The 104,432-nt window shown below is 47.9% G+C and overlaps 1 protein-coding gene and 1 long non-coding RNA gene across 3 annotated transcripts; one reads left to right on the top strand and one right to left on the bottom strand.

The window, feature by feature from the left end:
• The first annotated feature begins 27,038 nt into the window (after positions 1-27,038).
• On the top strand, positions 27,039-102,799 carry ST8SIA5 (ST8 alpha-N-acetyl-neuraminide alpha-2,8-sialyltransferase 5). 2 transcript variants are annotated; one of them, XM_055559070.1, is made up of 8 exons: positions 27,039-27,476; positions 57,336-57,443; positions 75,465-75,557; positions 85,344-85,430; positions 88,797-88,941; positions 92,851-92,963; positions 93,724-93,816; positions 94,984-102,799. In XM_055559070.1, exons 1-8 carry the CDS (start codon positions 27,346-27,348, stop codon positions 95,450-95,452), a joined length of 1,239 nt encoding a protein of 412 aa, XP_055415045.1. In that variant the 5' UTR covers positions 27,039-27,345; the 3' UTR covers positions 95,453-102,799. The 2 variants fall into 2 exon arrangements, with proteins under 2 accessions (XP_055415045.1, XP_055415046.1); XM_055559071.1 differs by lacking the exon at positions 57,336-57,443.
• On the bottom strand, positions 53,343-56,798 carry LOC129635866 (uncharacterized). Its single transcript, XR_008706503.1, has 3 exons — positions 56,648-56,798; positions 55,661-55,818; positions 53,343-53,468 (listed from the first exon to the last, which is right to left on the bottom strand). It is a non-coding gene; the product is annotated as an uncharacterized LOC129635866 (long non-coding RNA).
• Positions 102,800-104,432: the final 1,633 nt, after the last annotated feature.

Here is a 104,432-nt window from a genome sequence, read left to right as displayed (position 1 = left end):
CCTTATGGCAGAAAGTGAAGAGGAACTAAAAAGCCTCTTGATGAAAGTGAAAGAGGAGAGTGAAAAAGTTGGCTTAAAGCTCAACATTCAGAAAACGAAGATCATGGCATCTGGTTCCACCACTTCATGGGAAATAGATGGGGGAACAGTGGAAACAGTGTCAGACTTTATTTTTCTGGGCTCCAAAATCACTGCAGATGGTGACTGCAGCCATGAAATTCAAAGACGCTTACTCCTTGGAAGGAAAGTTATGACCAACCTAGATAGCATATTCAAAAGCAGAGAGATTACTTTGCCAACAAAGGTTCGTCTAGTCAAGGCTATAGTCTTTCCTGTGGTTGTGTATGGATGTGAAAGTTGGACTGTGAAGAAGGCTGAGTGCCGAAGAATTGATGCTTTTGAACTGTGGTGTTCGAGAAGACTCTTGAGAGTCCCTTGGACTGCAAGGAGATCCAACCAGTCCATTCTGAAGGAGATCAGCCCTGGGATTTCTTTGGAAGGAATGATGCTAAAGCTGAAATTCCAGTACTTTGGCCACCTCATGCGAAGAGTTGACTCATTGGAAAAGTCTCTGATGCTGGGAGGGATTGGGGGCAAGAGGAGAAGGGGACGACAGAGGATGAGATGGCTGGATGGCATCACTGACTCGATGGACGTGAGTCTGAGTGAACTCCGGGAGTTGGTGATGGACAGGGAGGCCTGGTGTGCTGCGATTCATGGGGTCGCAAAGAGTCGGACACGACTGAGTGACTGATCTGATCTGAAGCACTATTACTACACTCCCTTTTAACTGATTAATTAAATTTTTTTTAATATACAGATTCAACTTTAGTATATGTAATGAAATTACATTCAAACATCCAAAAAGTATGAGTTACACAATCTTAATGCATTGCATCATAGAGGTTAGCTGTATATTAAAAATATATACTACTTCTTTGTCTCTAAGACAAATCATGATGCCTTTGCAATTCATTATAGCTTTTTAAAAAATTTTATTTATTTTAATTGGAGTCCAATTACTCCACAGTACTGTATTGGTTCCTTTTAATTTATGGAAGTGAGTAAAAATTATCTGATTATTAAATCTCTTGGGGCTTCCCAGGTGGCTCAGTGATAAAGAATCTACCTGCAATGCAGGAGACTTGGGTTCAATCCTTGGGTCACAAAGATCCCCTGGAGAAGGAAATGGCAGCCCACTCCAGTATTTTTACATGGGAAATCCCATGGACTGAGGAGCCTGGTGGGCTAGAGTCCATGGGGTCGAAGAAGAGTGCGACTGAACAACAACAACTAAATCTCAGAATAGATGACTCTCATTTGCCAAGCCCCTAATTAAGCCCAAACATTATTTTCGTCCCTAGGGCTGAACACAAATGGAACCTAAGTAAAAAAAACTATAGTAGTGAAGCAATGCAAGCTGATAAAACTATTGCACCAAAAGCATTAAATTATTTGCCAACATAAACTCGTATTTTTCACTCAGTTTTAGTATATTTTCTAATTGGATATATTTTACATATAATAATGTTGCTATACTTTTCTTTGTAGCTAGTGCCAAGCTTACATTTTATTGGTCTTATTGATTAGGCAATCCCCTCCCTGCCCCCAATTTGCTGTTCTCCATTAGGATTAGAGGTAAAATTGCTGTGAGCTTGGCAGAAAAGTAAAGATATTAAAACACATTGCCTGCCCTGGGGTACTGACTTTATTAAGGATAGTAAAAAATAGCCTTTTATATAATCTTTTCCCTCAGCTATATCTCGTAATCCCATGAGGAATATATATGGCAGAAGTTTCTCTCTCTCATTTCCCCTTTCAAAGGGAAACCAAGCTGCAGACTGTTTGTTCACCAAAGGTCAAACAGGACTCCACATTGATTTCCAATTCAAGACCTTCCCCATCAGGCCCCACTGCCCCTGGAGGATCAGTAACCATCTTACATGAGGCTTGGGAGGTAACAGCAGGGAGGTGTCAAAGGACACTGCAAATTCACCCATTTCATCCAAAATCCACAAGCTGTTAACCCCGTGGTGCCCAGCCCTGCCTGCACATCACAGTCACCTGGGGAGCTTTCACAAATTAACCTGTGGCTGGGCCCCACCACAGACCAATTCAGTCAACTTCTGAAAAGTGGGGGTCCCGCATGGACATTTTGTAAAAGCTGGGGGCAGGGGGAAGGGGAGGGGAGGTTCTAAGGTGCAGAGCCACAGTGCCTGGAAGGATAAATGCCAAGAATGAACTAGTAGGGGAAGGAACCCGCAGGACTGCAGGAAGTCGCAGCACGCTGAGCCTCGGTCACTTGCCCACAGAGAGGGTGAATTTATTCCAGAGCCTCCTGTCTACAGGAGAGATTTCTGGCCCTGCTGTTTTCAAGTATATAGGTAGCAGGAAAAATAAATATTGAAACTCTGGTTGTTTTTCCTTTTCCTTCTCTGCCCTCCCCCTCCCCACCCCAGCCCCACTGACTCCCTCTCCCCCTTACACCCAGACTAGACATCCACTCCAGTGGATTCCAGCCCCCGGCCTGCCTGCTAAGTTAGAAAGTCACCTGGGCCTGCTGACTGCGCCTCACCCACCCTTTGAGGGAGTACCACTGCAGGTTCTGGGGAGGTTGGGTTCTCCCCGTCTAGACTGAGACAGTCTTCCAAGCCTGGGAGGGAGACAGTGAATTCCTAGTGGTGACCCAGTTGAGAGGGACTCTGCCCAAGGGGTTGAGTGGGACTGCCAGGGTCAGCCAAAGGCATGCCAGGAACACTTCCTACTCGGATCCAAAAAGAACCACACTCCAGAGTGTCCATGGGAAACAGTGATCTATACCTGGGATCTCTCAGACCTCAGCTCCTCTTGAGTATGGGGTGGGAGAGCTCTCCATATACTTGAGGCTGAATTTCCTGCCTCCTCTGAGGGTGGGGGTGGGGTGGAGGTGCAAAGAGGATTATATTTATTTAAAAGAAATGCACACAAATGCTGCAGTCTGTGAGCAGATCCACTCCTGCTATGCAGGCCAGAAAACAGGAATTAGCCTTCATTGACCATCTAATAATACAACAGCTAACATTTATGGAGCCCTTACTCTGTGCCAGGCACTGGTTATCTCATGCGGTCAAACACTGACCCTGCCAGGGTGAGACACTGACAAGGTGATGTGAAATTACTCACCCAGAGTCACACAGTTACTAGCTGCGGAAAATGAGATTTGAATTCAAGCTGCCTCATTCCATTTTCTTACTCAAATCGCTGGCTGCATCTCTTCACCTGTGTCTTCTTGCTTAGTCCTCAAACTGTTGTTCAGCTGCAAAGTCATGTCCGACTCTTTGCAACCCCATGGACTGCAGCACACCAGGCTTCCCTGTCCTTCACCATCTCCTGGAGTTTCCTCAAACTCATGTCCATTGAGTCAGTGATGCCATCCAACCATCTCATCCTCTGTCACCCTCTTCTGCCCTCAATCTTTCCCAACATCAGTCTTTTCCAATGAGTTGGGTCTTCACATCAAGTGGCCAAAGTACTGGAGCTTCAGCATCAGTCCTGAATATTCAGAGTTGATTTCCTTGCAGTCGAAGGGACTCTCAAGAATCTTTTCCAGCACCACAGTTCAAAAGCACAATTCTTTGGCACTTAGCTTTCTTTATAGTCCAACTCTCACATCCGTACATAATTACTGGAAAAACTGTAGCTTTGACTAGACGAAAGTTTGTTGGCAAAGTGATATCTCTGCTTTTTAGTACTCTAAGTTTGTCATAGCTTTTCTTCCAAGGAGCAAGCATCTTTTAATTTCATGGCTGCAGTCAAATCCACAGTGATTTTGGAGCCCAAGAAAATTAACTGTCACTGTTTCCACTTTTTCCCCTTCTGTTTGCCATGAAGTGATGGGATGAGATGCTATGATCTTAGTTTTTTGAATGTTGAGTTTTTTTAAGCCAGCTTTTTCACTTTCCTCTTTCACCCTCATCAAGAGGCTCCTAAGTTGTTCTTTGCTTTCTGCCATTAGAGTGGTATCATCTGCATGTCTGACATTGTTGATATTTTTCCTGGCGATCTTGAGTCCAACTTGTGTTTCATCCAGCCTGGCATTTCACATGATATATTCTGCATATAAGTTAAATAAGCAAGGTGGCAATGTATAGCCTTCACATACTTCTTTCCCAATTTTGAACTAGTCCATTGTTCCATGTCTGGTTCTAACTTGCTTCTTGACCTACATACAGGTTTCTCAGGAGGCAGATAAGGTGGTCTGGTATTCCTGTCTCTTTAAGAATTTTCCACAGTGTGTTGTGATCCACACAATCAAAGGCTTTAGTGTCCTCAGTGAAGCAAAAGTAGAGGTTTTTCTGGAATTCTTTTGTTCTCTCTATGATCCAATGAGTGTTGGCAATTTGATCTCTGGTTCCTCTGCCTTTTTAAAATCCAGCTTGTACATCTGCAAGTTCTCGGTTCACATACTACTAAAACCTAGCTTGAAGGATTTTGAGCATTACTTTGCTAGCCTGTGAAATGAGTGCAAAGAATGTTCAGAATGAAAGTCACTCAGTCATGTCCAACTCTTTGCGATCCCCATTGACTATACAGTCCTTGGAATTCTCCAGGCCAGAATAGTGGAGTGAGTAGCCTTTTCTTTCTCCAGGGGATCTTCCCAACCCAGGGATTGAACCAAGGTCTCCCACATTTCAGGCTGATTCTTTACCAGCTGAGCCACAAGGGAAGCCCACGAATACTGGAGTGAGTAGCCTATCCCTTCTCCAGCAGATCTTCCCGACCCAGGAATCGAATCGGAGTTTCCTGCGTTGCAGGAGGATTCTTTAACAACTGAGCTATGAGGGAGTCCTAAGAATATTCAAACTACCATAAAATTGTGCTTATTTCACATGCTATCAAGGTAATGCACAAAATCCTTTAAGCTAGGTTTCAGTAGTATGTGAATCGAGAACTTGCAGATGTACAAGCTGATTTTTAAAAAGGCAGAGGAACCAGAGATCAAATTGCCAACATTTGTTGGATCGTGGAGAAAGCAAGGAGATTCCAGAAAAACATCTACTACTGCTTCATTGACCACACTAAAACCTTTGACTGTGTGAATCAATTCTTAGAAAACTGGAAAATTCTTAAAGAGGTGGGAATACCAGACCACTTTACCTGTCTATCTCCTGAGAAACCTATATGCAAGTCAGGAAGCAACAGTTAGAACTGGACATGGAATAACAAACTGTTTCAAAATTGGGAAAGGAGTATGTCAAGGTTGTATATTGTCACTTTACTTATTTAACATATGCAGAATAGATCATGCAAAATGTTGGGCTGGATGAAACACAGACTAGAATCAATATTGCTGGGAGAAATATCAACAGCCTCAGGTATGCAGATGACACCACTCTAATGACAGACACAAAGAGGAACTAAAGAGCCTCTTGATGAGGGTGAAAGAGGAGAGTGAAAAAGCTGGCGTAAAACTTGACATTCAAAAAACTAAGATCATGACATCTCCCATCATTCATGGCAAATAGAAGGGGAAAGAGTGGCAGATTTTATTTTCCCGGGCTCCAAAATCACTTCAGACAGTGACTGCAGCTATGAAATTAAGACTCTTGCTCCTTGAAAGGAAAGCTATGAAAGACCTTTAGTTGCTGTCATGTCCGACTCTGCGACCCCATGGACGATAGCCCGCCAGCCTCCTCTGTCCATGGGATTTCCCAGGTCAGAATGCTGGAGTGGCTTGCCATTTAGACAGTGTATTAAAAAGCAAAGAGATCACTTTGCTGATAAAGTTCCATACAGTCAAAGTTATGGTTTTTCCAGTAGTCATGTATCGATGTGAGAGTTGAACCATAAAGAAGGTTGAGTACAGAAGAATTGATGCTTTTGAACTGTGGTACTGAAGAAGACTTTTGAGAGTCCCTTCGACTGTAAGAAAATCAAAGCGGTCAATCCTACAGGAAATCAACCCTGAATATTCACTGGAATGACTGATGCTGAAGCCCCGATACTTTAGCTATGTGATGCTGGGAAAGATTGAAGGCAGGAGGAGAAGGGGACGACAGAGGATGAGATGGTTGGATGGCATCACCGACTCGAGGGACATGAGTTTGGGTAAACTCCGGGAGTAGGTGATGGACAGGGATGCCTGGCATGGTGCAGTCCTTGGAGTCACAAAGTGTCAGACACAACTGAGCAACTGAATTGAGCTGATGGAACCGAATCCCATGATCTTAATTTTTTGAATGTTTAGTTTTAAGCCAGCTTTTTCACTCTCCTCTTTCACTGTCATCAAGAGGCTCTTCAGTTCCTCTTCACTTTCTGCCATGAGGGTGATGTCCTCTGCATATCTGAGGTTATTGATATTTCTCCCGGCAATCTTGATTCCAGCTTGTACTCCATCCAGTCCAACATCTCTCATGATGTACTCTGCATATAAGTTAAATAAGCAGGGTGACAATATACAGCCTTGACATGCTCCTTTCCCAATTTAGTCAGTAGGCAAATGTAAATTAAACCTATAGTGAGACAATGTCACAAACCTCTGTCCATAGTTTTTCAGGCGCTGTATCAGATATAATCCCTTGAATCTATTTGTCACTTCCACTATATAATCATAAGGGATTTGATTTAGGTCATGCCTGAATGGCCTAGTGGGTTTCCCTACTTTCTTCGATTTAAATCTGAATTTGGCAATAAGGAGTTCATGATCTGAGCCACAGTCAGCTCCCAGTCTTGTTTTTGGTGACTGTATAGAACTTCTCCATGTTTGGCTGCAAAGAATATTATCAACTGATTTTGGTTTTGACCAGGTGGTGATGTCCATGTGTAGAGTCGTTTCTTGTGTTGTTGGAAGAGGGTGTTTGCTATGACCAGTGCGTTCTCTTGGCAAAACTCTATTAGCCTTTGCCCTGCTTCATTTTGCACTCCAAGGCCAAATTTGCCTGTTACTCCAGGTATCTCTTGACTTCCTACTTTTGCATTCCAGTCCCCTATGTTGAAAAGGACATCTTTTTTGGGTGTTAGTTCTAGAAGATCCTGTAGGTCTTCATAGAAAATTAGAGATACCAAGGGAACATTTCATGCAAAGATGGGCACAATAAAGGACAGAAATGATATGGACCTAACAGAAGCAGAAGGTATTAAGAAGAGGTGGCAAGAATACACAGAGGAACTATACAAAAAAGATCTTCATGACCCATATAACCACGATGGTGTGATCACTCACCTAGAGTCAGACATTCTGGAATGCGAAATCAAGTGGGCCTTAGAAAGCATCACTACGAATAAAGCTAGTGGAGGTGATGGAATTCCAGTTGAGCTATTCAAATCCTAAAAGATGATGCTGTGAAAGTGCTGCATTCAGTATGCCAGCAAATTTGGAAAACTCAGCAGTGGCCACAGGACTGGAAAAGATCAGTCTTCATTCCAATCCCAAAGAAGGGCAATGCCAAAGAATGTTCAAACTGACATACAATTGCACTCATCTTACATGCTAGCAAAGTAACGCTCAAAATTCCCCAAGCCATGCTTCCACAGTACGTGATCCATGAACTTCCAGGTGTTCAAGCTGGATTTAGAAAAGGCAGAGGAACCAGAGATCAAATTGCCAACATCTGTTGGATCATCAAAAAAGCAAGAGAATTCCAGAAAAATATCTACTTCTGCTTTAAAAGAAATACAATTATCTAATTACACAATAAATATTTGTTTAAAAAAATTAGGGGGAAAAACTAATAAAAGCAAAGAAAATCTGTATCACTGTCTAACAAATATTCTTAGAAAACAAATTTAATAAAGGTAAAACATTGCAAATTAAAGGCATTAAATCTTGATAAAAGTCTAAAAAAAAAGAATAAGGAAATCTGAATAAACTCTGGGTTCTACTTAATAACAGTGTATCAACATGGGTTCATTGATTGCTACAGATACACCATCCTACTGTAAGTTGTTGGCAAAGAGAAAACCGAATTTGGGATCTATAGGAATTCTGTACTATATCAAAATTGTTCTAAAATAGTTTACTTTAAAAATGCCATTTACAATAACATGAAAAAACATAAAATACCTAGGAAGAAATTTAACAAAAGATGTGGGAGTCCTCTATGCTGAAAACTACAAAATATTGAGAAAAACTCAATAAAATATGAACAAATGAAGATGTATTCTATGTTCATAGACTGGAAGACACTATATTTCAGATGTCATCTTGTTAAGATGATATCCTAATTGTTTTTTTTTTTTTAATTTTAAAAATTGAAGTTTAGTTGAGTTGCAATATAGTGTTATTTTCAAGTGTACAGTACAGTGATTCATATATGGGTATGTGTGTATATATATGTATATATATGTGATCTTCAGATTATTTTCCATTATAGGTTATTACAAGATATTTAATATAGTTCCCTGTGCTATACAGTAAATCCTTGCTGTTCATGTAGTGTATATATAGTAATGTGTACCTGTTAACCCATACTCCTAGTTTATCCTGCCCTGCCCCTTTCCCCTCGGTAACCATGTTTGTTTTCTGTGTCTGTGAATCTGTTTCTCTTTTGTAAATAAGTTCATTTGTATTACCTTTTAGATTCCACATATAAGTAATATCATATATTTGTCTTTTTATGACTTACTTCACTTATGACGTTAATCTCTAGGTCCATCTATATTGCTTCAAATGGCAGTATTTCATTCTTTTTTATGGCTGAGCAAAACAGTCCCTGGTATATGTAAACCACATCTTTTTCATGCATTCATCTGTTGATGGACATTTTGGTTGCTTCCACATGTTGGCTATTGCAAATAGTGCTGCTGTGAATATTGGGGTGCATGTATCTTTTCGAATTAGAGCTTTTGCCTTTTTCTGAATATATGCCCAAATGTAGAATTACTGGATCATATGGTAACTCTACTTTTAATTTTTAAAGGACACTCCATACTGTTCTCCATAGTGGCTGTACCAATTTACATGACTACCACACCCTTTCCAGCATTTATTATTTGTAGACATTTTTATCATGGCCATTTTTGCTGGTGTGAGGTGATGCCTCATTGTGGTTTTGATTAGAATTTCTCTAATAATTAGTGATATTGAACAGCCTTTTGTGTGCCTGTTGGCCATCTATAAATGGCATCCCAATTATAATTCCATCAGATGTTTTGTAGAAATATCAACTTCTGTTTATCAAAGCTGATTCTATAAATGTATTAATGTTTGAAATTGCAAAGGAGCCTAGAATAAGCAAAACAATCTTAAAGATTGAAGTTGGAGGACTTTTACAGTTGGATTTCAAGACATACTATAAAGTTACAATAGATGAAACAATATATATTTTGCATATGGGTAATTAAATAGAAAAATGGAATAGAATATCAAACCCAAGTGTAAATCCATATATATATTAAGAGTATAACTTGCTATTCTGAAAAAGCACTAATGCATTTCAATGGGCGAAAAATGTCTTTTCAATAAATGGTATTGAAATAACTGAAGGTCCTTATGGACCAAAAATGGACCTTGACCTTGACCTCTACCTCATACCACACACAAAGTTCCTGCTCTCAGCTCACACAGTCTGGCCAGGTAGGGCAGTTTCACACAGAGGAGGAGGCAATGAGCTCAGCCTGCAGTTGGGCATGAAGAGTGAAGTGAGTGGAGCTGATAACTTAATCAAGCATTACAGGTTTATGACATGGCAACTCACTCCAGTATTCTTGCCTGAAAAGTCCCATGGACAGAGGAGCCTGGCGGGCTACAGTCCAAAGGGTCGCAAAGAGTCAGACACGACTGAGTGACTTAGCATGCCCTGTGTCCTGAGCTCCTAGAACAGTGCTTTGCACGAAGCAGGTGCTCAACAGCTTTTTGTGAATGAAGTTGAAAGCCATAGAAAGAAAGAGTAAGACAGTGACAGTTATCATATGCCTGGCTGAAGAGTTGAACGCGATGGAGAGTAACGGATTTTAAACAGCACATAAGATCAGCGCTGAGAAAAGTGTGGTGGCTGTAAGGAGAGCAGATCGTAGGGGCTGACAGGAGGGTCTGGAAGAACAGTCCAGTGTCTACTACACTAGAGCAGGCATGACGTGAGCAGGCAGATGGCTAAGGCACTGGCAAGCCTAGTAGGTAAGGGATGAAGAAGAGATTTAGGAGTGGGGACTGCAAGATGAAACCAGTCTATCCTAAAGGAAACCAACCCTGAATATTCATTAAAAAGGACTGATGCTGAAGATGAAGCTCCAATACTTTGGCCACCTGATATGAAAAGCCAACTCATTGGAAAAGACCCTGATGCTGGAAAAGATTGAGGGCAGGAGAAGAAGGGGGCAGCAAAAGATGCGATGGTTGGATGGCATCACTGACTCAATCGACATGAGTTAGAGCAAGCTCCAAGAGAGTGAAGGCTAGGGGAGCCTGGCGTGCTGCAGTCCATGGGGTCACAGAGAGTCAGACATGACTTAGCAACTGAACAACAACAGCTGAGTGTTGGAGAGGCTCCAGGGATGGACCCGGCACAAAAGACTTATTTTACAGAGGGAGAGCCTGAGACCCAGAGAGGGGAAGTGATTTGCGCATGGCCACACACCATGCTGATAGCGTGTATTGGACAGGAACAGGTCCCATCTCTGGCCAGATGGTCTGTGTTCTGCTCTTTCTTGTGTTCCTAGCTAACCTTGTCCTCAGGAAAGTTTCCAATGTCATCCCAGCCTCTGCAGTGGAAGGGGAGTCCCCAGGCCGCCTTACTCAGCGCTGCCTCTGGCTGCTGACAGGCCAGAGAGTCAGTGAGGACCTTGGAGGCAAAGGTCACCCGAGGCTTCTCCTATGCAGCTGACCCTCAGTGGCAGTTGTTATTTAAAGTAGTTATGCTGGAGGGAGGAAGTGACGGAGGCGAATGTGAAAATGAGTAGCTATTGCAAGATGTGTGTGATAAATGAAACAAGGAACATAAAGACAGACCAAGAGGCACATCTGTTATTTTTGTTCCTTTTTATAGCAACCTCTAAGTCAGACTTCTCACACTGAGTAGGAACCCTTAGCTGCTAAGTGTTTTCCTGACCGAAGCGCTCATGAGCCTCAAAGGGAGCGGAGATGGGTAGGTGATGCGGGGCCCTGGGAACAGCATGAACCCTCAGAGCCGCACCCCAGGCCTGCGCACTCAGCACCTCAAGATCCGAGGCTCTGAGCGGAAGGGCTGGAGGGCTTCAAAGGTTGGTGCTCCCCTCCGTTTACCGAAGAGTAGGGTGGCGATCTCACTTGGTCCCTGAACCCAGGGATGTCCCCGCCCAGATGGTCCCTCACCAGCAGTCAAGAATGCAAGGGAGCCATTTTCCAGGGGGGAATACTGGCTTTCTCTCTCGAGGTGCTTTCTCTCTGCTGAGTCGAATCACCAGTGCCACCTGCTAGTGGGGACTGAGCCCCCCGGGCTGCCGGTAAGTGTCCTGGCAGAGGGGGCTGCGGAGCCAGATTCTGAGCTTCCTGCAGGGGTGACTCCTGCTATTCTGAGACTCATCAGCAGCTCAGAGGAGGAACTGAGGGGGTGCTGGGGGAAACCCGTCCCTGAGATGGTCCCAGTTAGCCTGCTTCAGGCCTCCTCTGCATGGAGCCCTGGAGATCCTCGAGCATCACGGGAGCAGCTAAGGGCTCAAGCCATAGCTGTTTTGTTTCCACTGGTCTGTACTAAGCTCTGGGCTGAGCGCTACTGTGAGATTCTAGGAGAGAGGGGGTGGTGCTCTGGCCTGGGCACCCGCTGGTGCAGCTGGAGCAGCTTCAGAGGGACAAGAGGGATGGCTGAGGAGTGGGAGGAGAGGCCAGACCTTCTGCCAGGAACAGGAGTGGGAAGAGTGTTTCGGAAAAGTGTGCAAAAGAGAGGGATATGGCCTTGTCCAGGAGTGGGGGGGCCTCTGTCAGCATGACTGTTGTTTTCTCCAGCCTTTGAAACAGCCTGGAAGCAGAAGTGGATGGCGAAGTCATCACTGGCTGTGCATTGGCCAAGCGTGTACAGTGGTAGAACCATCCTCCCCCTTCTTCCTTTTATTTGGAACAGGAATTAAGCAGCAACTAGGTGTACCTCTGTGACTGGCTGCAGGACGATGAGAGATAAGAGGAAGGCGTTGGATGGGAAGGTTCCAGAACAGGAGGATAGATTGCTGAGGCTCTTTGTTTTCCTCTCCCCTTCCTTCCTCTCTTATGCTATCTGGAATGCTGACACCATGGCTGGCACTCAGACAGCCATCTTGGACTATGAGACAATGTGTGAACAGCAAGAGAAGAGCAGGGGTCCTTGATCCAGTTAGAGCCGCCATCCCACCTCCCGGTTGGGATTCCTTTCACGTGAGAGAGAAATAAACTCTAATGGTCTTAAGAATTGCTATCTTGAGTTTTCTGTTATATGTCACTGAACCTACTACTAACAGACACAGATCAAGTATGAGGAAATTGTGGGTAATTATAAGATGGCAGTAACGCGATTGATCATGGTATCTGAACTAAGTAGGAAAAAAGTCAGGAGGTGGCTGATACAGCTGGGAATGGGGACTCCGGGCCTTTGGACACCAACACAGCAGAGTAGCCTACTGAGGGCAGGAGATCTTTAAGAATAAGAAGCAGAAAGTTGTGGCTAGAAAGCGGAATTTCTGATTTTATGGTTTCAGAGTCTGTGTGACAAGATGTGGTCACAGTAAGTGCTAAGATTTCCTAAATACTTCCTGTGTGGCCAGCTCCCTTTTAAGGAATTGGTATGCCTACTCTCATTCCTCACCATAATTCTGGAAGGTATTTTCTTTATTATTTCATAAATAAAGCAACAGGCTCAGAGAGGTCAAGAAACTTATCTGAGGGGACCAAACTGATAACTGGCTGGGTTGGCGGTAGAACCCCAGCAGGGTGACTCCAGGGCCCAAGCTCTCAGCCAGCCCTCTCTTCTGTCTTGCACGGCACTGGGGACTGCTAGACAGAGCGGGGAGAAGTGTGTGAGCCCAGAGGGGGAGGGCTGTGAGGCGGGCCAGAGGCTATGCCTTCTGAATGCGTTTTCGCATCTTCCAGCAAGATGGCAGGAGACAAGTTGGGGGGGGGGAGGGGAGGCAGCGAGCCACATACCAGACCTTTAATTAACAGCCCTGTCCTGGGCCCTGAGGTTGGCTTGGAAGACAGTGCAGGAGCCTGAACCCTGCAGTGTGAGTTAGATTGCAGTTTAAGTAGAAGGGTGGGCTCTAGAACCAGATGGCCTGGGGTCAGGTCCCACCCTCACGTCTTAACTCACTGTGTCACCTTGGACAAGTTGCTTCACCTTTTGTGGCTCAGTGTCCTTGTGTGTGTGGACATGATTGTAGTTCCTACCTTGTAAGACTGTGCAGATGAAATGAATTAACACCAGGGAGCACTGAGACAGCCACCTCCACTCTGAGCACTCGATGGTCTTGTTTCCCAGAGCTCCATGGAGAAGAGAAGATGCTGGGACAGAACAGATCCAGGTAAGGAGGGCAGATGGTGAGAGGATTTATTCCACAGAGGAAGCACGGGGCTTGGCCTGCCGGGAGCCGGCGAGAGACATTCCACTCATGACAAAGGTCATGAGGAAGGAGGCTCGGCATACGCAAAGGCGGGATCAAGCCTCAGGAGTCCCCCTGGATATTCTCGAGCATCTACCCCCCAAAAAACCAGAGTCTGCCTACTTTATTGCTTTGTGCTCTCACCTCTGACTTTACTGGGGGCTGTCCCCCACCACCATCTCACTCTCTCTGTCAAAGAGTTAACTTACAGTTCCAATTAATAAAGTTCCTGGGCAACTAGGAGTGTTTAAATCCAGACCCCTCAGATGGCTCTCTAACTCACCTGACAAGTTTACCCGGACTCCTACAGCTATGCATACGATTGTTTACAGTCTCCCAGCCTCGAGAGGCATGGGAAACTTAAGATATTCAAATAGCTTAGAGCCTCTCAGAGTTAGAAACTGTCAGAACAAAACTAGTAAAAGATTTCATTGATGAGCCAATGTTTGTTGCCAAGTTTCCACATCCCCTGAATTGTATCCTTGAATGTGTATTAATTAATATAGTTGGTATGTAGAAAAAAAAGTAGTGGCCTTGGTGTTAGTAACTTTATACCCTTAAGGTAATAAATTCTTTCCTTTGTTGTAAACCCATTACACATCCGCCCTATAGGAATGCAATTTTATCTTCGGAAGATGGCGCCAAACCTTAAAATAATTACTCTTAGAGAAAATAAGTCTTTGTTGATAAGTCTTTGTCAAGAGTCATAAAATGTTAATAAGCCTTCTGGCCAGAAGATGATGTAAATCACCTAAACCATTTGTATACGATAAATTTGCAGGAAAGAAACCCTGGTTTTTGATAAGGATCAAAGACTGCTGACTTTGCATCCCCTATTATCCTCTATGTGTAACTTAGGGTATAAAAGCCCCTGTTGAAAATAAAGCTACGGGCCTTGCTCACCAACGCTTGGTCTCCCCATGTCATTCTTCCCCTCAGTTTCCAGCTGAGTCTCCATCTGGAGCGTGGATATCCTCTGCGACCATTTATTTGCCTGGGCTTCTGAGACCCACTCAAGAAGGTGTCTAAGGTGGGGCACCTTCCGCTATTCGAGAGGGCGCCTGTGGCCTCCGTGGTCAGAGCTAACCTGGTGTCACGGGTTATATTGATTTTCCGTGTAAACCAAGCTACTCAGCTTCTTTTCTCCACTGAATTTTCCTACTGAGCTATCCTCATTCTATTATTCTTTATATCTTTGATGAATAAATAAATAAATAGTCGCCGACGCCATCTCCCCTTCAAATACCCTGGATCAGCTGGGGCTGGACCTCAGCATTGGCCCAACTGTTTCTCAAGGAAGGCTCTCGTTCTGGTCCTCTACAATCCCTCTGGATGGCGCAAGGCCACCGCTCCTGGGTTACTTGCTTGTCAGTCTCATGTCTATCATATGAGGACTGACCCGACTTCTAAATAAATATCTGAGCAGCTTGGAAAGAGTGAGTTTTCTTTTGAAACTCCCTTGAGTTTCTGAACACTTGCCGAGGTATCCCTGGGCACCTGGATGGGGGTCACCGTCTAGTGGTGTTTGTCTGATGATGGCCTGAGCCGCCCAGCTTTGCTGACTCAGCCAGGATGGGGCCTGCGTTTAGTCCACTGCCCTCCTCATCCGGCCAGGTGCCCGGTTTCCAGCCCCGCCCCAGCGCTGGCTGCACACCCTGCCTTGGCCCTGACTGCTCCACGTTCCATCTAATCCTGGCAGGTCCCACACTCTACACAGCCAATGAATTCCTCACTCGTGTCTGCAGCTATTATTAGGCACCACTGGAATGCAATCCTGCTGAGGGAACTGTTTTTATTAGCCGTTGTTATAAGGTTGGTATCTGTGCGTCTGTTTCAGAAACCTGGTGAGGCTGACAGTGGGTCTCTTAAAGAACCAGGCACCCCTGGGCCACCAAAGCACCTGGATGGCCACGGGGCTGTGGGCCAGTCCGAACTCCCGCCCCAGTCTCCGCACCCCCGGGTCAGGAAGGCTGCGGTTCCAGGTCGTGGCTGGTCCAGCCTCAGAGCCCAGGGCCCACCCTTCCCTGTGGTGCTGACTGGCTGTGTGACACTGTGCAAGTCACGCTGCCTCAGTAGGCACTGTGGTGTCAATCTCTGAAACAGAAATAATGAGGGTTGTCTCACAGGGTTTTTAAAAGCTCCAGCCAAAAGCACAAAAATGAACGTGCAGTGGCTTGTCACAGGGCCCACTGTATGTGAGCATGCACAGGTCCTGTGAGGAGGACGGGGACCAGTGGATTTGACCCTCAGGACAGTGCGTGGGCAGGGGTGAGAGGTTAGGTCTCTCGTCCAGGTTCACAGGGCCTGCGGGCAGAAGCACTGAGATCCTAACCTGGGTAACTCTGGCTCCAAAGGTCACACAGTCGCGTGCATGCTAAGCTGCTTCAGTGTGTCTGGCTGTTTATGATGCTATGGACTGTAGCCCGCAGCAGGCTCCTCTCTCCATGGGATTCTCCAGGCAAAAATACTGAAGTGGGCTGCCATTTCCTTCTCAGGGGATCTTCCTGACTCAGGGATTGAACCCGCGTCTCTTAGACTCCTCCTTGGGTAAGTGGGTTCTTTACCACTTGTGCCACGTGGGAAACACAACAACTTCAAAAGATTACCTGCCCCCATGCCCAGGGTATCTGGGAGGCCTGGGAAGTGAGGAGAGCAGAAGAGAGGATGGGGCGAAGACAGAGTTGCAAATAAAAATGGAGAAAAGGAAAGATTTTTTTTTTCTTTCCTAGGTGTCTTTATTTTGTGATAATTTATGGAGCTGTACTCCATGATTTTTGCACTTTTCTGTACATATGCTATACTTTTTTAAAAGGTTAAAAAGAAAATAGGAACTTTGTAGCATACCATTGAGTACAAATGTATTTTTAAAGTTCAAACTCATTATGACTTATGCAACTCTCATCTGCATCTTTTCTAATGACATTAAAAATTATGTTTGAGAATCTGAAGATATCAAAGTAAGATTCCCAAGAGGATAGGTCAGTGTATAAATCTCAGAACTGAAATTCTCAAGGGTCATTAACCCCTCTTGGTGGCTGACTAGCTCCTGACATGGAAACCACCAGCTGTCATAGGTCATCCTTACTTCTCCTCCCCCCTGGAAGATGATTTCCTCCAACCTCCCTTTTTAAAATATATTGTTCAGTTGTTAAGTCATGTCCAATTCCTTGCGACCCCATGGAGGTCGGAGCCAGAGTCATCCAGATTTAGATCTCAGCTCCTCTGCCCACAGGCTCTGTGAACCTGGACAAGAGACATAACCTCTCAGCACTGCCCGCACACCATCCTGAGGGTCACATCCGCTGCCCCTGTACTCTTTGTAAAACATATTGTTGTTGTTCAGTGCTAAGTCGTGTCGACTCTTTGTGACCCCATGGACTGCGGCATACCAGGCCTATATATAATTTCATTTCTTTGTTTTTGGCTGTGCTGGGTCTTGCTGCATAGTTTTTTCTCTAGTTGCAACAAGTGGGGGCTTGTCTGTAGTTGTGGTGTGCGGGCTTCTCATTGCCGTGGCTTCTCTTGTTTTAGAGCATTGACCCTAGGCACACGGGCTTCACTAGTCATGGCACGTGGGCTCAGTAGCTGCGGTTCCTGGGCTCATGAGCACAGGCTCAGTAGCTGTGGTGCACAAGCTTAGTTGCTCCATGGCATGTGGAATCCTCCCGGATCAGGGATAGAACCTGTGTCTCCTGTATTAGCAGATGGGTTCCTTACCACCAAGCCCTCAGGGAAGCCCCAGCCTCCCTTTTATTTAGGTCGACTAAAAATATCAGGTTAGCTAATGAGATGTGAGTGGAAGTGTTATGTGAGACTTCAGAGACTGTCTTTAAATGGAGAAAGACCCACCTTTCTTTATCTCTTCCCTCATCTCATTTTTTATTTAATTTTTAATTGCAGGAAAATTGCTTTACAATGTTGTGTTGGTTTCTGCCATACAACAAAATGAATCAGCTGTAATTATACACATATCCCTCCACTCTTGAGCCTCCCTCTCCTACCCCCATCCCACCCCTCTAGGTCGTTAGAGTGCAGGGCTGGGCTCCCTGTGTTATATAGCAGCTTCTCACCAGCTATCTGTTTTACACATGGTAGTATATATATGTCAATGCTACTTTCTCCATTCATCCTACTCTCTCCTTTCCCCACTGCATCCATAAGTCTGTTCTCTACATCTGTGTCTCCATTCTTTCTTTGCAAATAGGTTCATCAATACCATTTTTCTAGATTCCATATATATGCATTAATACATGATATATTTTTCTCTTTCTGACTTACTTCACTCTGCATAACAGGCTCTAGGTTCATCCACCTCACTAGAACTGACTCAAATGTGTTGATTTTTATGGCTGAGTAATAATATTCCATTGTATGTATGTACCACATCTTATTTATCCATTCATCTGTAGATGGATATCTAGGTTGCTTCCATGTCCTGGCTATTGTAAATAGTGTTGCAGTGAACATCGGAGTGCATGTGTCTTTTGGAATTGTAGCTTTCTCAGGGTATGTGTCCATTAGTGGAATTTCTAGGTCATATTGTAGATTTATTCCTAGTTTCTAAAGGATTCTCGATACTGTTCTCCAGAATGGCTGTATCAGTTTACATTCCCACCAACAGGGTGGGAATGTACGAAGGTTCCCTTTTCTCCACATCTTCCCAGCATTTATTGTTTATAGATTTTTTGATGAAGGCCATTCTGACTGGTGTGAGGTGATACCTCATTGTAGTTTTGATTTGCATTTCTCTAATAATTAGTGATCTTCCTTCATCTTGTTAAATGGACTTTAGAACTGATGGCTGGAGCTCTTGTGTCCATTTTGGAACCTGAGGACAAGAACTACTTCCTTAAAGTGATGAGCTGGAGGGAGCCTGGATCTTCAAAGACTTTTCTGAATGAAGCCACTCTTCTAGCCTTAGATTGCTGTGGGATGTCTGTTATATAATAGAAAGAAATGTATATCTTTATTAGGTCTTGTCATTTTGGGTATTTCTGTCCCTCAGAGCTGAACCTGATTCTAACTCTTATTCCCCCATGAAAGAATTGATGGCCTTTCTTTGTCCTCCTTGGGCCTCATGATTAATGAAGGATCTGTTGGGAAGCCAAGAGTTCACTTACCAGCCTAAAAATGACATTAATCACCTAAGTTAGTCCTACATGAAAGCTGAATGGACAGCCTAAGTCATAAGATCTTACGGGATCCAGGGGTGTCTCCAAACTGCCTCTTTCATATACATGGTCCCTGAAATTCTATCTTTATATATTAATCCATAAAATTATACAGCTATGAGAATTCCTACTCAAATACAAGTGATTCTAGTAGGAGTACTATAGTGTATTATATTACTCTTCACATTAGCATGAAATCTTTTATCTCAGAGACTGAATTAGAGAATTTAAAAGATGAATGGAACCTCAGGGGTCATTTAGCTCAGTGTTTTCAACTATGCTTCAGCAAGCCCTTGCCTTTCTATGTGGCTGCCTAGAGGATGCCATTTGGGTCAAGAAGGGGCATGAGGGGAGAGATGAAGAACATAGAGCATCCTTTTGCTTTGAAGGCAGAGTTTTAACGCTGGAAAAAGTTTTAAAAACCACAGCTGTCTTTCCATGTATAGGCTCCAAGTCTAAGGTTGCCAATAGGTTAATCAAACCTGAATTCAGATGGCCAGTTAGTGACAGAGCCAGACTTAGAATTCAGGTTTTTGATGCTTAGCACTGTGCTGTTTCCACGATTTCACACTTCCTTAGGTCAGCTTCAGCTGTGCATTGAGGAGGTGAGGTTTGCTTCGTGGGAGGACAATGAAGGAGGCCGATCCTGGTCTGGGCTCCAGTGGGGATGCTGGGGAGTCCTGGCCACTGATGCTGGGCCCTGGGAGTGGTCAAGAGAGGACAGGGGAAGAGGGATGCCTCTAGGGATACCTGACCACCTTCACAAATTTGTTGAGACTTAACTTTCCCTCTATCTCTGGCCACAGTAAATACTGCTGTTGAGTTGTACAGTTTTATAGCTTACAAAATGCTTTTACAGTTTTACATTTAATCTTCACAGACTCCTCCTTTGAGGGGGAAGGTATTGTATTTTCCAATTTACATGTGACGATACCACTGGGTTAGAGAAGGTAGATGTCTCTCCTGAGCTCACAGAGGTGTGACCTAAAGCATGTCACCTTCTGACCCCATCCTGAGCTCTTTCCCACCATCAGACAGCATCTCCCACACTCCAGGATGCTGTCAGCCACTTTCTCCTGCCTGGAAGCCTCTGTAGCCAAACACCAAGTCATTCAGACAACAAACGCAATCTGTTTTGTCATTTGTAAGTTGTGGACCAGTTGCCTGGTTTTTCTTTTCCCATGAGCTTGGCGACTGTCGTCATAGGTGCTGCTGCTGCTGCTGCTAAGTCGCTTCAGTCGTGTCCGACTCTGTGCAACCCCATAGACGGCAGCCCACCAGGCTCCCCCATCCCTGGGATTCTCCAGGCAAGAACACTGGAGTGGGTTGCCATTTCCTTCTCCAGTGCATGAAAGTGAAAAGTGAAAGTCAAATCACTCAGTCGGGTCCGACTCTTCGCAACCCCATGGACTGCAGCCCACCAGGCTCCTCCGCCATGGGATTCTCCAGGCAAGAGCACTGGAGTGGGCGCCGTTGCCTTCTCCGCGTCATGTGCAGTACCAAGTAAACTAGTAACACGTGTTGGGGCTGGAGGGCTAGGCAGGTGACCAGCAACCAGCGCTATGGATGATGCCTTATGTGGTTCTGACATGGCATTTCTGGGAGGTTGGTGGGACGTATCTCCCCATTCTCTCATTTCTCTTCCCTCAACACCACACACTCCCAGAAACAGTGTCCCATTGAGAAGAAGAAAAGGGAAACATAAGTGGAAAAAAGGGTAGAGGGCATTCCACGCATTCTATGCATGGAAATGCCATCCTGTGATCTCCAGGCTGTAGTTCAAGGTTAAATGACGCTGTGCTAACCTGTGGACAAAGGATAATGGATTAACATGTTACAATCTATCAGGCCTTTGTGGACATAATCCTGAACATAGGGGAATGTCTTTTTACGTGACTCTTCCGGTCCATGGAGTAGGCCTTCTTGCATAGGGCTCTGTCTGTCACATGATGGGGAGCAGGGGCAGCCACCTATACAGCCCACTGGTCATACCCATTCGTTTCTGTATCAGGCAACAATAGAGCTGCATGCAAAAGAAGGGGTGCGGCTCACGAAATGTGAGAATTTTTTCTGGCCTTTTCAGAAAAAGCTTGCTGACCTCTGGCATACAACTCTGCCTGCTTGGCCTGTAAGTAACGATGACCTGGGCAAACTTACCACATGGCAAGGCCAGGTGGTCCTGCTGTGAGCACACTCGTGGATGAGGATCTGTTTTGGGGGTGTTTAGGCAGAATACATCAATCCTGTTGTTTCTCATATGCAAGTGTTGACAGGAAAACTTTACAAGAAGTTTCCTTTAAAACGAGTCCCGTTTCCACGGATTTCTATTGTGACATCAGACACATGTTCTCTCCCCAGTAGGTTGCATGAAAACACCAAGGACGAGGCTCCATTGCTGGTCGCCTGAGGTTTCTTTCTAGCACTCTGTGCACAGCTCCGGAGCTGGCCTTTATTACAGGCACAGAGAATACTTCATGTTGAATTTCCTTCCAGCAGAAGCACTGAATGAAAGCTATCAGAGCCTTTCCCAAGAGCCGGGCTTTCAAAGGGAGTGGGGAGAGCATATATTTTTGCACAAGGAACCAGAGGGAACCCTGGAAAGTGCAGAGGTGGGGGGGTGGGGAAAGGAGGGTATCAGAGACAAGCTCTGAGCTGTCCCAGTGTGTGGTGGGCCTGCCCCCAGTATGCTTACCGATGTCCATGAACATCAAACGAGCCACATGTGAAGCACTGAGTACAGTGTGAAGCAGTGAGCCCGCGCCTCCACCCCCACCTGCTCCTCTGGAAGGAGGCAGAGAGTGCCTCACCAAGCTGGTACGGTAATGAGAGATCCTTGGTGGGGCTGCCTGCCAGTGGGGTGCCGGGGGCTGCAGTAGTGGGGAGGGGTCGGCTGCTGGCAGGGGGAAGCAAGATAAGCTGTCACCTCCGAGTCTTTTCAGGCGTTTCTCCCTCAGACTGTTCTCCACCACCCGGCAGATTGATTTATCTAAAGCGCAAATCTGAGCATATTGTTCCCCTACTTAAAATCTTGCAATAGTTCTGTGGTTGCAGTCCCAGCTCCCTGTGTTCTGGTTCCTGCCACCGCCCCCCCCCCCAGCCTCAGTTCCAGCCACACCGAGCTGGCAGTGCCACGTTTGCGGCTGCCCACCCGGCTCCTCTGCCCTGCATACCTCATCTCAGGGCTCCTCATGGCCCACCTCCTTACCTGTCACAACTGAGGCCAAACACTGCCTCTGGACACCTCTCTTGCCAATGGGTCCCTCCCCACCTCCCAGCCCTGACACCCCAGTTTGAGTTACAGGCACACATATCCTCCTCTAGGGTACTGTGTGTCTGTCTTCATTGTGCTATGAAGCTCTTGGGGCACAGATTGGCTGATCTTTTTTCCCTGGAATTCACAAAAGACCAAGCACCTGGAAGCTCTTCCACCACAGCTACCAAGTGACTGGAGATTCTAGGACCCAGGACTGCGGGGAAATGACAGGAGCTCTGCTGCAGCCATGGCATCAGGACTGGGAGCTCCCCTGGTGCTTTAGAAATAGATGATCACAGGGAACAGTCATTCCTTTCCATTTCTCAGGTACCCAAGGAACATTAGACATTTCTAGGCAGCTATATTTATAGGTATTTATCTGAAGTTCTAGCATTATACTGCTGCTAGGTCGCTTCAGTCGTGTCCGACTCTGTGCGACTCCATAGACAGCAGCCCACTAGCCTCTGCCGTCCCTGGGATTCTCCAGGCAAGAACACTGGAGTGGGTTGCCATTTCCTTCTCTAATGCATGAAAGTGAAAAGGGAAAGAAGTCGCTCAGTCGTGTCCGACTCTTCACGACCCCATGGACTGCAGCCTACCAGGCTCCTCCGTCCATGGGATTTTCCAGGCAAGAGTATTGGAGTGGGGTGCCATTGCCTTCTCCGAGCATTATACTGACCAGCCACAGAACGCATCTTGAGGCCGGTCCTGGGTTGCAATGAAGAACATTCAGCTGAATTCATCAGTGCTCTTGCTCAAAGGACAGAACCTGATTCCAGTGTTTCTACCCCAGAGCTTGGCCTTTAAAGTGATCAAAGGAGATCCCAGGTTCTTTCTGGCCACCATATCATCATGTCATCTGAATGTGTTCTTTTTTAGGGCTGTGACTCACAGCTTGTAGGATCTTCGTTCTTCAACCAGGAACTGAACCCAGGCCCGTGGACGTGAAAGCGCAGAGTCTGATTCACTGGACTGCCAGGGAATTCCCTCTAAATGTGTTCTGAGTAACCTTATCATAAACTGTGTAGCTATTTCAATCTGCAGGAGTATGACATGCCCAAGGTAGAAATGGCTCTCTCTGCACCATATGCCCTGAATGCACAAACTATTATGGAATAATAATAATGATGCCTCTACCTTTTGAAGCAAACTGAATAAACTGGGGCAAATTCAGGAGAGAAATACATGTGTAAACAAAAAAATGTTGCCTGCCTTTTCAGTTCTACAAGGATACAGCCATTAGCCACTGCAGTTTCTTCTCTAGAAGAAAATTCAGGGTGGAGAAAAACAGGAAATGTTCTGTCCTTTGGATACACTGGCCCCTAGATAGCTGAGGTGCACATCTAAGGAGAATGTTTAAGAGACCCCAGATTCTTGAATCTTCCTGTACATTGAAAAGCACTAAAATCATTAACTTGGGAGGTCTGTTCTTTGTGATTAGCAGTCATTTTTTGATGTTTGACTACATTTTTTTTCCCAGCAGAAAAATAATCATATATATCTTGGCTCCTCCTTTACCTCTTTGGAGTAGTTCCTCAGAGCTATCTGAGAGGCTGTCTCCTAGGCTATGAATAAAACTTAACTCTCTACCTTTATATTGTGTATTTTTCTTTCAGTTGACCCCTGGGAGGTGGTGTTGAGACAGAAGGGGGATGTTTGTCAGGTTGCAGATGTGAAGGTCAAAAGGGGACTTCACATTCACATTCAAGATTATTTCATAAGTTATTTAGAACAAAGCTCATACTTCATAAGGGAACCGAAAAAGGAGTTTAAGTTATAGTCTATAATAATAATTTATTGAAAACTAGACTGATGGCACAGGGCCCAGTGTCTGCAGTTGCCCATGCAAGGGGCAACCCTGGCTCACTGAATTACGAGGCCATCCCTGGCATTTTTAGTCAGTGGCCACTAGACACCCTCGTCACAGGCAAAGTGTCCCTAAACCACAAATCCGCCTTGTTCATACAAATATAAAAATGTACAGGAACAGCATATTCTTATCACACACTCCTTGAACACATGGGTGGAAGGTGACTTATATAACCTGGCAGGTTGCAGTTGTGTGGTTGAAACAAAACGCAGCTTTCTTAAACCAGTAGAAACCTCTAAGACCTTTTCAAAATAGGAATCTTTCCATTTTCTATTGGAGACAATGCTCACAGCATGAGTAATGCACATCAGTTATCAGTAATTTAGCAGATTGTGCCAGTGTTGACATTTGTTCTTGGCTTAATTGTGCGTGAGTGTGTGTTTTAAACAAAGATGCAGCTGTCCCCATTCCTGGCAATTAGGATATAAAAATGGTGTTCGCTGAGTCTGGCAGAGGGATTGGTTCTCCATGTGTTTACTCTTTTGTTTGCAAGGCCTTCTGAGTGTTTGCTGCAATTCTACCATCAGAATATCAATTTGGTTTAAAATGGAACCATATCCCCATTAATAGAAATAACAGGAACTACAGACCTCCATGTTTCCAGATCATCAGTCTCTGATTCCATCAGAGATGCTTGTGATTGTGTGTGTGTGAAAGAGACTTCTTTGACTTCTTGTGAAGGCAGGTTTTAAATGTTGTTAGGATCAAAAAAGCAGTGTCAGCAGAGATGCTCTGGACTCTTGCTAATCATTTGCAGAGTATCAAGCAATCCAAATACTTCCCATATAGAATACAGTTATCCCTCAGTATCCTCGGGATTGGTTCCAGGGCTCCTGTGGACCCCAAAATCTGCCAGTGCTCAAGTCCCTTACATAAAACAGCATTGTATTTGCATAACACGTATTCACATCTCTAGATTATTTATATTGCCTGCTTCTGCTGCTGCTAAGTCGCTTCAGTTGTGTCTGACTTTGTGCAACCCCATAGACGGCAGCCCACCAGGCTCCCCCGTCCCTGGGATTCTCCAGGCAAGAACACTACTATTATGTAAATGATATGCCAGTAGTTGTACATACAGTTTGAATGCAACAGTTAGAACCAGACATGGAACAATGAACTGGTTCCAAATTGGGAAAGGAGTACGTCAAGGCTGTATATTGTCACCTTGCTTATTTAACTTCTATACAGAGTACATCGTGTGAAATGCTGGCCGGATTGGATGAAGCACAAGCTGGAATCAAGATTGCAGGGAGAAATATCAATAACCTCAGATATGCAGATGGCATCACCCTTATGGCAGAAAGCAAAGAGGAACTAAAGAGCCTCTTGATAAAAGTTTGACCAAGCTCCGGGAGTTGGACAGGGAAGCCTAGCATGCTGGAGTCCATGGGGTCGCAAAGGGTCGGACAGGACTGAGGACTGAACTGAGGCGGTTCAGTTCAGTTCAGTCGATCAGTCCTGTCCGACTCTTTGCGACCCCATGAATCGCAGCACGCCAGGCCTCCCTGTCCAACTCCCGGAGTTCAAACTCCCGTCCATCGAGTCGGTGATGCCATCCAGCCATATCATCCTCTGTCGTCCCCTTCTCCTCCTGCCTCCAATCCCTCCCAGCATCAGAGTCTTTTCCAATGAGTCAATTCTTTGCATGAGGTGGCCAAAGTACCGTCAATCAAATATGGGATTACAATAATAATAGACCATCTAAAAGTTTATGTGTTATTTTTTTACAGTTCCAGTGAGGTCACTCAGTCGTGTCCGACTTTGTGCGACCCCGTGGACTGTAGCCCACCAGGCTCCTCTGTCATGGGATTCTCCAGGCAAGAATACTGGAGTGGGTTGCCATTTACTTCTGCAGGGCATCTTCCCAACCCAGGGTTCGAACCCAGGTCTCCCGCATTGCAGGCAGACGCTTTAACCTCTGAGCCAAGCCTACTGGCACCCTCATGGATAATAGTTATTTGATACATAGATAAAACAGGGTCCGCTTTCACCTTGTAGATTAACACGAATTCCAAGATATTGGTGGAACCCTAATCATGAGATTTAACCTGAGTTCTTTGGTTCTTCCAGTTCAAAGAGCAAACTATTAGATGCTGAGACCAGAGTATTGGAGCCCGGGCACTTCCTGTCAAAGTCCTTTTTCTTGCTGAGAGATTCAAGGTCAAGTTCGGAGATGAAGCCCTGACCTGACTTTAGAATCCCCCGGACTGGCTGGAGAGCCCTGGGAAGGGGCGCCCTAGAATCATCCACTCAGGGCTCCGTGGTGACCCACTTAGGGCTCCGTGGTGACCGCTGCGGGCACGTGACTCCCAGGCGGCAGGGGCTGTCGCAGGGCGTGCGGGGTGGGGCAGGGGTGGAAGGGTGATGGGAGAGCACAGTGAGGGGTTAGCATTTCTGAAGAGGTACCTCTTTGGCATTGCATTTCTTTGGGTCCCCCCCTCTCCACCTCTCCCCCCCCCCCCCCCCCCCCCCCCGGTGTCTGTACTCTTGAAGTGCAGACCTTTCTAAACAGTGACTTACTAGAGCTCTGGGGGACCGTGGTACCCGAAGGCGGCCCGCTGCCTGACCTAAGATTTACGAGTGGTTCCAAGGATGAGACAAGGTCCCAGTGTCTCGGTGACAACAAGGTCTTTGACGAACTGCCGAGAGCTGTGGCCGGGCGGAAAGCCCCAGAATCTCCTCCCTGCTGGAGTGGGGCGCCCGGGGCGCGGGCGGGCGGGCACCCCCGCAGGCCATCAGCATGCAGGACCCGTGCGCTCCGTCCTTGAGGGCTGCCGGGCTGACCTTGCTCGGCTTTCTCGGTAGATATCTCCCCGGGAGCGTAAGGACGCGGCAGCAGGAGTGACTCAGTGCCCCGCCGCGGCTTTCCTTCCTGCCTCCTAAAATTCCGGGATTCAAACCCGGCGTTTTCCGCTCCACCCCTCCCCCTCTCCACCCCCCGCCTGTCATTACCCAGACTGTCCGGGTGTTTCGTCCCCCACCTCCCATCTATAGAACTGAAGGCCGACCTTCGCGCTCTCCCTCGCTGCGGGCCCGGGGATCAGACTTGGCCCGCTAGAGCCGGGGACCGCACTGGGCGACAGATCCGGAGCCCGGCCGGAGGGGGCGGTGCGCGGCGCTCTCCGGCGCACAGGCGGACCTAGCCGAGCCCCGCTCCCCATTGGCCGCCACCTCGGCGGGAGGGGCCGCCCGGGCTCTGGGCACCTGGCGTCGCCCCTCCGCAGGGAAATCGGAGGCTGCCGGGCATGGGCGCCTGGAGGTAAAGGCATCGGGAGGGAGGCCTGGGGTATCTGTGGAGCTCGGGGAGGCCAGCCCTATTCTGCCAGCTGCCCCGGCGCGGGCGGCCCTCGGATTCTCCTGCTCTGGCTTCGGCAGCCGGAAACTTTGCTCCGAGAAGTCCCCCACCCTCCTGATCGCGCCGAGAGGCGCCTGGTGGGCCGCGCGCCCCCGGGGGCCCCGCAGCCCCGCGCGTGATTGCGGGGGCCCCCAGGCGCCAGGCGCCCGCCGCGCTCCGCCGTGCGCGCGCGGCCGCCAGGATGCGCTACGCGGACCCCTCGGCGAACAGGGATTTGTTGGGGAACCGAACTTTGCTCTTCATCTTCATCTGCGCCTTCGCCTTGGTGACCTTGCTGCAACAGATCTTGTATGGCAGGAACTACATCAAGAGGTAAGAAAGTCCGAGCACGGGTGGGGTGGCGCGGAGCCCGCGGGCAAGCCCCCAGGTGGCAGCCGGAGGTTCGGCCCCGGCGTGGCCCGTGTGAGCGACCCCGGGGTCTGCACTGAGCCTCGAGCAAAGCCGCGTGAGGTTTGGGTCACCGCGCTCCTAAGCGCATCTCTCCACGCAACCGGAGGAGAACGCCTGCGTCCAGCGCTGGCCAGAGGGGCCCGACAACTTTGTTCTGTTGTGGAAAACGGGGGACAGGATGGAATTCGGACCGGCCAAGCTGAGGATAAAAACATACGAATGTCCTGAGCTGCCTCAGGGGTCAGATCAGTGTCCTCAAGTCCACAGTGCCGCGGCCATCTGGTCGGAGGGGAGGCTGCCTGGTGTAGAGGGCTCAGAACCGTATAGGGTTACCTCTCGAGTCCTGAACTTTTGTGGGGGCCCCTGGGGGAAAAACACATTCTACCCCCCACCCCCATCCCCCCGCCCAGGAGTGCAGAGTTAGGTGTGGCGGGGTGGATAGTGGGCTCGGACGATGCGACAGAAACAGTGAATTCTTACAGACCGGTGTCCACTGGCACCGGGAAAACTCACCACCCGATCCCTTCTGAAGCAGATGGTTCCATCTCATCCTTCGGCAGAAGGTCAGAGCTGCAGCAGAAGTTAACCGCCCCCACTTGGGCCCCCCTCCTACCCCACCTCATCCGCGGGCAAACTCCATTCGGAGAAAGGGACTCAGCACTCGGGCACGGCCTCAGTCCCTGCGTGCGCAAAACACGGAAATGCCACCATGGGCTTCTGCCTGCGGCCGGTGGAGGGCAGCCGCTTGGGGTTACAGGACCTGGGGAAAGGGCTGCGCTAGGATCCTCGCGTTTCAGAGCCTCTTTCGGAAAGAACCCACTCCTCTTTTCTGCCTGAGCTTTTTGCTTTGCTGTCAGTTGTCTTCCTACCCTCGCTGCCCCTCCCCCCCCCACCCCCTCCCCAGACGGATAGAAAACAAAACGCCTGGCTAGCTATATAAACATCCCGGCTTCTTCCCTAAACTTCCGAATAATAAAACAGTTTTTTTCTTTGCATCCTTTGGAGTCCATGTCAGTCGCTGGCGTCCTAGTCTGGGCTGCATCCAGGGATGGGAGCAAGTGGCACTGCTGCTGGGCCTGGGCTCACCGTAGGAGAGTCAAACAGTTGGGCTATTTTCCGCTCCACGTCCCGAGCTGGGGAGCGTGAGGCCCCTTGGCAAGAACATTTGTTCCCAACCAGCCACTGCCCCGACCTTCCCAGAGAGCATTTTTCTCTGGTTGAGGGCAGCTTACGGGCCCTGCGTGGTGCTGGTACCTTTAAAGGACATTTTCAGAGTCTCCCGGCTTGCTGGAGCCCATTGGGCCTGCCGCCCCCCCACCCCCCGCCCCCACTAAGATGACCCAGTGCAAGGACAGTTGGGCCCGAAACGGCCTGCTTGCTGCACTTGCTCCTTAGCAGGGTGGCTCTGGGTTCCTACCCACTGCTGGCACCTACCCAGAATGGCCCCGGGGTTGCTGGGACCCCTGCTGCCTTATCAACACCGGGAAAATATCCTGCCCACGGCAAACGGCAGCTCAGCTTCTAAGTGCTCGCCCTGGCAGGCCCTCCTCGATCTTGGGCTGATGAGCCGGCTGCCTGGAATTCAGCAGCCATACCAGTTGCATCCTGCCTTCTAACACAGAGACCTCAACCCCCTTAGTCTCAGAGGCCGCCTCACAGGCCTCGCTTCAGGGCCTGGATGAATTCAATCAAGTAAGCAAACTCACATGTACTGGATCCCAGCAGGGCACTGTAGGATCGTTAAAGAAGATGCTGTGGTCCTGGTGTTCAGGCTTCATGTCTAGCTGGGGAAACATAGAGGCCACAGATGAGCTAAGATGTGAGTGTTGAAATGTTTGAGGAGGAAGGCGCCACCGGACCAGAGTTGGGAGGGGAGAAGACCACCTGAAGGAGGTGGGACCCGACTGGGCCCGTGAAGGAAGGAGATGCTTTGGGCAGGTGAGGAAAGTGCAGATCCAGAGCCCAAGAGGGCAGGAGCCAAGGTGCGGAAACGTAGCCCCGCCGACTTGCACCTCCTGGGCTGACCCTACCTGTGCTGTCACACGGGGCTTTAACCATTGATCAGTTGGACCGGCCGAGAGGCTGTCCGGACCCTTCTCCAGGTTGTGGCTGCCACGCTGGCGCACGAATAGCATCTGTTCCCCTATCCTGTTTCTTACACATCTCATCATTGCCATGAATTAACTCGATAAGTTTACTGGTCTGTCTCCTGTGTTTCTACACTTGACACTTGAGCACTCCTCCAGTAGATGCCCTGGAATGGCCTGCACGAGAGTCACCTGCGTGGTCACTGAAATACAGGTTCCCGGACACCTCTCTGGGAGTGGAACCCAGTAACCAGCCTTTCTAATGAGCTCCTTGGGTGATTTGTAACTCTGCTGCTCTGGGCCTGCGGTTCTCAATCAGGGCAGTGTTGCTCCTTGGGCAATGTCTGGAGACATTTTGGGTTGTCACAATAGGGAGAGGAGAGCATCTGGCATCTCTCGGGCTGAGGCCAGGGACAGGGCTAAAGATGCTACAATGCACAGCCCACCCACAACAAGAAAGACTTATCCAGCCCCAAATGTCAGCAGTGCTGAGGGAGAGAAACCCTGCTCTAGATGAACGCTCCATGGGATAGGGTTCACTTCGTTTTGTCCCCAGCTGTACCCTGAGCACCAAATATGGTGCCTGGCACATAGTAGGTTTTTGAAATGTTGGGTAATGGAGAAATGATTGAAAGCGCATACCTGCAGGGGTAGTGAACTCAGGAGACCAGTGACGATGTGGATCCCACTAAGGTAAGGGGGAGTGTAGGGAATGGGAAGTTCAGGGAAGGAGACAGATGTATTTTTGGGTCAGTGGCTTATTGGACTGAGAAGGACAGTTTAAACTCGGTTCACAGGGAGCTGCATGTGGTCCTTGAGTAGAGTAGTGATGTGATCCAAGCGAAGGAAGGCTCTCTGGGCCTTTCAAGAAAGGGGTAGAAAAGGGAGGAGGCTGGGAGGCTGTTGACACAGCCTGGTCAGAAGTGAGGAGAACGTGGTGCTGGAGGCAGATCTACTTGGGAGCTGGGGATTCATGCAGGCGGCCGTTCTTTGCTTCTGGGCTGAGCTGGGTGGATGTATTCAGCAGAGCCTTCATTGTCTGACATGACACAAAGAGCTCAGGGCCACAAACAGGGCCAGCTGTTCCAATGAGAATCAGGGACAGATTCCAGCAGAAGGAAGTGGGGGTGTGAGTCAGTGCACATTCTTTTTTTTTTTTAGATTGCCTGGCCACTCCCTGTGCTGTACAGGGGGTACTTCCAGGAAGGGAGGTGAAGGGGAGATGTAGAGAGGAAAGTGGGGCAGTACAGGTGGCTTAGTGGGCACCAGGTCTCTACTGGAGTGCCGGGGTCCAGCCTCAGCAGAGTCCAGGGATACCCTCAGGATGAACGGCATCGGCGAAAGATGACACAGGGAGACCAAGCTTAGGTGAAGCGGGTCTGCAGCTTTATTTTCAAAAGCAGCTTCTATACCCTGAGTTACACATTTCCAGAAGTGAAAGATGCAGAGTCATGCAGAGTCAGCTCAAGATTCCATCAGTTTTGACCTTTATTGAAACCAGGATGTTTTTTACATACCTTTTCATTTACAAGGGTCTTGTGTTATGTACATTATCTTCTGGCCAGGAGGCCTGTTGACATTTTATGACCCTTTTCTGATAAAGGTTGGTCAACCAGAAAACTTGTTTTCCCTTAAAGTGTTTTTTTCTTTATTTTTCCAATCTGTGTCACCCTCAGAAAGTACTAAATAAAGTTACATTCTTAAGGAGCAAAGGTGTAGTGGGTTACAGCAAAGAAAGAACTTATTAACTCAAAGGTCTTATGTTGCTAATACCAAGGCTACTACTTGTTTTTCTTACATTCCAACTATATCAACTAATGCACTCCCAGGCACACAAAGGGTAAGCAAGCATTGGCTCAACAATGCAGTATTATTGTAATAAAACGTTTTCACTGCTCGAAGGTCATGGTTGAGATGTTGTGAACAATCATATGCATTAGTTGCAAGAGTATGGATAAACCTGCCAAGCAAGCTAGAATGCCAACAGAGGGGTTAGAATTGAAATACTCCTTTCATGCCCAGGAGATTTATTAACTAGAGCCCTTAGTTGATTTTCTTCAGAGAAAGGTGGTCGGGGACAGCCCCCTGTTAATGTCAGAAGAGTTGGTGAAAGGCATAATATAGTAAACAGTAGACAGACAGACTTTGGTTTCAGGGTAGATGCTCGAGCAGGTCCAGGGAGTCCCTCGAGTCCTGATCCGCCTTGCCTGTCAGGTCTCCTCCGCATGACCTTGTCATGGGTGGGATCTCCTGTGCTGGCTCCCGGCATCAGAGAAGGTGTGCAGTATGTGGAATGAGAAGGAAAAGGCAAGAAACAGAACTGTGAAATTTGCCCTTGGTGTTTCTTGGCTTCCATGTCTGTTCTTGCTTGGACAAATACTTAATGAAGATTTCCTACACGCTGAACCGACAGTGATCTGCAAGACGGACGCAGCCCAGGGTCCCCAGGAACTCACAGTCTATGGGGAAGACAGAATGGCACGTAGCACATGCATAGGCCTCACGGGAAATGCGGACAGGGGACTCGAAGGATGCGGAGTGAGCCATAGCAAATTGGTTGGGATATCTTAAGGAGCAGGGAGGGAGGCATTTGAAGGGGGTCTTAGGGAAAGGGGAAATGACCCATAAGAAATAGAGGTGGATGGAAGGGGTATGAAACCCAGCTTGAATAACAGTTGAAAGGTTCAGGGGAGACTTGAGTCATTCTTCATAACACGTGTATAGCTGGGGGCCAGAGTGAGGCAGGCAGAGCCAGATTATGGAGAACTAAGTGGAAAGTGACTTCTTCCCTAATGGTTCAGTTGGTAAAGAATCTGCCTGTAATGCAGGAGACCTGGGTTCAGATGGCTGGGTTAGGAAGATCCCCTGGAGAAGGAAATGGCAACCCACTCCCGTAATCTTGCCCGGGAAATCCCATGGACAAAGGAGTCCATGGAGTAGCAAGAATCGGACACAACTTAGAGACTAAACCACCACAAGTGGGAAATATGTGAGAAGGAGCTTGTCTGGAGGAAAGAGGGTAACAAATTCACATCTAGATCTGCTCAGACACTGCAGGGCAATCCAACAACTCGTCGGAAAGGAGCTCAGGAACTGTGGGTGGACAAGAGCCAGACAAACAATGGGGATTTTGGTGTCACCACACATCAAAATCAGCGTTTTTCCAACTTTCATGATTGTTATACACTGTAAGTTATACCCGAGGACCCAGAACATACTCTCATACACATCCATCTGAAAGAAACATTCTGTGAAAGAATGTTTGACCTCATTATGAGAAATTCACTTTAATATTTTCTATTCTGCTTCATTAAAAATTCCATTTTACTTCATTTTTTTGTTTATATTTCAATACTCTTATTTTTTTTTTTACTCTTTTAAAATTTAAATTTATTTAATTGGAGGCTAATTACAATATTGTATTTGTTTTGCCATACATCAACAAGAATCCGCCACGGGTGTACACGTGTTCCTCATCCTGAACCCCCCTCCCCATTTTACTTTATTTAAAAAATAAATTCAGCCTTAAAAGGAAGGAAATTCTGATATATACTACACTATGGACAGACCTGGAAGACATTATACCAAGTGCTGTAAGCCAATCCCAAAAGGACTATATTGTATGGTTCCACTTATATGAGTTCTGTAGAGACATAAAGCAGAATGGTTGGTTGCCAGGGGCAACTTCAGGATGGAGGAATAAGAAATAAGTGTTTAATGGGTACAGAGTCTCAGTTTGGGGCGATGAAGTTTTGGGGCTAGACGCTGATGATGGCTGCACAACAATTGTGGTTGTGCTGAGTATCACTGAACTGTACACTGAAAATGGTTAAACTGGTAAATTTTATGTTTATTTTACCACAATAAAATTAAAAAAAATAATTCTGGGACATACTGCTGCATTGAGTTTTTAATCTATTGGATGAAACTCTCAATTAGAAAAACACTGGCCTGTGTGATGGAATTGGATGACATCTTACCCAGGGGAGAGCAGAGTGAAAGATGGCGATGGGCAGGGGCACAGAGGAGAGTCCCGAGGGCTTGCCTGCACAGAAGGGCTGGAGAGAGGAGAGCTGGCGTGGGAGCTGAGGCTGCAGAGAGGTGAGGGTGGAGGAGAGTGAGGAGACGGAGGTGCGAGGGGAAACTATGCAAAACGATACCTGGCTGGGAGTGGGCAACTGTGATGCACACTGTGGAGGGATCCATGCGAAAGGGCCTGCAGTTTTGGCAATAGGGCAAGGGCGGTTTGGGTGTGAATACTGGGAACATTATGTATTCATAGGATCTACTGATCTATAAATTCATAAAGTTTACCCATTTTCTAGAATGTGCTATGTTGTGCTTAGTCGCTGAGTTGTGTCCAACTCTTTGAGACCCAATGGACTGTAGCCCGCCAGGCTCCTGGGGGTGTGGAAAGCATCTCTACCTTTAAACTCTCCGCTGCTCCAAATCCCCTTTGTTAGTGCAAAAATCTTCACATAAACTCACATCACTGGAGTGTTCAGTTCAGTTCAGTCACTCAGTCATGTCTGACTCTTTTCGACCCCATGAACCACAGCACGCCAGGCCTCCCTGTCCATCACCAACTCCCAGAGTTCACCCAAACTCATGTCCATCCAGTTGGTGATGCCATCCAGCCATCTCATCCTCTGTTGTCCCCTTCTCCTCCTGCCCCCAATCCCTCCCAGCATCAGAGTCTTTTCCAATGAGTCAACTCTTTGAATGAGGTGGCTGAAGTATTGGAGTTTCAGCTTTAGCATCAGTCCTTCCAATGAACACCCAGGACTGATCTCTTTTAGGATGGACTAGTTGGATCTCCTTGCAGTCCAAGGGACTCTCAAGAGTCTTCTCCAACACCACAGTTCAAAAGCATCAATTCTTCGGCACTCAGCTTTCTTCACAGTCCAACTCTCACATCCATACATGACCACAGGAAAAACCATAGCCTTGACTAGACGGACCTTTGTTGACAAAGTAATGTCTCTGCTTTTTAATATGGTGTCTAGGTTGGTCATAACTTTCCTTCCAAGGAATAAGCGTCTTTTAATTTCGTGGCTGCAATCACCATCTGCAGTGATTTTGGAGCCCAGAAAAATAAAGTCACCCACTGTTTCCACTGTTTCCCCATCTATTTGCCATGAAGTGATGGGACCGGATGCCATGATCTTCGTTTTCTGAATGTTGACTTTTAAGCCAACTTTTTCACTCTCCTCTTTCACTTTCATCAAGAGGCTCTTTAGTTTTTCTTCACTTTCTGCCCTAAGGGTGGTGTCATCTGCATATATGAGGTTATTGATATTTCTCCCGGCAATCTTGATTCCAGCTTGTGCTTCCTCCAGCCCAGCATTTCTCATGATGTACTCTGCATACTGGAGTGTTAAAGACTTCAATTACTTACATTTTAGCAGAGGGGTAGCAAAAGAGCAATTACTGTTGTTTTTTTTTAAAGGTAGAAAGGACACTGTGTGATCTGGTGGCAACCTGCTGTTTAAACTTAATCTCAGAGGAGGACCAGGTAGACATGGGCCTTAATGCCCTCCTTCAGTGTCTCTCAGGAGCTTTATCATTCTCCGTAAAGAATGTGAACATCTTTGTTAGATTTATCTCTAGCTGCATAGTTTATAATGCTACTGTAAAAAAATCTTTAAAAAATTATATTTTCTGTCCATTTGTAGCTAGTGTAAAGAAATTAATTTGATTTCAATGTATATTGTTTTTATAAAACAGCAAGCTTGAGGATAGTAATAATAATCAACACATAATGATAGTAATTTATTTGTAGAGTCTTCTGGGATCTCTATGTAGACATTTTCTTCTTTCGTTGCAACCCTTTTACCTTAATTCACTTATCTTACTGTGCTGGCTAGAACCTTTGATAGAATGTTCAATAAATATGTCATAATGAATATCCTGGCTTTAATCCTGATTTTTTTTCTTAAAATTTATTTTTAAAGAGTAGCATTATTTAAATATAGTCATAAAATCCACCCATCTATGAATTCATAAACTTTATCCATTTGAAGTGTACAGTTAAATGGCTTTTAGTATATTTGAACAGTTATGCATCCCTCATGCCAATCAATTTTAGAACATTTTCCTTAAACCCCCAAAGAAACACTGTACCTCTTAGCCATCACCCCGTAGTACTCCTATACCTCCCATCTCTAGAGATGAATAAATACACTAATCTGTCTATTTAGATTTGCCTGTCCTGGACATTTCATGTGAATGGAAACATACAATGTGTGGTCTTGTGTACCTGACATCTTTCACTAAGCATATTTTCAACATTCATCTGTGTTGGAGCATATATCAGTACTTCATTTCTTTTTTTAATTTTTATTTTATATTGGAGTAGAGTTGATTAGCAATGTTGTGTTAGTTTCAGGTGTATAGCAAAGTATTCATTATACATATACATGTATTTAGCCTTTTTTCAAGTTCTTTTCCCATTAAGGTTATTACAAAATATTGAGCAGAGTTCCCTATACTATACAATAGGTCCTTATTGGTTATCTATTTTAAATATAAATCAGTATGTATATGGCAACCTCAAATCAGTACTTCATTTGTTTATTGGTGAATAATATTCAACTTATGGATATACCATATTTTGTTTATCATTAATGATGGAATTTCACATTTTTGCTATTGCTCATTTTTTGCTATTGCAATTTGCTATTGCGCTTTTTGCTATTTTGCTCATGGTATACAGCTGCCATGAGCATTGTACCATGGCTGTACATGTTTTTCTGTGGATGTGTGTCTTTGTTTCTCTTGGGTATACAAGTGGAATTGTTGAGTCATATGGCAACCCACTCCATATTTTTGCTTAGAAAATTCCACGGAGAGAGGAGCCTGGTGGCTACAGTCCAGAAGGTCACACAGTGCTGGACAAGATTGAGTACACACACACAACACACAGCGTGGTAACAAGTGGAATTGTTAGGTCACATGGTAACTCTGTGTTTCATCATTTGAAGAATTGTCAGACCGTCTTCTGAAATAGTGACACCATTTTACACTCCTTCCAGCAGGGTATGAGGAGTTTCACCACATTCTTGGAAACACTTGTTATTATATTTTTGATCATAGTCATCTTGGTGGTTTTGAAGTGGTATTTCATTATGGTTTTAATTTTGTGTTTTCATGATGGCTGGGGATGTGGAGCATTCTTTCCTGTGGTTATTATTAGCTGTATGTATTCTTTGGAGAAATGTCTATTCAGATTCTTTGCCCATTTTTAAATGGGATGGTGTGTCTTTTCATTATTGGATTGTAAGTGTTCCAAATATAAATTCCTTGTCAGATATACGATTTGAAAACCATTTCACTCATTTTATGGGTTCTCTTTTACTTTCTTGATAATGTCCTTTACAGCATGAATGTTGTAATTCTGATGAACTCCAATTCATCTGCTTTTTTCATTGGTTGCTTGTGTTTTGGGTGTCATATCCAAGAAACCATTGCCTATTTCCAATATCAAGTGTCACAAAGATTTACCCCTATGGTTTCTTCTAAGAGGATTTTTTTTGAATAGCTTTTTCTCTTACTTTGAGGTCTTAGATCCCTTTGAATTAATATTTGTATGTGGTGTCATTAATCCTGCTTTTAAGAGGAAGAATAGTGAAGTGTCACCATTGCATCTATCTGCTTAGTTTTATTTTGTTTTGTTTGTTGTCGTAGTTTTTTGCTTGTTTTGTTCCCTCTAGTAAGGAAAAGAAGGTTCCCTTATGGAATATGCTAAAAAGTTTTGTTGTGTTTAAATATTAATTTTAATCAGTTGCTTTTTTCTACATCTATTGGACTTTTTCTCCTTTACTCTTTTAAAAAAGTGCTTTGATTTATTTACTTTATGACTGCACCCCTCCTTAGTTGCGGCATGCAGGATCTTTAGCTGTGGCATGAGAATTCTTAGCTGTTGCATGTTGGAACTAGTTCCCTGAACAGGGGTTGAACTTTGGTTCCCTGCATTGGAAGCACAGTCTTGGCCACTGGACCACCAGAGAAGTCCTTCCTTTACTTTTTTGATGTGACTGTTGTTGTTTAATCGCCAAGTCATATCCAACTCTTTTGCAACCCCATGGACTGTAGCCTGCCAACCTCTGTCCATGGGATTTCATTGTGTTAATAGATGTTAAACTAGAATTTTAGAGACAAACACAGCTTGGTTTTGGTACCTTATTTGTTTCATACCATGTGAGATTTTGTTCTTTGGAAGGAATGATGCTAAAGCTGAAACTCCAGTACTTTGGCCACCTCATGCAAAGAGTTGACTCATTGGAAAAGACTCTGATGCTGGGAGGGATTGGCGGCAGGAGGAGAAGGGGATGACAGAGGATGAGATGGCTGGATGGCATCACTGACTCGATGGACGTGAGTCTGAGTGAACTCTGGGAGTTGGTGAGGGACAGGGAGGCCTGGCGTGCTGCGATTCATGGGGTCGCAAAGAGTCGGACACAACTGAGCGACTGATCTGATCTGATCTGATATTTTTATTTAAGATGTTGGATCTCATGCTCTTGAATGATGCTGCTGCTGTTGCTAAGTCGCTTCAGTCGTGTCCGACTCTGTGTGACCCCATAGACGGCAGCCCACCAGGCTCCCCCGTCCCTGGGATTCTCCAGGCAAGAACAATGGAGTGGGCTGCCATTTCCTTCTCCAATGCATGAAAGTGAAAGTGAAGTCGTTCAGTCGTGTCCGACTCTTTGAGACCCCATGGACTGCAGCCTACCGGGTTCCTCCGTCCATGGGATTTTCTAGGCAAGAGTCCTGGAGTGGGGTGCCATCGCCTTCTCTGTCTTGAATGATAGTGGCATGCAATTTTTAAAATGCTATCTTTGTCTAGTTTTAAAACCAGTCTTGTCAAATGAGTTGGGATGCTTCCTCTTTATCTATTTTCTGGAATAGTTTATGCAAGTTTGATATCTGTTTTCTGAAAGCTTGGTAGAATTCACCTGTACAGCCATCAGCACCTAATATTTTCCTTGTGGGAAGACTCTAAATTACCAATTTTGTCTCTTTAATGGTTCAAGGCTATTCAGGTTTTTATATTTCTTCATTCAGTTATTGGTAAATTATATTTTTCCAGAAAATTTTCAAAAATGTTCAGATTTATCTGCACAAAGTTTATAATATTCTCTGTTACATCTCAGGTTTTGGTTCCTTTTCTATTCCTAACATTGTTTCTTTTTTCTATTTTTAAATGATCTTTATTAAATGACTGATTTTGGGCTTTGTTGATTTTTCTCTTGTAACTTTCCTATCGAATTCATTAATTTTTTTTTGCTTTGGTTTTATTCTCATATTATTTTTCTAGCTTCTTAAGTTGGATGCTCATCTTTGTAATTTTCAGTCAGTCGAACTTGGGTCTCCCGCATAACAGGCAGATTCTTAACCATCTGAAATGCCCCTTTCAGTCTTAAGTATTTTCCAATGTAAGCTTTTTAGGTTATAATATTTCCTCTAAATAACTCTGTAGTTAAATTTCTATGATTTGGGATGGTGATGATGATGACAACGATTCAGAATTGTCTTAGATTTACAATGTGCCACACACCAGTCTAAGCGCTTTGTATGTTACCGCTCTGAATTCTAACAACAAATAACAGATACAATCACTACTGTCATTTTATAGACGAGGTAACTGAGGCACAGTGACGTTAAGTAATTCGATCCTAGTCATATAGCTCCTTTTCATTACCTTGAAGTATTTTAATTATCTTGAATTCCAAATATTTTCTAATTTCTCTCATGATTTATTTATATTTGCTCGTAAAGTTTGGAGAAGGGATAAGGTACCCACTCCAGTATTTCTGGGCTTCCCTGGCGGCTCAGCTGGTAAAGAATCCTCCTGCAGTGCAGAAGATCTGGGTTCAATCCCTGGGTTGGGAAGATCCCCTGGAGAAGGGAAAGGCTACTCACTCCAGTATTCTGGCTTGGAGAATTCCATGGACTGTATAGTCCATGGGATCACAAAGAGTCGGACATGACTGGATTCTTTCCTGCTCGTAAATTTAGAAGTGTTTTGAAAGTTCCAGATTCTTTCTTTACATACTTTTTTGAATTTTTAACCCAAATGAATTGTGATGTGATGTTTATAAGGCTGATTCCTTGAAATTTGTTGAGATTTTCTTTGCGGTCTAGTATGTGGTTGATTTTCATAAATATTATTTGTGTACTTGAAAAAAATGTGATTCTCACATTGCTAGGTACAGTATCCTTACATATCTTTTCAATCAGTGTTTTTTAATTTTTTAGTCTTCTGTATCCTCACTGGTTTTGTTTGTTTTTAGTTTTTTGGTTCACTTGTTCTGTCGATTTCTGAAAGATACATGTTGAAAATTTCCTCCACGATAGTCGATTTATTAGTTTCTCCTTATCAACTTACCAGGCTTTACGTTAAACATTTTGAAGTGATGCTACTGGACGCATGCTAGTTCAGTATGCATACTATTGTCTTTCTAGTGAACTGAATCTTTTATTAAAATGTAGGGAGTTTCTTTGTTTTTAGTAATGTTTTGAGCCTTCAATTTGATGTTGTCTGAAATGAATATAGTGAGGCAGTTTTCATTTGGCTAGTATTTGCTTGTCACATCTCTCTTTATCCTTTTTTTCCCCAACATTTCCATGTCTTTCATTCCATGTCTCTGTAACCGACATATAGCTACAGTTTTTATATTTAGTTTGACAGCCTTTATCTTTTACTTGGGAAGTATAATGTATCTACATTTATTGTGATTACTAATGAATAGCATAGGATGTTAGAATATTATTTCTACCATTATATTTTGTGTTTTTTATGTGTTCTTCTTTACTTGCTTTTCCTACCTTGATTTTGAATTGTTTGTGTTTTCCTGGCTGAAGGAGGAGGTTTCTAAGAAGAATCTTTATCTTGGGTAGCCCCTGTTGCCGTTGCAAGGGAAGCATGGATCATGGGGATTGACCGGTGCTGCTAGGACTGCTGCTGTTTCTAGAACTCATCTACGGCTTCTTTCCTTGCCAGATCATTCATCCATTTAAGAAGGAGTTTTATACATATTGTGAATATATATATATATATATATATATATATATATATATATACACACACACACACATATACACACATATGGACTTCCCTCGTAACTCAGTTGGTAAAGAATCTGCCTGCAATATAGGAGACCCGGGTTCGATTCCTGGGTTGGGAAGATCCCCTGAAGAAGGAAATGGCAACCCACTCCAGTATTCTTGCCTGGAGGATCCCACGAACAGAGGAGCCTGGCAGGCTCTCACATCCATCAGGTTGCAAGAGTTGGACATGACTTGGCGACTAAACCACCACCACCATATATATATTAGGTGTATTTTAGGCTGCAGTCCATGGGGTCGCTGAGGGTCGGACACGACTGAGCGACTTCACTTTCACTTTTCACTATCATGCATTGGAGAAGGAAATGGCCACCCACTCCAGTGTTCTTGCCTGGAGAATCCCGGGGACGAGGGAGCCTGGTGGGCTGCCATCTATGGGGTCACACAGAGTCGGACACGACTGAAACCACTTAGCAGCAGCAGCAGCAGCAGCAGCATTTTGTAATGGGAGATGTTGCAGATTGGGGTCCCTGGAAAGAAGACTCTTTTCAGAGATTTGAAAAGGATGTTCAAATTACCAGAAATTTTAACAGATTTAAACAGGATGTTTATTCAGATGTGTTCTGGGATCAACACCTAAAGAAGGAAGAAGGACCAAGGAGCCGCGGAGTGTTCCCTGAGTTGAGGCTTCCTCAGGGTGAGGAGGCTGGGCCTTTGTACCTTTAGGTTGAATTTTTAGTCACTGGATGCAGATGCTTTTGGAAGAGAGTGTGGTCTTGGCCAAGTTGGCTCTCCTTATATGGGGTGATTCCCAGAGGAAACTGAGAGTTGGGGGCTGTCAGCTCTTGGTACCCCAGCAGGTCAGGAGGAAATCCTTCATTCCTGAAGGGGCACCTGCCACAGAGAGGTTTTCAGCATGCCATTTTGCCAGAGATAGAAACTCTAGAATATCTCCATCCCCTATGTCCTCTCCAAACAAAAGTACACCCCCATGATCAACCTGTGCCTGAAGCCCCACTTTTTTTTTTTTTTTAAAGAACAGAGTTGCCCAGTATAGCATAGACAGAACAATCTGCCCTGCAGGTCCCGAAAGGATCAGCTGAAAGAGAGTAGGGGATCACCTGACTCTTAAAGGAGACCGTTGCTCCTGCCAGCCGAGGGTCTTTCACACATCACATCTGTCCTGACTCTGCAACTTTATACCAACTTTTCCCTATCTGTTGTGCCCTCCCAGTTATCTCTCTGCCAGTCCCAATCCTGCTTCTCCTTCTGTTCTCGGCCCACAGTGTGCATCCCTGCTCTGAATTCATAGCACCTGTGCTAGCTGTACTCAGCACAGTCTGCCCAGGGCTGCCCTGTTGCCTTCTATGTGATAGCACAGCAGGCAGGACCCTAGACTGGACCTGCCTTATCCTGCCTGATGTAGACAGGACTCTTCCGTACTCTTTCCTCCAGCCTTCCTCTTTCCTGCACCTCGAGGGTACAGATCTGGGCTGCCTGCATATGGCTTGTGCAGGCCTGAGATTTGAGGATATGAAATTGGGTCAAGGAAAGGTACAGCCTGACTTCATGCTGTATCTCAAGTATGCATTCAAAGGCTCTCACTGCTGATCCCACACTCCCCCTCAGTTCAGTTCAGTTCAGTTGCTCAGTTGTGTCCGACTCTTTGTGACCCCATGAACTGCAGCACGCCAGGCCTCCCTGTCCATCACCAATTCCCGGAGTCCACCCAAACTCATGTCCATCGAGTCAGTGATGCCATCCAGCCATCTCATCATCTGTCATCCCCTTCTCCTCCTGCCCCCAATCCCTCCCAGCATCAGAGTCTTTTCCAATGAGTCAACTCTTCGCATGAGGTGGCCGAAGTATTGGAGTTTCAGCTTTAGCATCAGTCTTTCCAAAGAACACCCAGGACTGATCTCCTTTAGGATGGACTAGTTGGATCTCCTTGCAGTCCAAGGGACTCTCAAGAGTCTTCTCCAACACCACAGTTCAAAAGCATCAATTCTTCGGCACTCAGCCTTCTTCACAGTCCAACTCTCACATCCATACATGACTACTGGAAAAACCATAGCCTTGACTAGACGGACCTTTGTTGGCAAAGTAATGTTTCTGCTTTTCAATATGCTATCTAGGTTGGTCATAACTTTCCTTCCAAGGAGTAAGCGTCTTTTAATTTCATGGCAGCAGTCACCATCTGCAGTGATTTTGGAGCCCCCCAAAATAAAGTCTGACACTGTTTCCACTGTTTCCCCATCTATTTCCCATGAAGTGATGGGACCAGATGCCATGATCTTCATTTTCTGAATGTTGAGCTTTAAGCCAACTTTTTCAGTCTCCTCTTTCACTTTCATCAAGAGGCTTTTTAGTTCCTCTTCACTTTCTGCCATAAGGGTGGTGTCATCTGCATATATGAGGTTATTGATATTTCTCCCGGCAATCTTGATTCCAGCTTGTGCTTCTTCCAGCCTAGTGTTTCTCATGATGTACTCTGCATATAAGTTAAATAAGCAGGGTGACAATATACAGCCTGCTGCTGCTGCTGCTGCTATGTCACTTCAGTCATGTCCGACTCTGTGCGACCCTGCAGACAGCCGCCCACCAGGCTCCCCCATCCCTGGGATTCTCCAGGCAAGAATACTGGAGTGGGTTGCCATTTCCTTCTCCAATGCATGAAAGTGAAAAGTGAAAGTGAAGTTGCTCAGTCGTGTTCGACTCTTAGCGATCCCATGGACTGCAGCCTACCAGGCTCCTCCATCCATGGGATTTTCCAAGCAAGAGTACTGGAGTGGGGTGCCATACAGCCTTGACGTACTCCTTTTCCTATTTGGAACCAGTCTGTTGTTCCATGTCCAGTTCTAACTGTTGCTTCCTGACCTGTATATAGGTTTCTCAAGGGACAAAGCCTTGTTCACTGGAGAAACAGGCATGACCCCCAAGAGGTGGGGATGACAGGACTGGAGTATCTACCTGGGGTGCTTCTGGAGGGGAAGAGTGCCTCGTGGGGATGGAGTGGAGCTGGCGGGTACCCTCAGGATGGGGAAGGGGCTGAGCTGATCACCACCCTGGGTTTGTGCTTTGCTGGCAGAACAGCTATAGTCTTGCTCATCAGAGCAAGTTTTGATGGCGCTCCTGCTGTAGGGCTAGGACTGGGGGGCGGCAAGCAAGGCACCCAGGGGACAAAGTTAATGGAACTCCCTCTCCGGTGTCAACTCTGCACTTGCACCAGCTAGAGGGTGGGGCCTCCTGGGTCTTGTGCCCTGGCCCTGGGCTCTCTGTGCCCAGCCTGCACAAGCTGCTGAGTGTTAGGGAGCTTCCTGTCCTTTGCCCGGTGTCCCTCAGGGGCACAGTGCTGCCCTCTCACAGCTCGCTCTTGATCATCTCTCTCTACTTTTTTTTCCTTTTGATATTTGTGCTTTCCAGGCAAATTTCACCTCTTAGAGGTTTCTCCTCTTTGACTTATTCAGGCTCGTTCACTTCTCATCTAATAACCTCTCATCCAGTAATTCTCTCATTTAGCTCTTCACTCGATGTGTGGGAACCCCCTCCATATACATACACTACAGGTGATGGATTCATTGGGCAATAATATAAATTATTAGCATTCATTAAGGGCTCATGAGCCAGGCTCTAACCTAAGCAGATAATCCTAAAGAAGGATTATCTCATTCAATCCTCACATTAGTCCTGTTAAACAGATACAGTCATCCTCATTTAATACACAGAGAGGATGAGTAAGTTGTATAGGTTTGCACAGTTTGTAAGACCCTTGAAAGAGATATTTCATTCATTTCTGAATTCACAGGACCTGGCATAGAGCCTGACATTAATTGCTGAATGAATGATGCATACAAAGGGAATCCTCAACTTTTTCCCCAATAATCAATGAACGTCCACTAAACATTCAGTTTTATGCTGGTGGAAAGGTTAGGTTACTAAAGAATCATCAGCTATTTTACATGTCCTTAAGGAACTTACAGAACACTGAAAGAGACAAGCATGAAAAATAGGTAAGACTGTGTATAAATAAATTAGTCTTGTGGCATAGACTATAAATCTTGTAGATTTCAGAGGAGACAGCAATCAGGGTGGTGAGTGGTCAGGTGGGACCCAAGGTGGGCTCAGAGAACTTGTGGGTTTCAGAGACTGGATTTAGGGTGACTCTGGGGGACAGGCTGTGGTGTTGAGTCTGGAGGAGCAGGTGATGGAAGTCACTGAAGGTGTCTACATTTCTCTTTGTCTTCTGGTTCTGTGAGATCAATAGCCTCTCTGGTCCCAGTTTAGTCTTATGCAGTATGAGTGGGAGGCCAAGGTACTCTTGTCTCTTCCCACCCTGATGACACTTGTCACTGGCCAGGTTTTGCCAATCCCTCTGGGAGGGGCCCACAGGTCCTGCCAAGGCTCTGGACTGTGGGGGGATGGACGTGAGGCAGGTAAGCCGGAGGTGTGTGTGGGGTACTGTGCATAGAGGAGGCTGGGGTTATTGGGAGGGGAGAAGAAGAATAAAATCCACAGATGCTTAGGTTCCTTAAAGTCAGCCCTCTGTACCCTGGGGTTTCACATTCACTGCTTTAATCAACCATGGATGTGGAACCCGCCAATGTGAACCGTACCACAGTCTGGGGGCTCACACAACAGAATGTTATTGTCACACGGTTGTGGTGGCTGAAGTCTGAGATCAAGGCATCGATCGGCAGGGTCTGAGGGCCGTGAAGGAGAATCTGCTCCCCACCGCCCCCTAGCTTCTGGTGGTTTGGGGGTAGTTTTCGACACTCTGGCCTGTAGACCTCTGCCTTCATCTTAACAGGGTTTTCTCCCTGCGTACATGTCTGTGTCCCTTTCTTTATAAAAACACCAGTTATACTGGATTAGGGGTCCATCATACTCCAGTGTGACCTCATCTTTTTAAATTTTTAAATTATTTCTTACTTGGCTGCGCCAGGGCTTAGCTGTGGCACACAGGATCTTCAGTCTTCCTTGCAGCAGGATCTTTAGTGGTGGCATGTGAACTCTTAGTTATGACATGTGGGATCTGGCAGCCTGACCAGGAATGGAACCCAGGCCCCCTGCATCGGGAGTGCGGAGTCTTACGCACTGGACCCCGAGGGACGTCCCCAGTTCTTACCCACTGGACCACCAGGGAAGTCCCCACATGACCTCATGATAATTTAACTAATTACATCTGCAACGACCCTATTTCCAAATAAGGTCACTCTGGGATTGGACTTCAGTATCTGATTTTCTTGCTATCTGGGGAGGGGACCCAATTCAACCCAAAAGAGTCAAAGGACCTAATAGGAGCCAAGGCCGGGGAAGGCATGACTTGATTGGCGTTTGGCTGGACTGGGTTCCAGAGGTTTGCGGAACAGTGTTGGGGGGCGCTAACCTAGGAGGCACCTGCTCACATAGACTCTGGGCCTGTCCTACGATGGAGAAAGTAGAACTAGTGGGAGCTCTTGACATGGAGTGGTTGGAATGAATGCTAGGATGAGTGTTTGAAGGGAACTTCCCCCCATATCCACATCACTCCTCTGCTGTCCGAGGAGGGAAGGGGTCTCCACTCTGCTAGCCGTGGTGCTCTGTCTGCAGTCTGAGCGCTGGAGGAAGTTGGAAGGCTGGTGTGTGTGTCCCCTGAGGACCCCATGCTCCTCCTAAAGGTGGCCCCCACTGTGGAATAAACGTTGAGCAGATATTTAGCAAAGAGTAGTTGGAAGAGGTGTGAGATTTTTGGATGGTCTTGGGTGCTCGCTTTTGTGAGTCTGGGGCTGAGAGTGGAGGTCTGGAAGGCCAGGCCAGGGAGCGGACTGTTTGGAGGTTGACTGGGGGAGCCCAGCATCTCTGTGGTGCAAGGCTTGATGGGGGTGTGAGGTTGCCCCCGAGTTGTACCTGGAGCTCCTCTGGTTCCTCTCTCTGGACCCTCCCCTGGCTAGTGCCCCCATGCGCACCCTCTCCTGTACCCGCCTGAGCACTGGCAGAACCTGGACTCCCCTGGGCCACTCCTTAGCCAGAGGCCTCTGCAGAACCATGAACATTCCTGGCATCTGGGAGGCTCTTGGGCACCAGGGGCCTTTCGAGGAGGCCAGCCCGCTGCCATCTGTCCGCAGACCCCCACTTACTCCAGCGCCCGCGACTTGCTCCACTAGCTTTCTCTCTTCCCACCTGGAGGTGGAGAGTGTTGGGGCGTTGCCGATGGAGCAACCCCTGCCCTTGTCCCCAGCAGGCTGCCACCTGCACCATCTTTTCTGTTGCCCCCAATGAAAGGCCCCCACAGGCAACTGGAAGATGAACCCACTTCTCTTTTCCCCTGAGGTTCTTCTCATTCAGGGTGAAAGTTACCATCAGGGAAATAATGTGAGTCACTAGTGAGTCAGGATGGAGACCAGGCAAGGAAGTACATGGAACCTGGTAATTATGCCTATTCATCCTCCTGCAAAGGCTTCCCAGCTGGCAGGCACTTCCGCTGTGAGCTGGGTGGGAAGGGTCCACACCTTCTCTGAGGGGGTCTTCCTGACTACCCACCCCAGCTCTTCTTGTAGACCTGGGGATGGCGGAGGACTGTGAGAGGTGGGAGAGGGCAATCTGTGTGCCCCAGGAGGGCCAAACCCCCAGAATCTTGGGGGCCCACCTGAGGTGTTTGCTCAGAAGAGATTCCTGGTCACCTCCCTTGTAGATGACTTTGAGGGGCCACAGAAAGGTGGACTGTATCACCTGCTGCCTGCCCTAGACTCCTTGCCAGCCCCAGAACAAACCATGGGACTCATGCTTCAGGCCACTGCAGGTGCCAGGCCTTTTCTGGACCATTCTTCTCCAGGATCCACCTGTTCCCTCATCGCTTCCTACCCTGCTGAGATGTCACCTTCTCCAGGAGGAGACCACAGTCTGTGGAGCAGCCCCTCACCCCCAACTCCTCTTCCCTCTTGCTATCCTTTATTTTTTCCACAGCACTTTTCACCATCTGACACATTACATGTTATGTTGCCTGTTAGATTATCTGTCTCACCGTAGTCGAAATGAAGTGTTGCTGGGGCAAGACCTTGCTAATTTCTTCTCTGTTGAACCCCAGCCAGGCATGACTGTTCAACAAATATAGAACAATAATATAAATATTTGATATATATATATATATACATTTATAATGGAATAAAAATAGCATGAATGGATAAAGGAAAGATATCCTGTCGGCTGTGAGGTACAACATAAGTACTTTGCTGATTCATAACAGAAGAGTGGTTATACATTTTATTTGAGAAGCTTGGTGTGAACGAAATGGCTCATTTCCTCACTTTTCCTTTAATTAAAAAAAGTAGACTAAACTATATCCATCAGCTGGTGGGAAATCTAGTCTGTTTAGTCTACTGAGGTGCCTTCCTTCCGCCTTTGAAGGGTTGTGTGGGGATCCTGGAGGCTTGTGTGGAATGAAACAGTTGCGGGGCTCCCCAGGCCAACCCCCACCTCAGGCAGTCCAGTCACTGCTCCCTGGAAGCTTCTGGAAGTCTGGATCCAGCCTCCCAAGGTGCTCCAATAAGCAGTCTTTGGGAGGCCCTCTGTCCGCGTAGAGGGGGATGTAAAGACCCCGCACTGGAGACATCGTGGGCTTCCGGCACTTGAGGAATCTTCCACTCAGCCATGGTCCTGCCCACCCGTCCCCAGAGCCGAAGGCCCGCCCGCCGCCCCCCAGGTCAGTCTCGCACAGTTTCTTCAGGGAACTGTGAAGCTTTCAGTCCTCACCACCCACATGGCCCTAGAGTAAGAGGTTGAAAAAGCCACATTACCTTTTCGGAATGGAGGAGCGAGAATGCACATGAATAATTCAATAGATTAGCCTCCCACGAAAGTTAAGAACTGACGTTTTGTGAATGATTTTCTTCTTTTTTTTCCCCAAATAGAGCTGACTCAAGGTTATCTTGTCATAACAGCAGCTCAGTCATTTGCGTTCCTAATATACGCTTTGTCTGGAGGAAGGGAAAGGGCAGCTGCAGGCTAGGCTCAGGAGCTGCACGCCCTGGCCTTCCCCCGTGGCTGCCTTTTGTGACGGTGAGTGTGTCTGCTGCACAGGAGGCAGAGGCTGAGGGTTGTTGCTGACCCAGCCCCCAAGATGGAAGATCCCAAGGCGTGCTGAGTCCTGGCATAGCATCCAGCATTTTGGTGGTTGAACTGGGAGTCAAGGCTCTGGCTCCCAGGCCTGGCTTTGCCTCCAGCTGACTGAGAGGTAACTTCCCGTGCTCTGCCTCAGTTTCCTCAGCTGAGATGGGCGGCACACACTCTGTCTCCCTCTTTGCACTAGGGTCAGCTTCAAACAGAGGATATAAGTCAGGGCTACCAATGGGGATTCCCCAGGCTGTGGGTAGCTCACAGCAGGGAGTATTTGGTCTACACAGCATTTAAAAATTGGCAAATTAAAAATAAAAGTCTGGCTATCCAGCATCTCTTGGAAGGATGAACAAAATGGCAACATAAGGCTCATCTTCCCACATGGCAGCAATGAGCTGGGGCTCAGGGCACCTACCTGGGCAGGTGTAGCGTGAGATAACCCCTGGTCCCTGCTGCCTTTGCTTCACTCACTCAGTTCATTCACCGTCTTCTTCCTTGGTGAACTTTGCTCCGTGGTGGAAGTAAAGCACTTTGTGGGAACGTATGGGTTGTTTTAAACAGGGTGTGTCCCAGGTGAAATGGCCCAAGGCCCAAGGAGAGTGAAGACAATGATTGGTTAAGGGAGAGGAAGGGTGTTATGGGACTATTCATCACTTTAGAGGTCAATGTCAGGGAATGAGAGTGGCCCTTCTGGCCAGCTCAGGGTCTCTCGGGGGGCAAAGGCGTCACGTTCTTAGTGGGCCCACTAGCTTGAGATCAAGTTGACTCAAGAAAAAGAGGTGGATTTGGTTCTATTCTTGGTCACAATCGCAGTTAAGAAGGGCTTAAAAGCTGAGCTAAAGCTCAACTGCTGCAGCCGCTTCTGGCTGCTGATCCTTAGGCACCGATCCTAACCGGACCCTGGGCTCTCTGGATGGGGTTGGGGGAGGACAAAGGGCCACAGGCTGGTGACCCCCACAGCAGGTCACCAGGCACTGAGGGGCTTGGGTGGCAGCAGTTACTCAGGAGAGAGGCATGAAACTCTGGAGCTGCTCCTCTCAAATCTCAGCTTGAAAAAACCTCCCCGGCTTGGTTTTCCCAGTTTTTCCTTGCTGTGTTCGTGCCAGATCTCCTCAATCCCTTCTGTTCGTGCAGCATGAAAAGAGTTACCAGAATGCTTTTGCACCTGCTTTTTCTCACTTGAGAAAGTCCAAGTGTTATTTACTGAGGACCTACTGGGTGCCTCCAAAGGTCTACAAAGTCATCTGTGATCTCTGTATTGCTCAGAGTCCACATTGTTTCTGTGATTATTAAATAATACATGTTTGTCTTAGAGCTTATGGAAAGGACAGCAAAGTATAAATAAGCAGGGGAAAAAATTCCCTCATCATACCACACTCAGAGACATATTAGTTTTAGGGAATGTTTTCTCCTCGCCTTTGCTCTAAGCACTGTTTTTGTAAAAGAAATGAGATCATAGCGAACATGTATTCTATTTATTAATTTTTTGCTTATGTTAATGATTTCCCTGCACCTTTTAAAATGACTTCATAGACACAATATTTTGGGGCCCACGTGGCCACATGTCATTTAGCACTGTAGTTCTTTAGCCTCTCCCCAACGCTGGGTATTTAGGATGTTTCCTGATTAATAAAAGACCCCAGACAACTGTCTGTCTGGTTCAAAGCCCTTTGATCTGTCAACAAAAATTCAATTAACCATCAAGTTAAGAAAGAAGAAAGGGAATTTTGTCCCAGCCAAACTGAAGATTATAACCTGGGAAGCAGAATCAGAGAAAGCTCTGAGAACTGTTCCACGTTTTGTCAAAGTCACAGACATATGCATTTAAAAAAAATTTTATTTATTTTAATTGGAGGTTAATTACTTTACAATGTTGTGGTGATTTTTGCCATACATTAACATGAATCAGCCGTGGGTGTACATGTGTCTCCCATCCCGAAGCCCCCTCCCGCCTCCCTCCCCATCCCATCCCTCTGGGTTGTCCCAGTGCACCGGCTTTGAGTGCCCTGTTTCATGCATCAGACTTGGACTGGTCATCTATTTCACATAAGACATACAGATTTTTGAGATAAAGGATTTTGCATCAGAATGACATACTGATATTTTCTATAAAGTTCACCAAGGGTGCATAGTCCAGGTGAACACGCACCAAGGGAATAGCAAGTCAGCATGACCCGCTACAGAGCTGGGAAAGAGCACTCTTGTTTTGAGAAGTTACATTGCTAGCATCAGAATAAAGAAAAAGACAACAACAATCTTTCCGGTTGAGCAGGCACTCCCATCTTACAGGAGCTCTGTCTGCACATTAATGCAGATGAAGCCTGCTCATCAGGGAGGGAGAAGGCCCAAACCACAGAGAGATAATTTTATATTTAACTTTTCTTGTCCTGCCTTAAAATATAAATTTTATTTCATCAGATCAAAGTTGGATCATTTCCTAAGGATCAGTTTCTAGAAGGGGTATCATGGGGACTGAATGTATAAACACTCTTAAACCTTTTGATCCATCTTCCTAAGTTCTTTTCCAGAAACGTGGGTGACACCAATGACCAGCCCTCGGTATTAACATTACATTTATCTTGTCAACCTGATAGGTTAATAAAAAAGGATTGCTTTAATTTCATTTGCATGTACTTTGGTTATTAGGGGCTTCGCTGGTGGCTGAGACGGTAAAGAATCTGCCTGCAATCCGGGAGACTTGGGTTTGATCCCTGGGTCAGGAAAATCCCCTGAGGAAGGGAATGGCAACCCACTCCAGTATCCTTGCCTGGGAAATCTCATGGACAGGGGAGCCTGGTGGGCTACAGTCTATAGGGTCACACAGAGTTGGACACGACTGAGTGACTTACACTTTCACTTTCACACTTGGTTACTAGTGAGGTTAAACCCACACCACAATTTACCTAGATTTTGCGTGTATAAGATTCAAAAAGCAGAAAAGGCTATGGATCTGGAGAGTAAGACTTCTTCTCAGCTGGTGCTCCAACAGCTTTCTTGTCTTCTCTGGCAGAGAACACAGAGTGAGATGTGTTTAAATTGTGTTATTAGATTTAAGCTGTAGGTTATTAGACTTAAGTTTATGTTATTAGATTTAAGCTCTTATATGTATGTTCACATTTACATATCTGCTTTTGTGGGCTGTTTATATCCTTAGGTTGAGGATTATTTCTCCTTTTGACGGGTGAGGAAACTGAGGCTTCGGGAGGTAAAAATGCCAAGAGTCACACGATTGCAAAAGGGAGTGGGCTCTGGGGGCATCTCTACCCAGGAATCTTTGGAGGCAGGAATGGGGTAGCTGCAGGCACAGGTGACGGAGAGGCTCTGGGAGTGCCTTCTTATCCAGCAATGTCTCCCTTATCAAACTTTTGCTGCTGCCTGAAATCCCACCAAAGGCAGGCCCGCAGCCTGGCCAGTCCGGTTTCTGACACCTGGGAAAGGCGGTTTCTGTGGCGAGCACTGAACGGGACATGGGCCAAGCCCTGGCCCTGCATCCTCTGCTCTGCTTTTCCAGTGCCCTCACCCCCAACCCCACTCCCTGGCCTGTGGCCCTTCAAATCCAGCCTCTCCATGCCTAGTGCCCACTACTAACGGTCCTCCAATTTTATATACTACAACTCATCTCTTGGCGTGAAAGTTAGAAACACCTGCTACCACCCCAGGAAGGTTGGACCCAGTGAGCCATCTGGAGTGTGCCCTCTGCCCCTGCTCCCCAAATACCTTGCTTCTTCCTCTTTCCTGGGACGTGAAAACCTCCTGCTCTAATTTTCGCCAAGGATCCTGGAGTTTTAGAACCTAAAGCTGCCTGAGTCAGCCCCCTTTTCCCCACTCCACTTGCTTCAGGGCTCTTGGGGAAGACTACTTTACACCTGGTTTACAGGCAAGTCTATAAAGGGCTGTTCAGTTCAGTTCAGTTCAGTTGCTCAGTCATATCCGACTCTTTGCCACCCTATGGACTGCAGCACACCAGGCCTCCTTGTCCATCACCAACTCCCAGAGTTTACTCCAACTCTTGCCTATTGAGTCGAGATGCCATCCAACCATCTCATCCTCTGTCGTCCCCTTCTCCTCCCGCCTTCAATCTTTCCCAGCATCAGGGTCTTTTCAAACGAGTCAGCTCTTCACATCAGGTGGCCAAAGGATTGGAGTTTCAGCTTTAGCATCAGTGCTTCCAATGAACACCCAGGTCTATAAAGGACTATCTGCCTGTAGGGATGACATACAAAGAGCAGGCGCAGAGGACCAGCGACTCAGGGCAGAATGTGTGGTGCTGAAGGGGTCATGAGAGAGAGTTAGAGTTCAGCTGACAGAGCTGGGGCTCAAGGAGAAGAAGGCTTTTCAGCTGGATTTGGGTGGGAGTCAGGTAAATGGGGGATGGGATGAAGTTGAGTGGGAATGCCCAGGGCAAAGGCTTGAGAGTCGAAATGCCCTGGTGGGTCACGAGGCTGAGGTTTCCCTGGGCTGCAGGTCAAGCTGCAGGGCAGCTGCTGGAAGGGCCCCTGAGTTGAGGGTTTGGAACTTGTCCTTTGGCAGTGGGGATTCTTGGAAGGTTCTGGAACAGAGGAGGTGGCTGCTGGCATGGTCATTAGGAAGCAGCTCTGAGAAAGTGTCAGGGTACACGGAGACCAGAGATGAACTTGGAGACAGCTGGCTTCCATGCTTTACTGACCTGAGGAATGTAGAAAAGACAGTGACTCCGGTCCCCGCCTGCAGAGCCCGTGGAGGCCACGGCTGGAAGCATGTATATTTTTAATCCAGTCCATATATTTTAATAACCCTTCATAATTTTGGGGGGATATTATTAATGCTCAAAATACTTCAAGCTAAGCTTCAGCAGTATGTGAATTGAGAACTTCCAGATGTACAAACTGGATTTAGAAAAGGCAGAGCAACCAGAGATCAAATTGGCAACATCTGCTGAATCATAGGAAAATCAAGGGAATTCCAGAAAAACATCTACTTCTGCTTCATTGACTACACTAAAGCTTTTGACTGTGCAGATCACAGCAAACTGTAGAAATCTTCCTGACCCAGGAATCAAACTGGGGTCTACCTGCATTGCAGGCAGATTCTTTCCTAATTGAACTATCAGTGAATGGCCCTTCTGTGTCACAGTTCCTGCTAAAATATAGTAATTGATGTTTTCTTAGTAGTTTGTCACTTCTGCAACCCTGGGAGGGACTGTCTTATGAAGGGACACCCTGTCTCAGCAGCCAGTCTGGGCAAGAGAGTGGCGGTGTTGCTGGCTGACCCACTTGGTGGAGGACATGAGTCTTGCTGGCTGGACTCTTTCTAAGGAGCCTGTGAGTTTTCTAGCTGGCTGCTGGGCTGGGAATTGCTTGAATGTGCTTGTGAATCGGCTAATTTGCAAAATTTCTGGTGGAAATACTACTGTTTTCTTTGCCAATAGGTATTCTGGTACAGACTTTTAGGTTGGTTTTTAGAGTCAGAAGGTGCTATATTTAAATCTTAGGTTGGCCACTTGATAGCCTTGTAACCTTGGGCGAGTTCCCAAACCTCTCTGAGCTACACATTTCATCAACTGTAAGTGCAGAGAATGGGACTTGCCACATGAAGCTGTTGTAGGAGTGGAGAGCATGTATGTGAAGGGCTCACAAAATGTTTCCCCTCCTAATAAACCAAATCCAAATTCTTTCTAAGAAATACCTAATAATATTTCCTCAAAATATCTCTTTGAAAGGAAACATAACCCCTTCAAATCAATAAAAAAGTAAATGAATAGTTTATTTTATAGATGCTTACAATGTATTTATAAATGTATATGTGATGTTGTTTAGTTACTACTGCTACTGCTAAGTCGCTTCAGTCGTGTCCGACTCTGTGCGACCCCATAGACGGCAGCCCACCAGGCTTCCCCGTCCCTGGGATTCTCCAGGCAAGAACACTGGAGTGGGTTGCCATTTCCTTCTCCAATGCATGAAAGTGAAAAGTGAAAGTGAAGTCGCTTAGTCGTGTCCGACTCTAGCGACCCCATGGACTGCAGCCTACCAGGTTCCTCCATCCATGGGATTTTCTAGGCAAAAGTACTGGAGTGGGGTGCCATTGCCTTCTCCGTTAGTCACTAAGTCATATCCAACTCTTTGTGACCCCATGGACTGTAGCTCACCAGGCTCATGGGATTTCCCAGACAAGAATACTAGAGTGAGTTGCCATTTCCCTCTCCAGAGGATTTTCCCAACCCAGGGATCAAACCTGAGTCTCCTGCTTGGCAGGCGGATTCTTTACCACTGAGCCACCATGGAAGCCCAAATATGTGATGGGTTTATAGAAGTATGCAATATTTGTATTGTGGATAGATAAGTATATAAAGGGACTTCTCCGATGGTCCAGTGGCCAGTACTCTGAGCTCCCAAGGCAGGGGGCCTGGGTTCGACCCCTGGTCAGGGAACTAGATCCCACATGTCACATCTAAGACCTGATACAGCTAAATAAATAAATAAATATTTGGGTTTCCCTGGTGGCTGAGACAGTAAAGCATCTGCCTGCAATGTGTGAGACCATTTTATACCGTTTTATACAGTCCATGGGGTTGCAAAGAGTCGGACACGACTGAGCAACTTCACTGGTTCAAGAATATAAAGATCTCGAGCCAGAACAAGTGCAACGCTGCTGCTGTTCCCTGAACACACTAGGAACTGAAGGGCACTTTTCTGCAGCTTCAGGCTCTGTCCTGCAAGTTGTGCCTATTCTGCCCCCAGTTCCGCTCTGCTGTGGAGGTGGAGAGAATCCGAGTCACTCGGCAAAGCATCCACTGAGCATCTCATGTGTGCGGCCCTTCTGCTCACAGGGCCCCGAGGGCCTCTTCTGCCCAGCGTCTGGCTGGAAACCAGGCTGACTCACAGGCAGGAGGCGACCTGTCTTGACATCGAGGACACAGCTCAGTCCGGTGATTGAGGACACAGCTCAGCCTGGTGATACTTCCGGTCAAGCACTTTCAGACGTCGAGACCGCTCTCCTGACTCGAAAAATAGCAACAGAGGCCAAGAGAGACGTGGAGACTTCACTGGGGTCACTCAGCTCATTAGTGGCTGGTCCGGGTGGACTAGAGCCCAGCTCTGACCACCGTCCCTGCCCCATTCCCCTTAGCATAGAGGCTGTTTATTAAAGGGCTTTATTTTTAGGGGTTTAAGAGTTTTATTTTTGTTTGTTTTATTCTCCACTTTCACGGTGAAGTTTATCCCACGTGCCAGAGTCTTTGATGGGACTTTAATATTCACATTTGAGGGCAAAGCCAGCCTCTAGGAGGTGCACTGGAACTCAGTGTGGTGGGCAGGGGTACCCCACAGGGGACATTTGGCAATGTCTGGAGACAGTTTTGGTCATCACGGCAGGAGAGTGGGGCAGGAGGTGCTGCGGGCCTCAGAGGGTAGAAACCAGGGATGCCACTCACCAGGGGTGCACAGGACACCCCCCAACAAGCACTGTGCAGCCCCAAATGGCAGCAGCACCAGACCAAGCCACCCCGGTGATGGGGCGGCAGCACCCCTTTGGTCTGTAGCCTTCTCTCTGGACCTGGGCAGGTTCCCTCCGAGAAACCCAGCCATGGCCAAAGCTTTGGGGTAGCGTGGCTGGGACCAGGCGTGCACAGTAAGCCGCTTTTCAGGTCTGCCCAGCTGTTTTCAGCCTAGTATCTCCCTGCATGAGGCCAGCAGCACAGAGCTCCTCTGGGTCAAGCCTCCTGCCATCTGTCTGTCTTGGGGCAGGTAGAGGGCCCAGCCTGCTTGGGCTTAAGGCAGGGGCCCTGGGGGCGTGGAGGTGGGTAGTGGCTAATGTTCCTTATGAACCTAAAGCGATTTTCCTGCCCGCCACTCCATTTTGCGCCCTTACCTTCTGCGGCCCCAGCACCGCACCTTCCAAAGCTTTCTAGATCTGTGTCCGGAGAATAGATTTGCTTCTTACAAGCAGTCAGGGCTCCTCTCTCTGGCCTAAGGCAAGTGACCCATCTGCTTTTGGTCTTCCAGAATGTTGTCGCTGGCCCCCTTCTATGCCTCCTCTCCACAGGCCCTTTTTATGCCTTTGCTGCATTTCAGTCAGGCGGGGGGAGGGAGCGAAGAGAACCAGGTGTGTTGAGTTCATCTCTTAAACAGGAGGCCTGTCCTTATGTGTTGGAAAACTAGATTTCATTAAAAGCTTTGCTGTGTGTCTGGCCTCTGAGGAAAGTGAAGAGCTGAGGAGCTGGAGCTAGTTGCTAGAGGCGGCATTGAAGGATGCACCAGACGGGGTAGAGGAGCTCGGTGACCTTGATCTCACTAAGCCTCAGTGTCTCTGCATGCATGATGACTCGTAACCCTGGCCTGCCCGTCCAGGTGAACTGAGGGCATGGATGTGGACTAGCAGAGAACCCTGTAAAGGACTCTGGTTTATTATGGTCGTCCTTCTGGATGGACAGCACTCTCGTCTCCATTAGGCGTGGTCAAGGCAATGTGTCACGTGGCACACGCTGGACTGCGGCTCCCTGGTGACGGGCTTACCCAGCACGTGAGCATGAGTACCGACTGCCTCGTTCTCTTGCCAGAGGCCTCCAGTTTGGTTGGCAGAGTGGTGACCAGCTGGCCAATTGGACGGGGCTCTTTAATGTCACAGACGACCCGGCAGTGCAGAGCGGCAGTGACTCCAGTTCCAGGTACAGACCCCCGGTGAACAACCAGGGAGTGGGGGGAAGCTATTCTCGGGGCGAACCTGCAGCCTCTGCCCCTCCGGGCTGCCCTCAGGGAAGAAGCAGTTTCAGTGCAATGGCCCAGAGCTCACCCTGGCATCTGACCTGGGCTGCTTAGATAGGAGGGTGAGGGCCAGGACCCAGCCAGAGCAAAGCAGGGACTCGCCGCCCCCTCTCTTGGAATGAGGGTTGGGGGCAGTGGAGTGGGAGTCTGGGTCTCCAGCCTCCATTTGAGTTTGGGGCAATATTCCACCCCTCCTGGAAGGATTTTGGGGTGTGTAGGTATGTGTCAGGGTGACATCAGGGTGGGCAAAGACCATTGGTTTCCTGCTCCTCTGAAATCCACAGAGCAGGCTGTCCCTACTCTGCCCAGCCTTGGCTGGGCTGACCTTGGCTGTACTAAGTTGATCAGTCATGTCCAACCCTATGGACTGTAGCCCACCAGGCTCCTCTGTCCATGGGATTCTCCAGGCAAGAATACTGGAGTGGGTTGCCTTTTCCTCCTCCAGAGGATCTTCTCAAACCAGGGGTCGAACCCACATCTCTTATGTCTCCTGCGCTGGCAGACAGTCTCTTTACCACTAGTGCCTCCTGGGAAGCCCTTGACCTTGGTTGGGGAAGAACCATTTTCACCAAGATATGATACTGAGAACTGACATTTATACCATCACATGGTTATTTCTTCTTGATCTGCCGTAGTGTTTGGAGCTAAAATCAGTAATGAGGGGCACTCTGTATATCCAGGAGAAGGAACTATTTGTAGAACAAATGAAAATGGAGTGTTCTCAGGTGGAGCGCACTCATTGTGGGTAAGGTGGGGGTGGGGTGCGGCGGGGGTGGTCATTTCAGGGAATTTTTTCAGACAAGGTGGGATGCTCTCTCTGCTTGAAGGAGGGTGTGGCTGCAACCTGCCCACTAAGGTTTTCTCCGGGCTAAGTTATTTGGTTTCTTAGTTTTTGCATTTCCAAGTGCAGGCTAGCTATTAGATTAATTTCCCTGGGAAAGAGGCCTGGGTTTTTGTTGCTGTCCATTTTGACACTAAAACATCAAATTGACCCTGCAGAAGAGAAGTAGTATGTTTTTCAGGGGCTTAAATATGCGTGATTTTATCCAATGCTTTGAAAAAGAGACGATGTGGCTCCAATGTCAGACGCCGACGGGGGAGGTGAATAGACAGGCCTTGGGGTGTGGGGCAGCCATGGGCCATGGCCTAGGATTAGGGTCTTATTCTGACCCTTTAGGAGCCTAGTTCTTTCCATATATCTGTGGTGGGAGCCCTGGCCTGGCACTTGGCTCCTGGGATTGTCACCCAGTGAGAGGATAAGTCCTGACTTGTCTGTTCCATTTGAGCTTCCAACATTGGCTTCTGCTGTGTGACCTGCCCACCCAGATGCCCCAGGGTGTCTAGGTAAGTCTGCAGGTGTCTGTCTCCCTGGGAAGGACTCCCTGAAGGGTTCACAGAGAGGGTTTGGCTAGAAAATCCTAATCAGCTGAGTAAGACGGGACAGGCCCTTGGGAGGCTGTTCTGGGCAGATGTCCCGGGCTGGGGCTGAGACCACCGCACAGATTCTGCCTCTGGCTTTTCCTACTGCCAGCAGCTTTTGTCTTTTTGTCCTTTCCCTGCAATTTTGTCTCTGATTTCTGTGCCTTTCTCACCCTACCTAGTCTCTCCTCTTCCTTTCCTCCTGCCGCCCTCTCTGGGTCCACTTTTCTTTCTCAGTCCCTGTGTCCGGCCTCTCTCCTCCTCTCTCTCATCTCCCTTGCCCTTGATCCTCTCTCCCGCTCTCAGCAGCGCAGGTCACCCTCCCTGTTTTCCCGGGCCCCTCGGGTTCAGACACACCGCCACCTCCATCGGGTGCCCCTTATTTAACATCGTCACCAGCTGAGCTGGTTTCCTTCCGGAGAGCCGCTGTTTGACCAAGAGCCCCCTGAGCCCCTGAATAAATGTGATGACCACACATTCCAAGTTCTTCTTGGGCACTGCCAACTTAGATCCCAATTTCTGATTGACCTCTAAACTCCCCACAGAGGTGAGAAAACACAGTATGTCTTTCCCACGTGCAGAAAATAATGGTTCATGTAATTAGAACCGACCCGTGTGTTGGAGATTCTTTTCTTTGGTGTGGGAGCAGCTTCTGCCTTCTTTAAAATGGACAGGACAGCTCCTCGCAGCAGACGTGCAGGACTTGGGGGAGGACCTGATGACACTGGGAAAAGACTCTGCCGAGTGAAAGTGCATCATCCCAGCAGACAACTGTCCGTGCCTGAAATACGGGATGAGCTTTGTGGTATTATTTTCCTACTGAATAATTCAGCGCATGCCATATTTTGCTATCTGTAGCTGTGTGGAGGGTTCAAATGTGGTACACCGGAAGTCATTTATTATTAACACCCGTTGGAAGGGAGGTCAGGAGGTACCATTTATAACAGAGGATAAAGATGGGCAAAAAAAAGAAATGACTCATAAGTTATGTACTCAACCAGGAGCCACAAGGAGAAGGAGCAGGTCCAAATGATCGGTCTGGAACACTCCAAACAGGACCACAAAGAAAATCCAGGCCAGATGGTGCTCATAAAGGCTGTGGCCAGGTCTTCACTTTGGACACGAGCTGGGGGAAGTCCAGCTGGCAAGTGTGTGTTACAAAATATACATTGACATATAGTTTTGTTAATTTCAGATCTAGATCTAAAAGTGTCCAATAGGCATCTAAGGAGAACTGCTGTAGAGAGCAGATAAGAATAATTGGTAATCAGCAAGTGCTTCTATTTAAGTGGCTGCCTTGAAGGAGCAGGAAGGTCTTTGAAGAGAGTTCTCATCATCTTTAGATTGGGTGTTTGTGTTTCTATCTACCCACCTAGGCAGTGATTGTGCTTCTCCCTCTCTGAATTTTCAGCACCCAGTATAGCCCCAGCTCAATAAATGTTAATCGAATAAAGGATGAATTAAGCAAGGACAAAGTAAAGACTGTTGGTAAGAATGCAGACTTCAACGTTAGTGTCCCTGAATTCTCCCTTAGAGATTTATCCCTTTGGATTAAACCTCGTCTTCTCCTGGCAGTATCCTTGAAAATTAATCCCTGAGGAGGGGAAACATTGTGGAATCATAAACTCATTCTCAGTTTAGAATGACCAGAGAATTTTTTCTCTTGAGAGGAGTAGGTGGTCAGGTAGTCTGAGAATCTGGGTGGCAGGGTGGGAAAAAGGAGACTGAAGGTGGGGGTGTGTATGTGGATAAAAACAGAAGGCAGTGGAGGCAGATGATATACTTTTGCAATAACTGACTGAGAGCCGCCCCACCCCCGCCACCCACCCCGTACCACCACCCCCACTACGGAGTACGCAATTCTGAGAAGGGGACGATGGGGCAGGGGAAGGCGGGGTGAAGGGCTCTTGACTTGTCAGCTCACTGCTTTCACCTCTCCAGCCTGGCCAGCTTCTTGCAAACCCAGTGACCATCTGAAGCGCAGGGGAGGCATAGCGCCCACCTGTCAAAGTGGGCAGGCAGCGCTCACTGCCTCAGGACACCGCAGGGAAAGGTCACCCAATCTTAGGGGCTGAGGGCAGCTGAGGCAGAAGTCCCCCAGGTGCTAACTCTCAGCCTGGTCTGTAGTCACCGCTCAAAAGACTTCACTCAGCTTCCGTCAGACGGTTCCTGATCCATGTTCCAGTCCTTGTCCTCCTCCAGGATCCACCTCCCACTCCACCGCCTCCTGGAAGCTTTCCCTGATAGCCACTTTCACTCCACGTTCTGTAAGATGTGTCTGCATCGGGGTTGGGGCTGGGGGGTGAGTGAAAGTGAAAGTCGCTCAGTTGTGTCTGACTCTTTGGGATCCCAATAGTCCATGGAATTCTCTAGGCTAGAATACTGGAGTGGGTCTATCCTTTCCCTTTCCCAGGGGATCTTCCCAACCTAGGAATCAAACCAGGATCTTCTGCATTTGCAGGTGGATTCTTTACCAACTGAGTATCAGGGAAGGAAGCAATTTCTATCATCACACACACAGAGAACTCCCCAGCAAGCGCACATGAACCCCTCTATGCTTGCTCAGCCTTCCCCAAATCCTGAGGACGCTCCTGTGCCAGAGAACAGGGCTGGACCACCTGTGCGTGCAGTGTCAGGGCCCTCCAAACCTTCTTACTTCAGACCCAGGCCACAGGCAGCCCCTCCTCTCAGGGTGCATACAACCTTGGTCCCCTGGTCTGGAACCGCATGGCAGGAGATGGTTTGCAAAGACAGGGAAGGACCACTTCTAGAGCAGATCTGAGGACAGAGTTTCCCTGCGGTGCTGGGGACTTCCCGCGGGAAAGGAAGGACCAGCACAGGAGTGGCGGGCAGGCCCCAGACTGGCGGCACAGTCGCCTCTTTGCTCCGCAGAACTGCAGGCCCAGTGAATGTGTATTTCTTTCTGGAAGAAAGAGCCTTTCTTTTTGGGTCAAGGTCTGCGTTCCAGGCGGGCGTGTATGCCTGGGGTGTGGAGTCATCATATTTCAGAGCTGGAAGGAACTTGACTGAATTGAATTTAGCATTTTATTATGCTGTCTTGAATTGTTCCCTAATTGTTTCATGACAGTGTATAATTAGGGAATAAATTGTGTGATGCAGCTGGCGAGGGCTCCAGGAGCCTAGGGTACAAGTCGGAGGTGCTTCTGTGGAGGGGAGGGACTTGGATTGGACGTGGACAGGCGATGATGCCATGGCTGAGCGCTACTAGGGGCTGGCTGTGTGCCGGGCACGGTGCTGGGCGCCTGATGCGTAACCCTCAGGCTTTTGGGGGGGGTGCTGTCATTGCCCCCATTTTACAGATGAGGAACGGAGTCCCCACTTCCAGGTGGTGGTGGGTGGTGGAGCTGGAACATACCCCTTGCTCTGTAACTCTGAGTCCCAGCACTTGTGGGCCATGCAGAGGGATTCTACTTTCCGGGCTGTGGATAGACATCCAAGGTTGGGTTAGGTTGGGTCTCCTTGGCTGTCCTTGCCAAGTCCTCTCAGCTCCTGGCTGTTACACTGGACTAAAATGACCGTATTGATCTAAGTAGGTAATCGACATGCACGTTTTCTCCCACTGCTGTCATGGGCAGTATAGGCCAGAAAAGACAATCTTTAGGGTCTCTCATCCCCTCCTCTCCTATCTCTTTCCCACTTTTGACCTTCTGCGCTCTCCTTCACCCCCAGCCACTATGCTTTGTGTTCCTTCTGTCTCCTCCTGGGGGTCCTGGATTTCAAAGAGGAGCCCTGGGTGGCAAGGTTAGCCCAAGGGAAAGACTTTTCCACGGAGGACTTACAGAGGAGGTGTGGTGGCAGCTTTGAGGGGTGAGGTCTGCACGTCTGCATTTGAGTGCAGGCTGGCTTAGCATAAGCCTTTTGGGTCAATTTTTGCTTCTAGGGAAAAGGACATACATAAATAAATAATAGATTAGGAGAGTAGTCTGAATTTGGGGGTCACCTGCATCAACACGAGTATTGTGAGAGAATTAGATTATCGAGAGAGAGGATGCAGTCATCAGCAGTCTTTAGGTGGAATTGCCTCCTTATTTGGTTGAGTTTAAAATGGAAAAATTCCGCCTGTGGTTCTGATATGCTATCTGGATGTTCTTCTTTGCTTTTTGACGACCAGATTTTTCCATGAATATCCCTTAAGTTTAGCAGATTATTTGGAATGAAACTACTTTTTTTTTTTTTTTTAAGATTCCTCATTCTATTAATTTATTTTAAATAATGGGTGAAAAATAAATAACCAGAACTCTTGGGCTCCATCTAAGAAAGATGGCACTGCTTCTCCCTTTGCTCCCATGCACTCAGTGTGGGCTTCTGGTGGCAGGCAGAGGAGGCCAACTGGGAAAGCGGGGCTGTTGAGGCCCCGAGAGGCCTCAGATGGTGTCATTCCGTGAGCTCTCCTGGCCACCAAGCTTTATGGCCCTTGGCTGTGTCTGAATTGAGTCTCCTGGCCAAATAACCACCGACATCACTATTTCTGTGCCTCAGTTGCCTCCTCCTCTGTGAAATTCCCACTTTGCTCCGTCACCAGTGGGGTCCCCTGGGTGGGCTCACAGCTAGGCAGGAGGTGTTCCCCTTGGGGCTGGCTTTTCACATCAGATGACCCAGCCCTACCCCTTCCTCACCCTCCAGTCAGCTCCCCAGACCCTCTGTCCCTCCCTCCAGCGGTCCGTTCTTTTTCCTTTCCTTCACGGCTCCCATGCTTCCTGCCTCCTGGACCATCATCAGGAATTTCATACTAGTCCCTTAGTAAAGACAGGAGGCCATAGAAAGGAGTGAGAATGGAAGGAAATGGAGAATGGAAAGGACAGGGGCTCTAGGGTCTGGTTAAGAGGATCAGCATCCATCTGGGAATCAGTTTAGGGGATGCTTAGAAGGGAAGACAGCAAGGCTCTCCAGGTGCCCACTCCATGTAGTCATGCATAGCCCGCAACCCCTTCTTCAATGTCTGTGGAGGCTGTGCTGGGACCGTGGGCAGTGGGGCTCCTGGAGCCTTGAAGAGAGGCCGGTCCTTCACTGCAGGCCTCCCCTCTGGGACTGCAAACCTTCCCTCCCTCATGCTAAGCTGGGGCTTCTTGATTTACCTTCTGGAACCTCCTAGAATACTTCCATCTGCTCTTCATCCAGCAGTTCCTTCACACGTCAGGGAATCCCATTCTCTCTACCTCACCTGAGACCCACTCTTCATACGCTCACTGTCTTAGTCTGTGCACGCTGCTCTGATGAAATACCACACACCAGGAGGCTCATCAACAACAGGGATTTGCTTTCTGCAGTTCTGGAGGCTGGGAGTCTGAGGCTGTGTGGTCGCCAGCATGGTCAGGTGAGGACCCTGCTCCGGGTGGCAGATGGTGTCCTCACATGGTGGAAGGAGCTAAAGAACTCTCTGGGGCCTCTTTTATAAAGGCACAAATCCCATTCAGGGGGCACCACCCTCATGACCTCATTACCACCGAAGGCCCCATCTCCTGATACCATCACCTTGGGGGCTAGGGTTCCAGCATATGAATTTTGGGGGGACATGCATTCAGCTCAGTGAATGCACCTGCTCCTTCACTTTGAGCCTCCACAGTCCCTGCCTCCAGCACCCTCTACTTCCAGTCTTGCCTCAACCCACACCAGTGGGGCTCTTGTCTCCCCTGCGGCTGGCTGCTCCTGAATGACACAGGGACCTCCCTGGGCTCCTGTTGTCTTGAACACCATCAGTATCTGGGGACGAAGTGGTGTATGCGAGAGACATACACTGCTGGATGGGCTTCATCTTCTCTCAGCCAGTGACTGCTGGGGCTCAAAGTACTGTAGTCCCCAGTGAATTCCATGGTCCAGATGGAGCTCTGCAGGGGGGTTCAGGCTGGACGGGGGAGCCGTCTCTGGGGCAGGCTCATGGGGAAGGGCTAGGAGGAAGGACAGAGCCAGACTCTGCACCCTAGACCCAGGGCATGCTGAAACGAGGCCCCCTCAGCCTGCAAAGCTGGACCCAGGCCCGTGTGGGAGGAGGGGACCCAGTATTCCACAGTTGCAGTCGTGTTTGCATTTGCCTTCTCACTTAACAGAGGCTGTCCCCTGCTGATCAGGCAGCCAGCAGTGCCCAGCCCTGCCCCTCACCTCCCCAAGGGCACAGAGACGGGGCAGGGTGGATGCAGCCTGGCGCCAGCATCGGCCTTGGCTGCCGGAAGCCAAGTGGCATCTGAGCTGAGCTGCGCTCCTGATGTGACCAGCGGTGACTATTTATACCTGGGAGGTGTCCTGCCAGCATGTCCTCCCCTTTGAACTGGGTAGAGATCATCTTTCCAGAATTGAAAGAAGAGATAGTGACTAGCTCACCTTGAGAGGCTCGTGGAGTTAGGGAGGTTGGAGAAATTGCTGCTCTCAGTCTTCTAGTAGCTCAAGGGAATGCTTGAGCTACTTAGAGAAAGAGCCGTGGCTTAAAGGGGCATTTGTTAGTCATTTCCAATAATAAGAGTCATAACCCCATTACAGAAAGTGTATAAAAATGTAGAAGATTTTTTTTAAATCATCATAACTCTGTACTTAGAGCAACCAACTATTAATATCTTGTTATCGTCCTTTCCCATGGGCTCACATATGTATATATAATTTTTTTTGGAGATCATAGTTTTGTAGCTTGCTTTTTTCACTCAGTATTATCGTGTAATCATTTTCTCATGTCACTATACACAAACATTTCAGCATCATTTTGATGTCTGCAGACCAAACAGGGATTTCTATGGCTTCCTCCAGAATGCCATCCTCGGGCCTCCTCTCAGAAGCAGAATTGAGGAATGACCCAGTGTGGCAGTGCTTCTTACAGTCTTATTTCCTCAAGTCGTTTATCTTTAGAGACTGAGACGGAACAGCACAGCCTTCTAAAAGCAAAGCCCGGATAGGCTGGAGAAAGAAGCAAGGGCTATATTAAGTGAAAGTGAAGTGAAGTCGCTCAGTCGTGTCTGACTCGTTGCAACCCCACGGACTGCAGCCCACCAGGCTCCTCGGTCCATGGGATTCTCCAGGCAAGAATACTGGAGTGGGTTGCCATTTCCTTCTCCAGGGGATCATCCCGACCCAAGGATCGAACCCAGGTCTCCCACATTGCAGGCAGATGCTTTAACCTGTGAACCACCAGGGAATCCCAAGGGCTATATTAGCTCCATTTTTTTCAGATGGAAAAATGAGGCTTTAGACCTCGGCCTGGAGTGATTGTAATTACCTGGCTGAGGTACCACATGCAGTGTTTTCAGGGTGCCTGGGATTTTTTTAAATCATCAGTTGTGGTTAGACACACAGATGTGGAAATGACTGTCAGGAAGGAGGAGGTTTTTATACTTACAGATCCTGATAAAAGGGGAGCCCGCCATACCACGTAGGGCCACGCGGGAAGGCGCCAGCGTCAGTCAAGAAGCAGAAGGAGCAAAGAGGGAAAAGTGGACAAGAGCCTTTCTTGTGGTTTCTATGTAAGGAATGGATGAGCAGGCACGTGGGCTTAAGATTGGCTTGTTTAAATAATTTCAGAGGGCTCTGAGAGCTGCCGCAAGTTGTCTGGTATCTGGCCTGTGGGTGATTAGGGCAGAGGAGCTAGTGGCCCTAAGTGTGAGAGGAGGAGAAAGAGGAGGAGGAGGTGGTGGCGAGTGTGAGCTCTGGATTGCTTGGTTTGCACATGAAAGGTATGCTCACAGTGTGGGTTTTTTTTTTTTTTTTTTTTTTTTTTTTTTACCATACCTAGGAATTCATTAGCTCTAGGAGAGGCAGTCTCTCTGGGGCCAGGAAGCTCCTAGATGTCAAAGCATCAGAAACACAGTTAATCCATGGAGTTTGCAGCAGAGTTGCAGTGATCAGGGACATCCCTAAGTCAAAGCAGAACTCAGCATGGGGTTTACCCTCAGGGAGACAGGGGAGAGGTTTCCTAATAGCAGCAGCAGGAGAATGGCAGCCAATCCAGATGGTGGAGAACTTCTGAGTTATCCATTTCTTTCTCAGCTCTGTCATCAACCGGCTGAGGGACTGTAAGCACGTCTCTGACTCACTGGGCATTCATTGGCAGGTCTCGTCCTTTCATGGCAGGAGAAAGGGGAAGAAGGGGAATAGACATTTTCTGGGCACTTTTTTTCAGGCACAAAGTGTTCTTGCCTGGAGAATCCCAGGGACGGGGGAGCCTGGTGGGCTGCTGTCTATGGGGTCGCACAGAGTCGGACACGACTCAAGTGACTTAGCAGCAGCAACCTGTGTGCCAGACGCTATATGAATGCTTTCTTTGAGATTCTCATCATTATCTTATCTCAGCCAATTATCTTATCTTGTCACAGGTGTACTTCGTTTTTTATGCTGATTTTGCAAATGAGGAAACTAAGGCTCATGGAAGCGATGGGCCCCTGGCTAGGGATGGGCAAAGAAGTATGTGAACCCTATTCTGAAACCCTTGCCATCTAATAGCCACTAAACACGCCATGTGAGACCATCTGGAATCACTGAACTGCCAAGTGATGATATTGGAGATTCAAGAGAAAGGGAGACTGAGTGGAGGCTGGCAGAGGGAAAGTGAGGATGGCTTGTGAAGGTGACGAAGGGGCTGGCTGATCAAAGGGAGGTGCTGATTGGTTTTAACTTCCTTCCAGAGTTTCTCTTGTTTGCTGTGCTTAGTCCCTCAGTCGTGTCCGACTCATTGTGACCCCATGGACTACAGCCCGCCAGGGTCCTCTGTCCATGGGGATTCTCCAGGCAGATTCTCCATGGCATGGGCGCCATGCCCTCCTCCAGGGGATCTTCCCTACCCAGGGATCAAACACAGGTCTCCCGCATTGCAGGCAGATTCTTTACTCTCTGAGCCACCAGGGAAGCTGGTAAACATTCCCTTGTTTATGGATCATTAATTCATAGAATTGTTCTGGCTTGTTTAGTTAAGTGGGAAACACTGAGGAAACTTTGGGGTTGTATTGTAGTGCTGGATGGGACTTCAGGTACCACCTCATTCAAATTATTTAGGAGGAGAAAAAAGAGGCTCAGAGAGGCGAAGCTATTTACCCAAAGCCACATGGCTGGTTTAGAGGCATATCCTGGGTGTGTCTGTAAGTGTCCCAACTCCTGAGAACCCTAGTATAAGTTTCCTCTTAATTATCTTCTACATCATTGGAATCTGGAACTTTTCTTAGTAGCAGCCTGAGATCATGGCTTCAGAAGACCCAGGGATTCCCAAGGGCTTAGTGTCACTGGCTGTGGTTGCAAATGATGATCTTTGTGATAAGACACCAGACCTCACTTACTGTTGTGTGATGGAAAAATGACCTAAGTTAGAGACAAGGTCATGGAGTTTTTTTTTGGTCCCAGGCTGACACCTTGTTCTTAGTTGCAGATAACAGAAACCATTTTAGTTAAACCAGAAAGTGATTGATTAAGGGTAAGGCTAGCACAAAATTCCAAGCCAGGCTTCAGCAATATGTGAACCATGAACTTTCAGTTGTTCAAGCTGGTTTTAGAAAAGGCAGAGGAACCGGAGATCAAATTGCCAACATCCGCTGGACCATTGAAAAGACAAGAGAGTTCCAGAAAAACATCTATTTCTGCTTTATTGACTATGCCAAAGCCTTTGACTGTGTGGATCACAATAAATTGTGGAACATTCTGAAAGAGATGGGAATACCAAACCACCTGATCTGCCTCTTGAGAAATTTGTATGCAGGTCAGGAAGCAACAGTTAGAACTGGACATGGAACAACAGACTGGTTCCAAATAGGAAAAGGAGTACGTCAAGGCTGTATATTGTCACCCTGCTTGTTTAACTTTTATGCAGTGTACATCATGAGAAACGCTGGACTGGAAGAAACACAAGCTGGAATCAAGATTGCTGGGAGAAATATTAATCACCTCAGATATGCAGATGACACCACCCTTATGGCAGAAAGTGAAGAGGAACTAAAAAGCCTCTTGATGAAAGTGAAAGAAGAGAGTGAAAAGTTGGCTTAAAGCTCAACATTCAGAAAGCGAAGATCATGGCATCTGGTCCCATCACTTCATGGGAAATAGATGGGGAAACAGTGGAAACAATGTCAGACTTTATTTTTGGGGGCTCCAAAATCACTGCAGATGGTGACTGCAGCCACGAAATTAAAAGATGCTTACTCCTTGGAAGGAAAGTTATGACCAACCTAGATAGCATATTGAAAAGCAGAGACATTACCTTGCCAACAAAGGTTCATCTAGTCAAGGCTATGGTTTTTCCAGTGGTCATGTATGGATGTGAGAGTTGGACTGTGAAGAAGGCTGAGTGCTTAAGAATTGATGATTTTGAACTGTGGTGTTGGAGAAGACTCTTGAGAGTCCCTTGGACTGCAAGGAGATCCAACCAGTCCATTCTGAAGGAGATCAGCCCTGGGATTTCTTTGGAAGGAATGATGCTAAAGCTGAAACTCCAGTACTTTGGCCACCTCATGCGAAGAGTTGACTCATTGGAGAAGACTCTGATGCTGGGAGGGATTGGGGGCAAGAGGAGAAGGGAAGGACAGAGGATGAGATGGCTGGATGGCATCACTGACTCGATGGACATGAGTCTGGGTGAACTCCGGGAGTTGGTGATGGACAAGAAGGCCTGGCGTGCTGCGATTCATGGGGTCGCAAAGAGTCGGACACGACTGAGCGACTGAACTGAACTGAACTGAACTGAAGGCTAGCACAGAATCACCGGGAAAGCTGAAGAAAACCTCTAGGCCAGCTTCCAAGAATGTCTCTGCCAGCTGCATTGTGAAACCTGTCCACCGTGGAAGCCTCTGATAAAATCGTGAAGGTGCAGCCACCACTGCAATTCCCAAGAGCCATGCCACCTCCGCCACATTCTGCCCCAGGGAAACAATGCCTTTAGCCTTGACATTCTTCTAGAACATGGCTCTGAATCAGTCTCATGGTACTGATTTTGAAAGTGTTAGATGCTCAGTTGTGTCTGACTCTTTACAACCACATGGACTGTAGACCTCTAGGCTCCTATGTCCGTGGGAAGAATTTTCATAGGCAAGAATACTGGAATGAGTTGCCATTCCCTTCTCCAGGGGATCTTCCTGACCCAGGGACTGAACCTGGGTCTCCTGCTTTGCAGGCTGATTCTGTACCTTCTGAGCCTCCAGGTAAGCTACTGACTCAGTTCAGTTCAGTTCAGTTCAGTCGCTCAGTTGTGTCCGTCTCTTTGCGACCCCATGAACCGCAGCACGCCAGGCCTTCTTGTCCATCACCAACTCCCGGAGTTCACCCAGACTCACGTCCATCGAGTCAGTGATGCCATCCAGCCATCTCATCCTCTGTCGTTCCCTTCTCCTCTTGCCCCCAATCCCTCCCAGCATCAGAGTCTTTTCCAATGAGTCAACTCTTCGCATGAGGTGGCCAAAGTACTGGAGTTTCAGCTTTAGCATCATTCCTTCCAAAGAAATCCCAGGGCTGATCTCCTTCAGAATGGACTGGTTGGATCTCCTTGCAGTCCAAGGGACTCTCAAGAGTCTTCTCCAACACCACAGTTCAAAATCATCAATTCTTCAGCGCTCAGCCTTCTTCACAGTCCAACTCTCACATCCATACATGACCACTGGAAAAACCATAGCCTTGACTAGATGAACCTTTGTTGGCAAAGTAATGTCTCTGCTTTTCAATATGCTATCTAGGTTGGTCATAACTTTCCTTCCAAGGAGTAAGCATCTTTTAATTTCGTGGCTGCAGTCACCATCTGCAGTGATTTTGGAGCCCCCAAAAATAAAGTCTGACATTGTTTCCACTGTTTCCCCATCTATTTCCCATGAAGTGATGGGACCAGATGCCATGATCTTCGCTTTCTGAATGTTGAGCTTTAAGCCAACTTTTCACTCTCTTCTTTCACTTTCATCAAGAGGCTTTTTAGTTCCTCTTCACTTTCTGCCATAAGGGTGGTGTCATCTACATATCTGAGGTGATTAATATTTCTCCCAGCAATCTTGATTCCAGCTTGTGTTTCTTCCAGTCCAGCGTTTCTCATGATGTACACTGCATAAAAGTTAAACAAGCAGGGTGACAATATACAGCCTTGACGTACTCCTTTTCCTATTTGGAACCAGTCTGTTGTTCCATGTCCAGTTCTAACTGTTGCTTCCTGACCTGCATACAAATTTCTCAAGAGGCAGATCAGGTGGTCTGGTATTCCCATCTCTTTCAGAATGTTCCACAATTTATTGTGATCCACACAGTCAAAGGCTTTGGCATAGTCAATAAAGCAGAAATAGATGTTTTTCTGGAACTCTCTTGTCTTTTCAATGGTCCAGCGGATGTTGGCAATTTGATCTCCGGTTCCTCTGCCTTTTCTAAAACCAGCTTGAACATCTGGAAGTTCACGGTTCACATATTGCTGAAGCCTGGCTTGGAGAATTTTGAGCATTACTTTGCTAGCATGTGAGATGAGTGCAATTGTGCAGTAGTTTGAGCATTCTTTGGCATTGCCTTTCTTTGGGATTGGAATGAAAACTGACCTTTTCCAGTCCTGTGGCCACTGCTGAGTTTTCCAAATTTGATGGCATATTGACTAGTTGAACCTAAATTGCATGGAGGACCCTAGCTACAAAGGATTCTGGGAAATGTAGTTTTTAGCTTTGTTGTCTCTGTAGTGCAAATGTGCAGAGATAACAAAGACAGATTCCACATGTTTCAGATACTCCTCATTTGGAAAGGGAAATAGATATATAAACAGACAATTATAATACAATGGTATCTGTTCTAATTAAGAGAAAATGTATAGAATAACCTGAGAGTGAGCATTAGAAAAGTCTTCCCAGAAGTGGGGGCATTTGAGGTAGGTACTGAAGGATCAATATGAGTTTGCCAAGTGAGAAAGACAATGAAAAGAGTTGTAAAACATAAAGGAAACAGAAAAAGGAGAGTGATATTTTAGGATCTTCAGTGCCTCAGTTCAGTTTAGTCGCTCAATTGTGTTTGACTCTTTGCAACCCCATGGACTGCAGCACACCAGGCCTCCCTGTCCATCAGCAACTCCCAGACTTTACTCAAACTCATGTCCATTGAGTCGGTGATGCCATCCAACCATCTCATCCTCTATCATCCCCTTCTCCTCCTGCCTTCAACCTTTCCAAGAATCAGGGTCTTTTCAAATGAGTCAGTTCTTTCCATCAGGTGGCCAGAGTATTGGAGTTTCAACTTCAGCATCAGTCCTTCCAATGAATATTCAGGACTGATTTCTTTTAGGATGGACTTCTTGGGTCTCCTTGCAGTCCAAGGGACTCTCAAGAGTCTTCTCCAACACCACAGTTAAAAAGCATCAATTCTTCAGCGCTCAGCTTTCTTTAGAGTCCAACTCTCACATCCATACATGACCACTGGAAAAACCATAGCCTTGACTAGACGGACCTTTGTTGACAAAGTAATGTCTCTGGTTTTTAATATGCCATCTAGGTTGGTCATAACTTTCCTTCCAAGGAGCAAGCGTCTTTTAATTTCATGGCTGCAGTCACCATCTGCAGTGATTTTGGAGCCCCTAAAAATAAAGTCTGTCACTATTTCCACTGTTTCCCTATCTATTTACCATGAAGTGATGGGACCAGATGCTGTGATCTTTGTTTTCAGAATGTTGAGTTTTAAGCCAACTTTTTCACACTCTCCTCTTTCACTTTCATCGGGAGGCTCTTTAGTTCTTCTTTGCTTTCTGCCATAAGGGTGGTATCATCTGCATATCTGAGGTTATTGATACTTATCCCAGCAATCTTGATTCCAGCTTATGCTGCTTCCAGTCCAGTGTTTCTCATTACTTTGCATATAAATTAAATAGCAGTGTGACAATACACAGCCTTGATATACTCCTTTCCCAATTTGGAACCAGTCTGTTGTTCCATGTCCAGTTCTAACGGTTGCTTCCTGACCTGCACACAAATTTCTTAAGAGGCAGGTCAGGTGGCCTGGTGTTCCCATCTCTTCCGGAATTTTCCACAGTTTATTGTGATCCACACAGTCAAAGGCTTTGGCATAGTCAATAAAGCAGAAGTAAATGTTTTTCTGGAACTCTCTTGCTTTTTTGATGATCCAACAGATGTTGGCAATTTGATCTCTGGTTCCTCTGCCTTTTCTAAAACCAGCTTGAACATTTGGAAGTTCACGGTTCACGTACTGTTGAAGCCTGGCTTGGAGAATTTTGAGCATTACTTTATGAAATCTGCTTAAATTCTTTTATAACATGAAAAGTAGGAGATGATTTATTTTGTATAGATAGGAGTCAATTTGTTGTGTAAAATATTTTAAAATATTCTAAAATATATTTAAAATGTCTTAAATGTATGATTATAATATTTTAAATTAAATTATAGTAAAATAATAAAAAATATTTACAAATATAATAGTTTTAAAGTATGACATATGAAGTTATATTTTAAATTATTTAAAATGCAAGTTGTTTAAAAAGAAGCCAATTAATTGGATAAATGTCTCAGTATTTCTAAAGCAGCACAGACATAAGTTTGTCTATATAAGTTAGTGAGAATATATGTGAAATAGCTGCTCATGTTTTGGGAACGTTTGTGGGAAATGCTCAAGGACTGACTTTATTTTAAATCCTTGGTTGTGGCCTGCAGGGCCCAGCTGCAGTCCTGGGGCTCCACCCCAACCTCTGGCTCTCCAGGGCTAGCTGTAGAGAGGCCTCTGCCCCAAGTTTAGAGGCTGAGCCTGCAGATTTCTTGACTGTGGGCCCTCCTGGGATCCCACCCTCCCAGCTTCATCAGCCCCGGTGTCTTCCGACAACCTCCAGAAAGAGAGGCCGTGAGGAGAGGGTACATCTGGCCTCTGCCCTGGAGGCCCCTCTGCCTTCGTGGCCGAGTCTGACAGGGAACTACTGTGTTTTATCTTGGTGGTCACCCTCCCCCGCCCCTCCCCACCCCACCCCTGTCAGTGGATGTTCCCTGCACTGGTGTGAACTGGAAGGTGTGGCTGTAGGAGGTGAGAGGGCCCTTTCCAGGGGTCACCAACTGTCCTTGTAAGTGGGCAGACAAGAGCATCGTGACTGAATGCACTGCTTCATGACCCAGCTTTGCCACCTGCCACCTACTTGGCCCTGGGCAAGTGCGTTGACCCCCAGAGCCTGCTCTGGATGCTTGATGACTACTTATCTGGTGGGCTAGTGATACAGATTAGAAGAGGATATTATGTTTAATGAAATAAGTCAGATAAAGACTAATCCTATTTGGTGTCACTTATATGTGGAATCTAAAAAGTAATACAGGGCTTCCTAGGTGGCTCAGTGGTAAAGAATCTGCCCACCAATGCAGGAGACAGAAGAGACATGGGTTGGATCCCAGGATTGGGAAGATCCCCCGGAAGAGGAGATGGCAACCCACTCCAGTATTTTTGCCTGGAAAATCCCATGGACAGAGGAGCCTGGCAGGCTACAGTTCATGGGGTCACCAAGAACTGGACATGACTTAGTGACTAAACAATGACAAAAGTAATACAAGTGATTATGCATTCAAAATAGAAATAGAATCACAGACATGCAAAACAAACCTCTGTTTATCAAAGGGGAGAGGGGAGGGGGCAGAGATAAATTAGGAATATGGAATTAGCAGATAGAAATTACTGTATACAAAATGGATAAGAAATAAGGAGATACTGTATAACACAGGGAATTGTACCCATTATCTTGTAGTTGCCATGCTGTATACTTGAAACTAACACAATACTGCAAGTTAACTCTACTTCAATTAAAAAGGAAAAAAGTGAATACCTCCATGTAGAGTACTGGGCCCTGAACTTGGCCTGTGACAAGGGCTCAATGGTGTTGGTTGAAGTTGGTGTTGTTATTCTGCTTGAAGCTGCAGAAGGGACTGTGTTGGCCCAGGCTCCTCGACACTGACAGCATGGCCTGGAGCACCATCTGTTCAGCCTCAGTTTTCTCAGCTGGCAAATGGGGAGAAAGGATCTCACCTAGTCACAACGTGCGCATGAATGTCAATGAGCTAATGGAAGCGGAAATTCTTTTCACAGTGGGAAAGCAGCTTGTGCTTTCTTGGCTGTGCTGTGGCTGTCATTGCTGGACACTTCCCCAGGAGGAGGAGAAGGGGGCAGGAGAGGGCAGGCTGAGCTGAAGGCCTGTAGCCTCACTGACCGACTCCAGGGCCGCCTCCGTCAACGACTGGTCCCAGGAGGAGTGCGAATGAGGATGTATCCAGAGCATCCTCTTTCTCCTTCAAAGTCGCCATGTGGAACCAAGCCCACTTCAAAAATGTCATGATGTACTGAAACGGGTTCATGGCCTAAATGCTTATACTCCCGGGTTAGTAGGGGTGCCAACAGTAATCAGCCAACCAGTGATTAAACCAGCGGGCCTGGAGGCAGACCCCCATCAGGTCATCTGCTGGGGAGGGCTGGTTTGCTCTACACTATTACTTTGACGGGACACCACCCCTCTGCCCCCCATTCCCGCCATTGAGAACCCCAACAGGTTTTCAGGAGTTTGCCTGCTTCTCTGTGTAGTAACCTCTGTCCCTGTTGGTTCCCAGGTACTTTGAATTTTATGAGGGCCCTTTTGAGTATAACTCCACAAGATGCCTGGAGCTGAGGCACGAGATCTTGGAAGTGAAGGTGCTCTCCATGTGAGTGTGGCTGGGTGGGTGGTGGGTGCTGGGCAGTGCATGGGGGGCGGGCAGGACAGGGGCTTGGGTGGGGGCACGACCCAAGGAAATAGGACACTTGGTGGCTCATGACAGAGCAAGAATTAGGTCTGCTTCCCTGGGGCCTCTGGCATTTGGAGAGCCCTGGAGGGCTGGATGTGGGGACAACTGTTTGTGTTTTATGAAAAATGTCAAGTTTGCAAGGTCACCTCTGGTGACTGTGTTCCAGTCCCCGGCTCAATTACCAGCCTGCACTATTACCATCACGGAGCTTTCTTGTATAGAAATTGAAGAGGGCACAGGAGTGTCTGTCCTGAAATTCAGTACTTTGTGGCTTAAGCATTGCCCTCTTGCTATTGTCTTTTAAAAATTTTATATTCATTCATTTTTTAAATTATTATTTAAAGCATACAGATTTCAAGTGGTACAGTTCAGTTCAGTTCAGTTGCTCAGTCGTGTCTGACTCTGCAACCCCATGAACCACAGCACGCCAGGCCTCCCTGTCCATCACCAACTCCTGGAGTCCACCCAAACCCATGTCCATCGAGCCGATGATGCCATCCAACCATCTCATCCTCTGTCATCCCCTTCTCCTCCTGCCCTCAATCTTTCCCAACATTAGGGTCTTTTCCAACGAGTCACCTCTTTGCATGAGGGGGCCAAAGTATTGGAGTTTCAGCTTCAACATCAGTCCTTCCAATGAACATCCAGAACTGATCTCCTTTAGGATGGACTGGTTGGGTCTCCTTGCAGTCCAAGGGACTCTCAAGAGTCTTCTCCAACACCACAGTTCAAAAGCATAAATTCTTCAGCACTCAGCTTTCTTTAGAGTCCAACTCTCACATCCATACATGACCACTGGAAAAACCATAGCTTTGACTAGACGGACCTTTGTTGACAAAGTAATGTCTCTGCTTTTTAATATGCTGTCTAGGTTGGTCATAACTTTCCTTCCAAGGAGTAAGCGTCTTTGAATTTCATGGCTGCAATCACCATCTGCAGTGATTTTGGAGCCCAGAAAAATAAAGTCAGCCACTGTTTCCCCTGTTTCCCCATCTATCTGCCATGAAGTGATGGGACTGGATGCCATGATCTTCATTTTCAGAATGTTGAGTTTTAAGCCAACTTTTTCACTCTCTTCTTTCACTTTCATCAAAAGGCTCTTTAGTTCTTCTTCACTTTCTACCATAGGGTACAAAAGGGTATAAAGTGAGAAACCCCCATCCCATAGACCTCCCCTCCCTCAGTCTCCTCCTAAGAGGCCACCCATGTATCTTCATGCATCCTTCCAGAAAGTCCGCACAAACCAGCACCCAGATAGCAAAAGAACCGTGCCTGCCCCTCCCCACCCCAGTGCATCACAACCTGTGCGAAGGAAGACACATTACATACTGGACACTCACTCACAGGACTGCCAGGAATTGAGAGGAATCTGTGCCCTGTTAATCATGACAGGATGCATGTTGACTTGAAAACCATTACTGTTGACCCTTGAACAACGTGGGTTTGAACTGCATGGATCCACTTACATGCAGATGTTTGGCGAGAGTAAGCTCTGCAGTGCTACTCGGTCTGAGGTTGGTTGAATCTGTGGATGCAGAGGAACTGTGGACCTAGAGGGCTGCCCAACAGCCCTGTGCTGTTCAAGGGGCAACTGTACACTCAGATGTGGAAGAAATCGGAGCCGGGCAGTGCTGGGCACTAATGTGGACTCAAGGGACCCTAACAGGATCTGGCACCACCATCAGGCTCATAGGCAGGAGCCACTGCTCCTTTAGCCATTTGACATGATCACGTGATCATGCAGGTCATTGAAAGAGCATGGGCCTTGGGGTCAGGCAGACATGGGGTCTAAAGCCGACTTGGGCCTTAGCAGCTCTGCATGTTTATACAAATCACTCAACCTCTCTGAGTCTTTCCTTTCCTATAAAAATGGAGCCACTATTAACCTTCTTTTAGGTTGCAGTAAAGACTAGCTGAAATAACATATGTGAAAATATTGTGGTGGCCAAAGAGTTCATTCCGGGTTTTCCATATGATGTCACAGATACAGCCCAGGAGTGCACGTCACAGCAGCACACGTAGTAGGTGCTCAATAAATGTGGATGTTCCCCCCCACCCCAACCCCTTTCCTTTCTGGAATCAGCAGCAGCAGCAGCAGCAGCTTTGCTGACATTCACAGACTCCATCAGCTTAGTCGTACAGGAAAGTTCTGGGGATAAGGCCAGGTGTCCAGCTGGGATCAGCCGTATTGTTCATAGTCCCTGTTCTGACTGAGGGTCTGGGGGTAAGGCCAGGTGTCCACCTGGGATCAGCTTCATTGTTCACGATCCCTGTTCTGACCAAGGGTCTGAAGCTTCCAGAGGAAGCCGAGGAAGTGCTCCCTCTCTGTCCATCCCACCCAGCCTTGCCACCACACCGTGGAGGGAGCAAGGAGTTAACTGGGCCAAGAGGATTCCAGATAAGGAGGATGGTGCATGCAGAGGCCTGGGCCAGAAAGGGCCCGCTGTGTCCCAGGCTCAGAGACCGGCCCGAGGGGACACTGGAGCCAGGTTGCTGGAGGGCAGGCAGGGCTGGAGCTTGTGAGTCCTGCAGTGCAGGCCAGGATCTAGATTTTATCTCTGTCTGAGGGCCATGGGGCCCTTGGGAAGGTGGGAGGAGTAGGATGTGGTTGGCGTTGGATACGCTCTGCCGAGGAGCTGTGACTCAGTGACAAAGATGGCTGCCCGGGCCCCTGTCAGGAGCCAAAGGTGTAAGCAGAGAGCCTGATCCTTTTTCAGAACTCCAAGATCTTAGGCCCTTAAATGTCTCCCCCTGGAAAGCCTGGGCACTGAGAGCATAACCAAGAGTTCACAAAGGGTGAATAATTAATTTTTAAAATTATAAGATGGAGACAGTTTCTTCATGGCTACCTCAGGATCCAGACAGGAAGCCTGAGAGGCCCTGTAAATGGGCCACCCTTCTGTTAGAGCCCACACCTCTACCCCATATATTTCCTGTGTGTTTGCCTGAGTCCTTGTATTGGTTTGCTGAGGCTGCCACCACACAGTACCCCTGACCAGGGGGCTTAGACCACAGAACTTAACTTTCTCATGGCTCTGGAGGCTGCAGGTCTGAGATCAAGGCACCGGCAGGTTAGCTTCTCCTGCAGCCTCTCTCCTTGGCTGAAACGTGGCCGTCTTCTCTCTTTTTCAGGGTCTTCCCTCTGTACCCATGTCCTAATTTCCTCTTATTGTAAGGACATCACTCGTAATGGTGTAGGGCCCACCCTGGTGATGTCATTTTAGCTTAACCACCTTTTTAAAGACCTTATCTCCAAATGGAGTCACATTCTGAGATCTTGGGGTTTGGGGCTTCAGCATAGGAATTTCAAAGAAGCTATAACACAGTCCATAATAGTCCTATCAGAGGGATCATGTTAGAAGTTCCCTGGGCCCTTAAGGGGATTCCCTCACATCTTAGTCTGTAAAGAATCTACCTGCAATGCAAGAGACCCGGGTTCAATCCCTGGGTCAGGAAGATGCCCTGGAGAAGGAAATGGCAACCCAGTCCACTATTCTCGCCTGGAGAATCCCATGGACAGAGGAGCCTGGCAGGACTCATGGGGTCGTGAGAGTTGGCCACGAGTTAACGGCTAAACCACCATCACCACCGGGCTCTTTGTTTCAAGCCTAAATCTCAAACATTGTGGGGTGTGATGGAACCTCATCCTGTCCCCCACCATCTGTGCCCACCCTCTGTCCCTTGTCAGGAACTCGTGTTAGTGGTCATGGAGCCTCTGTGTGTCTGGCTGTGTGTGTCTCTGCCTTTGGGGTACCCTCTCTGGTCTCCTGAGCTGAGTGGCCGTCCCAGCTGGTGACCTCTGGGCCTTGTCCCTCCTGTCTCTTTCATGTCAGTTGCCCTCCATATGGTCCCCTGGCCCTGGAGTCTGGGCCCTTGTGGTGGGGGAAACAGGCTGTTTTTCAGGGAGCAACAAGCCCAGTGACTCCTTTTCGGAGTCCTCAAGCTGAGCTCAGTGAGCTCCCCCAGAGCTGAAATCAGAAAAGCCAGAGACTGGCCTCTGATCTTAGTGGTTCTGATGCCACCTGGGCACCTGTGGGCTTCACTGTTGTCCAGCCCAGAGGCAAGAGCAGTGCTCACAGTGGAGACCCTGAGTCATCAGGAAAAGGTTAAATCTCCATCTGCGAATGGAAGGGGCTGGACAGATGTGCCTAGAGGCCCTTCCGGTACATGCATGTCAGCTGGCATTCCATCTGAGGAGACAGGGCAGTGTGTGATTCATCTGGGAATGATTCTGATACAAAATTGCTCCAATCAGTGGTAAAAATCAGTCAACTGAAAAACTCCCACATGGTAAGGGCCTCATTCCCTGACAATGTCAGATACAATGAGGAATGACTCTATGATGATTTGTTGCAAAATCACATTGTCCCTGATACTTGTAAAAATTATTTATGCTTTATTTTAGCCATTCTAGGGGCCTCTTTAGTTTTAAACCAATTGCTGTCTGCACTCACACACAGATAGCACCATGCATGCCTGGGACCTCACCCTGGGTCTCTCCTGTCACCCTTTCCCCATCTTTCTGGCCTGGGGAACCCCAACAGAGCCTCACAGAGACCAGGAGAGAGCCTGGGAGCAGGGCCAGCAGCTCTCTGGGCTGGGACATTCCTTTGCGCCCATGCTTCTCTGAGTCTTGTTGCCTGACCCTGCCCAGGCTCTGGACGTGTCTGTTAGATGAATGAGTAGGTGGATGAGACCGAGGTGGGAGCAGACGAGGCCATGGAGGAAAAGGGGAAGAAAGAAGGAGGAGGACGAGGGGATGATCATCATCTTCTGCACACGGCTGGAAAAATCAAGTAGCCACAAAAGTTTATAGTAATAAAAAGTGACGGTTTCTGCACACACCCTCTCCCCCAGCCCTGCTCCTTATGACTTTTGGCTGTTGCTTCTGGGACAGCCAGAAGCTGTACCTCTCAGTCCTGTGCATGCCCCGGTTGCCACGTTTAGTGTCCACTGACGTCCTGCTCTGGTGGGTGAGGATTCCACTCCCTGACCCAGCCCAAACACTCCCTCCACCCCACTTTTCCCAGCTGAGGGGTCCTGCTATTTTAAGTTCTTCTATCTATAGGTTGCCTAGATAACCTATTTCTTGTTCTACCAAATACTGGCAGTATCTGTTGGTTCTGTACTTTGTTAAGAGGAGGGTATCTGGCTTTAGTCATCCATGAGTTTACCTTGAGAATGTCAAGGCTGATGACATTTACATTCTATTTGTAACTATAGCAAGCCTTTCTTGGGTTTTCTCTATGGGCTGACTCTAAAATATGAAGATCAGAAAACAGTGATTCCTATTGCCTTTCTTGTACATTTCCACCCCCTCCCCCCCCTTTTTTATGGAACTTCTAGTCATCTTTTTCCTTTTGAACACTTTGTCTCTATCATGCCCTATTTTTTTTTCCCCTGCCTCTTCATCAGCTAGGCATTCCCCCAAGGGTTTCCCTTCATCCTCTTTATCCATCCTGGACAGGCTGCTCTCTGGGTATGTCACACACGGTTGTCACTTCCCTTCTCTGCCCCGTAGATTGGATTCACCCATAGCTGCTTCTTTCCTGGTTTACACCTTCATTTGCTGTTGCCCATGTTCAGGTTAATTCCCCCAAAGTGGTGGGTAGTGGTTGAGTCCTTCTGTGTACAAATGATGTAATTCTCTTATTTGTTGATTTGGTGGCGTTGGCATTTTAGGTGAAGATTATTCATCCCCAGAATGCTGAAGACCTTCTCCATCATCTTTATTATATGTTACAAGTATACAATATAGTGTATTGTATTTAAATTTTAAAAATTATATACCATTTCTAGTTATTATACAGGATTGTCTTTATTCCCTTTCTTTGTAGAAATGTCTTTTCAAGTCCTTTGCCCAATTGAAAATTGGGTCTTTGGTTTTTTGTTATTGCTTTGTAGGAGTTCCTATGTATTTTGGATATTAACCCCTTATCAGATATGTGGTTTGCAAATATTTCCTCCTGTTCAGTAGGTTGTCTTTTTACTCTGTTGAGCACACGGTACTCCTTTTTCCTTTGGATGTGACCTGTTTCCTTCTGTCTGAGTCTTTACAGGTCATGATGGTTCTGGAATATCAGAACCTGGGCCTCAGGATACACACTCACGGAGACCTGTTACTCCAGAGCTCACTCCAAACTCTTGAACTTTCTCTTGGGTTTCTTTATATTTCCTCCTCCAGTTTTCTTCCCGTCTTCTTTCTGGTACCTCTAAGAGTTGTGTACCTCTGGATTGCTCCTTGAATAGCTTCTCATCTCATCTTTCCTCTCTTTGCCTTTTGCTTCTATGTTCTGAGAAAATTCCTTGACTTTACCTTCCAACTTTTCTAATGACCTTTTTTCCCCCACAAGAACTCTTTTTTTTAGATTGTTCTCAGGACAATCTAGTCTTTTTTTATTCCTCTTCTGGAAAATAGTCATGTCTTGGGAGAAAGGGGTTAAGTGCCTGGGATTAACCTTTCATCTTTAAGGTAAAGGTGATCTCTGCATTTGTAAAGCAATTTATAAAATATTTTATACATATTATCTCATTTGATCTTTCTGACAAAGATCTCATTTGATCTTTGAGATCTGCAGGGCAGAGGTTATTATATCTGTATTACAGATAAAGCAGCTGAGTCTCAGAGAGTAAATGACTTGTCTGAGGTCATATTGACAACTGGGAATGAAACCAGGATTCCAGGCTATGTGTCCAGGCCCAGATCTTGGTCTAGCGTGTGACAAGGCCTTTGGCGGTACAGAGAATGGGGTCTGGACACTGGTAAGAGTTGAACGCGGGACCCCAGCCTGCAGTGTTGCCAGGGTTGTGTTTTTCAGGAGGTGGTTGAGGCATTGGCCAAGCAGGATGCTATGCTGGGGACCTGTGGGTAACAGGGAGCAAGGGAGGGTGGCAGTGTGAGTGAGGGTGCCACTGTGTAATGGCCCCTCTCCTTTGATGTCACACAAGCTCAAGAGGCAAGAGCTGCTGTGGGAGGTTTGGGAAAGCTGGAAGGAAGACGTCCGGATGAGATGAAGAGATCCTTCTGGCTAAAGCTGCAGGGCAGGTTCCTGCCCCAGGGCCTTTGCACTCACTTTTCTCTGTTTAGAATACTCCTTTCCTAGATATTTGTGTGGCTCACTCCTGCATAATTTCAGTTCTTTGTGCATGGTTCTCCTCTTCAGGGAAGCCTTCCTGGATCAACTCATCTGAAGCACTCACTTTTCTATCCCAGCTTCATTTTTCTTTTTGAAAAATTTTTTTCTTTTTTTGATTGAAGTATGGTTGGTGTACAATGTTATATGTTACAAGTATACAATATAGTGTATTGTATTTAAATTTTAAAAATTATGCACCATTTCTAGTTATTATACAGGATTGTCTTTATTCCCTGTGTTGAACAATATATTATCCTTGTAGCCTCTTACTTCATTTGTCTTTGTAGCACTCAGCACTCCCCAACATGGCATTATATATCTGGGTTTGTTTGTTTTTTTGGTTGTGATAAGAATACTTAACACGAGACCTACCCTCTTAACAAAATTTAAGTGTGCAGCCCAGCATTGTCAACTGTAGGCACTAAGTTTTACAGCAAATCTCTAGAACTTATTTATCTTACATAACTGAAACTTTATAACAAAACTTCATTACTCCTTCCTGGAGCCCCTGGCACCTATCATTCTGCTCTGTTTCTGTAAGAGTGACTTTTAGTTGTCTCATGCAGGTAGAATCATGCAGTATTTGTCCTTCGGCGACTAGCTTTTTCACTGAGGATAGTGTCCTCCAGATTCATCCAAGGTGTCACATATGGCAGGATTTTCTTCTTTTTTAAGGCTTCATAATATTTCATTGTATGTATAGAATGCCTTTTCTTCATCCATTCATGTATCAGTGAGCATTTGGATTGTTTCCATGTCCTGTTTATTCTGAATGATGCTGCGATGCACATAGGGGTGTAAGCATTTCTTTAAAATTCTGATTTCAGTTCTTTTGGATATATACCCAGAAGTGGGATTGCTGACTATATTGTATTTCTATTATTAATTTTTTGAGGAATCTCCATACTCTTTCCCCTAATAGCCATACCATTTTACATTCCAACCAACAGTATAGGAGGGTTCCCTTTTCCCTATATTCTTGCCAATACTTGTCATCTTTTTTTTTTTAATAATAGCCATTCTAATAAGTATGATGTGATATTGAACTGTGGTTTTGCTATGCATTTCCATGATGATTATTGGTATTGACCATCAGTATGTCTTCTTTGTGTAAATGTCTTTTCAAGTCCTTTGCCCAGTTGAAAATCAGTCTTTGGTTTTTTGCTATTGCTTTGTAGGAGTTCCTATGTATTTTGGATATTAACCCCTTATCAGATATGTGGTTTGCAAATATTTTCTCCTGTTCAGTAGATTGTCTTTTTACTCTGTTGATTATTTCCTTTGCTGTGCAGAGCTTTCTAGTTTGATGGAGTCCCACTTGTCTATTTTTGCTTTTATTGTTTGTGCTTTTGGTGTAGTATCCCACATATCTGCTTCTCATGTGTAAGGTCTATGCAGGCAGGGAGTTGCTTTGTTCACCACAGTATCTCTAGATCCTGCCATATTGAGGAATTAAATAACATTTATAGATTTTATTTGAACTCAGACTTATTGATTCATTCATTAATTTATTGAAGTATTCAACAAATATTCACTGCTCATCTGCTATGAGCCTTAGCACTGGAGACACAGTCAGGCCTGTTGCCTTGGCCTGGTATTTACTATTTAGTGGGAATGGTCAGGCAGAAGTAATGACAAGTTATAGGTTTTACACAAAGGGGAGTGCAGGGGGCTGTGACTGAGCATCATCACGACAGCTCAGTTTAACAGAAGGTTGTCCAGACAAAAGTTTTCGCCTCTCTTCCTCTCTGTCACTGGAAATTGTGATCTGCCCTTGGGAAAAGAAAAAGAGGGGGGCACTGTGCCCTTGCAATCAGCCCTACTGTGTGCTGAGCGCAGTGTGGGGTGATCTACAGACCTTAAGAAAGTGGTCTCACACCCTCTATAGACAGATGTTCCTTGCAGAATTGTGCAGGCCTGTGTAGCAGGCATTTGAGGAAGGATGTTTTGAAATGTACCCAGATTCATTTTGATCACATGTAGTAAGACACATGGACACACAAGACTATCATAAAGGAGCATGTTCTTGTGCTCACAGATCCCTAGAGACAGGAGGCATGGCATGCCACTCAGGGATGCATGGGGAAGCAGAAGACTGGTCAGGAAGCAGGAGGGGCAAGGGGAAAGCATGGGTGAGACCCTTTATTGTGGTTTTCTTGGGAAGGAATGGACAAGGTGGGATGAAAAGGTTTAGGATTGGCTAGTTTGCATGATTTCAGTGAGCTCAGTGCATAGGGACTGCCCCTGGTTGTTTGATCCCTAGCTCTGGGCTGATGAGGGCAGGGGGCTAGCGGCTCCATTCATAAAGGAGGTGGTTGAGGGTGTGGACTCTGGATTGGTTGGTGTGTGCATGGAAGGCAGGCTTGCTGGAGGGTGGTTTGCTATCTCCAGGAGTTCACCAGGCTCCAGATGCCAGAGAATCAGGGTTTTGCAAATTAGAAAATACAGTGAATATGAAGGACTAGCCCAGGACTTGGCATAAGGGGGGGCAGGAAGGGAGCGTGTTCGGGGATGGTGACACTGTGTCCAGCCTGGCCCTTTCATGCACTCTCTGTCCTCTACTCCCAAGGGTGAAGCAGTCGGAGCTGTTCGACAGGTGGAAGAGCCTCCAGATGTGCAAATGGGCGATGAACATCTCTGAAGCCAACCAGTTCAAGTATCTATGACTCGTCTGTCCTCCCCAGCCCTTCCGCGCGTGTGGTTCTCCTGGCCACCTCTTCAGATCTCCCTTGTTCGGCTAGGCCAGCCCCCAGGGGCATTTTCCCCAGCACTGGCCCTGATTGGGCTTTGGAACCTGGGAGTGGGGAGGTTCTGACTCAGAATACAGGCTGAGGCTGGCATCTTGCAGGGCACTGTCCCCCGTGTTCCTGCCCTTAGTCCTGGCAGCACCGGTACGTGGTTGGTGCTGTCGTCTCCAGTACAGACCCTGACCACGAGGTGAGATGCGCGAGGTCTCCAGCTGGCCTGTGCATTAAGACTCCTTACGCATCTTCCACGGCTTCACTCCACTCCCCATCCTGCCCATGGGGCAGCTGCTCAAACTCAGAAGCACTCTCCCTCTCAGAGCACTTGGGCTCCTACAGCCTAGACCAGCCATTGGAGCACGGCTATACCTTATTCTTGAGCTGCTCTCTAACTGAAATTGACAGATTGTAAGCTCCCAGGAGAAAAGAGCTGTATCTTAGTGTTCTCCTGTCTTTGAGAGCTAAGAAGCTAATAGATGTCCAGTCTCTGTGATTAGTGGTGAGCTGTAGGGTCTGCTCCACTCTAAAATTCTGGGGGTTTCTGGTATGCTTTTAGTGCAAGAAGACTTTATTGAATGGAATTGATAGGATCCTGGGAATGTGTGTATAAACTGGATTTCAGCAACTCGGGTCATAGTTTGAATGTGCTGAGGAGCCATCTGCATGAAGGAATCCTACATGGGAAGCTGTGAAAAGCAAACAACACTGAGTGTTTTGTATTTTCTGTATGTCATTTCTTTCGGTTTGTTGCAGCTCTGGGCCAAGTCTAAAGGCAGCATTGAGTGGCATGTTTTAGAAATGTGCTGCAGGTACCAGCAGCCCCTAACCAGAGGCCTCCCTGAGACTGCAGGAGCCCAGCTGAGGCTCAACAGTCGTTTGCAGAGACCCACAAATCATAGATGTAGAATGCAGGGAAAAGGTCCAAGATCTGTGATGCCAATGCAACCCCAATTGCACCTTTAGAATGAAGCCTTATTGCAGGTGGTGTGTGATGGGGAGGCCCAGGCACACCGAGGGCACACTGGTGAGCACTGGACGGGGTCAGTGAGGTCCTGAGATGCCAGAGGATGTTGTCCAGGCTGAGAGCAGCACGGAAACATCATTAGTGGGAGTCACACATCTAAGGAAATAACGAAGCCACCGGGAGATGACGTGGCAAGAGGAAAACTGGGATACCATGGGAGCCTTTGGCAGGGACTAGCCAGCACTGTTTGGGGGGAGGCTCTGAGAGCTGAGCCCCTTCTGGCAGGGGGGTGTGATTCCAGGTGTGGGAGAGAGAAGTGACATCAGGTCTTGCCATGCTCTAAATGGGAAAAGCTTCGAGGCCAGGTGGTCTTCCCCATTTGCTCTTATTACAGCCTCACTGATGGTGAGATTCTAAACTGAGGTGTAAGAACCTGGTGCAGTGGGGTGGGGTGGGGCAATGTGCTGGAACACAGGTATGAGCATTCCAGTTCTAGGAAAGGAATCCTGTAACAGAGGCCCTCCCCTCCCCTACTGCTTGCAAATGGACACACTTGCATCCTGGTTTATATATCAGTCACTCGTGAGCTTGGTTAATATGAGTCAGTCTCCCTCATTGGGATTCTTACCAGTGGGCTGACAAGATGGACCAGCCAGATGCTGCTTTGAAATACTGACTGCTGGCTCCTGCCTCACCAGGCCTCTGGCCTTCTTTCTGGAAAGCCTCAGTCACAACCCTCCCCAGGAAAGATTACTCCCGATGGCCAGCAGCCAACTGAGCTCCCCTGTGAAGTCTCTGCAAGAGAGAGAGTCACAAAAAATAATGTGTATACCCTTCTTGGGCTTTGGAAGCTTGGAGTCATAGGATTACAGAGGGTCAGAAGAGCCAGCCCTGCATCCTACAGATGAGGAAACTGAGGCCCAGAGAGGGGAGCAGACCTACCCCGAGCCCCACAGCTGGTGAAGGCAGAGCAGAAACTAGAAGCCAGGCCTCTCGATGCCAGGTTGGCACTCAGGTTTCCATCCCAGACCTTCAGCATGGACTTTCCAGAAAGCTTGTCCTCACCTTTGGTTAGTAGTCAACATCCGGGCTCCATGGAGATGGTGTTCCATTCCGCCCAGGGCCGCCAGGAGGCTGGGTATAACTGTGCCCAGAGCCAGTGTTGTGGGGAGGAAGTGTGTCATGGCCCACTGCTGCTGTTCTTGGAGAAAGTGGATCTGCGTGCTCTCATAGCCCCCAAAGTGAGACAGGGACAGTTGGCATCCTTTGTCAAATCCAGCCCCTTTGTAGCCAGGGTGGGACTCGGGTCCCCAGAATAGGGGAGCAGGCCGTGTCTAGGATCTGACCCCATCACCAAGCCTTGCAGGCACACTTGGGAGAATGCAGTGCCAGGCGGAACACCAGCTGCAGAGAAGAGAAAACCAGGCTTCTCCCGCCTGGCTGGCTCCCAAGCCTGCCTCATCAGCCCTACACTCCCTCGGAGGCTATTTTTTAAGCCTGCTTGCGTTGTCTGAGCTTTAACCCCTTCTGTAGCTCATGTTTGAGTGTCTTTGTCAGTGAAAACCAGAGGGATTTTTTTTTTTTTTTAAATCATGAACTCCCAAAACCTTTTGAAAGCCAGGTTCCACTTTCTGCAAGAAGTCACCCAGTATCAACCCACCATCCAATTTCTGACCCCTCACTATTCCTGAGACAGTTTCTAAGTCACTGAAATGGCTCATTTCTGTTGACCACGTGTGTGTTGCTTTTTGACCATCAGGCGGGGTTAGCCTCACCTAGAGTTAGTTATGGGGGCCAAGAACCAAGGAAGAGCTCCCATCCCTGGGTTTTCCCTTAGAGCTGGGTAACGAAGTGTTTCTGGGAAGTAGTAGAAGCCTTGGTGGCTCTTGTGAAAGCTGACATGGGAACGCTTCGCCCAGGGTTGGCAGGACCTGGTTGTTGATACCCATGTGTCTGACATTATGCAGAATCCTGACAGGCAGGGTCCTGGCCACCCAGGGACTTTCATTCAAGTGAAGAGGGAGTTGACAGAGGATAAAGCAAGTGGTACCCAGTCTGTGCTCTGGGACTTTGGAGGGCAGTGTGGCCAATGGGGACAGGGCAGCCGGGAGCTTATGGAGGGAGTCCTGGCTGGACCCTGAAAGGCTCAGGCATTGGGAGGGGTACTGAAGACAGGGGACACATGAGCATGGGTGAGAAGGGGTGGGTAGGAAAGGATGGTGCTCCCCGGCCTCCCTGAGGGGCCTCGGTTCTGAGACCCCTCTGCTCTCTGGCCCGTGTCACTGTTCTCTTCCTGTCCGTCTCCTCCCGGCAGGTCCACCCTGTCCAGGTGCTGCGATGCCCCCTCTTTCCTCTTCACCACCCAGAAGAACACGCCCCTGGGGACGAAGCTCAAGTACGAGGTGGACACTAGCGGCATCTACCACATCAACCAGGAGATCTTCCGCATGTTTCCCAAGGTGCTGCTTCGGGCAGGGTAGTCTGGGTGGGCATGGAGCAGCTGACCCCGTGGGGCCTTCTGTGGCCGTGCCCGTGTGGCATGGCAATCACTCTGCTGTTCCCCTGTACTCAGTGGTCCTGGGCTTGGCTGGCCTTTCTCTTAGGCTCAGTAGACTGTCCTCTGGAGTTCCTGGATGTCCTGAGTACACTGAATGCCAAATAACACTGGCTGTTATTTGAATGACTTTTGGCAAGAAAGTGGTTGTAAAGTGTTGATTATTGCCTTGCTTGCAAAGAACATCCTGAAGCTATCTGGGTGGAAGATTAAGCATCTGCTCCCCACCTGGGGGAGGCACAAGAGCAAAAACATACATGCAAAGGTTGTGTGCGCAAGAAATCACAACCATACAAAGCAAGGCACTGCAAGGTTGACCTCGTAGTGGCTGACCTTGGGCAGTCCTTTTGTCTTGCCAGGCTTCACTCTCCCTGTCTGTAACAGTGGAGTTTGGACTTGATATAGTTTTGGCTTCTTGGAACAGAAAACCTAAAATATCAGACACTTAAACAGGAGAGACATTTATTATTATTTTTTCCTTTACACACAAGAAGCCTGGAGGGAGACTGTTCATTCAGGCCTGGTGCATTTCTCCCACCCTGGCCAGGGGGACCACAGAATGAGGGACCCATATGAGCCAAGGGCTCAGACCACAGAACCCAGGCACAGGCATTCACTTCTGGCCTGATCGTTGCACCAGACTCTTGGAGAAGGTCCTCTGTGCTGTATGTTCAGCTCTTTTGATGGTTACCTCCTGAAGGGGATGGTTCCATGCATGTTTGCAGGCACTTCCTGGAGCACTCTGGCCCAGGGCAGGGCGTAGTGGGTCCAGTTTGTAGACCTGCTGGCGTGGCTGGAGGTTAGGGGGTATGTTCAGGTCTTGCTGGATGAAATGTGAAGGACTGGGCTGCCTTGCTGCTGGGACAGCTAATGAAAGAAAGCCCGGGGTTCCCTGCATTCTTGCTGTGCACACCAGAGTGCACTGGTATGACTGGGCCTGGGGGTGGATAGGGCAGTGCTGGGGGAGGAGCTGGGGCTGGAGAGGTGTCAAACACCCCCTCCCACTGCAGTGCTGGAGGATGATGGGACGCGAGCCGTCTTTACGAGGTGGGTCTTGCAAGGCCGGGAACGTGAGGCTGGTGACAGCAGGTGAACATGCAGGTAATGCCAGTGGCTGACACACAGCTCGGTTACGACATATGGATGCAAGAGGGCCATGGGGAAGGGCTGGAAGGTGAGCAGCGGTGGCCAAATGTGCGGGCCATATGGTCTCTGTCACAGCCACTCACCTTTATCATTCTAGCGTGAAGCAGCCACAGACAGGAGTAAGCACAGGACTGTGGCTGGGTCCCAATGACACCTGATTCCTGTCAGACACTGAAATTTGAATTTTATACGTTTTAGACATCACAAAATATTCCTTTGATTTTTTTCCCATCCTTAAAAAGTATAAAATCCATTCCTAGCCCACTGGCTGTGCAGACACAGGTGGTGAGTCAGGTGTGGCCTGCAGGCTGTAATTTACCACCCCCTGGACGAGCATGTGATGTAGATGTATTATCTGAACTTCCTCTAAGGTGAGTATTTCTTTGAGTTCAAAAAATATGCAGCTTCTCAGGCTCCTACCCTGACCCTGAAGATTCTGATTCCGTGGTTCTGGGATGGAGCCAAGGATGTATACTTCCAGAAAGTACGCAGGTGGTTTCTGATTTTCAGAAGTGTGGGAAACACTGACATAAAACACAGAACACTTTTGGTCATTTCTCCAAAGATGGTTTTGTTTTATTCTCTCTCTGGGAAAAGTCAAACACTGCAGTTTCCCGCACTGGCCGTGAGATGTCCTTGTTTCCTCTGTCCTAGTCCTGGGAGCCTGTCCCTCCAGGGAAAATGTGCCAAGAAGGACAGTCTCTCACAGACGGGTACAGTGCCTCCTTTAGAGTTAGCCTAACTCTTGGTGATCCTATTGTATTTTCAATCCCACTGAAAATCGTGGGATCTTCCATGATGCCTGTCTGGCAGCTGGTCTCAGTGGAAGCCCCAGGTGCTGACCGGGGCTGCTCTCACGCGGGGCTGGCCAGCTGGGGTGATCTAGGAGGAAAGCCCCCAGCAGTCTCCAGTGTCAGGGACATCCCATAATAAGCACCTGATGCCCTCACCCTTGGGCTAGGTACTGGGTAAGCTTTTCATCCACACCAGTGGGGCAGGGAGGTGGGGACATTTGCCAATGTCTGGAGATGCTTTTGGCTTCCCTAGAGATCCTGGTTTGATTCCTGGGTTGGGAAGATATGCTGGAGAAGGGATAGGCTACCCACTCCAGTATTCTTGGGCTTCCCTGGTTGCTCAGCTGGTAAAGAATCCACCTGCCATGGGGGAGACCTGGGTTCAGCCAGATTCATTTGGTCATCCTGACTGGGTGTAGGAGGCCAGAGATGCTGCTAGGCTTCCTGCGGTGCGCAGTCAGCCCCCACAGCAAGGAATGAAAGTGAACGTGAGAGTCGCTCGCTCTGGTTCAAAATATCAGTACTGCCGAGCTGAGCAATTCTGCTTTATGTCATCTCACTGAATCGCAGGAAATATACATTACTATCTGGATTTTTTTAATTACAAAATTTAATTCATGACAAATTTTACGAAAATTACAAAACCAAGTCACTGAGAGTTCAAAAAAACTTGCCCATGGTTCCCTCAACTCACTGTGGTGCAAAACCAGGATTGAGTTGGGTCCCTTAACTGCGGTGCCCAATCCTAGTTTGCCCCAGCCATTCCCAGTTTGACTGAGTCTAAGTCCTGCATCCCAAGCAAAGTGCCCCAGTCCTGGGCCACCTGGGATGGTTGGTCACCCCTTGACTCCAGGTCTACACTCCTTCCCTGAGCCTGCCTGGTCCCACCTGCCTCGGGTTGCCTCGAGGCCTAGCCTGGGGACATGACAGAACTAGGTCTTTTAATCAGGCTAGTATTTGCTTTTTCCTGCCTTCCCCTGAAAGGCAGGCCCAGGGAGCCTCTGTGGGCAGCTAGTGCCCAAACACAGGCAGCCCTGCCAGCTGAGGTGTGATCAGGTCAGAGTGCTGTGGGATGCTCCTTCCCAGTGCCCCCACGGGTGCATCATCACCAGGGTAGGTCCTGGGTTCCCCTGTGCTCAACACGCTTTCTCTGCAGAGATCCCAGGGTCGCTGGCTCTCACTGCTTCTCTGAAGTGGCTTTGCTTGCTCACCTCCAGTCTCTTGTCCCTGTTGCTGCCAAGTCCTGGCATCCGTACTGGTCTATAAGACCTCTTTGTCCTAGTTCTTTGCCCTCCCCATGGAGCTGAAAGACTTCAGGGACAGATTTAGGGCCCTGGTTAACCACTGGGGCACCAGAAAGGGTGGGCATGGAGGAGGAGTCTGTGTTAACCACTGGCAAGAATACTGGAGTGGGCTGCCATGCCCTTTTCCAGGGGATCTTCCCGATCCAGGGATCAAACCTGGGTCTTCTGCACTGCAGGCAGATTCTTTACGATCTGAGCCACCAGGGAAGCATAAAATATATGGACTAGAAGTCAAGGAAGCTGAGTTTCCAGATACTGGGGAAAGCAAAGGCAAACAGGGTAGACACAACTGAATGCTCTTATTCGAAACGGGATTTCCAGGGCTTATTGAAAAAGGTTGTGGAGATCTAGCTTCCGGTTCCAGCTCATTCGTAATTGCGTGTGGAACTGAGAAGGAAGCTTTTAATCTCTTTTCATCTGCAAAGTGGAACAGCCACTTCTCTCCCATGTTCCCTACAAAGCTGTCTCGTGGGACCATGGGTGTGGAGGTGGATGTGGGTACAGAGGGGAGGGCACCAGGTGAAGGCGGGGGTGGCGCCGCCTCTGACAGCTTTGCCCCTGTCTCCCCAGGACATGCCCTACTACCGGTCCCAGTTTAAGAAGTGTGCGGTGGTGGGCAATGGGGGCATCCTAAAGAACAGCCGCTGTGGGAGGGAGATCAACAGTGCCGACTTTGTCTTCCGGTAGGAATCACCTTGGGTCTGCACCTGCCTCTTCTACCCCCACACCCCTCCTCCTCCATGCCCACCCTTTCTGGTGCCCCACCCTGTAATGCTGCCCTTTTAATCCCCACTTTCCACCCCTGTAAATCCTCATGCTCTGGGTTGTCCCTTTCCCCTTCAGTTCCGTCCTGTGCAAGGGGTCGAACCTGTCAGGTCCTCAGTCTCCACATATGTAAAATGGGAGCAAATGACATACCAGATATGAAGACACTGAGGACTCACAGGGGCATGCAGAGCTGTTAGTGAGGTCGTCTGGGCAGCTACCTCCCTGGTTGGGTTCCCCTCTTCTGGAAGGGTGGCCTTGTGGCTGACACCAGTATGAGCTTCACTGTGGCCTTACCTAAGTTAGACACCTGTCCATGTATTTCTTCTTCCTCATGTAAATCCCCCTCTTATCTATTTGGGGATTCTAGCTTACCTCTTTAAGTAAAGAAGATAGGTTGAAAATAAGAGTTAAAGTGAACAAACTTGGGTTGAGGCTGCAATCATCTCATGGGTTGGGGATCTACAACAATTAAGATTGTGCCCTCACTCAGGGTTGGTGAGGGAAGGGGTTGAACTTGCCCTTCTATGCCCAGGCTACGAAGAGTCCACCCAGCTGGTTTCCTCTCTGTTCCTCTGCCCAAATGATCACCATCCCTTTCTTCCCCACGCCCCAGCTCCCCAGCTTCCTCTAGAATGACTGACTACATGCAGTCGGACCACTTTATCTCTTCTGCAGGTGCAACCTACCCCCCATCTCAGAGAAGTACACCATGGATGTAGGGGTGAAGACAGACGTGGTCACCGTGAACCCCAGCATCATCACAGAGAGGTCAGTAGCCCTCTTTCTAGACCAGTCCTGTCCGATACAGTAGCTATTCATCACGCATGGCCACCCGGCACCATCCAGATTGAGATGTACCATCTCTAAGTGCAAAACACACCCTCGCTCTAAAATATTTACTATGAAAAAGAGGGTGAATCACACCTCATTACACTTTTATATTGATTACATATTAAAATGATAGTATGGGGGTGTATCAGGTTAAATAAAATCTATTGTAAAAATTAATTTCACCTAATCCTTTCTACTTATTTAAATGTGCTTCCTAGAACATTTAAAATTACATTTGTGGCTTGCCTGATGTTTCTCTCAGACAGCGCTGATCTAGACGATCTTCCCCTAGAGATGAACCAGAGGGCTTTCCAGTGCATGAAGAGGGCAGGTGTCTCCCTACAGGGAGTGTCCATATGACACTGGGGAGAAACCTCAGGCAAAGACTTCAAGGCACCACCTCCCCCAGCGTTCTGTGCTGGGGTCTGTCTGGGAAGCCTGGGGGCGGGGTTAAGGTGTTAAAACTCCAAAGAGGGCACAGTTACACCTCCAGGTCAGGAGAAGGGGAAGAGGAGGGGGAGGTGTTAAATGGGGACAGATGCCCACAACCTTTACAGAGTCAGCATTCAGAGAGGAGGCCACTCAGGGTTGGTGACGGAACCAGCTGGGAGGAGGGATGTTTAATGTAGAGAGAAGGTTAGGGAGGGGCTGTGGGGAAGGAAGGGCTCTGGGGGCCAGCGGCTGGCTTGGTGTCCATCCCCAGGGACCTTGGTGAAGGCAGGCCAGGGGGTTGTCCTGAGGGCTCTAGGGAAGGCCTCCCTCCTCCACTTCCCCTCTGAGCCCACCCGGGCACTCTCATCCGTATGGGTTAAGGATTACCCTCCCCCCAGCAACCGCACCCCCGCCCCCCAACCCCGCCGCAGTCACACACCAGGTACTTGTCCCTTTGGGTCCAGATTGCCCTCGCCTGCACCCTCTTAGAAAACTAGAACTGTGCCGGAGAAAAGCGGACATTTATCTGCTGAGTGCCTGAGATCAAAGGAGGCGAGGAGGTGGGGAGTGGCCTTGAGAGACACCCCCCAGTCCTTTGCGAAGAGCCCAGGGAGCAGGGGTGGGCCAGCGAGGGCCCGGGCCCCGTCTCACCCTGCGCGCTCACCCCGCCAGGTTCCACAAGCTGGAGAAGTGGCGGCGACCCTTCTACCGCGTGCTACAGCTGTACGAGAACGCGTCGGTGCTGCTGCCCGCCTTCTACAACACGCGCAACACCGACGTGTCCATCCGCGTCAAGTACGTGCTGGACGACTTCGAGTCACCGCAGGCCGTGTACTACTTCCACCCGCAGTACCTGGTCAACGTGTCGCGCTACTGGCTCAGCCTCGGGGTGCGCGCCAAGCGCATCAGCACCGGCCTCATCCTGGCCACGGCGGCGCTCGAGTTGTGCGAGGAGGTGCACCTGTTCGGCTTCTGGGCCTTCCCCATGAACCCCTCGGGCCTGTACATCACCCACCACTACTACGACAATGTCAAGCCCCGCCCCGGCTTCCACGCCATGCCCTCGGAGATCTTCAACTTCCTGCACCTGCATAGCCGCGGCATCCTGCGCGTGCACACGGGCACCTGCAGCTGCTGCTGAGGGCGGCGTGGGCCTTCTGCCGGCCCCCCTGGCACACGGGTACCCCCGGCACACGGAGCCACGCTCTTCCTCGCCGGCTGGCAGGGCGGGGCGAAGGCCTGGCACTGAGGCTGGCGCTCTCTTGGATGCTCAGCTTCAGACTTGGGTCCTGTGGGCTCTGGGAGGCAGGGATGCGGGCTGGGGAGAGACAGCTCTGTGCGCACCGCCTCACCTGCCCCCCACCCCGGCCACACCTCAAGATGGGGGCCCTGGGGGTCCCAAGGGAATCAAGCACATTTCCACTCGGTGTTAGCATCCAAAAGAGCACAAACCGTATGGCCTCTTTGCAGCTAAAGGAAGTCCCTACTGGGAACAGAAAAGAGGGAGACAGACAGAACGTGTGAGCACAGTTTAGATGTAACTCAGACTTTTGGGTTCCTGACTCTTATTCCCAGGCCTCAGCCATGAAATGTGGTCTAGAATCTCAGAGCTAAAAGGCCAACCGAGTGGCCAGACTTCCTGTGAGGACAGTGGCTCAGAGAGGTCCAGGGATTATTAACCGAGTTTCCACCAACCGACTAAGTGGCGCTGTGACATCTGATGCAAGGGCTGTGGGTTAGGATCTTCGCTCAGACACTGTCAACCAAGGAGAGCCACCCCCTTCAAACACATCCTCAGACACACACGTCTTGGTGCCTCCAGGTTCAATCCTGTGTTTGACCTTTTGATGAGAAGGAAATAAACCAGACCAGCCATTTGCACTAAGGTTTTCAAGCCAACGTTATCGACTCAATAAGTGCTTAGCGACTTGCTTCCTCTTCTGTCTCCCTATTTTCAGCTCTGTTTTAACCGGGAGTTATTTATAAGATCCATCCCTCTGTGTGTTCCTGAATACTGCAGTTCCTGCTGTATCGTGTTCCTGAATTGGAACCGTAAGGCTCTGGACTGGAAAGCGCTGACATGTGACTGGTGAGCTTAGCGACGGAAGTGAGTCTGGGCCTCCGACACCAGCATCACTGAGGTCCTACCGTGAAGGCGGGGTTTCCCGCAGCACGCAGCCTGCTGGCCTTCGCGTGCGTGGATCCACAGGGCCTGTGCTTTGGGAAGTCAGCTGTGCCTAGGCTGAAAGGGCTTCTCGTGTCATTTCACATCGCTTTCCTCCCCCCTGTGGTATTCTCACCATGAATGCAGCTGTGCCTAATACACACTGTTGGTAAATTGCCTTAGAATTTAGCTTTGTGGAACCGCAGAAGGCTAGTGCTGGAGGATCTTCAGCCTGCCCCTCCTTTCCTCCCTTCCTGCTCTCTCCCCTCCTTCACCTAAACATTTCCAGAAGCCTGTTCTGCTTTGGTTTGGGGTGAGGCTTGGGAAGACATGATGACAAAGACAGGATCTCTGTCTTCCAGGAGTGGAGGGTAGACCAGAGGCAAATTCCGACTCCGCATGCTAGGTGTAATGAGAAGGAGGAGGGGTGGTGAGAGCTCAGCACACAGGGGGCAGGACCTTTCATCTGATCACCTCATTTTACAGGCAGAGCAATAGGCCCAGCTGGTGAGAGACCACAGCATACAGGCCCTGTCCTGGGTCCCCAGGCTCCCCATCGAGGCCAGAACCCCTTCCCCTTGCTTGGGTTTCGTGTTGGTGGAGCCATTATGGAACAAGTGCTCCATGCACAGCACTGTTCTAGGTGCTGGCCTTGATTCTGACCTCTGGTCTTCACTGGGGAAACCTCGGGCTGTTCTGAGCCTATCTGCTTGTCTGCAGTGCAAGGAAGTAGCCAGTGAGCCAAAGCAGGCCCAAGGACGTGGTGAACCAGGGAACACCACCAAGGACAGTGGATGATTTCCTTTCTTGGGCTCTGCCTGTTTCTCCAAGGAAGGAACATCTGAGACAGATTCCAGTTAACTGAAGTTTCCAGCCATTTGTTTGTGGTTAGTTGGGCCCCATTCTTGAAACTACAGAATGTTAGACCTGGAAGACTCTTAAAGAACATTCTGTCCCACTTAAGGAAGGTGAGGTGACCTCCCTGAGGAACAGGGAGGTGACCTGGCTCAAATCGTGCCAGGGGCTCTACTGAGTGCATGCTGTGGACAGAACCTTGGTGAGTCAGACACCAGGGTTCTCATAGCCAAGAGTGTCTGCCCCAACCAGGGCCCTCGTAGGAGAGGGGATGGAGCATCACAACCCATCCCATGTAGGAGCTGGACTCCTTGCTTTTGGTCCTATTGAAGTCTGAGGGCCTTAGGACAGTCCCTTCTCCTTTCTTAGGTCTCCATCTCCTCATCTCTACAACCAGAGGCTTAGAAAATATCCCTAGGGTCTCTGTAATCTTTAATTTTATTAAGTTTTTGGAAGTATTCGTGATGTATGGATCTAAGCCATAGATAATATTTATTGCTATAATAGCTAAGATTTCCTGCACGCTCATTCTGTATCAAGCCCTGTACTGGGCGCTTTCTTTGCATTATCTCCTGTGATCACCACAGGACCCCTTTGGGTAAGCAGGCTCCAATGGGGAAACAGTCATATGGTGTCTTGCCGTGGCCAGTCACCCAGTAGAGGAAATCCGCACCCAGGTCTTGTAGAAACCCAAAGCCTGCGCTTCAAACCTCTGTCTTCGCCACTTCCTAGCCAGTGTCCCCAGGGCTGGCACAAGAGGGAATCCTTGTTCCGGAAGGACTGAGAGGCCGCTGCAGGGTGGTGCTGGGCCCTGCTCTAGGGACAGTGCTCGGACACTGGCATGGGTTCAGAAGGGAGTGTGCTTGTAGGTGCTTCTTCACCCCGACCCCGCCCCAGCCCTGGCCACAGCACAGATGCGCCACAGTGCAGTGAAGGGAGGGGAGCTGAGGCCACATTTTGCAGAAGGGGTATACATTAAATGATGGCGTGTTGGAGGACTTGCCCAAGGCCACATGGCCAGCTAGTGACTCAGCTGGGACTCAGTCTCCTGACTTCCATGCTACACTTTTCTCCTGCAGCCAGTGTTTGTAGGAAAAGCACATTTTCAAAGGCTCAGAAGACCTGGGCACTGGCTCAGGAAGCCACCCCCCGCCCATGTTCCTTGAAGCTCCGCCCCCATCCCACCATGCAGTGCGCACAGCTAGTTATATATAATACCCTTATGTAAGGAAGCTCGATTCCCCAAACAAAACAACCATCGTGTCTTCCTTTGTGCTAAGCCCACTGCTCCAGGCTTCCCTGGTGTCTCGGACAGTAAAGAATCTGCCTCCAATGCAGGAAACCCAAGTTTGATCCCTGGGTTGGGAAGATACCCTGGAGAAGGGCGTGGCAACCCACTCCAGTATTCTTGCCTGGAGAATCCCATGGGCAGAGGAGCCTGGCAGGCTATAGTCCGTGGGGCTGCAAAAAGTCGGACACAACTGAGTGACTAACACTTTCACTTTCACCAGGCTTGAAAGGCAGTGAAAACAAGCAAATGACTCTGTGCTTAGCCAAACAAAAAGGAAGGCGGCTCAAGGTCGGATGCAGCCTCTGAGCCCATCTTTGTAATGCTGCGGTGGCAGCTCTGCCCCCTATCGCCTGCCGCTGCAGACAGTCCATCGCCCTCAATTCTGCTGAGTGCAGGGAGGAGGCAAGGGCAGAGCTACCTGACAGTTGAGGGACAACACAGAGCTGGCTTCAGTCAGGTATTCAGCAAATCGTTACTGAGCACTCATTTTGTGCGGGGCATTTGGCTAGGGCCCTTTGAGCTAGTGATGAGCAGAGTATTAGCCCCAGCCCTCCCGGAGCTTATGGTCTGGTGGGCATGTCCAGATGCTGAACTGAGTCCCCCAGGCACGTGTAGGGGCTGAGCTGAGTACTGGCAAATCTGGGCTCAGGGACAAGTATCGCGAGAGGAGCACCAGGCCATGCAGGTGTCGATCCTGAATCCTGAAGGTTGGCAGAATGATTGTAATTGCTAAAGCGGTAGACCCATGTCAGGCTTCATTCCTCAACATCCATGTGACAGGGGTGAGTGGCTTCACTGGTCTTTTGAGTCCTCTCTTCCTTTTTTTTTTTTTTTAAGAAACCACTTTACCCTGACTTTCCTCCCGCCTCACTGAATGCTCCTTCTCTCAGACTCCTTTGTTGACCCATCTTTTGTGAAGCTTCCTCAGGGTTCTCTTCTCTTATTAGGAGAGTTCCTTCAGAAATTGCATCTGTTCACAGCCTCTAACCTCTCCTGTCCTTGCATCTTACACCCCTTACCTGGAGGCCAGTTCTCCTTTGGAGCCACAGAAACACACTCACTGTGGCTGTCTGAAAGCCTGTAGCTGCTCAACATCTCAGCTGGTATAGTTAAAACCTGCTCAGTGTGCCCTCAACTGGCACAGTTAAAAGGACAATCTGGATTCAAAGTCACATTTCCGCCCCCCCCCCCACTTACTGGTGACTTTGGGGGAGCTGCCAACGCCCTCTGGAAGCTCTGATTCATCATCTGAGGTTTACGCCAGGACACCAGCTGCGGAATAGGGTTTCACGATGCCTAGCACAGAGCCGACACAAACTAGACACCCAGAGAACAGGTTCCTTCTTCCTCTTTTCTTCCCCTGCTGAATGGCTCTACCTCATCACTGGCCCCTCGGTCCCAAACCTAGGTCTCTTTTGGTTCTCCTTCCTCCTTCGCTTTCTGTTTGTTCACCAGATTGTATCAATTCCAATTCATAAACTTCCCTTGAATTCATTCCCTCTATACATTCCTTCTGCCACTGCCCTAACTCAGGCCCTCTAACTGATCATTCTGCTTCTAGAGAATTACCTTCTGGAAACACCTTTGGTGGAGCCCATTGTCTTCTTATACCATATAGTCCAGATTCCTTTACCCAGACATGCAGAGGTTGTCCCAAGCTGGCTCACTCACCTTCCCAGAGACCCTCCTGCCCCCATCATCCCACCAGGACTCCTCCAGGTGCTGTAGCTTTGCACAAGCTGTTGGAAATGCCTGAAATGGCCCTTACCTCCTCCCTCCTTCCCTTTACCCCACCACTTGTGCAGGTAATGTCAGGTGAGGGTCCCCACCTCTTCCCCTCTGTGAACCTAGGCTGAGCACTCTGCGCTTCTGCAGGAACCATCACTGACTCCTGTTAGGACATCCTCACAGCACAACACCATGGGGGTGCCTGTGTCCTTGGCCGAGGGCTGTCCTTTCCCCAGGAGAAGGCAGTGTGTCTGGTTCTTCTTGGTGTCCCCAGTACTGGCACAGAGCCACCTGTTAACTATAGCAGTAGGGTCTCTGATTAGGCAGTGTGTTCCAGTGGTTCAGGAGACCCCACTAATAAACTGAGTAACATGTAATTGTCAGCTTAAGAGAGTCCTCCATTGATTATTATTATTATTTTTTTGCCTGGTACCTTGCATGTGGGAAGCATTTTGCTGTACAGACTCTCCCACCTGCCTCTGGGGAGCTTGGGGTGTAGGTCCCTGTTGTGGTTACTTGCTGGCTCCATCACCTGGTCTCTGCTGCCTTCTCTTTGTCTCCTTCCATTATAATCTTGAATTAAATCCCTGGGTTGGGAAGATCCCCTGGAGAAGGGAATGGCAACCCACTCAAGTATTTTTGCCTTGAGAATTCCGTGGACAGAGGAGCTTGGTGGGCTACAGTTCATGGGGTCTCAAAGAGTCGGACACGACTGAGCAACGAACACACTATTATAATCTTCTTCCTCCTTTTCTTGCCTATTCACCAAGTCTCTCTAGTTTAAGCAAAAGGTGGAAAGATTTTCTTTTTCCCTTCCCTCCTTCAAAACCATAGAGATTTGTCAGAATCTTAAATCGCTATGTTGAGGTACAGACCGAGTAGCAGTATACAAAGGACTTATCAATAATGTCTCAAGAACGAGTGGAAAGTGCTGTGTTTATTGGCTGGGAAACAAATGAGCTGAGCTTTGCAAAAATGTCTGCTCCAGATGCCCAGAGGAAAGTCAGGAGCTCGGGGGTCTCTCTGTGGGAGGGAGCTGGTGCAGCTCTGAGTTCAGCACACACCCTGGCCTCTCTCCTGGCAACCCGGGCACCCTTCTAAAGAGGAGGCTGACTGTGGCTTATGACCGGATGAGGCTAGGCTTGGGGTATGCCAATGCCCGAGGTGTGCCCTGTTCTCTTGTTCTTTAGAGGGCTGGTCAAGCCAGGCCAGTCTAAGGAGGTTGATTACATCCTACAAGGCGCTGTGATAAAGTGATATGTTCTTCAAGGTGTAGACTGTAGATCACTTGTGTCAGAATCCCCTAAGTGCTTGTTAAACCCCCTGCCTCCAGACTCAGAACCTGGGGGACAGGGGTGATGCGGGCCAATCAGCATTGTGACTCCAAGACCAGCCAGGCTCTCCAGGTCGTCTTGGAGCCCATATCTGCTTGGAGAACTGGGCTCTGCACCGCTTGTGGGTCAGTGGCTACTGCCAGGTGAGTGATGGTGTCTGGCTTGAAATTCAGACTGGAGTCTTAAGTGATAAAAGAGCAAAAACAAGAATCTGACACACAACTAAACTTTGGTGTGTTTTAGAAATATGACTATAAAATATAATCCACTATTAAATTCACAACAGAAATTGACTGCTTAGGAATCTCTTACATTTGTGAAATCTGTTTTGGCCTGGACATTATCAGTGATTTTTCTATTTTTCAATTGTGGGTAAAATATACATAAGATTTACCATCTTAGCCATTTTTAAGTGTATAGTTCAGTAGTGGTAAGTTGTATAACCAATCTCCAGGCTGTTTTTTTTTTGTTGTAGTTATTGCAAAACTAAAACTCTATACCCATTAAAGAACAACTCCTCATTTCTCCCTCCCCCAGCTCCTGGCAGCCATCATCCTTTCTGTCTCTGTCTCTTGACTACTCTAGGTCCCTCACATAAATGGAATCATAGCGTGTCTGACTTTTTGGTGACTGGCTTATTTCATATAGAATCTCTTAGGTATGATCTGTTCTCAAATGACTTGAACTGTTTTCAGTGTCCCTATGATAGGATTCTGATTTTAATTTTGGCCTGGAACAGTAGTCCTGGGCCCTTGGTTGTTCCTTGGCTTCTAACAACCTCAGCACCTTTTGCTGAGGGTCAGAGCAGACTCTGTCTCGCTTTGCTAGCTTGACTCATCTGTCCTGGCCAGCCACTGTCCTGAGAGGCAATAGCTCTGCTCAGCTTCTACAAGTCTATAGATATTTCTCCTGCATGGTCTCTTCTGAGAACCTGCTTTTCTTTTTTTAACAAGAGAAAGAGAGGGAGAGTGACATACATACATTACCATGACTTAGCTCTTGGGACAAAAGCCAGAAATCAGTGACTGTCTCTCTTTTCAGTAGGGGAATGGTTTCCTTGGCAACCAAGTAACTCATTTCCTTCAACTAAATGACTTGTTCAACTTTAGGGTAAAAGTGTTATTTGGCCCTCAACCTTGTGTGCACATTGAAGTCACCCAGGGATCTTTATAAAGCAACCCATGCCAGATCCTCATCTTTCCAGAGAATCTGATTCACTTGGCCTGGGGACAGGGCCCCATATTCTTATTTTTAAAAAATCTCTTAAGTGAATCTACTGCACAGAGGCCAAGGGTCTCTGTTTTGGCGGCACATTGGGGTCATCTGGAGAACTTTTAAGAGCTACTTGTGCCTGGACTTTGCCCCCAGAAGTTCTGATCCAGTTGGTCTGAGGCGTGACCTGAGTGGGAGGGCTTTTCTGACTCTCCAGATGACCCTACTATGCAGCCGAGACAGAACCACTGTTCTAGCCCAGCATCTCCCAAACTTGAACCTGTGTCAGAATCACTCGGAGAGCTCACTGGTTCCTGGGCCCCTCCCCAGAGTCTGATTTGGTGACCATGGCAGGGAGCTTCCTTGCCGCTTCCTAAGTGATGCTGAGGCTGGTCCTGGGACCCACAATTTGAGAAGCACTGCTGCGCTGTGGTTGGGCTTTAGTGGTACCTGAACGTGAGGAACTGGAGAAGGCAATGGCACCCCACTCCAGCACTCTTGCCTGGAAAATCCCAAGGATGGAGGAGCCTGGTAGGCTGCAGTCCATGGGGTCGCTAAGAGTTGGACATGACTGAGTGACTTTACTTTCACTTTTCACTGTCATGCATTGGAGAAGGAAATGGCAACCCGCTCCAGTGTTCTTGCCTGGAGAATCCCAGGGATGGGGGAGCCTGGTGGGCTGCCGTCTATGGGGTCACACAGAGCCGGACACGACTTAGCAGCAGCAGCAGCTCTGCCTGATCTTGTAACTGGCTCAGCCCTACTTTGCTGGCATTTGTTTCCTGGTTAGTGGTTGGGAGCCTTGATTCAGGCTTGAGACTTCTTAAAGGTATCAAGCAGCTCTTTTTCTGAACATAGTCAACCTTTAAATAGACATTATGAAATCTTTTTAAAGCAAAGTTAACTAGATTTCCTCTCCCAGGGTTAGGAGGCTCGGAGTGTGCTTGAATTAAGATTCATCTGTTCCTGGAGTAGGGGTGCATTTGGGGATTAGCGCTAAGGGGCTGGAGTCTCTGGAGTTGGTGACCAGCCTGTGTCTGGGTGAGGGTCTCCCTGTGATGAGTGCTGGGATAAGATCAGGGCATCACAGTGCTCTCTTGAACACAAAGCTGGGGCTGGCGCTCTGCCCACCACGCCCGTGGAAAACAAACAAGGTGGTGATGAGGCAGCATCTCACAGACGTGGGCTGATGTGACCCAGGATTCACACCGGCCTTATGCTCCTCCTTCCTTTCCCGCCTTCTGTTAGAAAAGGCTCAAGTTGAAACCAGCGAGCTAGTGCCGAGATCCTGCCTCAGTCTCTTCTGCCTCCAACCAGAAGCCAGTCCCCTGCCCCTTCCTCCTGAGGATACCCACAGTTGTGTGGCCCTGGCGAGCCCTTTATCACTGTGGCAGCTCACAATCTCACTTTCAGCTGCAAAATGTATGGGAAACCTTGAACATCTTAAAGATTTGTTAAAGGAGGAAATAATTGCTTTTTTTTTTTTTTTTAAACAAGGTCAAAGCACACCTCACTTCCCAGGGCCCCTTACCCAGCA

This window comes from Bubalus kerabau, chromosome 21 (assembly GCF_029407905.1).
Source record: "Bubalus kerabau isolate K-KA32 ecotype Philippines breed swamp buffalo chromosome 21, PCC_UOA_SB_1v2, whole genome shotgun sequence".
NCBI classification, from domain to species: Eukaryota; Metazoa; Chordata; class Mammalia; order Artiodactyla; family Bovidae; genus Bubalus; species Bubalus kerabau.
This window is presented reverse-complemented; position numbering and strand designations above follow the sequence as displayed.

Coding starts and splice junctions, on each gene's coding strand:
- ST8SIA5 (XM_055559070.1), top strand. CDS start 27,346: ATGCGCTACGCGGACCCCTCGGCGAACAGGGATTTGTTGGGGAACCGA. Junction 27,477..57,335: donor GGCAGGAACTACATCAAGAG/GTAAGAAAGTCC, acceptor TTCTCTTGCCAG/AGGCCTCCAGTTTGGTTGGC. Junction 92,964..93,723: donor AGTGCCGACTTTGTCTTCCG/GTAGGAATCACC, acceptor TCTCTTCTGCAG/GTGCAACCTACCCCCCATCT.